The sequence below is a fragment of the Mustela erminea genome, chromosome 7 (assembly GCF_009829155.1).
Source record: "Mustela erminea isolate mMusErm1 chromosome 7, mMusErm1.Pri, whole genome shotgun sequence".
NCBI classification, from domain to species: domain Eukaryota; kingdom Metazoa; phylum Chordata; class Mammalia; order Carnivora; family Mustelidae; genus Mustela; species Mustela erminea.
Window position 1 is genome coordinate 135,818,453 of NC_045620.1, and position 140,886 is coordinate 135,959,338.

The 140,886-nt window shown below is 54.1% G+C and overlaps 3 long non-coding RNA genes and 2 pseudogenes across 5 annotated transcripts; 2 read left to right on the forward strand and 3 right to left on the reverse strand.

The window, feature by feature from the left end:
• Positions 1-4,031: 4,031 nt before the first annotated feature.
• Positions 4,032-81,321, forward strand: LOC116596233 (annotated as a pseudogene).
• Positions 42,029-45,927, reverse strand: LOC116596234. Its single transcript, XR_004288076.1, has 2 exons — positions 45,262-45,927; positions 42,029-45,052 (listed from the first exon to the last, which is right to left on the reverse strand). It is a non-coding gene; the product is annotated as an uncharacterized LOC116596234 (long non-coding RNA).
• On the reverse strand, positions 73,964-78,968 carry LOC116596232 (annotated as a pseudogene).
• A 3,121-nt stretch (positions 81,322-84,442) lies between the features above and the next one.
• Positions 84,443-95,422, forward strand: LOC116596236. Of its 3 annotated transcripts, none has more exons than XR_004288078.1 (4): positions 84,443-86,669; positions 92,043-92,142; positions 92,601-92,693; positions 92,776-93,002. It is a non-coding gene; the product is annotated as an uncharacterized LOC116596236 (long non-coding RNA). The 3 variants fall into 3 exon arrangements; XR_004288079.1 differs by lacking the exon at positions 84,443-86,669 and adding an exon at positions 94,974-95,422 and having other exon boundaries at positions 90,129-92,142; positions 92,776-92,919; XR_004288077.1 differs by lacking the exon at positions 84,443-86,669 and having other exon boundaries at positions 90,129-92,142.
• A 31,720-nt stretch (positions 95,423-127,142) lies between these two features.
• Positions 127,143-128,982, reverse strand: LOC116596587. The gene is made up of 3 exons (XR_004288201.1): positions 128,816-128,982; positions 128,462-128,611; positions 127,143-128,361 (listed from the first exon to the last, which is right to left on the reverse strand). It is a non-coding gene; the product is annotated as an uncharacterized LOC116596587 (long non-coding RNA).
• Between the last annotated feature and the right edge of the window lie 11,904 nt (positions 128,983-140,886).

Here is a 140,886-nt window from a genome sequence, read left to right on the forward strand (position 1 = left end):
CACTGATTAGACCAGTACGTGGTGCCCCCCAACCCAGGCCATGGGGAGGGGTGCCTCCTCAGCTGTGTGCCGATCTGGGGCTTGGGAATCCGGGGGTTCGCAGAACCCGGCGGTCCCAGCTGGGACAGCGCACGGACTTACAGGCAGTCACTCCGACGCTCTCGCCTCCTCTGCCGAGGAAGCTGGGGTAGCGCCGACCTAAGAAGCATCAGGTAAGGCCTGGGGCTTTGCAATGTCTGTGGTGGCAGGGGGATCGGTGTGGGGGTGGGGATGTAGGGGAGTGTGCGGTGGTGGGAGGGAGGAGCGGTGGGGAAACCCAGGGACAGCTGAGGAGAGCGTGTTATGGAGCGGCGGGCCTTGGGTATCTTCTTGGAAACTGTGCGATGTCATCGCACCCCTTACCCGACCCCATCAAGCCCCACATGACGTCATCATGCTCCCACGTGATGTCATCACGCCCCATGGCGCGGCCTGAAAGTCTATCAGGTAGGTATTCATTTGGGTTCTCAAGAATTTCTTTTAAAAAATGCACACACGTGCACAGGAGACCTTTCGAGCTGGCCTAGGGCCTCAGAGCTGCGTGTCACCGAGGAGGAAATGTCCGCGGAGGCAACGCTCCTAGTGCCTGCTGTCCCTCCGCCGCCTGGGGCAGGGCCATGCACCTGCTGCTCCTCTACTGCACTGAGCAAACCGGCCCCCGCGGCCAGGCTGCAGGGAGCGAGGAGAGAGCACCAGGGAGATCGGAGGGAGAGCGGAGGCGGGGCCGGGCGGGGAGGGCGGAGGCGAGCGGAGGGGGGGCCGGGCGGGGAGGGGTGAGCCTTAACTGGAAGCGGTCCGTCCTGCACGCCTTCCCATGTTCCCCGAGTCTAGAGGGGAGGGGGGGCCCTGTCTGGCCCCTCTCCCCCCTGGAGCCACACCACCCCCTTTCTGGGACTTGGCGGGCACGATGACTTCACGAGCGAGAGAGGCCAGCGAGCCCAAGGACACATCAAATTCTGTGGCTGAATGGGACCCCCAGGACATCTACGCCCGGCCTCTGAGGGACAAGGGTATTTTACCTGTGAGTCATGCAGCTTCCTGGTGATTTTTTGGAACACGGCCTGGCCTGTAGCTTGTAGGTTGGGGCCAGAGGGAGAAACGGTGCCGGTGGCCCCTTTCCTTTCAAAGTGCTCATGGGCCCTCCACCCAGCTCACCTGTCCCCTCCCAACGGCCAGAACCTGGTCCTGCTTGAAAGCGGCTTAACCTCGTCTCAGACATTGGTGTTTGGGAAGCAGAACATCATACTCGGCTGAGATTTCACCTATGGGGCTGCGTATGGGGCAGAAAAAAGGCTCCATTATAAACACCTTCAGAGGCGGCCACAAAGGAAATGCTGACTGGGCAGCAGGGCCCCAGGCCAGCTCCAGCGGGCAGGCAGGGCAGGGCGGGGAGGCCAGGGTTTTGTGTGGAGTTCAAAGCCCCAACTGAAAGCTAATGAGGACCATTGTATTTGGGCAAAGGACAGGGCAGGGGCTCTTATCAGAAAGGAGTGTTAGATTACCGGCCTCCAGTTTTTGGAGAGCTTTAAAAGCCAGGCTTTGGAGCCCCTGGAGGCTTCAGAGGGGTCTGTTTCCGGGGGACATTTTCTAGGGGACCCCTTCAGGGAGGCATGTCTGCACCCACAGAAGGGGAGTGCGCAGAGAGGGAGGGAAAGGGGGTGAGGGGTCAGGTTTTCCCATGATTGCTTGAGCCCTGGAAAGTCTTTACTGAGGAGGGGACTTCAAGGTCTTGGGGGGTGGGGCAGAGAAGCTGTAGCTTGTGGGGATACCGGAGCTGAGGATCCCTTTTCTGATAGACCCTGAGGATCTAGCCTGTCAGTTCTTTGATTCTGAAATCAGGAATACGGGACAAAAAAAATCAGCATCTCTGGTTTAACACTGGTCAGTGAGGAGCAGAAGGCAATCAGTTTCCAGAACCTGCCTGGGCCCCTAGAAGGTGCCTGTTACTGCTAGGAATCCGCGGCTGTGAGGGACACCACCCCACTAAGGGGGCACTTGGGCACTCAGAGGCAGAGGCCCTTCCTGTACCTTTGGGGGACTCCTGTGTCAGTTCCCTGGTCACTGACCGGGGCTCAGTAGGCCAGACACCTCCAGGGAGAAAGCAGCAGTGGCCATGTTCCCAGGTGCAAAAAGCCAGCCGAGCTGTTCCCCTCCTGAGAGGACAAGTTTCCTCTTGTGCCTCCCTGTGCGGGAGGATGGTGTGGGGGGTCACTGTATGGAAACCAACCTGAAACGGGCTCCCGCCCCTTCCGTGTTCAGAAACTTGCTTTTACTGTGTCTGTTCGCTTTCCCATCTACCGCGCGAGAAAAACTTTTCTTTCCATAAAAGGGAACAAAGTCCCTCACCAACAAAACAAGACCCAGCCCTGCCCGCATGGAGAGAGCAACACGCGGCTAATGAAGTGGACCGGACCACGCAGGAAAGATCGGGACCCGGAGACGCCGCATGAACGGCACCGAAGGAGGAGGTCGGCACCTGCGCAGCCGCGATTCCGGGTCACGCGCCCTGTGCTGCGGGACCATTTCCCACCGGCCACGCGTCAGCGTCCGACCAAGATGTTAGCTCCTCTCTCCTTCGTGCGTCTGTCTGTCTGTCTTATCAGTTTTCCCCAAAGCCTCCAGTTTCGTGCAGTGTCAACAGAAGCAATGCGGGTCACGGAGACGCAGAGAGCATTTTAGAAATGCGAGGGAGGGGAATGCAGCGAAGGAAGAAGTCGGCAGCTTTGTCTCTAACATGCTTTAAAAACAGGGAATACGGGCAGAGGAACCCTGGGGGCCGGGGGACCCTCGGAGGCCAACTGGGCACAGAGAGACCCTGGGGGGCGCAGAGGGCCCAACGCAGCTGGTCTGAATTCCCAACCACCCGGAGTCTTCGAATTCTCAAATCCTCCCGTGGCATTTTCAGAACAAATCAGTTTGAATTCACTGGAGTTAGAAACATGTTTGCAGTCATGGCCCGACTAGGAATCCCAGGACAGGGTTTCTACTGTAGAGCTCCCCGAAATCTCAGTACCCTCTGAGCAGCAGTGGGGGACGGAGGCATGTCTGGGAGATGAGGGGCCCTCAGGGAGCCATTTCCTCTGTTTAGCTGGGTGTCGGCTCTGACCCCAGCTCAGTCTTCCGAGATCCCAGTCCCTGATCTCCAGCTTCTGCAGAGACTTGACCCCAGGTGGCTTTTTGGAGTCCCCAAGGCCCGGCAAACACTCAGCCAATGGCCTCTTGTTGAGTTGAGCAAGACCTTCAAGTACTGAACAGAAGACCTCTGGCCTCGACCTCGGGTTCCATGTGGGGGTCTCCACCAGGCAGGGAAGGGACTGCCCAGCTCCAGCAGCAAACGGGTCGGCGCTCAGTGTCTGCAGGTGCGTCCTGTCTCCCAGGCAAACTCCACGCCACGACGCGGGTGCCCGTGTTTCATGGGCGAGAGACCGAGGCTCAGATGGCTGACGGGACCGGCCTGCAGCGGTGGGGCCGACTCACGGGGAGTTGGGATTCGGCCGGACCGTCCAACCCTAGACCTGAGTCCTCAAGGAACTGCTCTGCTGCCGTGGGCCCTGTGGAAGGTGGGGCGGCCGGACGCTTGTTAACATAACTCTGTGCTCTACCCCAACGGATGGTTCTGGATTGTTTCAGGACAATCCATGTTTCAAAGAAAATTGTTATTCCTTGCAAAGTGGCCAAGTTTGCCAATGATTCCTTAATTAAAAAAATGTATAAGTAAGCACCAATTCCAGGCTTTGTCTAGTGTGTACTCTCGCTCTGATACATTTTCAGGAGAGAGAAAGACGGAAGAAGGAGAAGCCGCTGGTGGACCCGCAGTTATTCCTGCCAGAAAGTCTTGTGGGTTTTGTGGGAAAAAGGTTGAGAAATCTGTGCCAGGAAGTATCTGGGCTCTACCTTCTTGCTTTCACCCTTCCCTCCTGGTGGGGGGCGGGGAGGGGATGTCGGGGGGGGGGGTGTTATCTTCAAGATAAGAAAACTAGGCTTAGGCAGATATGGGACTAGAAGAAACTGTGTCCCTCGAAAAGGTAAGTTCAGAACCTAACCCCTGGTACCTGTGAACGTGACTTGCCTTGGGCCTAGAGTTTTTGCAAATATAACCGAAGTAAGAGGAGGTCATGGTGGTGGTCCTAATCCAACCGCGGGTGTCTTTATGACAAGAGGGGACATCGGACACGTCCACAGGGAAGGTCAGGAGAGCCCCGTGATGAGGCGGAGGCTGGAGGGATTGGCCTTCAAGTCAAAGGTTCTGGGCAACCAGAGAAGCTAAGAAGCAAGGAGGGATCCTGCTCTAGATCCTTTGGAGAGAGCACAGCCCTGCTGACACCTTGATTTCGGGTTTCTAGCCACCAGAACTGTAGAGAAAGTAAATCTCTTGTTTTGGCCACCCCGTGTGTAGGAACTTGCCATGGGAGCCGTGGGAAATGGAATACACCAAGTTTTCACCTCGCTTCGGCTGTGTCCTTGAACAGTTCCATATTAGGTTCGCGGGGGAGGCTGAAGAGGTGAGGGCTGCTGTCCGCATCCCGCTGGACCCCGATGCTGCAAGATCTTGAGAACCCGAGGAGGGATTGAAGTTTGGGGCCACCCATAGGGGGAGCTTGCAAAGCCTAAGTGCAGGCAAAAGCACAGGAGCAAGAGGAGAGGGTCGAGAGTATTTGCGCTTCATCGAGGGATCCATGAGGGTGAGTGAGCGGCCTTTCCCTGTTACGCCAGTCAGGCGCCCCGGAGGAGGGAGAAAATGCAGAGTCCGTTTAGGACTCAGGGGTGTTAAGAGGGAGTCGGTGGGGGAAGGGAAGAACTGGGTTGGTGTCAAGGGCTGTGGCTGCGGGCTGCTGTCTGGGAGGGGGCTGCGGTGCCCAAGGAGAACCAGGGCATCTGGGTTAGAGGCAAGGATGGGAGAGGGGAGAAGCAGAGACAGCCCCGGGGCAGGAGGGGTGCACGGGAGGCCCTGGGAAGTCAAGCTGGCACAGGGGTTGTTGACACATACATCATCCGTGATTCCTGGTGAGAGATCGCCCTGCAAAGGCATGAAAGATCGTGTCCGTGAGTGACTCAGAAGCCAAGTATGTCGGTCCTCTTGTAATGTGAGCGGCCAGCTCTGCGGAGCGAGCCGGAGCCGTTAGCATCTCATGAATGTGTGTGGGAGGCTGACGGCGCTGGACGGGGGTTAATCATTACGCTGTTTGTGCCACTGCAATGGGCCGAGCCAGCCAGGGTCCTCGGGCTGACCCCACTCCTCACCCGCCCCCGCTGCCATGCGGCCCACACGGGAAGACCACAGGAAGCTCAGATCGCGGCCCCCGAAACAACAAGGCATTTTGCTTTGGAAACTGCCAGGACGGGAAATTAGTTGGGCTGATCAGGAAGATCAGTCTGGCGTGATCTGAACTTGGTGGTAAGGAGAAGGAGAAAGGTGAGGGGAAGGGAGGGCTCAGGGCCATCCTGCCGCCTCTGTGAGCTGGGAGTTGCCCGACCCGAGTCTCCGGGCGGGGGTGGGGGGAGCCACAGCTCAGGGAGGTTAACTGGCCGGCAGACGCTTTGCTGCTAGAAACAGTGGCTGAGCCAGGCATGGGGCTCCTGATGCCTCCCCCGGGGCCTCCTGAAGCTGCCGGAGAGGAGGCTTGCAGGCTCTGGCAGGAAACAGGGGGCCTAGATCCCGCCTCTGGGTCTGCCCCTCTCAGGCGGTCATCAGGGACAAAGCAGGAGCAGGGGAGCCAGCCCACACCACAGTGACCCGGCAGTGTGGCCTTGGACGGCCTCGTGGGCTCTGTGAACGAGAGGACGGTGCTTTCCTCTGGCCGGTGGGGCAGCCTGGTCGGTGTTGCAGGATGTCGGCCCATCCCAGCACTGCTGACTCTGGATTCCTGGAGTCTTGAAATGGTAAAGAATGTCTCTGTGTTCAGAGGGTCTGGACTCTGGGCCAGGAGCTGGTCCTGCGGAGGCCGAGCCTCAGGCGAGAGCCTCCCTTGCTTGCCACTATGGTGCGTCCAGCTCCGTTCTGTTCCCACGTCCCCTGCAGAGGGCGGCTCTGCTTCTCGCCCCACAGTGCCCCGCCCCCGCCCCCACCCTCCAGGGTGTGCGGCAAGAGTCTGTCCCACCATCAATCTGACAGAGGCCTGGCGTCTTGGAGGCCCCCAGGGCTCAGCACCCCACTCTGAGCCTCTCCTCCGTTTCTGAGACCCTCCTCTATGTCCAGGATGTCCTTGCTGCCCGAGGCTTCCCTCCACCAGAGCCGCGCAGGGCCTCCAGCCTCCTCTCCCTCATGGAGCCGTGGCCACTCCTCAGACCCACCCCTTCCAGCTCTTTCCCTCATGTGATTCACAGAGCAGCAGAAATGCTGCCTCCAGCAGACCGTCCCATCTTTCTGCTTGTGCCGCATGGGACCCCAGTTCCCGGGAAGGTCCTTAAGCCCACGGCTGCCAGGCGGTGCTGCTCAGTGATCACGAAGATGACACGGGGTGGGCCCAGAGGCCACCCCACTGGCCGGGAGCGGTGGGAGTCCCCTGACTCACGGCATGTCCCAGGGGAACACCTTCCTTGGACCGAGGTCGGCAGACACGAAGACACCCACACCCTAAGCTCCGTGAACTTAAGAGTCCACGGACATGGCCCCGATACAGTTGGGTCAGGGATACTGGGATGAGGAGATTGTCCTGGATTACCCAGATGGGCCTGGTGTAGTCACAAGGTTCCCTAAGCCTGTCACAGTCACTGCGGGAGCGAGCATGTGATTCCGATGGCCACTGCTGGCTTTGACGGTGGAAGGGGCCAGAGGCCAAGGAGCGTGGGCAGCCTCCAGAAACTGGGAAACACGAGGAAACAGATTGTGCCCTGGAAGTGCCCGAGAGAACGAGACTGTAAACATCTTGCTTTTAGCCCAGGGAGACCCTTTTGTTACTTCTGGCTCCAGAACTGTAAGGTGATAAATTTGTATTGTTTGACGCCGTCTGGTCTGTGATAATTTGTGAGAGCAGCAACTGAAAATGAATATACCGGGTGACATCTTTTCTTGTGACATGTCTCAGGGAATGGTTCTCCACATGCCTGTGTCCAGGAAGTGGAGAATCTGTAGCCTGGCAGGTCCTGGAACCTTCATGCCGGTGCGCCTGGTGGCAGGACTCCAGCAGCTCCACGTAGAGCCATGGCTTTCTTGCACCTGCCTGTCCAGTGAACGCGTGACCCTCCAGCTTAGGGACAATTCCTTCCAGACTCTCGGGAACAAGTGCAGCAGGTGCGTGTTTACGGGGCTCCGGAAGCTGGACAGATAGGCCTGCAGGCTCTGGGAGGAGTGCTTTGGGGCTGGAGGAGGCAGGAGGGAGGTCCGATGTCTGTCCTAAGCGTTTTTAGTCCAGCCAGGGACGGGGAGGTGCTGAGAGGATCCCACATCAGGGCGTGCTGGCGGCAGGGATGTGGGCTGTGGAGCCCAGCCTGTGGGCAGAGGGCATTTGGGATGAGGAGGAGCCCCACTGAGGCTGAGGGGCAAGCAGGAGCAGAAGGCAGGTCTGCACAGAGGCCACGACGGTGGACAGCCTGAGGGAAGGGCCTATTTAGAAGGGGAAGCTCAGAAGCTTTGGCTTCACAGGCAGGACCAGAGCGGCATGGGCCAGCTTCCCGGCTCTCTTCTCCCTGGGGACTCGGGAAGTCTTCTGTCCCAGGCGGGACATGGGGCAGTGGCAGCCAGCAAGCAGGCCGTGAGCAGCGCTGACATGTGGTCTCTGCTTTCTTCTCATCGTCCAGCAGAACTCCCTGGAAGCCACGTGTTGACAAGGCTGGGTTCCACACCTGGAACCTGTGTGGCCAGCCCCTCCCCCCGTGGACTCATGGTATAAGCGAGGTGTGGCCTCAGTTTGGGACGCCTTGAGATTCCTGGGTTCCCTTCTTATCTGGGCACGACCACCAGTGCTGTAGATCACCCGGGGTTTAGAAAGAGCCCCGTGGTCTTGAGAAGGTGCCTTGTGTGCGGCTGGAGACCACGAGTAGGACAGGTTAGTACTGCGGGAGGTGGAGGGAGCAGCTGCAGAGTTGGCGGGGTTGGAGATGGGGGCGCGGACCAGGGAGGTGGAGCAGCGGCCACGGTGCAGCAAGGCTTCCTTGGGAGAACACTTTTCACTCTTGGAAGCTTCTCCCAAGTGTCCCCTGATCCTGCTCTGGGTTTTTACCTGTTTTCTCGGGGGCCTCATTCCGTGCATCTCACAGTGGGTCCCTGGGCACCTGCAGCTTCTAGAACAACGAATACATCATTTTGGATGAAGCTGATCATTTTTTAGGTACAGCCAAAGATGAGGACTTCTAAAAGTAAATCGTTTTTGAAAATAAACTTTTGAGACTTTTTAGTGGAGAAATCAGTGAAACCCATCCCAGCGTCCCCGAGAGAGCACAGTCGTCTGCACTTACTCCATCACGACGAGTACAAGTCTTGCTCCCTGGATCCTTAAAGGGGAGTATAGCCCCCCGCCATAAGGCTATTAACACATGATAAGGACAGTCCAGCATCCTTTAACATGAATTCTAAATCGAAGTATGAAGTTCAGAGACACTAATTATACATGTTTTGCCTCCTGCCTTTGTATTCCCGTAAAACGACCATTAAGGTAAGAGAGATAAAATCAGCATTTTATGCTAGGTGTCTTTATTCTCACAGCAAGTGTGTGGTGGGCAGGAATCCAGGCCTGTGTCGTCCCTGTGCTGGGCTGTCCCCTTTCTGCAGGTGGCAGGGAGGCCAAGGACAGTGAAGGGCTTACCCTGGGCCAGAGCCGGCTTCCTATCAACATTTATCAAGCGGCTCCCCGCCGGGCATTGGCTGTGCCTGTGGCAAAATGTGGTCTGATGGGTGGGCTGTCCCAGCACCTGCCAGTGTGTGCCCGGAGAGAGCGGGACTCTGGATTCATGAAGACTACCAGTGGTTAGTGTAGGGAGGGAACGGCAGTTTGACTGTGACACATTTTTCATTTTAAAAATTTGCTGCCCTGACGTGTCAAGCAGAAATTAGAAGCACGCTGGTGTCTGGATGTTCTCACACTTTAAAAAATCTAGAGGTGATAGGCGACACTTCTCAACCTCTTGGGGTACGTGCTCATTAATTAGGCACAGAGAACATGACTGAATCACAGTGAAGGTGTTTGTCTTGTCTCTATTTCAGAAACACTTTGGGGAAAAGGTCTTTCTCTCAAATCAGATGCAAAGCATCAGCCCTAGGGCTTTTTCAAAAAGAGCTTGTCTCCCAAACGTCATTCCCTATGAGAGATAACGGTTTTGTGGAGGGTTTACTCATCGCCCTTGAATGGCCAGCTTGGCCACGGGACGAGTGCCCAGCCGCCCACCTCCGTGTCCCCTGTTCCTCTGATAAGCGCTCTGAGTCCCTCGTGAGGGGCTGATGTTGAGTCGGTCGTAGAGATTTTAGACTGGGTCTTGGTGCCTGTCCACTTCCTGGGCCCCAGGGGCCGATCGCTAGCTCCTGGGGCTCCAGTCTTGACTTCGCCCTGGCCAGCCGACTCTCTGGTCCCCTCGCTCTGCGGCTGACAGTGTCTGCACATTCTGTGTGACGTGGGTGAGGCCACGGGGCTGTGGAAGTTCAGCTTTCCGGGCGCGACTGGACGAGAGCTCAGTGAATTCATGATCACAAAACGAAAACAGGATAACTGTGGGCAGATGCAGTCCTTTGCTGGACAGAGCATGTTATCAGAGTGGAGGCCCACTGTGTCCTGGACACTGGGAACTTGGCCCCGTGACTCTTAGACCTTGGGTGCTGGCCCGCCGCATGATCTCGGGTGTCCTTTGAGGGAGCTCTGTGCTTTTCCATCCCACTCTGCCGGGGAAGCTCCCGCATGGGGAACAAGGTCCTCACATACTCAGTGGGACACCTGGGCCACAAAGGACAGGCCCTTGTGGCTCTCTGTGCCCGTCTTCTGTGCCCCCAACTGGTCCACTGATGGTCTGGATGGGTTCAGTCGCAGCGTTGGACGTATGAGCTGGGTAGCTGTAGGCAAGTGTCTTAACCTGTCTGGACCTGCGCTCCCTCATCTGTCCAACGGGTGCCAAGGGTCTCGCTCAGAAGACACTTAGGAAGGTGCTAGGCATCTGACCCGGGGCCTGGCGTCTGTCGGGGCTCGCGAGAAGGTCGCTTTGTCACTTCTCCACCCTCCTGCTATCTTTAAGGAAACTATTACTCCTCCTCCACCCGCTTTCCTGTCTGGGGCTGCTGTCCCGGGCTCGCTCCGGTGAGGCGCCCCCGGCCGCAGCCCCGAGGGAGCCCCACGCCCACCGCCCCTCGTGGGTCCCGGCCGCGGGACACAGCTGAGCCCCCCAGCTCCGGCTGCTCCGGGGAGAGCGGCTCGGCCCGGCGCCGGCCCCCGGGGGCTGCCTGCGCGGCCCGTCTCCCGCCCCGAGCCGTCGTGTTCACGGAGGGGTGGCGGCCGCCGCCCTTCGGCTCTCCTTCGGCGGCTCCGTCGGCGGAGGATCCCCGGGTCCAGGCCGGCGCCCGGGTTCCTCCACGCGGGGGCGGGGGCGCTGGCGCGGCCACGGCCGACCGCGTGCTTGAGGAGGTTTCTAGAAAGTTGCTCAGACTCTCGCGGCTCCGCGGAGTCCCGGCGGCTCTGAGGGCGGAGGAGACGCGGCCCGAGACGCGGCCCAGGCAGGCGCGGGCTCCCGGCCAGCGGCCCGCGGGGGCGAGCGGCCTCGGGGGTTCGGCTCCGCGGGGGAGGCTGCGCGGCCGCTGGCCTGACCCGAGCCCACGGATGCCCCTCCCCCCCCGGGGCGACCCCCCCCCCCCCCCGGGGCGACCTCCCCCCCCCGGGGCGCCCCCGGCGTCTCCCCGCCCTCCAGTCACCGAGACCCGGCCGTGACCCGCGCCGGCAGCCGGACGCTCGGCCTTGGAGAAGCTTTTATGGGGCCGCGGCGGGGACGACGAGCCCTTCCCGCGTGTGGCCGCTGCGCTGGGGTCGCCGCAGCTTTATGGCGCCGCGCCCAGCCCGGAAAGATCCTGCGACGGAGGATCGCCCGTTTACCTTCGGGTTTATGGCCGTTCGCGGAGACGGTCTCGCCCGCGCCCGCGGGCGCCGAGCCTGTGAAGGTCTACCCTGAAGGGTCAGCTCCCTCCTCCTCACGCACACCCACCTCTCACACGCCCACACACGCTCCCGTGCACACTCACACACGGTCTTACACACTCAGGCATGCCTTTCACACCCATAGACTCGCAACCTCTCTCTCACACACACACTTTCACACTCACACATTCTCTCAAGCGCATTGTCACACATAACCTGCACACTCACACGACCCCTTCACTCACATTTCCACATACCCTTTCACACTCACACACTTTACACTCCCACTCCCACATACATACACATCCTTTCAACTCACACACTAATATTCTCACACACCCTTTCACACTCACACTCTTTCATACACAGTCTAACACATACACACATGCTGTCTTTCACACACATATGTCTCACATACACACTCAAACTCTCTCTTACACACACCCTCTCTTCTCACACAAACATTCTGTCTCTCACACACAGGTCTCTCTCATACACACACAGTCTCCCTCACATACACGCACACATTCTCCCTCTCACAAGCATTCTTTCTCTCACACACGTTCTGTCTCTCATACACATACATCTCTCACATACACACTCACACAATCTCCCTCGCACACATTCTGTCTCACACACACATTCTGTCTCTCACACACACATTCCCCTTCTCTCTCTCTCGCTCACACACACACACACACACACACACACTCCGCGTAGACTCCACTCTCCACAGTCTCCAGCCATCTCCTGTAACTCTGCTCTAGCCATGAGCCACAGGCCACCAGGAGCTCTTGCTTCTCCTGGAGCCCCTGGGTCTCCTGACTGGCTTGTAAAGGCTGCTTTGTGGAGTCCAGGGCAGAGGGGTAGACTGGATGGTGTAAGGGCTGGTGCTCTAGCCGCGTTCCTTATTTACTCTTCCATTAGACCAGCTTCACATTTCTTTTTTGTCTCCTGGGGTTTTTCACGAACTTTCTTTGAAGAAATAATTCTAGTGCTAAAAAGGATCTGAAGATGACTGGCCGGCCTTAGTTGGGACCCAGATGCTAGAGGAGTATATATGAAGTGTCCCCAGCTCCACAACCAATGGCTTAGGGAGGTCGGTGAAGTTACTTTGGCTGTGAGTCTGGCATGGAGGGCTGGGAACTGAGGCGGCTGTATTTGTGGGGGTGGGGTTTCTGGAAAAAGTGCTTTGGGGATGAAAGAACATTCTTCTTCAGAATGCTTTTTGGGGAAGTATAGGGCCGTTTTTCTTTGCTGGAGTCAGCTCATCTGTGAGCCATCCATCTGTCCTTTATCTGTCCATGCACACCTCCACCCACCCAACCACTTCCATTCACTACCCATGAGCCCTCCCTTTCTAAGGCTACCTCCACTGCACCCAGCACTCCTGGTGGCTGTGAGCTGTGATGGGGGAGGGTTGGCTGCATGACCTCACTAACCACAGTATCTGAAGAGAGGTTGGTGCATGGACCCCTGCAGTAGGACCTTCTGCTGGACCTGAAGAGGCCATTGGGATGAAACCCCATTGGAGGCTGGAGGAGGAGGTCTAATACCGCAGGCTGATCAGGGTGTAAGCACGGGGCCGGCGATAGCAAAGAGGCATGTCCTGGAGTGCAGGTCCCTCTGAGGGATCTCCCCGCAGGAGTAGGTGATACAGAGACATCTGGGCAGGTCAGGGAGGCAAGGCCTCAGCGACGAGACATGGCCAGGCTTGGACTGTTGTGAACAGGGCTTAGCCCTATCATGGCTGCTGGAAGATGCCTAGAATGAGAACCAGGGGTCAAGGAGCAGACCAGATGTCTGTATTGAGGAGGCATCTGCAGACGTGCTGGGCATGCTCTCCTCTCCAAGCCTTGTTCCAGCAATTCCCTCCACCATCTGGAAAGGTCTTTGCACAGATTTCTCTCGGACTGACTCCAGGCTTTGCTCTAACTTCATCTCTCAGTGAGGTCCATGTTGACTGATCCATTTAATGTACAACCTGCCCCCACCACCCCCTCCTCCCATTCCCCTTCCCCGCTCCTTCCCCCCAGAATACACGGGACCTTTAACCTACTACATAACTTATTTATGTCTTGAGCTTATCGTTCATTATCTCCCTCTCCCTACTAGATTGCAGAACCTCAACCAGTATCTGTTCAGTGAATAGGAGGGACTCGCTGGGGCTAAGCTTGGCTGTGGCAGGTAGGGGCCCTCCTCTCCCCTTGGCCTCTCCCAGGGCAGGAGATAACATGCAACTGATGGAAATATACTGGGTCTGCCAAAAGGACACGAAACCAACCCATTCTGTTTGTTTGGGACAATAAAAATACGGCCAATATACCAAGAGAAGAGCAAAGTCACCCCTGCCATGCACAAGTGATGTGCCCCCCTTCTTATGCCTGTGAGGTTGGTTCCATCCTTATCCCCATTTTAAAGATGAGAACCTGATGATCTGAGAGGTTATGTAACTCAGCCGGGACTAGCAGCTTGTAAATCGAGGTCACTGGTCAGGCTCTGCCAACTCCAGAAGTCTGATTGCTACCTGGGCTCCACTGTCTCCAGTCCAGGGTCGCCCCCTCCAGAGCGTCAGGGGGCTGTGTGCTCCCAGGAGAGTGACATGGTGTTTCGCTGGGGTGCGTGTGACTCTCACCCCTATGCTTTAATGCTGCCTGTGAGGGGTGGTGACAGGGAGGGGAAGCAAGGACAGCAAGCAGCTCGGGCTGGGAGCCATCCACGGGCTGGCGGGTGGCAGCCCGCGCTCGGCCCCTCCAGCAGGTGCACACATTCGGGTTGAGCGGCTTGGATCACACCTTCGATTTTTAGGGTTTCTCTGTGTCCTGACTCTGCCAAAGGGGCTTGCTTGCTGTGTTCTCAGAGGCTAATTCAATTTCAGGGCAGCTAGTTGAAGGTGGGTCCCCACTGGGGCAGCCTTTTGTGGACGGGGACATGGTGGCAGAATTTGCCGGCAAAGCCCGGGGCCCGAAGGTCATCACCCGGCTCTTCACAGTTTGCGGCATCGCACATGTGGCTGGGGCTCGAGGCCAGGGTTCTGCCCCGGTGCCCGGGCTGGTGGCTGCTCTGAAGGTCAGCCAGGCAGGCAGTCGGGCCCCTGTTACTCTGGTCTCATGAAAGCATTGGGCATTCACCAGGGACCTGTTGCCGGCAGCACGGGAAGGTCTGATGACAGGAGGCCCCATTCCGGTAGATCCTCCCTGTGGCACTTTGTCCTGCAGCCAGGATGCTGCGTTTCTGCTGAAAATGGAGTTGACGTCATCAGTCTGAACTCATTTCTTTGAGGCTCAGGGACTCATGTGAAATTGGCCCAAATCACCATCACCCAGCCCCGCTGCTCGTCTTCCCCTGGCCACAGGTGGATCGTGGCGCCCTGGTTAGCCCAGCAGACCCCGGCTCCCTCCAGCCGTAGTGGCCCAGAAGCCGTGTTCACTAAAGCTTGCTGTGTTCTAGGCTCTGGGACACGGAGAGACACGAGTCTCTGTCCTCCAGGTGCTCCTGGCTTAGAGGCCAACCCAGTGAGGTGAACATCTGTTTTGCGCAACTAAGGGTTGAACCAACCGGAACATTTCTGAACCAGGTCTGTGTTTGTAGCTGAGAATGTCATGACAAGCAAGGGAGACACGGTCTCACATTCTCCTGCACTGAATAACCCACATGTCAGCTCCAGGGTGGGGGGCGTGGGGGGAGGTACGGACCGGGGGCAGGGGCTCCTGCTGCTCACCTGGGGGAGATGGGAGAGGTCCGTGGAAGACGTAGCATCTGAGCTGAGACCTGGGACTTAGGGCCTCATCATGTAACAGTTGGGGGAGGGGATGGCAAAGAAGGAACCGTGTTTCCAATAGAGGGAACAGCGTGTGTGAAGCCCCAAGTCCAGACGGTTCGGCACAAAGGGAGACTGGTGGGCAAGGGAGGGAGGGGTGAGCAACGCAGGGGAGGAAATTGAGGGACAGGTTGTAGGGCAGGGAGAAGTGGAGCCTGTGTGTGGAGGGTATGGCAAAGGTGAGTGTGAAGTTTCTGGGGGTGATCGTGTGGCGTCTGGGAGGTGTATTCAGGCTGGACGTTGGGGGCTGGGGTACGGGACAGTAACTGGGGCCGTGGAGGGGGCGCTCACCTCCAGGGAGAGAGTGAAACGAGAGAGGAGGGCCCGGACCCAGCTGCAGGGTTACCGCAGATGAAGCTGGGCGGGTGCGCTGAGGGAGGACGACCCAGGGGCAAGCAGACCCCGAGAGGGGCTCTTCCGGCGACGGTGGGGGGAGAGGGTTCCCTGGAAGAGGTGGTCCTGGTCCGCAGAGTGGGATTCATCTGACAGGTTAGGGGCAAAGAACTAGGGAGAGTCTTTTGGAGTTAAGGGGGTGGGGAGGGGCAGTGGGCAGAGGTGGGGTGGGAGGGAAGGCAGGGGAGAGGTCGGGGAGGGGCAGGCGGCTCTCACAGGAGGCCGACCGGGAAGGGCAGAGAGCCCTAGAGCACGTGTGTGCTGTTCTAGGATGAGAAGCCTGCGTGCTTGCCGGTGAGCTGCAAAAGGCTGGTGGAAGCCCAGGTGACTCATCCGTGGGGGCCATGAGGAGTGGGAAGGGGGGAGGTCAGGGCCGGAGGGCTCCGGGGATTGGCCGGGGGGAGGAGGACGGAGGTGGGCCCGTGTGGAGCAGGGCGGGGGCTTCTGTTTCCTCCGGAGGTGAAGCCGAATGCAGGTGGCAGAGGGAGGGGCAGCTCTGAACTTTGAGGAGGGGCGGAGGAGGTTTGCTGCAGCTCTCGGGGCTGGCAGTGGGGCTGGGCGAGTGCAGAGTCCCGGGTCATCACGTTGCTGCAAGGACACGGGCATCACGAGCCACTTGGTTTCCTCTCGTGGAGGTAATGTAGGCACAGGCAGGCTTGGGTTCTGGTCCCAGCTGCACCTCTGACCTTGGGTGACCTTGGGCAACTTGCTGTCTCCCTGGGCCTGGGTTTTCTTATCTGTGTAATGAGGTGGCCAGACTACAAAGGCAGGAAAGCCCCCTTGAGACCTGGGATTAAATTGAAGGTCACGGGTTTGAAGATTGTATTTATTTCACTCCTGATGAGCATAGGAGAGGAGGAAATGAGAAGTTAATATTGAGGCGGGCCTGAAATGTGAACCTAAGAAGTGGGAATTTTACTACTACTTGGGGATTTTGCACTGGGTTCTTTTCCACAGAATTTAGGTTTGTAGGTTAATTATAAAAATGTTTCCAGGAAAAGGAAAACTCTCCTGATTTTTCATGGTTGATTTCTGCAGTTGCTGAGTTCCCTCGCCTGTATCTCTCCCATCCTTCGGATGTAGGCGGCTACGGCTAGACGATTTCAGGGTTCTTCGCCATCAGCCGCTGACAGGGACAAAGGTGCAGCAAGCAGGTCAAGGCGTTCCGTTTTGTTAGGAGCTGGCAGCTCCGAGGAAAATCGTCTGTTTCTTCACTGGTTCGTTCTCACAGTCATCAACAAACCTTTAGCGAAAAGACGGATGAATGAGTACATGTGGACATGGAGAAAGAGGGTCGAGACCATTTAATAATTTCATTTCTCTCTGCTCTCTTGACTTCTGCCCATTATAAGGAAACGTTATAGAAATGGAAAATGAGCCATTTATAACATCACAGAGGTGGGGGGAATGCAAAGAGAAAGCGAGTGGGTTATGGGTGTGATTAGCTCTGTACTGAAACCGACTTTGGAATTAACTCCTGTCTTGAGGAACTGGAGAAATTTGAGTAGAGACATTGTTTTCTCTCCTGAAAGGAGCCCCACTCAGTCACACGGCGATCGGTAATACACCCTAATAAAAGGAAGCGTGTTAAAGAAAAAAAAAATTCTGTTCCTTTGATTCCATTCTACAGGTCGAGAGAACGCCAGGGAGCCTGGGAGTTCTTCCTGTGTCTGCCGCATCCCCTGAGTACTGGCCAGACTCATCAACCATCTCCCTAGCCCTGCTCTTTTCTCCTTGATGAGAGAAGAAAGTTCTTTGAGAGCATCTGCACTCTTTTGCGATCTGTGGAGACACGGCTCCATTTCCATCTCTTTGGGACACTTGTCCTCTCCTTCCGAGTCTAGATGTTTTTGAAGCAGGTCCATTTCATCCTCCTGGGGTAACTTATTCTGGAGTCTCCGAGCAGTGGGCTGGCTGCGCTCTGGGCATCTGCACTGTGTGTCCTCCAGACAACTCCATCGTCCCCAGGGAGTCCTCTGCTTCTCTTTGGAAAAATTGACGGCAGCATTATCTGCAAAGAAAAAAGCACACAGAGCGTAATACATACATATCTTGATGAATTATCACAAGGTGTACATGCAGTTGTCAAGAAATGGAACTTTCCTAGTATTCTAGAAGCATCCCTTATATCTCTCCTAATTACTGTCCCTCTCCTGCTCTCCAGAGGTGACCACTGTCCTGACTTCTAATAACTCAGATCAGTTTTGCTGTTTATCACCTTCCTAGAAACTGAATTATATTCTTGTGGAAGGAAATGTATTCTGCTCTTGTTGGATGGCGTCTTCTATAAATGTCAAGTAGTTCACACTCACCCTTTAGGTCATCTGTCCTCTTACTGATTTTCTGCTGTTGTATTTGTCATTTGCTGATTGAAAGTTGCGATCTCCAGCTGTGACCGTTGATGTATTTGCTTCTTGCATTTCCGTAGGTTTTTGTATTTTGATGCTCTGTTATTAGGGGTATACATGTTAGGGCCTTCTTTGTCTTCTTGGCAAATTGACCCCTTTATTATTATGTAAGGCCCTTCTTTATCCCTGATAATCTTCCCTATTTTGAAGTCTGCTGCTTTGTCAGAAATTAATAGAGCTGTTCCAGCTTTCTTTCGATTAGTGTCAGCACGCTATGTCTGTGTTCCCAATCTATTTCTGTGAAGCAAGGATCACTGTTACCAGTGTTCCCCCACCATTTCCCTGGCAGGCAGTAGGGAGAGACTAGAGGGGACGCGCCCCTCCCCCAGCTGGGAGAGCCCTGGCAGTCTTCTTCCTTGGAGAACTGGCATTTATCATGGAGAGTGCTTGGGGAGTATCACACTTGACCACCTTCCCTCCTCCTGCCAGAACCATGGCATGGATCTTCCTTAATTCTTCATTATGAGAACCTGGTGGGGATCCTGGAGATTAAGCCTCCCCCTCCCCCACAATGTGAAAGCCCACCAATCCTGTAGCCCCGGGGGTTTCCCTCTTTTAGGCTAGTCCACACTCAGCCTCTAGCAATTTGTCAAAATGACCACTTACGTGTTCCTACCAGTTTATGACTCCAGTTTGTGACTTTGGCTCTCTATGTAAGATCTTGGCTGTGATATACCTTGTCTCTCTCAATTCAGGGGTGGTGGTTTGTCCTGCGACACCAGCCTCTGAGGAGTCCCAGATAAGTCATGTTTTTCAGTTTTCCAGATTGTTCCTGTTGTAAGAATGGCGGGTGACAACTCCCAAGCTATTTACATGTTGGAGCTAAGCTTGGAAGTCCCAAGTTTACTCTTAGATTGTGTCTTGGGATGGGTTTCATGTCTGTTTTCATAGTTCTTTCTCTTCCTTTGGTGGAACAAATCTAATAGCTTCTTGAGGTGTGTGGGAGGTAAATACTTTGACACCTTGCATGACTGACACTATCTTCACTGTACCTCACGCTTAGTTGGTACTTTCTGGTTTTGAAGTAGTTTCCTCCCAGATTTTTGAAGACCATGTCGCATTGTCATCTAGCATTCAGGTTACTCTTGAGAATCAAAGTCATTTTTATTCCTGATCCTTTGTATGAGACCTATTTTTATCTCCCTGACAGCTTGTAGGATTTTCTTTTTGTCCTCAGTGTTCTTAAATGTCCTGCTACTGTCTTGGGGTGAGTCTGTTTTCATCTATCACGCCAGGCACTCAGTGGGTCCTAGGCTGGAAACTCATGTCTCTCGGGTCTCAGAATTGTTCTTAAATTATATCTTTTTAAAAAAATTTTTAGATTTATTTATTGATTTGACAGAAAGACACAACCAGAGAGGGAACATAAGCAGGGGGAGTGGGAGAGGGAGAAGCAGGCTTCCTGCAGGGAGCCCGATGCAGGGCTCGATCTCAGGGCCCTGGGCTCATGACCCGAACCAAAAACAGATGCTTAATGACTAAACAACCCAGGCTCCTCTTAAATTACATCTTGATGATTTTCTTTCTTCTGTTTCCCTTGATTTCTTTCTCTATCTCTGAAACTCTCTTTCCAAACATGGGACTTCTTGAACTAAGCCTTTGAGTTTTGCTCTATTTCCTCTCTTTTATCTCTGGTCTTTCTAATGAGAGGTGTCGGTGTGTGGGAGGTCCGGAGGGAACAATGACAAGGCCTCTCAACCATGGAAGAGTCGGGGGGGGGGGGTGGGAAGGAACCGAAGGGTCCGGAGCAGGGGCTCTTCTCGTGCTGTGGCGTTCTGATGCAGCACCCGGAGATGTCTGCAAACTCCAACTTCATTCTGGTTCTTAGGGCTTACCTTGTCCTCCAAGGAAGTTGTATTGAAGTCCTAATGCCCAGCATCTCAAATTGTGACCTTTAGAAATATGGTCCTTGTAGAATGCCATTAGTTAAGATAAAGTCATAGTGGAGTAGAGAGAGTCCCCAAGCCGATGCCACTGGTGTGTTCATAAGAGGGCCATGTAAAGGCAGAGATGCCAGGACAACGCCACATGGTGATGGGGACATCTATAAGCTATGGGATGCTAGGCTTGCTGGCTGTCACCAGAAGCTAGGAGAGAGGCATGGGGCTGTTTATCCCTCAAAGCCCTCAGACGGAACCAGCCTCATCCATACTTTGACTTCAGACTTCCAGCTTCCAGAACTGTGTTGTTTGCTGGTACCTTGCTAGGGCAGTCCCAGCAAGCTAATACACTGTCCTCTTATGTTATCAAGAAGGCATGTTTGTCAAGGTAAAGGAGACACGTAGTTTTTAGTCCTTTCAACAGAGTTTGTTACCTTGGTTTAGCCTTTTTTCCAGAGAGTTTGGGCAGGTGCCTTGCTTTGGAACGGCTGCCCAGACCCGACAGATGTCAAGGGTCAGTGGCCTCCATAGCGCCTCCCAATTCTGGTTTAGGATTCAGCTTTTTACTACTGGTCCACCCAGTTACCACCCACCCAACGCCTCCAGGTTCCAGCATTTTCCCGCTGTGCTTTCCCCAATGGCTTTTGCTCCTTGGGGGTCTCTACGAGCACTGTCCAGTAGAGTTTTCGGTGATGATGGAAATGTTCTTTATCTCCGCTCTTCAATATGAGAGCCACCAGTCATGTGCAACTACTGAGTACTTGTGATGTGGCTGGTGCAAAGGACAGACTAAATTTTTGAATTTGTTTAATAAAAATGCAGCGTAACTCATGTGATTTGGCTACCATATCGGATAACACAGATCTATACTGTAAAGCAACACAAAAAAGTTTTTGATTGTCAAGGTAATTAGGGATGTAATGGAAATAAAGGAATGTGGTATCTTTAACACATCTGCTCTCTTTGCCCTAATGTCTCTTGCAAGCCTTAAATTTTATTTCAAAGAGATCTTAGTGCTACACCAGCAATAGTGAATTAAAAAAAAGTTCTGGCCCTATGTCGCCGAGGAGCCCTGTGGTAGGGTTGTGTGTGCACGAGGCAGCTTTGGGGGGTCCTTCCCGTCACAGGTGAGAGCCTGGGCAGGTAGGAAGGGAGAGGCTGTCCGCGGACCCAGAGTGGACGTGGGGCCCCTGCTTCCAGGCCTGTGCTTCTCGTGGCAGCCCACCTTTCCTCCTGGCTCACGAGTTGTTGACCCGAGGGCCTCCTCTGTGGCGGTTCAGACTCCTGTCAGCTCAGGTGTGCTTGAAGCTTCTAGAGACTTCACCAGGCAACCCTCTGTGACTCCCAAATATTCACGTTGGTCTCCCAGACCCTGCGGCCACTGGGTTGCTGGAAAACAGATTGGGTTGGTAAAAATATGTACGTGTGTGTTCTCACAAAACCTGAGAAAATCACACCTCCACGTTGACAAAGAAATCTGTTTGTGCTGCTCCAATAATCACTTCCTAACTGGTGGGAAAGCAGGCCATATGTCTGCGAAGTGGCTAGTGGAGGGGAGGGTCTCCTTCCGCTGAGCCTTGCAAAATACCTTTTTCCAGCTGATCGGCTCCCAAATCAAAAGACACCAGGCCACATGCTTCTGCTTCCAGAGAGTAACCTCTGGGCAAATTGCTCTTGCGGATGGAAGGAATAGGGGCTGGAAGCAGCCCTCACAGGTTGTGATGTGTGTGTGCTTGGGGAGGAGGAGACCAACAGGAGTTCTAAGTTTAGAAGTTAGGTATTGGGCGAGGGGGGATGCCGACCCCCAGAGAGGGTAAAGCAGGAAGGTTGCATTGGCAGAAAGCGGGGTTTGATTTACTGGGGAGACCGGCAGCCTCTCCTGGGGACTGTGGCATCCAACTCTAGCAAGTTCCTTGTGCCGAGCTCAGCTCCCTCTGTGACACCCCGGTAGGCTCCCACAATGGCAGGTAGAGGACGAGCAATCCGCAAGGCTCCCTCCTCCCTCACTCCTGGCCCTCAGGCCTTGTTGAGGCTGTGGCTCAAGGATTCAACCCTGGACGTGGTCATTGTGTTGGGAGGCTAGTGCACACAGTAGCAAAGCAGTAACGCCTAGGAGTTGTCTCCTCTGAGCCCTTCCCCAAGAGTCAGCTAGAGCTATGATTCTCGAATGGTGGGCATCTTTCCCGCAGCGCTGTATCGGAAGCAAGCCTGTCCTTCCATAGTTGGCTTTGTGACCTCAGGTCGATCCTAAACCTTATGCTTCTATTTTCTCACCCGAGACCCCAAAAGGTAGTGTGAAGAAATCAAGCTAAGAGATGCAAAAATAATTAAAAAAAATATTTTATTTATTTATTTGGGAAAGAGAGGGAGAGTGAGAGAGAGCACGAGCAGTGGGTAGGGAGAGGGAGAAGCAGACTCCCCGCTGAGCAGGGAGCTGGATGTGGGACTCGATCCCAGGACCCTGGGATCATGACCTGAGCAGATGCATAATGGACTGAGGCACCCAGGCGTCCTGCAGAAATACCTTTAGAGATTGGGGTGCCTGTGAGGCTCAGTCCGTTGAGCGTCCAGCTCTTGATTTCGGCTCGGGTTGTGATCTCAGGCCCCGGAAGTCTGCTTGAGACTTTTTCCCCTCTGCCCCTCCCTGCCGCCGCTCACATGCTCTTTCGCTCTCTCCCAAAATAAATAAACCTTTAAGAAAGACTTTAAAAAAGATTGATTTTTGTGCCCATTTCCGTTTTATTTTAAAAAGTTTATATTTTTTCTAAATAAACAGCTATCCATTCATTATGTGAACTGTTTCTCTTTTTTAGAAAAAAATACGTCCTTCATGCTCTGAACTGATTGATTATTCAGAAGATCTGGGAAGTGACGCTTCTGTCTTGGAGTCCTCACTATCCAGCAGGGGGTTTATCAGGGAGTGCCAGGGACTGACGGCTTATGTCCCGCTCTTCCCCTCATTTCGTACCCTCGTGGAGTGGGATTGGGGTCTTTGGGAGCAGATTAGATTGTGAGGGTGGGGTCCCCGTGAATGGGGTTAGTACCTTTATAAAAAGAGACCCACTGAGGCGATCTCTGCCTGCACCCTGTGAGGACAGGGCAAGGAAGTGGCGTGTGTAAGCCGGGAAGGGGCCTTCACCGGCACCCGGCTGTGCGGGTGCCCGATCTCTTCCCGCCCTGGCCCAGCAGCAGACAGATGTTGGGTTAGGCCGTCTTGCTCGTGGTGTCCGGCTACAGCGGCCTGGGCTGAGGTGTTTGGGCACGGCCTGTAATCGCCAAAGCCGGTACCGTGGTCCTTGCCAGTCTGGCCCACTGCATGTGGCATAAATATTCACTTCGTCCTGGGGTCCTGCTTGGACCCCTTTTGCTCCCACCATCCCAGGAGTGCCCGTGGAGACCCCCCAGTCCGCTCTCCTGACCGCACTCCACGCGCGATGCTGTCGTTCACGCAAGGAGCACAGGGTGTTCAGCCACAGAACTCTCACTGTGGCGGTGGCAGCCGCTGAGCAGAGCGAGACCACGGAGAGACACCGTCATTCCAGAACCTGGAGGCGACGCTGGCCCCCAGCGATTAGGCCTGGACCCCACGGGCCCTGCCTCAAAGGGTTCTTTCCCGATCTCTTCCAGCTGGAGGTCATCTCCCTTTGGAAGCCCCTTGATGCATTCATTATCTGCCGGGCTCGGGGGCACTTGTTCCCGTCTGTCTGCCTCCAGTGAGTTATTTCTGAACCTGCCTTATCTCCCCGCACTAGCGCCTCAGGGGCGGGGCTGTCGGAAACACCTGCCGTCTCCCTGCACGAGCGTTATCCGCTGGTTGACTCCCGGCCCGCGTTCCCGCTCTGTTCCTGGATTTCCGGCACCTTCTGCGCCCTGGGGAGGAGGCAGTATCCGCATCGGGCCTCCACCTGGGGCACCGAGAGCCCCCTGGGGCCGTGCTCGGGGTCGGTTGGTTCCCTTCCCTGTTCCTGCCGTGCTCTGTCCTGCTTCGTGTTCAATGTCTTTCCATCAGGGACACCTCGCTGGGTCCCTCTTGTCCCTGCTGATGGCCTTTCTTCCAGCCTCTTCTTCCCTTTAGCTCTTAGCGCTCCCCGCCCACGGTCCGCCACACACACCCGGATGCTCTCTTTCCTTCCACGGACTTCAGCTGCCGCCTGGAGCCTGCGCCCGTCCAGCCCGCGGCTGTGGTTCCAGGCTTCTCCCCGACGGGTTTCACACACGCGCCGCGGTGGTCCTCCGCTTCCTGCTGGGAGCTCCCAGATGCTCGTGTCTGCGGTCCAAGCGGAGGCCTAATGTCCAGCATCTCCTGCCCGAGTCGGTGGCACCAGCTTCCCCCGGGGCCCACATGCTCCTCCTGGACTCGCCTCTGTCCTCGGCCCCGCAACCGCTGCTCTGATCCCCCTGCCGCGTGCTTGGGTGGGCTCTGCGGTGTGACAGATCCCCGGGTCTCAGGGGCTGCTACAGTAAACAGGGGTGTCTTGCCCATGGGCCGTCCGCCGCGGCTGGGCCTGAGGCCTGCAGCTGTCCTCCAGGGAGCCCCGGCCACGGCGGTGCTGCCCCGAGCCCACGCCTTCTCGGACTGACTGTAGCAGAAGGGCGAGAAGGGACCCGAGGATCCTGCAAGAAGCCTGGGAGAGGCTGACGTCCCCGCTGCCCCATCCCACTCACCGCCTGCTTTGTGTGCTCTGGGGGAGGAGATGAGCTGCTGCCCCCGGCCTCGCCTCTGCCGGGCCCCCGTTCTTCTGCCTCGGCCGCCACCCTCATGGCCACGGCCCTCACCTCACCCCCTGTCATTTCTACCTGGGCCTGTGGCCACTGCCCGGACGTCTGTCCCCACGGGCAGTCCCTTTCCTTCTGTGGGCCTCCTCAGAGCCATGGGAATGTCTCCCTCTTCTGTGGACCTCACCACGTCCTGCTTCAAACCCTGCTGAGGCCTGACTCCCGTGCCCCGGGCATTCTGTCTATTCTCTGGGCAACGACGGGGCGGGGGTGGGCTTTGGTGGCCGACCCGTCTCAGCCTCTCTGCTCTTGTCTCCCAGCGCCCTCCTCAGCTCTAGAGGCCACACACTCCTTGTGGTTCCCCAAAGGGCGTGATATTTTCTCGAGTCCCCCAACTTCGTCTTCTGGATGGTCTCTCTTCCAGAACACAGCCCCCGATTGGCCCGCCAGAGCCAGCTTGTAGTGGCCTAGACAGAGGCTCTCTTCTCCGGGCTTCCAGAGCCCTTCATCAGAACACGCACTGCGTTTCCCTGTAACTGCTTCTCCGAGAGACTGACCCGACCGCAACTGAAGGTGAGTGCGGCTTCCGTGTGCCGACCACGGCGCTAAGAAGAGCTTTACATGTTTTAACTCACTGGGTCTTCACAGCTGTCCTGTGAGACAAGCACTACTGTGAGTTCTCTTTACAAACATAATGGAAAAACCGAGGCACAGAGAGGTTAGGGGACTTGCCCAAACCCGCACAGCCTGCAAGTGTTGGAGGCAGGTTGACCTGTAGCCCATGTGTGTGGCCTCTGTCACCGACGGCATTCTTCTTCATGGCCGTCTTTGTCTGCAGAACACTGGTCATTAAAGTTCTGTCGGACACACATGTGGGGCAGTTTTCTGGTTTTTTCCAACCTTCTCCTTGCCTGCCTCCATATGTCTTTCCGAAATCTCCCCAGGCTTCACTTCTGGCTCTATTTCTGAACTTGAGAGGTAAGAAAACTCATGAAACTTTCACTATATTTTGTTCAAACAATTGAATGATCCTGTCCTAACAGTGAGCACTCTTGCCCTTAGACAGTCGCTCCAGGGCTGTCCTTGCCGCCTGGAACGTTCTGGATGACTTCTTTGGGAACCAATTGCATAGAGAGCTCACCAGTCACCTGGAAGAGCCATCTCCATGACTTTATCACCACCACCTGCCCCATACGAGCAACATCCCAGAGATTCTCCTGAACAACAGTTTCTAATGAAACCTGCTTCCCTCAACGTATCATTAATTTCAGTAAGTGTGCAAAGTGATGTACTTTCAAACTAGCACTCCCTAAATGGCTGCCTTGTCATGGGGAAGCAGAGAAGGGCACTGTAGCTGTGTCCTGGGGCTGCCCTAACAAAGACGAGCCAGAAGTCCAAGGTCGAGGTGTTGGCAGGGCTGGCTCTACTGAGGCTTCTCTCCTTGGCTTGTAGACGGCCATCTTCTCTCCATGTCTTTACTGGGTCTTCCCGCTCTGTGTCCTTATCTCCTTTTAAGGACGCTAGTCATACTGAATTAGGGCCCACCCACATGACCCCATTTTACCTTAATTGCCTCTTTGAGAGCCCTGTCTCCAAATACAGGCACAGTCAGAGGAACTGGGGCTTGGGACTCCACTTGTGAGCTCTGGGGTGACCCCACGGAGCCCACAACAGGCAATGACTGAAGGCCCAACCACTCTTGGCTCTGCGTCCAACACCTCCGTGACCTTGGTCCAGCCCCGGCTTCCCAGGTTTCAGTTTCGTTGTCACCAACATCGAGGGTCAGACCGGGTCACCCTGGGTCGTTAGAAGTTTAAGGTTCCATGAGAACCAGTAACAGAATCATGCTGGGAGAATACACTGCTTCTGGGCCGTGGGCAGCACCGGGCTCTGGCGATCAAACGCTGTCGTTTCTCAGTATTGGACAACAGACTTTATTATCTCCGGCAGCAAGCTGAGTGTTTCTCCTGGGATCTGAAAGAGCCACAAGAGCAACGTCTCAGCTGGAAACATCCTCAGTGAAACGTTGGTCTTTTCCTGTCTTCTGAGTCCTGAGGTGGGACCTCCTGGTCGTGCACTGGAGGAAAAAAGGAAGATGTCTGGGGCCTTCTCAGCAGAAAAAGGACACTTTCTCTTCAGAGTAACACTATAGACATGCTCTGTTAGAGATCAAAGCCAAAGCAAACCGACCGGTGAATGAAAAACAGCAGGACAGCCCAAGCCTTCTTGTGGGCCTGAGGCAGACCTACTCAGTCATGGCTGGCTTTGGCCAGCTTGGAGCTCGTCCCTAACTTCCCAGGTCCCTGGAGTTGGCTGGCATGGGCGGTGCTTCCAGAACAAGCCCGAAGCTTGCAGCCTACTCTTTACTGAGCGCCGATGTGGCAGAGTCCTATGGTGTGTGCCAGACCCGAGCCTACCTCCGCGGGTGGTGGCCGTGTGGGACCAGCTGGCCTCGTCTGCTGGGGCTGAAGGGAAGAAAAGCAGGAACTGGGGCTCTCTGAGCGGGACCTGCTTCTCCTACCTTGAATGGGACCTTCGTTCCTAGAAGTGGGTCTTCAAGCATAGCCTATTTATGCAAGTGACCCAACTTTCCAGATTCTGTTTCCTTCCCCATGACTTTGCAACCCAGAGACGCAGGAGAGTCATCGTGAGGGACACGCGAGAGCCTTGAACGAACACAGCCAGTGCCCGGGACGCGGGAGTAATCTGCTGATTGATTTTGTGCGCGCCTCTGTTGAGCTGGGGAGAGGTTGGGGGAGTCCAGAAATCAGGGTGCAGTTTCCGGTGGGAAATGCTGTGTGTAGCTACCCTCGAGCTCAGCACGGTCACCGTCACGGCGCACATGGGCACGGCACCTGGAGGGGACACACAGTCCATCAGGCATGTTCTCCCTCCTCTACGTTTACTTGCGGGATCCTGGACAGAGGTGAAGTCCAGCCCCATCCAAGGTCACGCAGGTGGCAAGAGGACACGGGAAGTGCCTGGCCTGCCCCCTTTGTGCAGCTCTGAGTGTCTGTAGCCCAGGGCCCAGGCTCCTTCCCCGCTCTTGGCACTCACGATGGTCTTGCAGAAACCCTACCTCCAGCCCTGCATCCGCTCCTCAGACATTGGAGCCCTGCCATGGCCAGAGCGGAAGCCCACAGGGCCTCAGTTTACCTGAGTGCGTCAGCATGTGGTCCTCACGGACCAGCTGCGTAGGGGTCTCAAGCTAGGACAAAAACGTGGCTTTATTAACCTTCTTCTTCACCACATGAGTGAGACCGTGTTTGCATCATCTGCCTGAAAGAAACTGGTTAAAATGGAAAAATGGAGCCTCATTGTTATTCAAGCAGGCCCGATTATCTGGCGTTCTGGCATATTTTCAAAATGTGGAAAGGTCCAGTATCCTTCTCCTACTGTAGTGATCCTGAGTGGAACATTCTGGTTTATGCGGAGTTGACCAAGGGACCGGGCCTGAGGGGTCTGCCGGTCTTTTGCGCAGGCAGCCGCAGACACGTGGTCTTAGGGCCTCCAACGGGCCCTCGTCGGGGAGGGCCGGTAGCTTCTTTCTCCGCAGACTTCTCTCTCTCTCTCTCTCTCTCTCTCTCTCTCGTGCGCACACCAAAGTTATCATATCAGTAGGGATTTCGTGCTCGGTTTTGTCCCAAGGAGAGGCCATCGAGGGATTTGTCCCTTGATCTTCCCTTCCCAGGACAAAGGGCCGGTAAACAGAAGCTCCAGCATGCGTGTCACCGTGCAGGGCCCAGTTTAGGGTTCTTGCTGGGGTGGTGGCACACGGTGGGGGGGGGGGGGCGTGGCAGAGTTAGCGGGTCGATGACATGAGCGAAGGGGGCGCACTCGGCTCCTGTAGTGTTGACTCAAAGAGCCAGTGGTACCCAGCGCAAGCCTGCAGGCCCAGAATGTTCCCTGAAACTGTTCGGGGGCCGGGGGTGGGGGGTCCTACAACTTACAGGGAGCAGGGAGAGAGACGGTGGCTAGAGGTGATCATGGTCGAGTGGGAGAACACTGGCTTCGGATTCAGACGTGACCTGAATGGATTCTTGCTTGAATCTACCTGGAGGAGTATAGACTAGTTATTCAGTCTCTCCAAGTTTCCCGAGGCTGAATGAGGAAGATAAACGCTGGCCTCAGAGGGAACGAGACGGGATTTGATGACACGGCATCCGTAAAGTGACCATTACATTTGCACCACTGCCACTCACTGGCTGGTGGCCTTGGGCAGGTTGGTGACCTCGGGCAGGCTGGTGGCCTCGGGCAAGCTGGTGGCCTCGGGCAAGCTGGTGGCCTTGGGCAGGCTGGTGACCTCGGGCAGGATGGTGGCCTCGGGCAGGTTGGTGACCTCGGGCAGGCTGGTGACCTCGGGGAGGCTGGTGGCCTCGGGCAGGCTGGTGGCCTTGGGCAGGCTGGTGACCTTGCTCAGCCTCAGCCTCTTCACTGGAAAGATGCAGAGAGCAAGGCCAGCCTCGCGGGGGTTTCCGAGGCTGACATGCAGTCGTGGATGTAGAAAAGAGATCGGCATAAAGGTTGAGGTGCGTCTGTGTCTGATGGCGATTTCCAGGAGCCTGAGGCTGGGAAGCAGAATGAGGCTTTGGGAAGCCCGCGGAGAGAAAGGGAGGGCCAGGGAGGACCTAAGAGGTGACTCTGGACACAAGTGACCTTTGGGGAAATGTGGTCCCGAGCCGGCTCTGGCCACTGCCCACCCTGGCACCCTCCTTCCTGCAAGTGTCCCTGCTGCCTTCTCCGTTCCAGCCCCTGCTCCGTGTCGGAGAGCCGGTGACTTTGTCCAGGCTGGTGCAGACAATTTAATCTGATCCCAGGGGTGGCAGGCCGGGCTCCCGGTTCCCGGCCACCTGTCCAGCTCTGCTTAGACGGCTTAGCCACTTCCTCCAGTGAGGACGCTCTGGCCCCTTCCTTGCCTGACCCCAGCACGCGTCCCGACCCATAGCCCTGCTACTCTGTAGCATTTCTGCTGTGTTCCAGACCCCATGGTGACTCCTCTTGGGTCCCTTCTTGCTTTGCCTTGGGTTCCAGGGTCCCTCTTGGCTGCCGAGGGCCAGGCCAGCTTGACTTTCTGCCGTAGGCCTTGTAACTCACACTCGGAGACTTTTCCTGCAAGTTCCCGTCCTAACAGCCTGTACCGATCACCTGCCCTGCTGTCCATCTTGGGGCTGTGCTGCTCGAAGTTGTTTTGGGAGAGTGTGATTACTCTCAGTCAATCACGACACTGGCTTCAGGTGTTTTTTGAAAAGGCCCCCAGGAGTGGCAGAAGTTCCTGGCTGGTGTCCTCGGGGCTCCTGGCAGCACCCCCACCCCACTTTGTGTGCCCGGCACTCAGAAGCACAGGGCTAACTGTTGGAGGACCAGGATGGGAGGTCTATCCTCCTGGCTTTGCTGTCCAGTTGCTCCTTCCTGGGCTGCCGGCCCCCCGAGCATCCCCGGCTGGAACTCTCCACCTGCTGCCCAGGCCTGAGCCCGTAGACCCACGAGGCATCTCCTGCGAGCACACTGAGGTGTAGTGGGGCCTGGTCCATGTCCCGCCAGACCTCAGTTTCCCTCCAGAGTTGTATGACGCTGTGGCAGGACCCGCGTGGAATGAACAATTCTTGACTGGCTGTCAGATGAGTTTAAGAAGGATGGTATTTTTTCTTCATAAGAGATAAAGGAAAAGACTGTCTTGCTAAATCAACAAAGACGCTTATATTGTTGTCCATTTGGCCAGGCAACTCCTCATTGACCTGTGGTGGGTTTGGCTCTGCTGAACCCGTCTGTCCCTGCCGTCGAGACTGGTCATCGTTGAAAGTGTTCGGCACATCCAAGGCCAGGCTGGGGACCTCACGTCAGCAGGCAGGGAGGGCGGAGGACATTAGGACAGCAGGGGCCTTGGGAGTCTCAGATCCCAGCCTTTTACAGGTGAGTGCGCCAGGCCTGGGCCCCGGGAGAAGAGCCTTGCCGGGGCCCCCATTGATGCTGTCCGGGGCACGACAGGAACTCCAGCCGGAGGACTTGGCCCACTGGTGGACACCTCACCGATGTCCTTCATGAATGACTCGTACTCAAGATGCGGTCGTCGGTGGCCCCTTCTCAGGAAACGTGGAAGGGCTCGCGGGAGAGGACCCCACCTTCGCATCTGCAGGGCCGGGGTAGGAACATGGGGAACCTCGGCCACAGGCAGCTTCGCTAACCTGGACGTCTGCAATGGGGTATTTCCCTCTCAAACAAACAAAACCAAGGAACACGGGCTTTGCACTTTACGGGGCTTCTTTAGGGCATTGTGCGGCCCAGCGTGGGCAGCGCGGAATCCCAGCATCTGGCTCCATGACGGGGATGCAGGCTGGAATCTGGCAACTCTCACTCCCTCCTCCCCGGTTTCATCCGCTCTCGGTGTCCCTGAACCCGTGGCTGGGCTGGTTGACGTGTTCGTATGGGAAGAACTTACACGGGAATGAGGGGAGACTCATTGTACCTGCTGCTTCAGAGCAGAGGCTCGCTCCTCTGTGGGCAGTCACAGCGTCACTTTCAGCCCAGCCCAAGAGTCCCATCCGTTGGTCTGTTAGCCCGGCCCCAGAGCGGGGAAGGCCACCTGCGCGGTGCTGGGTGGGCTCCTTCTACACTGGGTGTCGCCACAGGGGTGGCAGGATGATCTGTCGGGGCGGGGCGCGTCGGGGCCACAGCTGCTGTCGGGAGTGGCAGTCTGGACCCGATCGGTGACTGCTGCATCCCCTCTGTCTCAGATGCTGGCTGTCTCCGCCGTCCTCTCTGGGGTTGGGTTACCGAAGCTGACGTCACTCCTGGAGTCAGTTCTGGGTTAACCTGGGGAGAAGGTAAGGACCCTGCGCCTTGGGGGAAAGTCTGTCTTGTTCACGGTGAAGTCTGTCCCCGGTCTGTGGCAGCCTGCGTATACAGCACCGTCCCCTAAACGCCACACTAGGCCAGGACAGCTTTGAGTGGAGGCTTCAGAGCACGAACTGAGCCCAGAGCGAAGGTGGGGCTTCATGCGCTCCCAGCCCAGGTCAGCGGCTGAGGACAGCCCTCCTGCACCTTTTCTTGGGCCATAGGAAGTGATCTTCGGCTCCAAGTAGGAGACGGGGGACCATGTGCGTGCAGAGTCCCGGCTTGGGGGTCAGGACCTGCACTTGCAGCAGCTGTACTGTCCTCCCAAGAATCACTCCAGTCAAGAGTGTGGGTTTATGATGAAAAAAAAAAAAATCAGATTTGGAAATTCCCACTTGACTATCTCAGTCTTTAATTCGTTTAGAGCATTTAAACCTAGTGTTTGTCCCCATTCTCTCTACACCAATGGGATTCCCCCCGCCAGGTCAAGAGATCTGAAATCTCTGTGCGAACATTGCCTTGTGTTAACCCAAAGAGAGGGCATTCTGTTCACTCCCTGCTGAGGTCAGCTCCGGGCCTTCCTGTGGCTGTCAGTGAGAAACTCAAAAGTGTGAGGGTATGGGGTCTTTGCATCTGCTATGTGGGGTCAAAATGACCTGCAAGGAATGATTCATTCCGTTAGACTCATTCCCACCCCTCAGTTACCTGCCCGCCCATCATTGTGACTCTGATTTGCATTTCCCTGACGAATGTTAATGAGCACGTTTTCATGTGCTTAGCGACTATTTGTATGTCTTCTTTGGAGACATGTCTGCTCAGACCCTCTGCCCACTTTCGAGTTGTAAGAGTTCTTCCGTATAGTCTGGTACTCTCCCCTTGTCAGATGCACCATCTGCAAATATCCTCTCCCGTTCCGTGGGTTCTCTTTTCATTTTCTTGTTGGTGTCTTTTGTCACACACGTTTTTAATTTTGATGAAGTCCAATTTACCTTTTTTTTGGCTTGTTTATGCTCTTGCTGTCACATGTGAGACACCATTGCCCCATCCAAGGTCACGAAGATGTTTAGCTATGTTTTCTTCTAAGAGCTTTATAGTTCTAGCTCTTAACTCTTAGATATTTGTATGCTTAAATTATTAGGCTCACCTTCCATTTTCAAATACTTTTTGTTATATAAAAGAAAAAAATTAAGACATTAAAATTAAAGACAAAATATTTAATTTTACAAAACGGGAGTCAGACTAAGATCCATTTTGTAACCTGATTCAGTCATCTAATATATCTGAAATGTTTATCTTCATCACGGTTGTGATTAGAGGCACAATGTTCCATGGTTTGGGTACATACAGTTTTTTATTTGGAAAGAGCGCGAGAGAGTGAGCACATGCGTATGAGCAGGGGGAGGGGCAGAAGGAGAGGGAGAGAGAGAATCTGAAGCAGACTCCCTGCTGAGCACAGAACCCAGCACTAGGCTCGATCCCAGGACCCTGAGATCATGATCTGAGCCAAAGGCAGCGGCTTAACCACTGAGCCACCCTGGTGCCTCTATAGTGAACGGATTCGTGCGTATAGCATTTTGGTTCTTCCAAACTGTTTCCTTAGGGCGGGGTCCCAGCAGATTCATTTCTGGGTCAAACGGTTAGAACATTGTGTGGTATACACACGGGCCCGTTGCTTCTGGAAGAGTTTGTGACAATTGGTACTGCCTTCAGGAGTGTGTGGAGATCCAGTCACCAGGCAAGCACGCTTCCACTCCCACAGACGTTTTGAAATGTCTTAGCAAAGAGTCTAGGTAAATGGTTCCTGAGTCAGGGGAGGGTAAAGTTACCTTCTTTTATTGCTATGTTTGAGTTTTAGAATTAAACTGAAGAATGACCCCTTGTTCTCACCGCGGACTGCGTATTTCTCATCATCCCTTTCTTCTCAGAAAATGAAGTTTCAAAAATTATCTTTAATAAAACAATAACGAGGCATACTATATTGAAGGGACTGATGCTCGTGGTCTCTGAATTGTGAAATGTTTAAAGAGCACAGAGAGATATGACATAGTTTCCAAGTTCAAAAAAAAAAAACTCATTCAATTTTTTTTTTTCTCTGTGCAATGTTCTTCCAGACATGAAGATTCTACCCATTTTATGGTTCTGTAACCATAAACTTGCCACCAGCCCACACTCTCCCAAACCCGATGGCTGTTGATGGCGAACCACCACTGTGAACGTGGGTCTCTGGGGATTTCTGAGTGTGACGAATGTGTCAGTTTCTCCGTTATTGTGGTAAATTCCTTCAGCTACCTGGGTTCTCATCCCTGAGGAAAATGGATTTACCTAGTTCATGATGTGCCCACCTCAACCGTGGTGGGGGAACTCAACACCCAAGACCCTGATGAGAATCAAGTGCTGTCCTGAGAGCTCTGGGTGTCTAGAATGTTCTGTCAGTCATTTCCAATTAAGCTGGCCTTGGGGCAGGCTTGGCCCAGGAGGGTGCTTGTGCTCTGAACCTCAGAAGCAGGAAACCTGCTCTCCCGTGGTCACTGTGGGACCCTCCCGCCAAGTCAGGGTAGTTTGGCCATGAGGAGGTTGGGTGGGTTTGAAGGAGAATCCTGACCCTGGGGGAACTTTTCGAGAAAGGACTCAGTGCTTTTGGAAAGTTGGTAACAGTGAGGGGCAGCCTCTGGTCCGTGGAAGTCGGTGAGAATAACCAGTACGTGTTGGGTTCCTGATGTTGCCTCCTCTTGTTGAAATGGCCCTGATCCTCGGCCTCCATGGTCCCAGCCCCAGGAGCCTGGATTCTGATCAGGTCCTGCAGACCTGATTGAAGAAGAAAGTTTTTCATCCGGAAACACAGAAGCTGGCCTTGCCCCGTGATTGGGCCCCATGAGAATGGCATCTGTCTGGGAGACAGCAAGTTTCGGGGCTGAGGTGCTATGTGTGCTCCTCCTGTCTCTCATCCCGCCTTCCACCTGGGCACCTGTGTCTGTCTGAGCCCAGGCCCTCCCTGCCACCCCAGATGGCCTTGAACTCTGGCTTCCCCAACGTGGTCTGCCTTGGGGAGCCCTTGTGGCCCAGTGCTGGACTCTCTGAACCTGGCCCTCCCCCACTGAGGTGGCAGGGATTGGGGTCCTTTCCGGTTCTTCCTCTGGAGTGGAAAAGAGCAGGGTGTGTTTTCCTACCAACCGGCTCACCTGTGTGCAGGTGAGGCCTCCGTGGATTTTCCTTACTGGCAGTGGTGGGAGCAGTGGCCTGAAGACCGAGCTGGGCTCCTGGGAAGGCTGCGGGGAGGAGGCCGACTCAACATTGCCGGGAGAGTTGACTTGTTCCTAGAGTTACACCCTCGATTCTTGCAGATGGCACCGTGACCCTGGCTGCCTCTCAGATCTGAGACCGCTGAAGCCCCACGTCCTGTCGGTGGCCCTGTCCTGGCTGTGTCTCTCCGGACACCTCTGCCCACCCCTCGCATTTCTGCTCCTGCCCTCCAGGTGCAGACTTTCGTCGGAGACTGTGCAGAGGTTCCCTGCTTAATGAAGGAGGGACATTAGTACTTTTTCTCGTTAACTGAAAGAAATCAGAAGAGCAGGGCGAGGGGTCCAGCCGAGCACCTTCCCGGGGACCCACACTCCTCATCCCGGCATCCAGCCCCCCAGAGCTTTGAACTGTGTCTGTGAGCACCTGTGATTTATTTCATTTATTTTGTGCATCTGTTCGCAAGAGGTGTTCTAAAGTGTCAGAAAAGCCTAAGTAAGAGAGGTGATTTTGGGGGTCTGGGAATGCTCAGCCCTTTTCCCATAGAAATTAATGGTAATCTCTTCTTTGCTTTATGCTATTTTGGCTAACGAATGTTTTCATAGGAACGCTCTGTTTTTGGATGGCACGGCAAAGCGGTATCCCTGCCACGTTTTATGTATTGTGCGTTCGCCATACATGGTACAAGCGCCACGTGCTGCGGACTCATGGGTGTCGTATGTCCCGCGGTGCCGTTCGCTGCGCTGCCTCGCCTCTGGGTCTCTCCTCCAGATTCTTAGGCTTCTAAACAGGTTGGCTGTCTCGCTCTGTCAGGAGAAGCTGCAGGTCCTTTCTGGAAACAGGGAGTAGCGATTACCCAGCACGTGATGGTCAGAGCGCCTTGGTGGACCTGAGCGCTTCCCTTGAGCACGGTCTGAGGGAAGTCTGGTTAGTTTCCGAGGTGGCCCGGCTGCGTGGGCCGATTAGAACAGGTCCCATAGCTCCGGTGAGGCAGGCTGCGGTCTGATCCCTTCTTTCGATGCCAGAGCCAGGGGACTCTGCCCCCGGGAGTCACTGGTAGGTGCGTCCATGCCCCTGATTAAGGAATCTGATTTGTCCCTTTGCCCCTTAGTGATCTGCTAACTGTACTTGGTCTTCATGGGCCTGTGGTCGGCCGCTGGGGACTTTCTCTGCCCTTGCTTCTCCATGTGGTTTCTCTCGATGGATTTTAGCTTTAGCTCTGCTGTTCTCAGGCTGGGGGATCCCTCATGACCAGGCCTTGATGACCTGCCAACGTGCTAGGGCACAGGGCTCAAGAAGGGGAGGTTTCTCTAATCTCCTGTCCCGCTGTGTGGTGGTTCCCCGGCTTGCGGATGGACACCTGGACCCCTCCACCTGCGGCCTCCCCACAACGCATCGCACGCACACGGCTGCGGCCTCAGTCACCCTCAAGCGCACATCACACACTCTCCACGTGTGTGATTGCTCACGGTCTCCACACGTGTGCTCACACACTTGCCGCACACGTGCTCACCCGCGAGAGCCACTCACGGCAAACACGTGCACACGTGGCCACACACCAGGGGATGCCCCGGAGCTCCCGCACACACGGGCCACGCTGTCACACATATTCATTTACCCTTTGGTGACAAACTGGCCCCGGACACGAGGGGTCCCCCAGCCTGCCCCACGGACAGCCTCTGCCGCCCGGTCCAGGTCAGCCCTGCCGTCCTCTCCTCCGAGGCCCATGATCCCAAGTGCCAGCTGTGTCTCAAGCAGTCGGGTAGTTTTCCGAGGAGACGGATGGCCGCGTGCCCGAGACACCCTTGTCTTCCAGGTGAGGGAGAGAAGGAGAGAAGGACGGAGGAGAGCAGGGGACAGAAAGCAGGACGGCGGGCCGCCCGGGGCGATGCGGACGGCAGGGCCTGAGGTTCCCTTGAGCAAAATTAACACTTAGTCTCGTATTTGGGCGAATGCCCCCCACCCCTTCATGCCTCCTCCATTCAGTCAGAAGCATTTAATTTCTTATTCCTTAGGGAATATTGCAATTTCTAGACACATAACTGCATGGAATCCGACGAAAGTGTTAGTGTGTGTGTCTCTGTGTGTCTCTGAGTGTCTGCCCGTGTGCATGTGTCTTGTGTCAGCATTATTTGGGAGATTCTAGAGTGCCGGGAGCCTAATGAAAAGGTCCTTGTAGAGCACTCTGGGATATTTCTGGGTTCTGGAGCCGTGTGGAAAGTTTACCCCTTTCTTGAGGCTAATGCTTCACTGTTCTGACTTGGTCTGTGATGATCTGGAATCGGCCATGGGGCCTCGGAGATGGTTGAGGGCCACTGTTATACCGCTTCCCTGTTTTGCACCCCCCCCCTGCCTCTCGCCGCATCTCCGAGGAGTCTGGGGGCTCCCGTGGGAGCCCCTGTTGAGCGAGGGGGTGAGTCATGCTGAAGACTTGGCCTGGAGAGGAGACTAGGGCCAGTCCCCGGGGAGGAGGCCGGAGCAGGTCCGCGGGTGGGGCGTGGAGGCCGGAGCAGGTCGGCGAGTGGGGCGTAGAGCCAGGCATCGGGCCACCGCCCCCTGCATGGGGGACCGTTCACGGAGCCAGGCTGGACTCTGGGGTGAAGCGGGGAGGAGCGGTAAGTGGGTAAGTGGGTGTCGGGCAGCATCCGCACTGCCAGGCTGCTGTCTACACCACAGCACAGGGCCAGAGGGAGCCTCTCCCAGGGAAGCTCCAGCCCAGAAGCAGCGTAGGGAGAGGCTGCGGGATCAGCGGGGCCCCTCCATCCCGGGCTCTGAGCTGCTGCCGGCTACTGTGGGCTGGAGAAAAGGGGACTTGGAAACCGCTTTTCCTGGAAAGGATGAGAATTAGCCTCTAGTCCCCTCGAATGGCCTGCTGGCCGAATGACCGGTCCGGAGCGGATACGGGTGAGGAGAGAAGGAGTGCATGCAGGGGGACGTTTCAGATGTGGGCGGTGAACTTTTCTCAGATAGGACCACGCTTCACCCACCCAAGTCTGTAATCCAGCGGGAGCACGGAGGGCACGGTGTCCCAGACGGCGGGCTGCTGGCCCCATTGCAAGGGACTCTGGTGACCGGTCCTGGAGCTGCCGGTGGGGGTCCCTCAAGTGTGACCGGTGGGCAGAGCAGGGACCCTTTTGCAGTCCCGGCCGTCTGATGACAGCTGGCGACTCCTGACCCTCACCCTTCGTGCTTTCTGCTCGTTCTCACATCCGTCCCCGCACGCCCTTCCCAGGCAAACACATTTGTTACGAAGAGAAAAAAACAAACGACTTGTTATTTACTATTTAATGTTTTATCTTTTATATGCAAAAACTCAGGGTGCATATGGACATGAATCATTTGAATGAAGAGAAACATTAATTTTTATTAAGGTATGGGCCGCAGGGCAACGTTATTGGATTGGATTCTCGTTTTATTTTTTTATTGTGGTGTTGTTTTTATGATAAGATAACATCATGAAAAATAAAGATTTATGTTTACGGAGGGTTTTTTCAAGGGTCTTCCCTGGATGGAGAAACAGTCTTCATCAGGTACAGCTGTGCAGAGAGGAAGCAGCCCACGTTAGCGCTGGGACTAAATGACATCTTTTGAAACCTTAAAAAGGGAGAAAAGCCAGCATGAGAAGTCTCAATGTTTTTGGCGGGTAGACCCACTTTTACCTCATCTCGACCCTTGTTCGCGGGGCAGTGGCCTCTTTCTGTGAACTACCGCGGCGTCCCAGGCCTCATGACCCTTCTGAGCGCCTGGCTCGGCTGAGGTATTCTTCTGTGACGGAAAGGAAGCGAAGCGCGTTTCGGGAAGAAGCGCGGGCTCTCGGCCCTGCTGCAGAGGCGGTGCTGGCCCAGCTTGGCGCCCCACTCCGTCGGGCCTCGTCCAAGCTCCCTGTCAGGGCCCCAGCCCTCGTGGGGGCTGCCCAGTGAGCACAGCCTCCCAGACGCGTGTCCTCGGAGCTGACGGAAACAGAAGCGTGGACACATTCTGTGCATGGCAGGACCCTGCTCCTGAAGTCGTATCCACTTCGTTAGTTATTGAGAAGGAAACGGAAATTTGTTATCTCCTCCCAATGCGCAGCCACGGCCGTTTTTGGTCAAGTGTGCCATGACCTGGGGCCCAGCTTTCCCGGGGCTGGGGTGGCAGGGCGGGTGGAAGCGGGCACTGAGGAGGGAAGGAGGAAGGCACGGAGATTGCTCTCCCTTCTCAAGGTGGCGCCTCAGTCGGGATTCCCTGTGGGCTGGAACCGGCGCTTCAACGGGTGGGAGCGAACTTTACTGACGGATGGACGTGTGTGTGTGTTGGTGCTTGCACACGCGTGTGAGACACATAGCCTGTGGCTTCCTCCTCTAAGGACTTTTGATCTCCTCTTACAACGGGGACAGACACCGATGGCTCAATAAGGAGATTCAAAACACAGAGGTGATAAATGATGGTTTACTACTCTGCGAGCACTGCTGGAACTGAGTGCTACAGACGCCGGCCTTAAGCACAAAGGAGGACTGTCTCACCCTTCTGGAAGGCTGGAGTTCCACGATCAAGGTGTCACCAGGGCTGGTCTCTCCTGTGGCCTCTCTCCTTGTCGTGTGGACAGCCACCTTCTCTCTGTGTCCTCACGTGGCCTGTGCGAGTCTGCGTCCTGACCTCCTTACTGTAAGGACATCAGTCATATTGGACAAGGGTCTACTCTGATGACCTCATTTTACCTGAATTACCTCTTGAAAGCTTCCCTCTCCAAATATGGTCCCATTCCAAGGTGGTGGGGGTTAGGAATTTGACACAGTGCAGCCCAGAACTGTTATTTTCAACCTCTCCCTTAGAATCATGGGCCTAGAACGTCCAGCATGGTTCTGGTGCTGCTTCCATGGCTGTCCACTCTGGGCCTTCTCCTGACTCCTGGGATAAATTCTCAGTGTGGGGCGAGTCCTGACAGACTGCAGGCCCTGTAGTGGTTTGGGATTTCTCCCCTCTGACTTTCCAATGATTCCTATAGAATTATTGCTTTTTTTTTTCTCCTTCAGCAGGGCCTGGGTGATGAACCATCAGCCGAGGTTGGATTTTTACTGGGCCTTTAGAGCCCTGTGCCTATTTTGGACACCTGCACAAGGTGAAGAGGGACCAGGGGTCTTCTAACTGGCTATCTGTCTGCCGCAGGGCCTCCGTGTAGCTCCGTGTGGCTGGGAAATTTGCGCATCGCAACACCTGCCCAGCTGAGAGGACAACCCTGGACTCGGTAAGTATTACCTACCGGACTGTAACCCCCCGAATGTGGGAAAGGAGCTGGGATTCCGTTTTCCGTGCGTTGATTCCTAGCGTGTGGCTAGGCACAGAGGAAGCTTTCTATATGTTTGTTGAATACATGGATGAACAAATTTCAGCGTGAAATTGTGGACATGGAAGGTAAGCACGGACATCTCTACAATGTCCTTGACTGCATCTCTCTGAAGACTGTCAGAGATGAGGCTCCCACTCACCAAGGAAGAATTTCCCTACTGGGAAATACAGGCACTTAAACAAATTTTTTAAAAGACTTATTTACTCATTGAGAGAGAGAGAGAGAGAGAGAGAGACAGACAGACAAAGAGCAAGGGAGAGGGGCAGAGAGAGAAGAGAATCTTAAGCAGGCTCTGAGCTGAGCTGGAGCCGATGCGGGGCTCAATCCCATGACCCCAGACCATGACCCCAGCCGAAACAAAGAGTCGGATGCCCAACCAGCTGTGCCACCACCCAGGCATCCCTTAAAACAATGTTTTATAGCTGCTGGACTCTGGATCCTTCTCTTTTATCCCATGCTCATTGTTCTAGGCAGGACTTTGGTGGGGTGTCATCTAGGGTTTTCCAGAAGAAAGAAAGAAAGTGCCTTCCAGGTGGGGCAGTGGGGTGGAGCAGTCAAAATCATTTGAAAAACCCAATGCACCAGTATATATTTTGAAATTTGGAAAATGAGAGAAAACCCTCTTATATAATGACATAAGCTATGAACCATAAAGGGATGAGAAATTATGAGGGAAGGAATGAGGTGGCGGGGAGGAGGTGGTGATCAGGCATGAGGTGGAAACAGATTTCTCAAACTTTATAGCTTATGTTGTTCACGAGAACACGTGGTTTCAAACCACGTGAATGTGATCGTCTAGGTGGAGTGAAGACTAAATGTTAAAAGGAGAAGCAGGACAAACAAAACAAATCCTGTACTGTCAGGTTGAGAAGACACAAGGTTTCTAAAGGCCATCTCCCACCCAATTTCTTTTGCTTGTCAGAAGTGGATGCCTTTTGATGAAGATTCGCGGACACTTGGGTGACTGACCCCTTCTCTCTTTTGGGGAAGGACAGAAGCCCAGAAAGGTGGTGTTCAAAGCCCAGTTCTCAGGCAAGTCAACGCCGTTTCTTCTCCTTTCAGCTGTCCCACGTGCAGAGGGATTTAGTAGAAAGTGTTTCGTCACGAAGATGAAGTTGGGGATGTTTGTGAACCCCTCCATTCGAGTTCCATGAGTTATAACCTTGGACCTGACATCAGGTATAGGTGTCTGGTCCTCAGCTATGGAGAGAAACATTGGAAAATTGCACTTCTCAACTTCTCTGAATCTGTGTACTTTACAAAATGAAAAACCAGTAACTTGGGAACACGTGAAAAGATGCTCCTCTTCCCCGATTCATAAATGTCAATCAGATCGAGATGCCCTTTCTTTAGCAATTGTACCGGCCAGGGTGAGCCAGTTTGGCCAGCCGTCTGCAGGATTGACAAGGTCGTGGAGAAATAGGGTTCTCGAACAGTCATGGGGGGTGCCCGGACTTGTGTGAACTGGTCCAGATTTCATTTTATTTGAATAAATATCAACATCACAAGTGCATGTATTTTGAAGTTTCCCTTTCTAATTCTGGGGATTTCTCCTGCAGATAGACTCTGGCAATGTGAGCAAAGATGGGTGCGCAAGGTTGTTCACTTACAGCAAGATTCATTCCGTGATAAAGTAGAAGCTGGTTTAGGTAAATTATGATACATCCTATAACAGAATATTATACTGCCCTTGAAACGAGTAGGCACATTTTGTATGGAAAATGTGACTGTGGTATGTTATTTGATTTAAACAGAAAGGTAAAACATCATGATGATAATACACATCTATTTTTTGCAAAGAGGTATTAGTATGTGTTTTTTGTGTAGATGGAAAATTTCTGGCAGGATGTACACAAAACTGTAGACAGTGATTACATCCTGAGCGTGTGGGGCTCTGTGAAAGGTGGGGGGGATCCCCAGAGATTGGATAATCTTTCATAGAGACCAAATTTGTTCACTATGGGCACATGAGATTTTCCTTTGAAAAAGGGAGCCCCAGGAGCCTGGGTGACTCAGTCAGTTAAATGTCTGATTTCAGCTCAGGTCATGATCTCAGGGTCCTGGGATCGAGTCCCTGCTCTGTGGGGAGTCTGCTTCTCCCTCTCCCTCTGTCCCCCTGCTCTCTTTCTTTCATGCTCTCTCTCAGATAATAAATACTTTTTTAAAAAAAGGCAGCCCCTTCTGCCAACAAAAATCTACCCCCTCATAGGCCCTTGAGAAAATCAGATGGGATAACTCAATTCTCAATTCCATAAACTTTTATATGCACTGATAACATTCTAGCCGCTGGCTAATGTATGTAAAAATTACTTCACAAACTGTTAACCACCGTAAAAACTGAGAGCAAATGATTTATTTCAGATAGCATGGCTAATTAACCAAGTATTTATAAGAACCAGCTTCCATTTATAAGAAGGAACCTTCCAGAACATCAAGACTCTTTGCAAATAAGCAGTCATGGTTATTTTATTAAGTGCTAGACTTTAACAATACAGAATTGCAACGTTCAAAAGTACACACATAACAACCCCCTCGAAATCCTTCCAGAGCGCCAGAGAGCCGTGGCAGGAAACTTTAGATGCTGGGAGAGATGGTGCTTGTCACAGGCTTGTGGTGGGAGCAGGCGAGGGAGAGAGAAGGCTATGAGGCCACCATCTGAAGAGCACTTTCTCAGGGAGCCATCCTACCACTTTCAGTCTTTGACGCATCCTTACTGTGACCTCTTGGCGTGCAGATGTTTAAAGATGTTGTAAGTGTTCTGTTATCCCATTAGGTAACGTCTCTCTGGGCACTGGCCACCTCCAACCGCACTCCCAGGGCAGCGATGTCTTACATCTCCCCGAGCTCTCCCCGTGTACCGATGCTACTAGGCAAGTCTCCTTAGTTTGGATTTGTCTGCTCTGACAGCTTCATATAAGAGCTTCTTCTTGGGTTGTAGGAAACAGGCTGCAGCATGTGTCCAACGGACCCTATGAGGTTGTGACCCGCTTACTCCAGCCTCGTCTCCCAGAGCAGTGAGTCAACAGACCAAAGAGCCAGCTCGCCGGGGCTGTGCCGAGAAGGCAGGACAGGAGGAGACTTCTTAGCATCCCAAAGGCACTACACGGCCTTTCCGGATTTTGCATGACGGTCCTCCCCTTCCCTGTGAGAAGCAGTGTGTGCGGCCCGGATCTCTACTGTCACCAGCCAGTGCTCCCTGTGGGGAGACAGGCCTAGAGGTGCGTGGTCTGGGCTCAAGTCCCAGCCCTTGGGATTTGAGTTATTAGTGCTAATACCCTGGGTGGTCCATGGGGCCTCTCTGTGCCTTAGTTTTCCATCTGCGAAAGGGGAATAATCGCCCAGTGGCTAGGCAGACAGGGCTCACCCCTGCACCTGCACCCATGACGCGGTTGTTAGATGGGAGAGAGGGTAAAGGGAGCCTGGAGGTAGCGGGAGGCCTGCATGTCTTTCTGCCTCTCTCCTTCTAGAGTCCTGTTTCGGGTTGCAAGTTTGTTCTGGCTGAGCCGTTTTGGAGGGTTTTAACCTGAGGGCCTGTGGGACTTCGTGGAGGCTCTGGGAAAGCCAGTGGGGTCAGTGTGGACCCGAGCAGAGGACGGTGGGGTGGCTGGGTCAAGGCCAGAGACCCCGAGGGTAGAGGGCATAAGGCCGTGGGCAAGGGCACCTGGCTTCTGACAGGCTCTGCCGTTGACTAGCTGCCTTCTGGGCTCTGGTTTCTAAATCTGTAAAGTGCGGCTGCACTTACACCGAGTGGGCTCAAGGATCAGAGGGATTAGGCACTTAGTGCCCAGTGCCCAACTGGAATTTATCGGGGAGCTGCTGGTCGCACTACTGGAACTGGGAGAGAGGGCAGAGCTCAGGGCTAAAGCCTGGCTTGCGGGGGGAACCAGGGGCCAGAGGGCTTCCGCGACTGCACCAGGGCCCTGCAGCCCTCAGGCTTGCTGCAAAGCCCTCCCACAGTTCCGTGACCTCCTGAGTGGGGTCTGTGAGGGAGCGCCGGCCACTTTCCTGCCAGTGGTCACTGCAGCCCACTCGGAGGGAGAGAAGGAGCCTGGAGCCAAGGGACGTGCTGGCTGGGGGTACAGGTGGCTTGTGCCCTGGGGCTGCCACTGGTTACACCCCGCCTGGCATCCTTCTCAAGGGCAGAGGTTTTAGGGGAAAGCCAGGTTCCCCAGCCCCCACAAGGAGGAAGGCCCACCCCCCAGGAAGGCCCGTGGGGGAGGGGAAGCAGAAGTCAACAGCTCACTTCCTCCCCTGCCTGGTGCTCACTCAGCACGCCACACTCCTCTGGTCTTGCTTGGGGTCAGCCCAGAGGAAAGCCAACAGACCCAGAGGGTGAATGTGCCCTTCCAGCTGGGCTGGGCAGATGTCTGGGCTTGTCTGGGGTTCACACCTGGGCCCCCAGCCCTGGGAGGAGACAGTGCTTTGGGAGCCTTGGGGTGGCCAGGGAGAGGAGGGAACCTGGAACTCAAGTGCATCCCTCTTTAGAATCCCGCGATCCACACAGCAACATCCTAAGCCCACCATCTGCTCTCAAATGTCATTGTTCTCACTTTAAAGCAAATTGGGGTAAACTTGACAAGTGTTTTGATCTTTCAAGTTCCAGTCCTTGGGTTTAATTGCAAACCTATCCCAGATCTGGGGTGAGTCTAAGGTTTGTGGCCTGCTGGCTTGAGCTCTTCTATGCCCTGTCTGGGTTCGAAATGAGCTGTTCAGGCTCCAGAGAGGTGACCTGACCCAGGATCACCCTCGCTGACTTTGTGGGGTCCGGCCCCTGGCTGGCACCACCCAGTTCTGTCTGGAAGTGACTGACGGCTCCCCCTGCCCCCACCATGCCCAGGTCTATCTCTGCCCTCCGGCGCCCCCCCCCCCCACCCACCCCGTTGCGGCAAGCCCTTCTCTATCAGGGGGCAAATGTGAGTTCAACTTTAGGAAGAGGCAGGCAAAGCTGACTGAGCCTGACATCCATTTTCGAGATGAGCCATTTCTCCCAGCTTTGCCTCTGGTCACTGGCCTCTGAGAGCTGCCAGCCCTTTCCCTGGAGCCCAGCATCTCTCCTGCTCTGGCAGCAGTGGAAGGCTAGGCTCCTGTTGTGAGCCCAGAGCTGCGTGGAAGAAGGGGTGTGGGAACACCATATGATCTCACTCAGATGTGGAGTTTAAGAAGCAAAACAAACAAGCAAAGGGAAAAAGGGAGAGACACAAACCAAGGAACAGACTCTTAATTACAGAGAACAGTCTGACGGTTACCAGAGGGGAGGTGGGTGGAGGTTTGGGTCACTCAGGGGTTCGGAATGAAGGAGGGTGATGAGCTCTGGGTGACGCATGGAAGTGTCGAGTCACGACACTGTACACCTGAAACTAACAGAACACTGTCGAAAAATAAAGAAGTTATGCTTACAAGAAAATGAAATCTAGTTCCTCCCACAAAAAAGGAAAAAAAAAAAGAGAGGGAAAAACGAGAAGGGGCGGGGGGAGCAGCCGTCGTGAGGAGAAGCTTCTAGAAGTGTCCAGTGCTATCTCTGGGGGACCAAGTTCTACACTCAGTAGCCAGGAGTGTAACCACTTACCAGGCACCTTCAACACAGTGACCTTTCCTTCCGTTTCTGAGCAGGATGGCTTCTCAAGTGTCCGCGTCTTCCATTGTCACCTAGCACTGTGCCTGTCAGGTGACGTACAACCAGCTTAGAAGTGGAAATTTCAGACATTTCTGTGTGGTTTGTATAATACTAATAAAAAAGGATCCTAAAACAAAATACAAAAGGCCCCAGAAAACCCGAACTTTCACAGATCCCCAAACAGAGTTGTGCTTCTCCTTCCTCGGGAAAGTGCTGGAATTTCTAGTTCTTGCCACTGAGGTGTGGCCATGGCCGTCGGCACGTTTCAGGTACTCCGGCTGTGGCGGGAGCTCGTGGCCGCAGTGAGCGGGTCATTCTGGTTCTAAATGCACCTGGGAGTTTGCAGCTTGTATCGCTCAGGGTCCTCTAGAGAAACAGAACCAATAGCTGATAGGATGTGCATGCATGAATATACCATCAATTTTCTTACCCATCAAATGAGTAAAAATACCTTTTAATTTGTAGGGTGCTTGTAAAGATTAAATTAAATGATACGGATGGTGTATATTTAATATGCTAGCCAGCACCGGCTGACGGCTCCCCAGCAGCCCTGGACACTGTTCTCAGGACCCTATAGACTCACTTAATCCCCTCCAACAACCCTACCGGGCAGGTTAAACTATTATCCTCATTTATTTTTATTTTTTACTAGCACATTAGGGGCACCGCGAGCCCGCTGAGCCGTCAGCTGCAGTGGGGAGCGGAGCCTGGCGGTTTCCAGGGGGCACAGGCGAGTCCTGCAGATGGACAACTCGTGTCAGGGCAGAGGAAACTTCATCGTAAAGGCAGGGCCCTGGTTCCACTTCTGAGCCCGGACAGTGCACAGGCGCAGGCGTAGGGTGAAGCTGGGATTGCTCGCAGGGGAGCAGGGGGCCCTTTCTGCTTCTCTGCCCATAGAGAGAGGGAAGCAATCCTCTCTCGTCCCGTGCGCAGAGTCCTGAAGGACCTCCCGGTGCCGGGGCAAGGAGGCCCTACGGTACGATCAGCGGGGCTAGAGGTGTGCCCGCATTACGGAGGGTGGGGACGGGGTTTTGGGGGGTCCGGAGGTGGGGTGGTGAAAAGAAAGAAAGGTTGTATCTGGGCCCAGGAATAAGGAAAGGCTTCAACAAAAAAAAGTCTTGAGCAATGAAACGGACTTAAAAAGAGGTGATTTTGACAGTTCGCAGAGATGCCGGGAGGCAGGAGCGGGAAGCGGCACGGAGCGGAGCCGGGGACCGCGCGCTGGGGACTCCCGCACCCGGCTGGGAAGGTAACGGCGAGGAGGCCCCGGGCGGGGCTGCGCCGGGTGCGCGCGGTGGGCGGGGCCCCCAGGAGCTCCGCCCCGGGCCCGCCCCCGGGGCAGCCGCCTTAGCCCTGGAGCGGTGGTTTTCGGGGCCGCCACCGAAGCGGTCCCTGCGCCCCGCTGGAGTCGAGACGACCCGACGTTCTGACCCAGCGGGAAGTGCTGGCGCAGGTGGTCTCGAATGCGTGTTCCTCTTCGCCTCTGATGTCTGGGAGGGGAATTCAGCAGCCGGGACTCCCGTCTGGAGCTCTGACCCCAACTTCCTCCACCCAGGCGCTCGAGAGGCGCCCGCAGCCGAGTCTCGGGTCCCGGGGGCCGCGCACCCTCTCTCCCTTTCCCTCTCTGCGCCCCAGCCCGCGCTCTGTGCCCGCGCATGTCCCACTCCCGACCCGGGCTGGCCGTCTCCCTGCGCTGGGTCGGAGAATCACAAGCCTCCCTCCCCTCTGAGACCGCTTCTGTTTTAAGATTGCGCATCGCGAGGCGTCCAGTAAGTGTTACCGAACGAATGCGTGAGCCTGTGATGCCCCCGTGCCTCCCCGAGCCAGGCAGAGCGCCTCCTCCTCTCAACGCCCCCTCTCCCCATGACTAAGACCAGGTGGCCGCACCACCTCAGTCCCCCTGGGGGCCCTTTCTGCTTCTCTGCCCATAGACCCTGGGCTCAAGGTGGCCACCTCTCAGGTGTGCCTCAGGGATCCTCAGGCATTCCTGTCCCCATGCTGGGTGAGACCTGGGTGGAGGAAGAATCTGGAACACTGCTGAGGAGAGGCTCTTCCTACAGATCTGGGCGGGGCTGGGGGTGGGGTGGGGGAGTTGGGGGCTTGCTCTGAGCCCCCAGCTTCTCTGTGTTCCTGGCCTGGGCGACCGGCTTCCTGCCCTCTGGATGGGAGTAGGTAGGCACTGCTGGAAACTGTGACTGGGAAAGTGCCTTGTCTCTCAGGCTCTGGAAAGCAGCTTCTTTGACTTCTTCTTCTTTGACTTTCTTGGAAAATGGCCCCAATTTTCTGGAAGAGGGAAGGAGGATCTGGTTCTCCGAACATTCCCGCTTCTTCTTCTCGCAGGTGCTCCTCGCTCAGTTGCACACGAAGGCTGGAGCATCTGTGACCCACACTGGCCGAGGCCCGGGGTTGAGTGGTCCCCCGACAGGCATCCCAGCCCTGGCTCAGCTCCTGGCAGCGGTTCTGGGTGGCCCTGGCTACTCTCTCATGCCTGTCCTCTGCCTCCTTGACCCCTGCCCCCACTCACAGGCAGGTCAGGAAGGCCTGTGAGGCCCCCAGGCTCCCTGAGGAGCTCTCTGAGGCTGCAAATGGAATCCCACATCCCGGGGCTGCTCCGTCCCAGGACCCAGCTCCCTTTGCCACCTCTCTTTTTTCTCCCCTGTGCCTTTTCTCTGGGAGGCCTCTCTGGCCAAGCCCTGCTGAGCAGGGAAGGACCCATAGGTCAAGGGCAGGAGGAAGCTGGGGCCTTGCTACCTCTGGGCAGTGACTCTCCAGGCTCTGGGACCACGTGTGACTAAGGGGGATGAGTGCTAGTGGATTCATTCCCGCTCAGAGAATGCAGGCGCTCTGGTCCTTTTCTGGAGCTGGTGGGACCCTCTTTCCGTCTTTCCGTCCAGCAGTGCCCCTGGCCGTCGTGTTCTTCGGGCTTCTCACCAGGGTGTCCCCATACTAGAGGGCCGTCTAGGGGTCTCATGGAACCCCGGTTGGCAGGTGTCTCGGGGACTGTGGTACTCTTCATCTGAGCCCTTTGTGCAAACACTGCCCCTGGCAGGCCGTGCCCCCCGAGGAGCTGCCGCGGTACCCGGGCTCCGTCACGATTCCCCAGCAAGCCTCGGGCCCTCACTTCTGCATCCGGCTGCACTCAGGCTGAGCTGGCCTTGTCACACGGCTGCATGACCCTCCTGGGCTGCATTCACTTTTCTGACCTTGAATCTTGCACCGAGCGCCATGCCACACGCACAGGACACTCAGCATGGGTGTCCCCTCCTCCGGCTGCTGCTCGCCGGCCCTGTCACCAGCCTGGACTCTGGGCGATGACGGGGCTCCCGTTAGTCCGCCCGTCTGCTTTAAGGCATCCTCGGTCGGCCCAGCTTGCTGCCTCTGCTTGAGGAGCTGAGTCCCCGAGTGTCTCTCACACTCTCCTATCACCCCTCTCCTGCCCCCTCCTGCCTTTCCCATCACAAAGGGCCGCCCCAGTTCCTCACATGTACCCAGAATTGCTGCAGTTTCCAGAAGAATCTGGGGCTCAAGGAACCCACCCGGCAGGCAGTCTGCGTCCCCCCCCCCCCCCCCCCCCCCCCCCCCCCCCCCCCCCCCCCCCCCCCCCCCCCCCCCCCCCCCCCGGCCGCTGGCCACTTTCTAGCCTCCCTGGTCCCTTCTCTCCACATGCACCGCTCTCCGGAACCCCTGCTCTTCCCTATCCAAGGGGAAGGCCTCACTCACCCCCACCTCGGTGACCCCAGGACAGCTCTGTTCCCCCTGCCTCAGCAGCTCTCCCCACCTCCGGTAGGGTCAGCAGATTTTCTCCTTTGCCTTTTGGGTCCGGCTCCAGGCCACATGATCCCAAGCTCCGTCACAGCTCCCCAACTCTTGGTTCGCCTGCAACCTGTGACCTTGTTCTCTAAGGCCTTAAGGTTTTCTCATTTGCCCCAGAGTTACCTAAAGGGCTGAAGGGCAGTGGGCGGGCCTCCCACCCCCAAGGATCAGGGCACTATCTGGTCACCCAAGGTTCCTCAAGGGAGAGTCATGAAAAATTTCTGATTTTCGCATGGTCACAGAACAAAAGGAACCCCAATTGCCTCACACCGTAGCCCACTAATCTAGCGGATGATTATAATGTATCTTAGGAAAAATATTGGACCTCCAGGGGTGAAGTTTGAGCATGCATTGGCGGGGGGGGGCATGCCGGGGGCCTGCTGTCACGGGGTGTGCCAAATCCCGTGCCTGCCCTTTCCCCCACCCACCCCAGTTCCCTCAATGCTGAGACTCATTGAAAGTTGCAACTGGTTTTTCTCTTGGAGTCTGTGGAGAAGGGGCAGAGTTTTGCCTTCCGAGCACAGAGGTTTGAGCCAGAGTATTCGCCCTCATTAAATAAGTACAATTCATTGAGCACCTGCTCTGTGCTGTGCACCCTGCTAGGTAGGTCTGAGGGGACCCAAGTGAACGGGGCAGACACACAGACCGCCCTTACCCTCTTTGACGTCAGTTCAAATCCCAGTTCTTGCATTTACTGTGCAAGCTTGGGCAGATCATTGAATCTTTCTGAGCTTCCGTTCTGTTAGCCATCCAGGGAGGCTGGGCATTCCTGCCTCGCTGCTCTTGCCTGCAGTATAGTACATGCTCAATAAATGGCCGCTGTTCCTCTTCTGGGCTACGGGGTGTCCTCTTTCTTCTCACGTGGAAATTACCCAGGAAGCTCCTGAACTTTGGCTCTGGACTCAGCCGGCTGTCCTGAGTTTTTGAGTCATGAAGGATTCTGGGGGAATTGGCCAATGGGTTCCAGGTCTTTGCCAGGCTGTGCAGAGTGACCCAGGGCTGGAGCTGTCACTATGTCCTGTTCTAATTTCTGTTTCTCTGTGTGCTTTGTAATTGGGCCACTCTTTCAGTCAGCTAGAGTCGTTAATGACCTTGAGAAAGGATCCCAGCCCTGAATATAGAATGCTACTCTTTTGAAGTCACCCACTTTTCTTTGTGGGTCTCAACGTGTGTGTGTTTTCCCTCATGGGCATGCCTTCCCTTCCGCTTTGATGCCGCCTCTGTAACAACAGGGTTTGGAATTATTAATTCTCAGTGCGCAGTGAGGTACAGTTTTATTGCACAGAAAGGGGGAAAATATAATTGCTGTCTCGAGTAATCATTTTGGGAAGGCTGCGAGCATAACCTTTCATTAACATTTCATCGGCAGCCAAGGTGGGTAACTGCGGTAGGATAAAAATGCTGTTGTCCCCTGTGCATGGACAGATTTCGGACCAGTGTGTGCTTTACAGTTGTTTGCAATTATTTCTAAAATTAAAGATGTTTAACCCATTAGCCCATAAGAAAGTGGAGAGGCTTATGGAGACAAGCTTTTTACTGAGTGGCTTAAAGGTGCAAATCCCAGGCACCCACCTCAGCCTTTCCACTGGGGGAACCGCGTCACCCACCTCTGCAATGGATTTGGGCATGGGGTCTGGCTCCCTGGTCAAAGCCAAGCACCCGGGCCATGGGGACAGACATTCACAGCTCACTGGGTTGAAGGACACGGTGGGAAATGCTGTGGGCTTTGATGTTCTCTGGAGCGAAGGCACTTGCAGTGTTCAGAGTGTCTCTAGGGAGTGGGCCAAAGGCTGATTCCTGAGCTGGGAACCCGGACTGCTTTTGGGGCAGGAGGGCAGCCTCTGGGGAGGTGGGGGCCAGGATCTTTGGTGACTAACAGCAATCCTTCCCAGGCCTGGGGAGTCTGGCTAGTTGGGGACCCAGGGCTGGCTCCTGGGAGTAGGGGTGACTACAGTCCCACTTCACATGACCTCACATGATTTCACAGACATGAGCCCATCTGGCCACAAGAACAGCCCCCTGAGATCTGTGGGAAGGGGGTGACGTCAGCAGTTACCCCACTGGCCAGTTGACTTTTATCTCATGGGAGCCTCTGAAGCCGGGGCTTTCGGCTCAAGTTATTGATTCCCGAGGTCCCCTGGTCTTAGGTGAGCTGGCATTGGTCAGTGGCCTGGCCGGTTGGAGGCAACTGCATCCTGGCAGGGGTGTGGGCTGCTCAGCGTTGGGTGACCCGGCTCTTGCCCACCAGGCCTCCCTTCCTGTTTGTGTCTGCAGGGATCCCGACTCCTAACCCGGGGTGCGCCCACGGGAACGGGATGCTCGCCAAACTGTATAACCATCACTGGGAGTTTTAAGAATAGCCCTGCTCAACCCCGGAGTGGCTGTGTTTCTGATTCTTGGGCTTATTGTGTTTTCTGGGAAAAATAAATAAAAAACATTGGCTAGTAGATTTATTGCCATGTAGCATTAGTGACAAAGGGGGTTGGTTGTCTTAGTTATTAATCATCTGCAGATTTCTAGATGTGCTTCCATTTGTGTCCAACGGGTGCATTTTGGCAGAGGTTCTGTCTTCGGGAGAAAGGCCACAGGGTAGGTAAGCCTTGAGACTGGGCTGGGGGCCGTGGGAGAGGCTGGAGAGGCACAGGGACTTGAGGAGCAGCGGCGAGATGCGGTGTTTCTTCTTCTCACACGTGGAGCAGGGAGGAGGGAGACGCGGGACAGAGGCTGACGGTGGCCCCTCTGTGCCTGGTGCTCTCTGGTGGCCTCGTGGGACCGGCTGGCTGGGGGTCCCATTCGACACGTGGGGAAATGGAAGTCCTCAGAGACAAAAACAACACCCAGGGGCTGGGTGAGTGCACGGAGCAGAGTTTGAAGCCAGGTCCCGCCCTCGTCGGCACAGGGGAGAGCCGACCCAGTAGAACGAGGTGGCGGCTCCCGGCGGCTCCTTCTGCCCTCTTCCTCCGTTCGTGCTCTGCTTCTGTGGCTCTGCTCCTGCCGGATCCACGCCCACTAAGAAAACCACTTCTGAAGGGGCTTCAACATGGACTGCATTTCGTTTATTTTCCCCTTTACTGATGGCATTTCCAGAACAGTATAAAGTATTGCTTACACAAAGCTTGAGTTTTCTTCCCCGATCCCATGCCCCAGCAGTGACCACAGCTGATGACATGGTGTGCGGAGCACCAGACGTTGTTTCTAGGCGAGTAGGAACCTTTAAAGATACCGGTGGATAATATTCAAGATTTTCTATTAAGTCAGTGACTGTAAGGAGATCTATGGCATTAAAAGTGTTGTAGACAGTTACTCAGTGCAGCACGTAGCCTGAGTCCATCCATAATGGCTGGACCCAGTTATGACATCATGTTGTGGGTAAATGTGCACTAGAAAATAAACCAAAGAACCACAATATATCTTATACTTTTGTGAACTGTGTTTTGTGGATAACTTCAATTTTCCCAAAAGGCTGATATATTTCAATAATTGACTACATCAGGGTTAATTTTGGGTTGGCAGAGGTAGCCTAACCAACTACCATTATGTTTTGGTACTAAGGGATATACCTCTCAATAAAGTCATTGAAATGCAAAAAAAAAAAAAAAAAAAGATACCAGTGGATAGCGACATACAGAGAACTTTCTATTTCTACAGAACGAGTACGTATGAGCAGACTTCTTAGAGCAACGTTTATAAAAGCCAAAGCCTGGCTCTGAAGTCCCCGAGTAGGGCTCAGTCGGATCTATGATACAGCCTTCAGTAGCATTGTCGGGTGTTTGTTAGAAAAAGAGCCATCCACGTACAGCCATGACAGGTGCTTACATGACATTAAATAAAGAAAAGTGAAGGACACGTTGTGCACCATGTGGACACACTTGATTTCCGTGGCAGCTTCACACAGACGTACGCCGGACTCGCGCAGCCCCTGGAGGCGCAGCCCCGAATTCCCTGTGCAACTTCGACAACAGCGTTGGTGGCTGATGTCTCAGGCCTAAGCTCCCTGTGACCTTGGGATGCCTCCGGAGAGCCACGGCCGCCCCGGAGGAAGTTGCGTGCGGCCCTGTGCAGGGGGGGAGTCCTGTAGTAAGTGCTCCGGCACGGTGGGGGGAGGGGCTGCGGGCAGGGGAGACGGGGATGACCCCACATTTGAACTGAAGACTTCCTGGGGGGGCAGCACCTCAGAACTGTTCAAATAATTGCACCGAGTCCCTTCATTTCTACAAGGGGAGAAACCCAGGCCCAGAGAGGGAGAGGGATGTGTCCGAGGTCACACAGCAAGGTCACGGTGGGGCTCAGCAGGCTCCCCAGGACCCTCTGGGCGGGACTCCGGAGCCTGTGCTGGGTGGGAGTGGACCGGGGCTGCACCCTCCTTCCCGCGTGCCTGCTTCCTTCTCCTTAGGGTCGTCTCGACTGTCCTTTTCCTCTCTCTTCCTCCTCCTTCTGCCGGCAACCCCCTCAGTTTGGTCTACATACCCCCCATCAGAGCAGAGGAGCTTGGGGCAACTTGGTGAGCCCCCGGGTGAGGATCTGGTTTGGTGCGTTCCCCTTGGACCCCTTGGACGTCCCCGTGTGTGCTGTGTGCATGTGTGCGGTGATGGTGCGTGAGTGTGCACGTGTGTGTGAGCACACGCGCGCTGTGTGCTGGAGGAGACAAGGGTGACCCCCAGCCACAGGAGTGTTTGAACTGCCCCAGACGCAGGGACAGCCCTAGGCTGCCGTGTCCCCATTCTGCCGGCTGCCAGCGGGAGACGTGTGTCCCCAGAGCCCGTCCCTCCCCGCCGAGCCTGGGACTCCGGGTTAAGAGCGGCAAGCTCTCAGAAATAGTAAACCACCGTTTCTCGCCGGCTGTTCGCCCTTATTAATTCAGGTAGCAATTACCCATTCCGAATATTTGGCGACTAATTAGTTTTTCCTGTGGCGAAGGCAGAATGAGGAATGTTTCGCTCTGACCCGATCCACTTTCTCGGTTTCCCGAGGGAGGGGGCTCGGGGCACGGAAGCAGGGAAGAGGCAGAGGGGGAGAGAAACCTGCCTGCCGCCTGGGGTGCCCCTTTAGCTGTTAGATCTCTGCTGCGAGTCTGTACCATGATAAAAATAACGCACCCGATTCTGGTTTTGTTCTTGCTTTCATGTCGCCTGGCCTGTTTCCCCTGTGGGTGCTGCGCCTGGCATTTTGCCTGATGGTGTAGGGCTGGTGTCAGGGGGAAAGTTCCAGGCTGAGCCGGGGTCCCCCCCACCTTGGAAGCTGTGCCCTCCAAATGCACCAGGTGACCCTGGACCCTGGGTGCAGAGGCAGCGTGCTTGGTGATAGGACAGGCATAGGCTAGGGGGGTTGGGAGGCCAAGGGGTGCACAGTTCAGGGGGACAGGTTGGAAGAGACAGCCAGAGGTCCTCTCTGCCTGAGCTCAGCTGTGAGTTGACCTGGAGATGGTTCTTAGCCTTGAAGCTCCTTAGTCAACATCTGGCCTTAATTCACCTTTTTAAAAAAGCTCTCGAACCTTTTGTTCCTGGGGCACTAGCTGTCATGGCCGCTCCTGTTCAGAGAGGCACCTCTCAGAAAGGGTTCCAGGAGGCAGGACAAGGTTTGCAACTCAGGTCAGAGCTGCCTCCGGAATTGGAACGCCCGACGGGCACGAGTCTGTTCTGAGGAAGTGGTAAATAGGTAAGTTGAACAAATATTTCTCTACCTTTTCTGGGGCCTGGTGAGTGTGTGTACTGGGGGGACTCGGGCTGTGGGGAGCTGGACCCAGATCAGGGCCCGGCAGCCCAGCTTACCAGAATGGGGCAGTGGTGGGGGCTTCCTCGGAGCTCTGTGTGTGCCTGCTGCCCGCAGGGACACACAGGGCTCCATGAGATCCTGGCCGTCTATCCAGCACTGTCACGGTCTGTGTCCATGCAGGGCTTTCTCTGCCTGTCTCTGGTTTCAAATGAAAATTTCTGACCAGGGTTGGAAGGCCTCCGGGCCACCTTCTTCCTGTGTATGGGGGGAGGGGGCTGGTCTTGGCCTGGCCTGCCACCGGACTTCCTCGTCCTCTGTGGCCACCTGGGGCGGGCAGCAGCCCTTATAGACGGGTGCCCTCTGGCCGACCACATCCCCCAGCCACCCAGCTGCAGAGGCCTCCTTCAGCCTCGCCAGGCCCCTGACCGCTATGCACGTGCCTGTCTGTCTGTCTGTCCGACACAGCTGGGCCAGCCTTGCTGATGCAGGAATTTGTCTCTGGTCACTCGCGCAGTCCCATAACTTACTGTAGTTCAAGGCCACAGACCTTGTCTTCTGGTGTCTTCCGGGGTTTCCCCGGAGGGCCGCGGCTTGTGCTCTGTGCTAGAGGGTGGCCGCTGCCTGGGGACACATTCGGGCCAGTTTCTCAAGGTTCCTGTTCCCATCGGCCCAGGGAGGGTGCCAGGGCCTCGGAGTCGGGCCCAGCTCGGACTCCTGGTTCTTACAGTTAGGCGTGACCTGGGGCCCCTTCCGTCCTCTGTTTGAGCTCCGCTTCCCGCATGACGCCCGTCTTTGCTGTAGGCTGTGTGCGCAGTTGGCACCTGAAGGAGCCAGACCCTTGGGGTTCCCTGGGGGTGGCCTCCCCAGCACAGCTCACGTGCAGCCTAGACAAGTGGCCTTGAGGTCTCCCTTTAATGCTGTAGGAACCTGTGGGGGAACAGAGCATTGCTGCTTCCTCCCTGGAACCAAGAACACCCCCGTCCTCCCCAGCTGGAATTTGGGTCTGGTCCCCCCCCGCCGACCAAGACGGGTTCCCAGTGACCCGAGGGGCTGCGTATAAATCAGTTCCTGCTCTGAATGTCCAGGCTGGGGTGTGAGGTGGCATCGGGACCCAGTCCAGCCACCCCGATGGCTACACCCTGGTTTCCTCTGGGGTGCGAAGCTTCAGACACAATCCCTTCAGCTGTTTTGGGAAATGCAAAAACACCAGGTGCAGGCCTGTCGGTCGGAGTTTCCACTGACTTTACCTGGGGCTTTTCTGCCCAGCCTCCCCCCCCCCCGCCCCCTGCAGCCGAGACTTCACTGTTCCCAGGTCACAGACACCCGAGAACCGTGCCGGTCTGCGAGGCCGGGCGGCTCCCCATGGGTGGATGCTGCCGCTGCAGAGACTGTTCACCCCCAAACGCAGGGCCACACAGCAGTTTTGGAGGCAAGGGTCCTTGGGTCCTCGGTCTAGATCCCTCTCGCTACATCGGTGGCCTTGGGAAAGCCTCTGAGCATGGAGACCATCATGCTTCCTTGGAGGTGGGATGACGAGGCTCGCCGAGGTACACGACGCGTGGGACACAGGGCTTGAGAAGTGACAGCTGATAGTGAGAACACCAGCCCCGCATGGGTGGCTTCGTACATCCCAGCTCTGTGGGGTGCTTGCAAGTGTCACCCCTGTGGATGGCACAGCAGTCTTATAGCATAGAAAGTGTGATTCCCCATTTTCCTGATGGAGAAACTGAGGCAGGGAGGCGTGAAATAAGGTGCCCAAGGTCACCGAACTTGTAAGAGGCAGAAGGCCACATCTGTACCCAGGCAGCCGGACACTGGGGCCTGTGCTGTCCCCAGTCCTCGTCCCGTCCAGGATGTCCCAACCCTCGGAGGCTGCTGGCCAGCATCCCTCCCCAGGCTGTGCATGCCGTGGCCCAGGGCCCTCAACAGCTGTCTCTTGAGGTCCCCAGTGGGGTGTAGCCTGCTGGCATGACCGGCCCAGGCCCCCGTGCTGTGGTTGGCTAAAGCCCCTCTCTAGAGTTTTGCCTTTTCTAGAATGTCAGAGAGTTGGAATCATGTGGTATATGGTCATTCCAGATTGGATTAATTTACCTAGAAATACCCATGTAGGTTTCCTCCATGTCTTTTCCTGGCTTGTAGCTCGTTTCTTTTCAGCGCTGAGTAATATTCTGTTGTCTGGGTGTCTCGCCGTTTAGCCACTTGCCCACTGAAGGGCATGTTGGGAGCATCCGTCTTGGCAATTAGGAATAAAGCTGCCGTACACATCCGTGTACAGGTTTTCATGGGGAGGTAAGTTTTCAGCTCCTTGGGGGAAGCACCGAGGAGCACGACTGCTGGCTCGTATGGCAACAGTGCGTTTAGTTTTATACGAAATCACCAAACTGTCTTCCGAAGGGGCTGCCCCATTCTGCGTTGCCGCCAGTGACGTGGGACGTTCCTGCGGCTCCCCGTTCTCGCCAGCACTTGGTGTTGGCAGGGTTCCGCGTTTTGGCCATGCTGACTGGGGTGTCGTGGTATCTCCTTGTGGTTTTGGTGGGTGTTAGCTTTCCTTCTTAGCCTCACCCAGATGCCCCTGATGTTTCTTTCTATGCTTTGTTTATTCAACGAAAGTTTCTGGAGGAACTCGTCCTTGTAAGTGCGTGGGTTCACCACGTGCTCGTTGCCTGTTAGAAGCCGCGCTGTGCCTCATGCACACGTGTGCTCCGTGTGTGCTCCGTGTGTGCCATGTAATTCCGGGACGTGGGAGTGAAACGCTCTGAAGAAGGACTCTGGTGGAGCTACTGGGAAAGGCTGGGGACACTCATCACTGTGACATTTGGCTACTCCTTGAGGGTCTTGGCAGGGACCCCTCCTGCCTGTTCTTGGCTTGTTCTCAGCCTAGCAAATTGCCGAGCCAGGGTGGACCCGCAAGGTATGTTTGTGGAATGCATAAGAGGAAATCAAAGAAGGGTTCCTGAAGGAGGTGGCCGTCAAGCCGCAGGAGAGGAAGGGAAAGGCCGCACCAGGCTCGGGGACATGGAAATGCACGCAGCTTGCAAACTGGAATCAAGCAAGAGATCTGGTTGGGTTTTGTTTTGTCACAAGCTGTGTGTTTGGGGCAAGTGAGTTCCTGGAGGAAAGTAGTAAAGACCGATCTGTTTGTTCAATAAACATTTACTTGCCATCTCACCCTGTATGAGGTTCAGTGAAGGCTAACACAAGGCTGTGGGCAGTGCTGGTGGGCTGGTCGGGGAGCCGGCGGGGACCCCATGATGTCCTGGGCCCTGGGGGGTACTCAGGCAGGGAGGCAAGCGTTAGGAGGAGGGCATTGGGACAGGGTCAGACACAGGGCATCCTGGGACTGTGGCTTCACAGGGGAGCGGGCATCAGAGAGGGAAGGGCAGGCAGAGCAAGGAAGCTGTTCCCGCTCTCAGCTGGGGGTGCAGGAGCCTTGACGTGGCGCCTGGTCAGGCCGCGTGGAGACCGGAGGGTGTAGGACGTTTTTGGGGCAGCGGTGCCCGTGTCGCATGAACTAGGAGTCCCTGGTGGAAGTGCAGACCCTTGGCTTCATCCCTGGTGGAGAACACAGAGCTGCTGGCTCAGCGGGGCCCGGGACATGTTCATTCTGTGGCTGTGATTTTGTCACCCCAGGAAATCCCGCGGCGGCCGGCCCTCCCACATGGCAGACATGCCTCTCTCAGGGCCAGGAGCCTCGGAAGCCGGAAACCTCGCTCAAGTCCTTGCTGCTTCTGCGGGAGCCCAGGAGGCTCACGACCAACCGCCTGGTCTTGCGGGCCCTGGGGGGACATGCTCGGGGGGTACGTGGGCAGGGGCGTCCCATCGGGGCCGAGTTCCCTCCTTGGTCAGGTGACGATCCGATGGCTTGTCACTCATTTCATCTTTCCCACGTTGGTGTGTTCCTCCCTGTCCCAGGAGCAGTTCTGGACGGCTCTGCCGCTTTCAAACATGAGACTCTGGCTGACGTTGCAAGTGGGAGAAACAGAGGAAGACAAAGGAGGGAACGGGACGGAACGAAGGAGAGTGGTGCTCAGTTATCCGGACTGGCCTGTGCCTTCCACCTGTTCTGATGGCTACTCTGCGGGCTGTGGAAGGATTGGGGTTTAAGCTGCCGTGCTCCTTCCGCTGGGAAAAGCCTCCCATCTCTACAGATGCTGAAGGTACCAAATCCGCGCTTGATTTGCTCAAGGAAATGTCGTGCTTCTTAGCGGGCGCGGCGTTGCACGAGCATCCTCTGGGTGCCAGGCCCGCACGGCCAAGGGCTGCCAGTGACTTTTGGTGCCCATGAACGCGGGTCCCGGGGCTGCTGGATCACCAAGACCTGAACACGCAGCTGCTGGCTTTGGGGTCTGACCCCAGGGGGGGTCCAGGCCCCCAGGAAGCCAGACCTCAGGTCCCTGGAGGTGGCCACCGCGCCCCTGGAGGACTTCCAGGAGCCAAAGTGTCCGTGAGCCCCCATCTTTGGGGTGTTGGGCAGAAGGGGAAGCCACTGGAATTACATCTGCTTCCTGGTCCTTCAGGGAGAGGGAATCCCCTGGTGGAGGGTTCAAAGCCAGGGCCTGCCTCTGGCGTGGGGTCCGTGGTGTGGGTCTGTCCCCACAGTAGGAATCTGCTCGTGGGTGGGTGACCCTCCCGGCTGAGAGGAAAGCAAACTGAGTGAGGTCGACCCCAGCAGCAGACCCCCCTCCTCTCCAGGAGGGCGGGCCCACGCTGCCTTGCTGTCCACTGAAACAGGATTTCTGAGAGTTGGGGGCATTTTTGGGTTTTGGACTCAAGCCGTTGATTCTTCTCTCCAGTGATCTTCCTTTTCTCCCCGGCTTGAACTTCCCTAGGAACAGGAGTCAGATGTAGCGTCTGCTCTGTGTGTGTGTGTGTGTGTGTGTGTGTGTGTGTGTGTGTATGAGGGCACGACTTTCTTTAAATAGTAATTATTCAGTAAAACCAAAGAGAAGTCTTCTGTAAGGGTTTTTGCCACTTAAACGATCATGAATGAGGTTGTAAAGTGTTGTATTCCTAGGTTCTTACATCACTCCCTGCACGCCTGGCTAGAGAGCTGGGCCTGGTCACCTAGTTGACGCCATCTTGTCCCCACGGGTGGCTTCTCTCCCAGACATAGCCGTCAGCCCCTTCTCTCTACCCTCTCTCCCGGCGTGGCTTTCCCAGGCCTGTTCATGTTGGTTCTGCTGCAGGGTCCAGAGCCCCCTGGCCCGTGGCGGATCTGACCAGTGAGGTCCTCTGGTTGGAGGGAGGAGTGAGTGTTTGGAGGAATAGCCGAGGGCTCACCTTCTCGGTGGTGCGTGAGTGTGGGAGCTGTGAGGCTCCCGAAGGCCAGTGGGGAAGATGAGGCAGGGCTGGGGCTGGGGTGCGAGTGCCCACGGGAGAGCCCCGGGTCACTGCGTGTGGCCTCAGGAAGGGTGCAGGGGCCACGTGGCCGTGGTGTATCCTCTGGCCAGCCCAGGGCTTTGGACGAACCGAGGCTGCTGGAGAACAGGGTGCTCGGGGGGTGAGCACCGGAGCTGGTTTCCGGGCCGGGACTCTGCCCGCTGTGCCGGTGGGAGAGGTGGGGGCCGGGTTGGGCTCACGCGGGTGGCAGAAGCCATGGTCACGACTGAGTCGGCGGCAGCAGCAGGGAAGGGCGGTGTGGGCAGGCTTCCCCATGGGTCGGGGCTGGCCTCAGAGCCTCAGATGGAAGGTGGGGGGCAGATCCGTGGGTGACCGGGGGTGACCTGGGGGGAGGGGTCTAGGCCAGGCCGCAGCTCCCTCGCTTCCTTTCTTCACGACCTCATCACCTACTTCACTTGCGCCTCCTGTCGGGCCCCGGGGAGACCGTGAATGTGGTGTGGCCCTGCCCTCAGGATGGCTCTGGCCCCTGACTTCTTGGGGCAGGAGGGTCTGTAAATAAACACGGGGGCGGGCCAGGCCCCAGAGTTTCCAGAAGCCCGTGTGCCTCAGGAGACAGGGATTCAGGGTGTTTCTGTAGTACTTTCCAACAAAGAATGAGGCCTTGCAGTGGTAGAGGTGAAAATGAGAGGGGAAGGCATGGGTGCTTCCTGGCACCCCCTCATCTGGGTCCTGCCTTCGGCCCCAGGGAGGCGGCAGTTAGCACCAGCTCTGTGTGGCGCAGGACCCAGGCTTGGGAGAAGAAGGACTCGCTCCCCGCCCACCCAGTGCACTCCAGCCTCACCCAGCCCCAACCTGCTGCCAGTGCAGAAGGGATGGTGACACAGAGAACGTTCTAGAGACTCTGGAAGAGAGAGGGCTCGGGAATAGGGAGGACTAGGGGCATTAATGGGATTTCATTCAACGTGGTCTAAAGGACGAGGCTCAAGTAGATATATAGATCAACCACACAAAATTACCATTTCATAGGCCCAAGAGGACCACATAGGGTTTCGTGTGGTCTGACTAAGGTTTGGAGGACATATAAAGAGGACTCATTGTGTTTTAGAATATGGTGGTCACCTCATTCTGACCGAGGCTGTCCCTCTAAGGAAACCTGATCCTCAGTATTTCTCAAAGTGTAAACTGAGAGTTTAGTGGGGTGGGGGGCGGGCAGGGGTTTAATGGTCATGCTTTGAAGGCACGGTCCCATGTTCCCCTGGGTTTGGAGACGTCCTGTGACTTGTTCATTCATTGGCCGTGATTATATCCAGCCTCTGTTCCGTCTGTGTGTTATAGTTAAGTATCTTTTGGGATAAGCCATGTTTATCATCTGCTACAAAATCAGGTCCTTTTTCGTCCCTGTATTAGCCAGGGATTTTTGGAGAAACAGAACCAATAAGGGGTGTGCGTGTGTATAATGTACATTATATATGAAGGAGTGGGGAAGCAAGTGAGAGATTCTAAGGAATTGGCTCCCGTGATTAAGGAGACTTGCAAGGCCAATGTTGCATTTTGAGTCCAAAGGCCATCTTTGGCCAATGTCCCTCTTATTTGGGGGAAGTCAGTCCTCATTCTATTCAGCCCCTCAACTGATTGGAGGGGGCCCACCTACAATATGGAGGGCAATCTGCTCACTCAAAACCCAACAATTTAAATGTTAATTGCATCTATAGACGTCTTTGTAGGAACTTCCAGAATAACGTTTGACCAACAATCTGGACCCAGCCAAACTGAAGCACAAATAACGACTGCAGATCCTACAATACATCTTTCCAATATCCAGAAGTTTCTTTGGTCTTAGAAGGCTGATGTAGTTAATATATGCAAGAGAGGTTCCAGATCCCACGGAGTGACAGAAATGCATAAAATTTCATGAGCAAGGCTGAATTCTTTCTATCAATTAATTATTGGGCATGGAATAGCCATTACATGCCATCTTGGATAGTGCAAGCCTTACATAATTTATAAAACAGATCACACCTCGGAGTCTTCTTTGCTGCAAGTCAATTTTTTTTTAACCAAATCTTCCCTCCCTCTCTTCCTCCTCTTTCCTTCCTTCCGACCTCCCTTTCTCCGTCCTCCCATACTTATTGGGCATCCAGCATATTCCAGGTCCTAGGCCAGACAGTGGGGAATCAGGAACGAAGACATCCTACGGTCATAGTGCTTTGGAGCCTGAGAAGGGCCCCTGGTGTAGAGTCAGTCTCCTAAAGGTTAGAATTCAGCCTCAGAAGCTGGGTTCCCTTCCCGTTCTCTGAGGGTTCCTTAGCTGCATGGGGTCTTATATGCAGCCTGCAATAGTTCTGGGTTCTCCTGGGGGCAACAGCCCATCTTTTCACAGTGCATCTTTTCTTCCAAACAGAGGGGCCTTGTCCGCATTCCCTTAAGGTGGGATTCGGGACTGGCAGCTGGGAAGAAAGGCGACTGTCAGCCTACCCAGTGACACCTGCATTTTAACAGGATCTTCAGGAGACTTTGGTGTGTGAAAGCCTCCCAGGTGCTCCCCTTGTCCTTGTTTCTCTCAAAGACTCTAGAAAGTTCCATGTAAGGTCTGGAAGAATGGAGGGCCTAGCCAATGGACTAGCCTGCTTGGGCAGATTTTCAGCTGGTCTAAGAGGCTGGACTTTCTTTCAAAACCGGATGGAAGAGGGTCCTGGATGGCCTCTCCTTGGATCCAGAGAGGGGCAACCCGAGGCTCTCACCGAGGACGCAGGCCTGCATCTCTGCACCTGTACTGTCCTCTCGAGGGAGCTTGGGCCAGATCTTTGCTTCTCCAAGATGATTTTCTCTTCTATCAAATGGAGATGATAAAAAAAAAAAAATCCTCTTTTCTGAATTGTTGGGAGAATTCGCAGATCCGCGGGGTGTGGATGGTGTTTTGGGAGCCAGGTGTGGCTTGAGAAGCTCTGCAGGGTGGGGGAGGGGCGCCGAGCCCGGCTCCTTCGTAGCTGGGTGGGGGCGCCTGCTGCGTAGGCTGGCCCGAGGATTAAGAGACTCGGCGGCGTGTACAATGCCAAGGTGACAGCGGTTTTGTTCACGACTGGCTTGTGTTCCTGCCCTGCGTGCAAGGGCGGTACGCTCTGGCTTCAGGGTGGCACCGGCCCCTGGATCCTCCAAGGACGGGTGGGGTCAGGTCGAGGAAGAGGCCACTTGGGGCTGTGGCCGTGCCTTCTGGATTGTTCACAGAGGCAGGCCTCATCCCAGTGCACTCAGGCCTGGATTCCTGAGCGAATCCGTAAGAAGCATGCAAGTTAACATGACATGTTGCTAAGTAGATTTCTTTTAAAAGGTGTTCTCTCTCTGAGGTAATGACAGATGTGAGTGTTGCCATGGTGACAGGCCCTCTGTTTGGAAGCACACAGCACAATGGTTCAGGCGGCTCGCTGCCGATTTATGGTTGTGGGAGGTAAGCAAGGCCCCCTCCCTTGGGAAATGTTCGTGAGGGGTCTTCTCCTTCCGGGGGCTGGTTTCCAAAGCTGACTTCATTTTGTGCCTCAGAGGAACCGGTGAGATGGGGAAACCATGGTGTGTCTTTAGAGGGACAGTATCTATGCACAGCACACGGTTGGAAGTTCGAGAATTTTTCAAGAATTGAAGGTGATTAGGGAAAAAAAAACCCACAATGAGCAGAATCTGTAGTGGGCCTTGAGGTCATTTCAACATGACAAGGGCTCCCGGGTGGCCTGCTGTGCCCTGAGGGTCCCTTGATAGGGGAGGATGGGTGCAGAGATGTGAATGTGAGTGAGCCGGAGCCCAGGCCCTCACAGAGGGCTGGACGCGGGGCAGACTGGGCTCCAGGCTTCTAGCACCTTGGAGACAGCTGGAGTCGCAGGGCGAGGGGTTCGCCACGTCTCATTTGAATGTGTCTAGAGTCGTGGAACCTTGACTACCCCACGCTCTCCTACCCCATGTGGAAGCTTGACTACCCGACACTCTCCTAAGTCTAGAGCTTGTTGGGAGGTTCTAGAAGGGGAGCACAGGTACTCTTGTACCCTTGAACCCAGAAGGGTCCTCCTCTCTCGGGGAAGGTCATCCTCTCCCTCCAAGCAGCTTTGAGAGGGACACCTATGGAGTGGTAAGGGGAGGGGGAGACACCCACCTAGTCAGCCAGATCAGCCCGGTCAATGCTGGCGATCAGTGGGGTGACAGGTGTTGCCGTGGGAGCACCCTCATGTCCTGCTCTAGAGACGTGTATTCCCGGGTCTCCTGGTCCCCTTGGACCTGGCCTGCCAATGCGTCACCTTGAGCAGATGCAAATCCCCATCTTGGCATTTCATGGCTTCTGCATCTATTTTTTGATTTTTCTGTATTTTGTCTCTTTGAATGAGAAAAAAAAATGCCCCTGCTTATGAGAACAGGAGGAACCAAGTTTCAGGAAGTGGCGCTCATTACTTAATGGGGAATGGCATCTCACTGTTGTCCCGAGAGCTGTCCGTCCGTCGTGGTTTTTAACCAGGGCCCAGCCGTGAGCGGTCACTGACACTGCCTCTCGAACTTTCTTCTCAGGCGCCAGCTCGGCGCCCCTCCTCTGCAGTCATTCTCCAGAGGGTTCTCTTCTCCTTACTCAGCACAGCCCTGAAGGCAGCCACTCCCTCCAGAATCCAGAGCAGGTCCCCTTCTCTTTCTTGTTGTCCCCGACCACAGATGCAGAGATCATGGGTGGAGGACGGAGACCCTCTTGGAAGCCAGCCCTGCTCCAGGGATGTGATTTCCTGCCCAGTACTGAGGACTCCTTTCTTGGGAGTCAAGAAACACATGACACTGGCCTGGGGCTGTCTCGTGCCTTTTCTGAGACCGTTTCTAGTAGGGATGGGGAGGGAAAGAAGATTGCCATCTGGGGGTACCTATCCAGACACGGACCCTAGCCTCATAGCCACACACCACAAACAGGCTTTGGGAGGCTGTGACCTCAGATCTGGGCTGCCTCGTCACACTGTGTTGCGGACTTGCCAGCTGGCTTAGGTGATGGCCAGTCAACTGCACAGAATTCCACCGACATGGACCCAGTGGCACCCCCCTCATCCCCGCAGCTACAGCGTGTCACCGAGCACCCAGCTCAGCTTGGACAGAGTTAATTTGGATGACAGCTGTGTGGAAGGTCACCCAGCAGTCCGTGTGTAGGCGGTGGGCAAACTCTCACAGTCCCCCATGAGGGGAGTGCTGGACTGGCTGTGCACCAAATTCCAAATCCCTCTCTCTGGGGCAGACTCACATTAGCCACGCTCCCAGCACCGATGTCTACGCTGGATGTCGGCTTCTTAGTTTGCAGTGAGAACCTCATCTGTCCAAGGGTCCAGAGAGCTGCATCTTCTGCTTCCCCGGTCTGTGTGGGGAAATCTACCTGGCCAACTCCTTAATCCGATGGTTGCCTGGTGACTGTGGGATCAGAGCCCCGGAGCAGGGGAGCAGATTTGAATGCTTAGTGACATTAGGCTTCTGTACATTTTTCTCCCCGATCTTTGTTGGGGGTGGGGTGGGGGGTGGTGCCGGCCATGGGGACCAGAGAGTTAAAACCCATTCCTGAGACAGAACTACTTTTCTTCTGGCCCCCTGTTTTTCTGGGTTTCTGTGGCTAAAAGATTCTCTACTCTAAAGCACAGTCTCCTTTAGTTATGGGACTCACTTCAGAGACTGTCTGGACTTTCTCCCTATTTTGTTTGTGTTCGTGGCTGCTCTGATCTCCAGGCTAATGGCGTCTGGTTTAAAACTTCCCAAGCCTCTCAGCACATGGTGGAAAAGGGCATCGGCCGGATGCTCCCCCTGCTTGCACCTCTCTCTCTCTCTCGGTCAAATAAATAAATAAAATCTTAAAAAAGAAAAAAAAGCATATATCGATAATACACATATCATGCATGGATTTACTCTGTAAGGGAAGGAACAATGAGGTATGACCTGGGACAAAAAGGACATAATTCTCCTCTAATTCTAGTTGCTCAAGCCGCCTTCTCCTGGAGGTAATTCCTACCGAGCACTCAGGGTGCCTCCCAGGCCTTTCTCTTACCAGACGTAGGTGCGCATCTCCCTCAGGATTTCAAAGCGCGTGTCGTAGCCCGCCGTGTGTCTGCCCACAGCCGACTTGGCCGATCTCTTACCGATAAGCACGTGGGTTAATTTCAGTTGGTCGCTCTTGTAGACACTGTGGTCGCGAATGTCCTTTTGTGAACATTTTCTGGCCCGTTTGGGCATCTGCGGATGTTTCTGTGCGGCCGGCGAGAGGAAATGGCGCTCCGGGTGAGAGAGCGAACCATCTAACCTGTTGACAGACTCCGTAAGTCCTTCTTCAGGAAGAAGACCCCAATTTCCACTCTGGTGATGGCATAATGGCACTTCTTTCTCTATGTGCTCCTCCGTGTCTATTTTTGTCAACGTGATGGGTGAAAAATAACATCATTATTGGGTTTTTTTTTGGGATACTGTTTTAATATGAGTATATGTGATTGTTAATGACTTTTTTTTTTTTTTTGACTTGGACTAACCCCGAAGTGAATGCATTCTCCCCAAATGGAAAGAGCCAGAAAATCCCACCGATCCCATGTTCAAACCATGTATAGGTTCTAGTCCCTTCCCACCACCTATCCTGTTGCCACCTGGCCGGTGCCGCCATGTTCCGTGGTCTTGGTGACTGAAGCTGCGTCCTCATAGTTCTTCCTGCCCCTGGCTGTGGCTATTTCAGTGATGGCCTCCAGACCCTCTTCTTACAACTCCGGCATTTGAGACTCTCCAGCGCCCCTGCCCTCCCATCTCACTCATCTGTGAGTGGAGGTGAAGCCCTGACAATGTCCTGTGAGGCCCCACACGGCCTGGGCGCCGTGTCACTCCCCCCCCCCCCCATTCTCTCCCCATTGCTAATTCAGTCCAGGTCCACTACCTCTCTGCTCTCCCTCTGGTCAGATAAACGTCCCCCACGGGCTTTGGCACAGGCCGTCCCTCCCTCTGGAAGGTTCTTCCCCCGATACTCACACAGACAACTTCCTCACCTCCTACACATCTTTGTTTAAATGTCCTTTTCTCAGTAAAGCCTTCCCACATTTAAAACTGCAAACTCTTAATCTTTGTGGCTGTGTTTATAGATTTTTATGGCACTTTCAAACATATCATTTAATTACTTACTATTCTGTTTATTGTTCGTTATCTGTCTCTCCCAACTATAGTGTCAGATTCTTGAGGCAAAGGCTCTGTTTTTTCCTCTTCTCAATTTATTTAAACAAGCAAATGAAATACCAAAACCAGGTCACCCAATTCTCTTACTCCCTACCCCCCACCTCTAGCAACTGCTCATTTGTTCTCTATGAGCTTGGTTATCTATACGTGCAGGTTTTTTTACCTTAATTTTTTCCCAAGATTCCACCTGTAAGAGAGATCATTTCTCTTTCTCTGTCTGACTTGTTTCACTTAGCATAATGCCCTTGAGGTCCATTCATGGGGCAGATGGCAAGATTTCATTCTTCTTCATGACTGGATAACATCCCACTACGTAGGTAGACAACATTTCCTTTCTCATTCATCCATTGGTGGACACCGGCTGGTTTCCGTGTCTTAGCAATTGTAAATAAATGTTGCAGAGTATGGGGGTACAACTTTTGAAGCTGGTGATTTCATTTCCTTTGGATGAATTTTCAGAAAGGGGAATTGCTAGATCATAGGGGAGCTTGAATTTTAATTATTTGAGGGAACCCCATATTGTTCTCTGCAGCGGCCACACCTACTTATAATCCCACCCGCAGGGCTCAAGGTGCTCTTTTCACCATCCTCTTGCCAACACTTGTTATTTCTAGTCTTTTTGATAATAGCCACTCAGACAGATGTGAGGTGATGCCTTACCGTGGCTTTGATTTGCATTTCCATTATGATGAGTGATGTTGAGCATCTCTCTGGTCCCTGCTGGCCATCTGTAGGTTTTCTTTGGAAAAATGTCTATGCAGATCTTCTGCCCATTTTTAACCGGATTTTTTCTTTTTTCTTTTCCTTTTGTTTTGTTTTTCTGTTTTTTTGTTATGGGGTTACCTGAGCTCTTTATATATTTCAGATATCAGCCCCTTGTCAGATATATGACTTGTAGTATTTTCTCCCATTCAGTAGGAAAATAGCCTTAGGCGATGTTGACAAAGATCTCTGCGAAAGAAATTCAGACGGGGTCTAAAGTCGCTGCAAGTTGAGGGTCAGCTAAGTTCTTCACGAGTGAAGCCTCGGGTAGGACAGGACTTTCTTGGGTCAGAGCACAGCTGAAGGGTCTCCTGGACAGGGAGTGAGGGGCTGTGTGGCTGCCCAGATCCCACGTTCACGTGTGTGCTTGTGCTTTAGTTCTAGGCATTATGCCCTGTTTCTCAGGTGCTTCCTACTTGAGTCACCTGGGCTGACTCCACTCCTCGCTGAGCGACTGAGGTGAAGATGGCCAGCAGCCTGTCCTCTACCCTCGGCCAAACACTGTACCTCGGGGGAGGAGATCTGCCCCTGCTCTGCTCTGGGTCCCCACCTGGCGGAGAGCCCCTTACCGCTCCTACGTGAAGAGGCCCTCCCTGGGTTGGGTGGGTTGGGGCGCCGCCTTCTGGGCATGAAGCCTGCCTCCTGTGGTGGGAGCTTTCTCTCAGTTCCCCCCAGGTCACTCCTGCGTCACCCCCTCTGCTGGACCAGAGCTGTCCTGTGGACAGTCCCCAGGCCGCCTGTTCTGTGACATGTGCCACGTTGGAGGGGGTGATGGCAGATAACCTGGATCACAGGGTCCTGGGCACCCTTGTGCCGCCATCTTCTCCTGGCCCTGTCAGGCTTCCAGACTGAAGGGCTCGGGGACTGGGGCCTGTGGCTGGGCCTTTCTCTCCTCACTCTTGTCACCCCTCATGGACGGGGAGAGGAGAGACACAGGAGGGCTGTCTGTTGTTGAACTCTTCTGGATTCCTGGACATGCTGTCACCTGAGGCGGGCCATGCTGCCTTGGGGTGGGTGGGGAAGCCAGCCAGGGGTGGCGGCTTTCCCACCAAGTGTGGGGCCTTGGGCTGCAGCTGACGTGCCTCCCGTGACCGTGTCATCGTCAAGAGCCTGCTTGGTCCTCACAGTCATTACCCAGCAGGGGTTTTATTATTTCTCCATTACACAGATGAGGAGACTGAGGCATAGAACCACTGGAAATTGTCCTACCCACATGGCTAAGCAGCGACAGAGCGAGGATTCCAATGCCGAGAGCCTGGCACCAGGGTCCATGGCCACACGTACCTCCCTTGCCATTCTCCCACACTTCAGACAGGAAAAAAACCAAGAGTGTAGGAAACATTATATTGACTTCTAAAAATATCACTAAATGAAGGAGAATGAAATGATCAAAATGGTTTCGATTCCATGAAAAACTGTAACATTTCTTTTAAGATCACCATTGATCCATTGGCTATATTAACAGAAATGTTTGCGAACGTTGTAAAAAACCTTTTTTTTCCCACTAAGTACAATTGCCTCCAAGGTACAAATCAAGTTCCGCTCACATGGCCAGATGTCACCGGTCATTGGCAAGGGGCTGGGTTTCTCGTCCAGGCTTTCCGCGCGGCGTGTTGCTTCTGGAAGGATGACTGACTGACATGCTCGGTGATCCGCATCACAATCGGATTTTCAAGACGTTTTCTTGAAAATAAATGAAGCGAGACTGTTTCTTCAAGAAAAATAACTGACACTATTTGTTGCCAGTTGTAAAATTGAAAATTTCAAGCGAAAATTAGAATTTTAGAAAACTGGTATCCACTCCTGTGAGCTTGATGGTTTCCTGAGTGAGGTCAGCGGTTATGTTAATGCTACGATTTCTGGAGGTTGTATCATGAAATGTGTCAACGTATCATTAGATCGGCACAGCCCAGTGAATCAATATTTTCCAAATGACCCATGTGTGTTGTTGCACTCATGAAGAGGTAAAAATATTCAAAGTGCATGATAGTGGGTTTCAATGCAACAGTGTTTGCAGAATTAATTGATATGGTTTCAGGTTCTATGTCGCAGCCAACCTTTAAGAGAGAAAAATTTGTTGAGTTTTGGTGTAGTATAAAAGAGAACAGCCCCAGTGATCGGAAGAGCCTGTTACAAAGCCGTTCTCTCGTTTCCAACTACATATTTGAGGCTGAATTTTCTTCACATACCGCAACTAAAACAGTAAGACGCACAGATTGAAAGCAGAAGCAGGACGGGGGGATCCAGCAGTCTCCCCTAATTCAGACCTTTAGGGAGCCTCGGAAAATACAAAGGGTTGCCGTTCTGCCCACTGATATTTTTGCTTTGAAAAAATAGTTATTTCTCTTAAAATGTGAAATTTACACCAATCTGTAATGAATCTGTATTGTGGTTTTTGATACAAATTGAAAAGTGTTCAAAAAATTGTCTCAGTTTAAATTTCTAGTATAGCAAATATCTTCGCAAATACAGCTCATGCGAACGCCAGCTCCTTAGGGATGCTCAGTAAGTTTTAAGAGTATGAAGTGGTCCTGAGACCAAAAAGTCTGACATAAGGCGCTTTTTGGAAAAGCCAGCCTTAGTTGAGAACAGTTAAGAGGCTCCTTTCAAGGCCCCCGGTTGACGAAGGCTGTGCTGGGAGCCGGGGTGGACTTCCACGCGCCTTACCCGTGAACTCGCAGCAGCTGGAGCTTCTGCCTTCCATGCAAAGGGCCCGGACTCCGTCCGGCGTGGCTCGGAGAGCCCTGGGCAAGTCCCCTCTGCGGCAGGCTATTTCAAACAAAATGTAATGCGGGCACCAGCGTTTATTTCTGAACAACGTGCAAAAAGAGAACAGCAGAATGTGAAGTTCAAGAGAGAATGTGCAGTGAGCAACGTAGGTGTTGCGTGCCGCGGCCGGGCAGTGGGAGGCATTCCCGGGAGGACTCGGGGGCCACGCCGACTCGGGCCAGTTTCACGTTGGCCTGTTCTGTCTGCACCTGCCTGTGTCACCCCAGACTGTTGGGAAACGGGGCCTCAGGCACCTAGCTTCCGTGGCTCAGCAGCTGCGCCGTGTCAAGTGGTGGTCCGCTGGGGACCTCTGGCTCCCGGTGCTTTCCTCCCTATCAGGATAGGGCGGAGTTGATGTTGTGAGATCTGTAACTGGAAAGGGGACTTTGTATTTCAGAGCACGAAGGATATAAAGAGAGTAAAGCGTCTTTGGTGGGGGTTTTACAGGGAGTCCAATCAATGGAGGGTTTCACCTTCCTCCTTGTTCCTGACAATATTTACCGTGTCTCCGCCCTGCTCTGCATTCAGGGATGAAGGAGACGCGGCTCCACAAGGAAGCGTTCCGTGTAACTGGGAATGTTCGGGCAGCGGGAAGTGTGCGGGGCCAGGAGAAAGCCATTTCCTATGACATGGGGGTGGGGAGTAGCCAGTGTTCGTGCAGAAGGATTCTGGGTTCAGGTGAGCCTGAAGGCTGAGTCCAGGCTGACCCAGAGGTAGGGATTCTGAGGACAGGCCTGTAGGTTTAGGGAGGAAAACTCAGACAACTTTCTTGGAGTAGTTTGCTTACTTTGACAAGTACTTTTATTTAGCTGATCCCGCTGAACACATGTGGCTGCCTCCTGCCAAGTCCACCTTCGGACGGCTGGAATGGTCTTGGAGAGGTTCGTTGAGAAGATGGGGCATGAACTTGACCTTGAAGGATGGCCAGGATGTGAGTGGGTGAGGAGGAGCAGGAAAAACATGCAAGGATTAGGAGGTGAGGTGAGTGGAGACATGCAAGCAGGACGATTCAAGGCACGTGCACCCGCGTAACCCAAGCAAAGGAGTTGTGTGGGGAGCAGGTTGGGGCTGCAGAATTCGAGGTCTGGAACTCCAGACCCGAGTTTGGAGCCACAGAGGGTCTTCGAGTGGGGACGGGGACTGTATGTGTCGGGGCTCTAAGAAGGTGATGCTGATGGTGATGCTTGAAAGTGATTGAAGGAGAAACCCTAGCTCTGGAGCCACTGGGGTGTCTCTTCATTAGGAGATGAAGGAAGAAGCTCTAGGGGGACCAGTGGAAGTCATAGGGCGAGGGGGGCAGGAGCCCAAGCTGCCGCCCAGCACCGCGGAATACACTTGTGTTTCCTCACATAGCCAAGAGCGCCACTGATCTTTAAGAAGTGCTCATCTTCTTTGGCACTTAGTTTCTGGGAGGAACAGGAGGAAGAATTCCCTCAGGCTGGGAATCAAGCTCACTTCGAGGCTCTTAGTCTTAGGAACACACAGGGGTTCTGGGGCGAGGAACCAAAGGACAGATAATGAGCTTATGCCCCACTTGTTCAAGGGTGCCCGTCTCCTCTATTAGTCGGACACGGTGGGCAGCCCGGGAGGAGGCCCGCAGCCCCCCCTTCCGGGGTCCATGTCCTCATGCCACATGCTTCCCTGGGGTGTGGCCTGGACCCTGACGACTTGCCTCTCATGCACAGATAGCAGACATCAGCGGAAGTGATGGGACGTCACTTCTGTAACTGGACTACAAGTCAACTGACCTCAGTCCTGCTGTCCCTCTCTTCTGTTCCCTTCCTCTGAGAGGAGTGGCTTTTGCGGAATGAGCCACCTGTGGGGACGTCCACGAGGCAAGGAAGTGAGGTCTCCAGCAACAGCTGGCTGAGACCTGAGGCCTGCCAGCAGCCACGAGAGAGATCTGGGAGCTCCGTCTTCCCCCGGTGTCTCCCTGAGCTGTCGCGGGCTCCCATCATTTTTATTTCTTTTAAGATTTATTTGTTTATTTGAGAGAGAGAGAGAGAGAGAGGCACAGAGGGAGAGAGAGAATCTGAAGCAGACTCGCTGTTCAGCGGGGAGCCCCACGGGGAGGGCTTGATCTCATGATCCCAAGATTGCGACCTGAGACAAAACCAAGAGTAAGACACTTAGCGCACTGAGTCACTCCAGCGTCCACCATGGGCTGTCATCTTGATTGCAGCTCCAGAGAGGCTGGCGGCCCAGGGACCCAGCTGTGCCACCCCCAGATTCCTGACCTGCAGGAGTGGCAAGGCAACAAACTGATCTGTCAGGCTGCTGAGTGTGGGGACGCTTGTTACACAGCCGTGGATAGCTCGTACACCCGAAACCTCTCGGTGGTGTCGAAGAGCGCCGTGGGAGGAGGCCAGGCTGTGTGGCTTCACGTCTGGGCTCAGCTGTTTACAAGCTGCCCAACCTTAAGCCAATGACTTCTGTGTGTCTCAGTTTCATCGTCTCCACGATGCGAGCGAATGAACAGCTGCTGTGGGGCGACCGTGAGGGTTAGGAAACGGTCCCGATACGGTGATCAGAACGCTGTTAGGACTGAGTCAGTATCAGCTACTGCTGGGCTACTGTCCACCCTTTAAGGATGGACCCAAGGCTAATCGCTCCTGTGACCCCAGGGTGCTGCTCTACCCACGCTAGCCTCTCCCGCTCCCAGTGTCTGTGGCATCCTTGTTTTCCATTTGAAACCCTGTGACTTGTCTCAGCTATAGAAACTCTTCCCAACTCACAGGTGTCTCCAGGACTCCACAGAGTGCGTGGACAAGAGGGGGATGAGGGATTAAAAAGAGCAGGCAGAGGAGGAAGGAAAAGGCTCAGAGATGACCTCCTTGTGGCCAGGGACATGTGGAATTAATAGTTACTGTGTGATCAGGGCCAAGCGTTGTCCTAGCACAGAACAGGTGTGAAGCCATCCTTTTTAAAAGATTTTATTTATTTGTTTTAGAGAGAGAGAGAGAGAGGGTGTGTGCACACAAGTATGGGCAGGGGAGGGCAGATAAAGAGGGACAAGCCGACTCTGCGCTGGGCACAGAGCCTGACTCAGGACTTGATCCAATGACCCTGAGCTGAAGTCAAAAGTCGTGCTTCCCGGACTGCACCACCCAGGTACCCCGAAGCAATCCTGTTATACTGACCGAGTGAACGAGCACAGATGAGGTCCGAGCTGGGCCATACACACATGGGCGGTGGGAGACATCGGCCAGGGGGGCCGTGGATGTCCTTGCTGGGGTGGTCGCGATGACACAGAGGGGGTGCCTGGCAGACGTCTGTTGCATGCACGGAGCACGAAGCCCAAGGTGAGTTCCGCCCGCTCAGTGGAAGTTCACCAGATCTGGTTGAAGTGAGTGGGATTTGGATGGTGGGCAAAGAGGCTCATCCCACCAGAGGAAGCGCACAGCCGAGAGCCGGGGAAGGGCCGGGCAGCGGGAGTCCGGCACAGCGCCTGGACCTCAGGCGGTCCCCACGCCCCGCTGTGCCCGCTCTTCCTGGCGTGTGCACAGGAGCTCGGTTCTTCCGGGCAGTCCGCTGGCTGGGCAGGCCTGCGTGGACGTTCAGCAGCAGGGAGGGAGAAGGCAGAGACGGTGACGAACAGAGGAACGGTACCAGCAGCTTCTCCCAGCACGTGGTGAAGTGAGGTTGGACCGTGTCCTCCTGTGGCTCGAGCGCCACGGACGGTGAGACAACAAGCGGGGCTGACGGTGGGCCTGCGCCCGAGCTCTGGGCAGGCCACGCACGAGGCGACCGTCTCCAGGCTCACTGTCGAGTCCCGCCAGAGGAGGCCGGGGGTCCGGCGCCCGCGCTGTGTGGAGGGGCCTTTCCTGCTGCCACAAGGGCTGGGAGTGCCACAGGCATGTGGTAGGTGGGACAGGCCCTCCCACGGCTCACAGACAGGGCCCCGGGGGACAGCGTTACCCTGATCCACCGCTGGGCCAAATGCTGGGCCCCTGGGCTTCGGGACGACCAGCCCAGTGGAGAGAGAAATGTTAACCACAGAAATAAGAGAGTAATCCCAAACTTATTAACAGCTGTGAAGACACTGGTGCAGGGAGGTGGGGGGGGGGTAATAGGGGGGATAATAGGAGACGCGGCCCGTGGGCGCGTGGGAGGGGCAGAGGCAGGCACGGGGAGGAAGGAAGGTCTTCCTGAGACAGCGGTGATTAGGAGGAAATCGGAAGCGTGAGTGGGGCATTGGGTGGACATCGCGGAGGGCTGGGGCAGGTCAGAGGAAGAGGGCTCTGGAAGGGAGGGCCCGGGCAGGGGAGCAGATGGGGAGGGAGGGGGGGAATGAGAGGGAGTGAGAGGAGAGAGGGACGGGTCGGGGCGCGAGAGACGAGGGCTGAGGCTGTCATGCCTGCAGGCCCTAGGAGGCCACGTTGGGGTGTTGGGGCTCTGCTGTGCACCCGAGGGTGTTCTGTGGGAGTGAGGGTGACCTGGCCGCATCTGAGATGTGGACGGCTCTGCAGCCCTGGAGGCTGCTGGGTGGAGGCGGAGGGACCCCTCGGTGGCCGTGGCCCTGCTCCGTCCCAGAGATGGGGCTGGCTCCGCGGGGGCGGGGGTGAAGAGGGAAGACAGTGCAGGTGGCTTTGCCAGCCCCCGGGAGGGAAGCCCCTTCGGGCAGGTCCGTCTGGGGCAGGAGGGAGGGCGGTGACCGAGCCGCCGGCCGTGGGCATTCGGGAAGTTGCAGACTCGGGAGCAGAGCTGGTCTGGGAGGGCTCAGGAGCTCCGTTTGGGACGAGTTGAACCTGAGGCCCGTCTGCGACAGTGAGGGGGGACTTGCCGCTGTGGGTGCAGGGGAAGCCCCGCCCGGGTGTCTGGGAGAGGTGGGTGGACCCAGGGCGGCCAAGGCAGTGGGAGTGGGTGAGCTTGCCTAGAGAGAGGGTGAAGGGGAGACGTGGCCCCATCGAGGCCGGCAGTGCCCCGATGTTGCGAGAGAGAGACGATCTGGGCCGAGAGGCGGAGGAAAGCATCGGGAGGGGGGAGGGGCAGCTGGAGCTGGAGCTGTCCCAGGAGCCAAGGGACACGCACGTCCTTGAAGCTGAGGGGTCAGGCCAGCAGGTCCTCGTGGTGCTGGAAAGTTGAGTAAGAGGATGATTGAGAAATGTGTCTTGGACTCGGAAAGCGGGGCCACTGGTGACGTTGGCAGGAGCTGACGCGGTGGCTTGAGGGGGCAGCGGTGGCCACGTGGGCCGAAGGACAGGAAGCGGCGGCGGCCCAACGGCCCTTTGATGAAGCGCTGGAGGGAAGAGAGACAGCGGCGTCGGGGGGATGTGGGGTTCAGGGCGGTGCGTGCGGATTCGACTTGGGGCACGGGGTTCCGGCAGGCCCCTTCCAGCCCCGAGCCGGCCAGGAGAGCCAGGGGCTTGACCTCAGTCCCGCGACCTCTGGTACCAGCTCGCTGCGCCGAGAGCATCACCACAGAACGACGGCCCTTCTGATGAGGCTGCTACCGCAGCCGCCCTCGCGCCACGCGTAAGGCCCGGCTGCTTGTGTGAGTGGCCTGCGGCCACGCGGCCGGGAACCAGGGGGGCTCTCGCCGGACAGTTAACCACAGAGGCCCCTGACGCGCCGGCGCGTCTTCACCGTCACCTGCGGGCCGCGGGCGTCTCGCGGGGGCGCCGCTCTGGTCCTCGCCGGGTGCGCTGGACGGAGCAGCTCCCTGGCTCCAGGGCAGGGACCGCACGGGCCATGGGGGGAGCGTGGATGTCACCAGAGTTGGCACCAATCAGAGCTACTTTTCAGTCTCCGGCAGAGCTCCCCGTTCACTCCCGAGGGACCCCGAGGCGAGCTCTGCAGAAACCCTCCATCTCAGGCGAGACTCCCAGGTCGGACGAGCAACCCGAGGGCCTCCCGGCTCCCTTGGAGGGTCCCCACCTGCTCTGCCCGTGGAAGGTCTTCCTCCCTCGGAGCCACCTGGGCGCTCTAGGGGGATGGCAGGAGCGGGTCCCAAGGCCGCCTTCCCCGCGTGGCACACAGCCTGGGGCCCTTTTCCTGTGGTTCCCTGTCCCCTCCACTCCGAGAGCTCATGGCGCCAGCCCACAGGGTGGGATGTTAGACCCAGACGTTCAGAGCTGCCACTTCGACTCGCCAGAATGCAGCATGGTTTAAATAAGGACACAAAGGAGTTTTCGAAAAAGGGGAGAAAGGCCACAGGCTCCCTCAGGTCTCAGGGAGCCGCTGGCTGCGAGCTTCTCTGGAGACGGCGGCCCTGGGCACAGAGACCCTCCGCTGCCCCGCGGCGTGCTGCTCTGTTCGCACCGTTGTGGGGAGAAGTAAGCCGAGGGGAAGAAAGGGGCGGCCCCGGGCCCACGGAGAGTGAGTGGCAGGTCTGAGATTTACTCCAGGGCCGGCCCGGGAGGCCCCCGGCTCACTTCTGCCTTCTGCTCGCATCCTGCCAGCTGCGTGGGTCTCAGGCTCAAGGTCCTCTCTGTGGCCCTGGGTCACATGGGCTCAGGACGGTCACGGGGCTCGAGGGGGGCTGCATTCACCACCTGCCTAACACGAGGCCAGGCAGACGGCGGGTGCCGAGGCTTCCCTTTTCTGCCCTCCCGGCTGGAGGAACCGGAGCCTGTGTCCCAACCTGCAGCGGCCGCGCCCACCCCCACGTGACGGACTGGCCCGTACATTTCCCCATTCAGCTGATGGTGAGCGCTGGGCTATTTTAAGCCCACATGGAAGTATTTTTTTTTTTTTTTTTTTGTAAGGACCATCTGCTACCGGCCCCAGCCCAGATGATACAGTTAGAACCTACCCACAGCATCCTCTCCCGCCTTCAGACGGTTCCAGGAACAAGGGTGAGTCAGTCGCCCAGCTGAACTCCTGTCTTGCTACCCTGAGAGGTGGCCCCCGGTGCCAGCAGAGGGGGCCGCTCCTGCCAGAGGGGCCGGTGCGCCTAGCTGCTCCTCAGAGACTGGAAGTGAGCCCCCCTTTCCTGCCGCAGCAGCGGTGCTGCCTGCAGGGGGAGAGTCTGAGGAAGGCCTCAGGAGGGCTCAAGGCAGCTCTTCTCCGCTGAGCCGCTCCTCCTGAGGCTGCTTCTCAGGAAGCCCCGCACAGAGAAGCAAGGGGCTAGTGGGTCACCACCCTGAACTGGAGGTCCTGGGAAGAACCCCTGGGTCTGTTTTGGAGTGCCAAGGGGTTGGGCCCTGTCTCACCAGGCTGCTTGGGCCAGTGTCCTGCCTGGGCCCTGGAGGGGTGTTCCCAAGGCTGACCGCAGGCGCTCAGCTCGAAGCTCCGCTCCCCTGCCATCTTTGCCTCGCTTCCACACCTCGGGGCTCCCTGTGGATACAGGATATCGAGCCTGGTGTGGGTTGCAGACGCTGCATCAGGTTGTGAGTCTGGGCGCTGCCCCCTACAGACATCTCGGCGCAGGGCCCAGTGTACTTAACTCCTGGAGCCTCAGTTTGCTCATCTGTAAAGTGGGGGACAGTCCGACCTACTTCCTAGGAGGTCTGTGCACATTAAATGGGGTCATGCATGGAAGGAGCTGACGGTGCCTGGCGAGGATGTTCTGTCGCTATGAACGTCACAGGCTCTGTCCTTTAAGTTGCCTAAAAAGCTGGGGGCGTAACTGAAAACCGCAGGTCCGTAGCCTGGACAGGCAGTGACTCCCGCCGCGTATTCTCCATGGGGCCTGGGCCTCTCCTCCTGGTATCTGGCTGTTGGGGCTGCAGGGACCCTGTTCCGGAGGGCGTGGGGGCAGCAGCTGACTTGATCCCTGGTGCACAGCCCAGGCCTGACGATCAGAAACCACCCCCGCCCTTGCTGATGACAGAAGCCTCTGGAACTCCCGAGCCTGGGGCTTTCTTGGTGTCTTTCTTCCTCTGACCACTGCTTCCCCCCCACAGGGTGGGGTGCTGGGGGCCCATGCCCGGCTGGCGGGCCATGTTCTGCACTTGCTGACCCCCCATCCAGCTGCAGCCGAAGCATCATCGGGGTGCACAGCCCCCAGTGGCCCCGGGAGTGCCCCGCCAGCGGGTGTGGGGCTGCGGCCTGACAGCGCCGCTTCCTGTCCCAGAGTCTAGCTGCCGCTGCTCTGTGCAGTCCTACGGTTTATCTGTGGTCAGTGCTCTTACCCATTTCCTGCAGCTGCTAACTGGTTTTTCAGTCAGTGCCGAGAGCTACAGTCACTGGGAAAGGACGCGGGCTTTGTGATTCACCCGCCGGGCCAGCGGGGTGCTGGTCTGATGTGCAGGGGAACTTGTCCCTCTTGCGCGTGGGGACGGCCCCACCCCTGTCCCCCGGGGCCTTCCCCTGGCCCCAGCAACAGAGACACAGAAAAGACCCACGCATTCATTGTGAACCGAAAGCTGGTTTGTGTGTGTGTGCGTGCGTACACGCGCGTGTGTGGTAGGAGGAAATTTTTTTTTTTTTGTATGTACCAAAGCCAAAATAAATGGTCTTGTGTTTTAGTTAAGAGCGTTACCCTAGGCTGAGCGTCGCCCCTTTCCCGGGGAGCCCCAGGTCCTCCCGGAGCTCTGACTGTGGTGAGCTTGCTGTGCCCCACATGCGGCTGTGGTAGTCACACTGAAAACTATATTTCCTGGCATTTCTAAAAATGCAGAGGAAAACCCCCCACTATAACGAATGACTCCTTCAGATAGAAAACTTCGAATGGGTCCTTTCATTGTTTTTGTGCTGTGGGCCAGGGCTTTGAAGAGGCCCCAAATGTTCACTAGCGTTTAGTTAAGTGTCCTGATTGTCTGGAAGGCTTCTGCTCGGGGGTGGGCTCAGGAGCAGGGAGTGGGCATTGATGGGTGGCAGGGTGAGGCCAGGACCAGCAGCAGGGACACCTGGGAGCTTGGGTGAAATGCAAAACCTCCAACCCCACCCCGGGCAGTCTGGGCTTCCACCTGGCTCCGCAGGTGGTCCTGTCTCGCATTCAAGCACGGCATTATCAGTAAATTTTACTAATTTCTTCATTGATGTGGGTTGCAAAGAAGGAAAACTGTACCAGCGCCACCCCGCCCCCGCCAGTGCAGAATGAAGTTGCTTCTCCCATGCACATTTGCCGCGCCTCTCATGGGTACCAGACTCTGAGCGGGACACAGCAAGGGGACACCAGGTGCCCAGAGCCCAAACCCGTGCTCCACAGCAAGGAGGCCGCCTCCTCTGGAGAAGCTCCCTGACCTGACATGGGCTGGCAGGCTGCGGGAGGCCGGGGGAGGCCGGGGGAGGCCGGGGAGGAGTGGGGAGTGGCTCAGTGGAGTAGTGAGTGAGGTGGGGACTATTTCATCCAGGATGGGAATTGGATGAAGGGGAGGGAGAAAGATGAGAGGTTACACTGGTGGTGGGGGAGGCTGGGCATGGCCTTGCGGGACCTGGGGCTCATCCCGGTTCTAACAACATACAGGGTGATAAGCTCAGACACGTCTGTGTGCTAAGCCTCTGTTCTCTCATCTGTATCATGGGTTGAATGATATTTTCTTTCACAACTTTTTTTTAAAAAGATTTTTATTTATATGTCTGTCAGAGAAAGAGAGAGAGCACACACAAACAGGCAGAGGCAGCGAGAGAAGCAGGCTGCCTGCTGAGCAAAGAGCCCGATGCAGGACTCGATCCCAGAACCCTGGAATCATGACCTGAGCTGAAGGCAGTGGCTTAACCAACTGAGCCACCCAAGTGCCCCTTTCCAACTGTTTTGAGACCGAAGTGAGGTAATGCGTGCCGAGCGCTGAGCGTGGTCCTCTCTGAACACTATGCAGACAGCGATAATTTTTGCATCTGAGGGCAGTGGGGGCACTTCGGAGGGTTTTCAGCTGGTGAGTGATGGGAGCAGAAAGTTGTAGCTGCCCAGAAATGTCTGGTACATGCAGGCCCAGCCGTAGAAGCTCTTTGTTGAACAGAAGATCCACAAGCCACTAATATTTCGGGCTATAATCATGTTTAAAAGGTGTCTGAGAAAATATCTTAAATCCTAAAATGCATCCCTCCCTTTTCTCCATGGCCATATTTTTGGACTCTAACATCAGCAAATGCAGAATCTGACCACTTTCCAAAGCAACGTGCCTTTGGACTGAGAACAGAATTGCCAAGCAATGCTTTAGCTTTTCCCTTCCAAAGAGTCACAGGGCCCAGAAAACAAGAAAACCCTGGCTTTCGAAACCTCTGCTTCTTGGGGTAGCTGACCAGCCCCACTGTGCACGGGCAGGGGCCAGCTCTGGGAGTCCCCGCTCTGGTGGCCTGCCCTCCATAATTGCTGGCTGGAGCAGCTCTGGACCTTGCTGAGGGATGGCAATGAGCTGACCAGGATTTGTTCTTCCACAGATCTGTGAGCCACAGAGAGGTGAGCCCTCGGGAAGCACCACCGACCTCGGAATGATCTGGTCAAAGCCGCATCTCCATCCCCTTTCCATTTCAAGCAGCCTCGGTCCAGACGGCCTTTGTCTATCCCGCAAAAGAAAGCCGTTCACCTTCCGTGTGCCCATCCTCGTGCGCTTTGTGTGCTGGGGGAGATGCTGTTCATTCTACAGATCATGGCACAAAGGTGTGGAAGAGGATAGACTCGGAATGAACTCGAAGAGTAAGGGCCTTGGTGTCCCAGCAGCACAGAGCCAGCTTCCGCTCTCGTCGGATAGGTCTCCTTTCTGGCTCTAGGTTTTGCACAACTGTCTGCCAGCTTCTGAAGGTGGGGAGGCGGGGGGCGGCTTTTCAGGTGCAGCACCTCGCAGCACCTAGGTGCCCACATTTGGAGGTGACACGGGCGACCCAGGTGCATTTGCTGGAAAATGCATGCTGCTGCTGTACCCACATCAAAAGCGTGTGGTCCGAGTGTGGGAGTCCAGGGCGATGGGAGCGCTATTCCTGGCACAGGCACAGACTGCCTGACTCGCAGCCTCCCCTTATCTCGGTTTCCCTGTCTCTCAAGCAGGGCAAGAGCTAACTTTCCTGGTTCCACAAAACCTTGGGGACAAACCACTTCGCTGGTAGGACCCAGGGTGCCAGGAACCAGCCCTTCCAGCGTGCTCCCCGAGATTTTCTGAGAATTCCCCGGACAAAGTCTCTACTGTGTTTCTTAGAGGAAGCGAGGTCATTGGAAGACGTGGTCCGGGGTTTCCAGGTTAAGCTTCACCTCCCAAGGGCTCTTCCCAACCCACAGTCAGATTCTGCCTCTCTCCTGCTTCACTCCCACTAAGCGCTTACGGGGAAAGACACTCAGGGCGGGCCCACCGTCCTCCACCTTCTGAAGGGAACCTGTTCACAGCCCAGAGCTGTTTCCAGTTTCCCAGCAAGATAGGCCCCTTTTCATGTCCCAGGGCCTCTGCGAATGCTGTTCTCTCTCCGCACATTCTTTCCTTCTGATCAGGTCAACAAACTCCTCTTCATCCTTCAGAACCCAGCTCCTTTCAGCCCCTCTGGGAAGTCTTCCCTGGGTGCCTGCATTCCCTCCATCCTCAGGCTCAGCATCAGGGAGCCTGAGAGGCCCTGAGGCCTGCTCCCTGCCCCTATGCCCAGGCCAGGCTGCCTGGGGTGCTTATGGGAAGCAGGAGCCAACCTGTCTCCTCCCATTTCTCCTCCAGACTCCTCCCCCTACAGGAGGTCTGGAATTCCCATTCCAGGAGCACCCCGCCCCCCCCCAGGGCCAGGCAGGCCAGAGGCAGGGCTGGATGGCTGGAGACAGGTGGAGGGAGAGGGTAGTCTGCGGAAAGCCGGTGGGAGCTGGGTGAGGAGGACAGCCGGGACTGTGCCTGGGGCTCCCGGTTGTATGCGGTCACGTCCCACTGGTGTGTGGGTGGCCCGGGGACCATGCTCAGGAGGGACCCGTCTGTCATTTTAGCACACACCCCCACGGGTGCTTCGGTTCAGGGCAAGCCTGGGGAAGGGCCAAGGGCGCTGAGTGCCAAGGATCCTTCTGCCTGAGCTGAGCGGCCGCCCTCGGGAGGAAGAGCTGGCCGTGAGCAGGGCAGGCGCAAGTGCACAGGAGATAAAGCCTGGGAGCGGCGCATTGTCTTCCTGCCCAGGCCGACAGCCTACGACTCAGAGAGCTCCCTAGGTCTGGTTTTTCCTGTTCCTGGAATTGCTGTGCATGGTAATTTCTCTGGGCTAGGTCAGAAGTGGCTGTTGGGGAGCGTCCTGTGCGTGTGTGTGCATGTGCACGTGTGTGTGTGTGTGTGTGTGTGTGTGTGTATGTGTGTGTGATATCTCAGTTTATAGAAACAGGAAATTTGGGATTCGTATCGGCACCATGTCCATGCCATCTTATTTCCTAGAAAGGATGGGCTGAGAGCTGGGGCTGGACTCCTACAGGAAGGGGCTTCTGGGTCTGACCCGGCTTTGACCAGTCTTTTCTTCTCTGCTGGACGGAGGCCCAAAGCACTTGGCCGCCAGCCTGGGAGGAGCTGGGATGGGTGGCCGGCTCATCTCATTCTTGCTGGGTCTCTAAGTTCTGGTGGCCTCTGTCCTGGGCCCCAAGTGACTCTGGAAGGTGGAGGGGGGGCGGTCCAGGGCGTGAGGGGGGTCTGGGACGGCTATGGAGTCTGGTGACTGGGAGGCTCTTGGGATCTCTGAAAATGAAGCCTCAGGTCCCAGAGGGCTAGTGGGGCAGCTAGTATCCTTCACAGTTGAGGAAACGGAGACCACAGACTTTGAGTGACTGGCCCTGGTTTCACGACTCTCTGCTGCTTGACACCACTGGCCCCCACTTGGCGGTCTGGGATGTCGGATTCTAAATTCCAAGACGGGGCATGTGAATGATCCTTGACCCTCCCCCCTGGCCCAGGGGGCCTCCCCTTCATGCAGGCGCCCCCAGCCACTCCACCAGGGCACCTGGGCCGGAAGCCATGGTCACAAGCACATGGAGGGCCTGGCTTCTCCAGTCCCAAGGTGGGAGCCAAGCCCTGGGACCTCAGAGTCGCTTGGTCTGGCATTCGGAGCTCAGCCCCACAGGTGGTGGAGCACGGACTCTTCTGGTGGGTTTCTGTCTCTACCTACTGGTCTTACTCAGCTCGAGAGAGCTATTATTTGGGGGTCCAAATAGGAGGCACCCTCGTGGGGAGGGAAAGGGGGGGCCTGGAACAGCCAGGGCGGCTCCTGGACGCAAACCACTGCCTGGACTTGGCTTCGCCCTGGAACACAGACCTCAGGTGTTCCCACAGTCCTTGCCTCGGGAGGCACACCTGTCTGAGCCCTGACCTCAGGGCCTCCTGCTCCCGGGGTTGAGGGAGCGCCCCTGGGAGGGGAACCTGGGGCAGAGCCCATGGCAGCCTGGAGGCCAGAACAGCTCGCAAGGCAGTCTCCCTGCACCAATTTCCCCCTTAGCTTGTTCCACTTTTAAAAATAGCTAATGAGGAAATTAATTTTGTCACCCAGATGTATTCAGTAAAAACATGTCAGGGAGAGACAATTAACCTCTGCACTGATGAATCCTCCCCAAATTAATGAGGCTAATATTTGTAGATGTTGAGACATTCTTTTGGGGAGAGGGTCCGTGAAAGTAGGGCTCCCCCAGGCACGGAAGGAGAAACGGAGAAAAGAGGGGGAGGTGGGGGAGAGGGGGAGGGAGGGGCGGGAGATGGGGGCGCAAAGAAGGAGAAGGATGCGGGGGGTGAGGAGACCGAGAAGGAGAAGGAGCCGCAGAGCAAGGAAGGGAGAAGGAAGGGGGCCCGAGTGATTCCAGAGGTTGGCACTCCTGCCAACTTCCACGGCGAGCTCTCTCCGCCTCCCACCTGCCTCCCGCCCCCAGACCACTGCCCCCAGAGGTTAGTGAAGACTGGAAACTCTCCGGAGAATGTTAACCTTCCCAGGCATTCCCCTGATGCAGTTTGTGGGCAGGAGGAGACTTGACACAGTGAGGCACAGAATGAGGGGCTGGGAGCTGCCGAAGATGAGGCCTGTCCCAGCCCACGCTGACGAGGTCTGCTCCCTGCTTAAGGACTCTGGGTTCTTCTCACCCAAGGCTGTGGGGAGCCCAGGCCCTGGGGAGGGGCTCACCTGCAGGAGGGGCCAGGCCTGCTGGCTGATGGTTCTGGGACGTGTTCCATCCTGCGTCTCCCCGGACAGTCCCGGAATCCCACCCGGTGTGGACACCTCCCCCGCCCACCCCCCCCACATCCGGCCCAGGACTCGGGCACCAGCGGACAACCCCTCAGACAGGCCAGTCTCTGCCCAAGTAAGAGATCTTTGCGCCCCAGGCTGGCACTGGGGAGGAAGGACAGGTGAGCTCAGGCCGCGGGGAGGTGCAGGCAGGGGTGTGGGCTGCGGGGCACCACGTGGGTAGCATGGGCATGAGAAGAATGGGCCGCACCTCCCTACCTGCGTGCCCTGTCATCCGGGGTCTCACCATGGAACATGGCGCTCCTGGACTTTGAGACTGAAACGGAAACTCCTCGGGGGACTTTGGACTTTGGAGACGTCAGCTGGGGTGGCCGAGGGGCCGTGTGAGCTCTCGGGGTTCGGCCCCCCGACACTGGAGTCAGGACTGCTACTGGGGTGCCGACAGGAGGGAGGCACCCGGGGAGCCCGGCTGGCGTGTTTCCCCCCGGGGTGAGAGCGGACTGCCGGACCCAAGCCGTAGAGGCTGCTCTCTTCCATCAGTGAAAAGACCGTTTCTTTCTTCATTTCTCTGACTGTGTGAAATGCAAACAGAACATAGCATTCCCCGGTCAAACCCTGTTGAATGACCAGTTCTGGGAAGAGGAGGTCCGGACCGGGTGAAGGGTGGGGGCCTGTATTGCTGTCGAGGCAAAGACCTGCGAGAGACCCATGGGGCTGTGAGCCTTTCCAGAACACCCAGAGGCAGCGGCAAGGACCAGCCCATGGGAGGGCCCCGAGGGCTTGGGCCGCCATGCTGGAAGACTGGAAGGCCCTCGGGCAGGAGCTAATGGTGTAGAGGCTGAGTGGGGAGACCTGGCAAAGCAGGGACCTGCCTGCCTTGTTTCTACACTTGAAAAACTGCCCATGACCCTGGCCTCACAGGCACTGTGGTCATAGACAAAGGAGAACCCGTTATTAGGTATCTTGAGTTGGATTTTCTGAGGACCGGGGTTCTCCCTAATCTAATCTTCGCAGGCCTCGTGACAAGCTTGTCGATTGCAGGGACGTGATAGATGTCGCCTATCTTGAGTTCAGTTAAGCCGTTGCTCTGCTACAACCAACCAGCCAGCGAGCCGGAGGGATGTTGGTCCTGATCTCTAGGTCCCATGCTGGGTAGACCAGACTCCTCAAGGGCCCACCCGCCACAGACAGGGTCTCAGAGTGACTTCCTGGGGCCCAGGCCTGCTGGATGGGGGGCGTGATCCTGGGACGGAGAGCTGGAGACCTGCCAGGTTTAGCAGAGCACCAGCCGTCGGCTGGGCAGGGAGGTTCTGGTTGCAGATGGACAATGGGGAACTGTGACATGGAGGGAAATTGAGCAGAGGGAGTGGGGCCCAAGGCAGAACAGGGCTGGGCAGCGCTGAGCCCTGGCCCGTGCCCAGCGTGCTGTGCCCAGCGTGCCATGCCCAGCACCGAGCAGGGCTCTGCACCGTCTCATCGCATCACAACGGGGAGCGCGGGAGCCCGAGGACGCCTGCCAACTTCTACAGCGAGCTCTCTCTGCCTCCCACCTGCCTCCCACCCCCAGACCACTGCCCCCAGAGATTAGTAAAGACTGGAAAATTAGAAGCAGGAGGGAAGTTTGGGGGAAGCTGAGCCTGCAGGATGACTGTGACGTGTGCAGGAACACGAGGGTTTTTACAGAAGGGGTGTTGAGTGGGTGGTTCTCTCTCTTCTGCTCTGGACAGAACACAGGAAGCGGCTCGGGCTGCAGCTGAAGGGCTGGGTTAGAGGTAAGGAGGGGCGTTTGCCAGTGCGGGTGAGCCCCGGGAGCCCCGCCGTGGGAGGCCCCCGCGGAGGCGGTTGGTGCTGCCTTGCGGAGGTGACCCGTCCCGAGCCTGATTTCCGGGACGGGAACAGGGCATCTCCGGGGAACCCCCTGCTCTGAATTCCAGCCCAGTGACCATGAGCCAGCCCCAACCTCAGTTTCCCCATCTGTGTGTTAGCACAACGGTTTCGACCTCGTGAGACCCCCGTGAGGATCGGCGGGGATAACGTATGTAAAAAAGTTGTATTTTTGGTTCGGAAATACTACATGAACGCCAGCACACCAACGAGTGCTCTGGGTTGGGACCAATCGCTGCATATTTTGGGGAGCGCTCTGCTCTTCCGTGCTCACCCACGTCCCCCTGCACCTTCCCAAGGCACCACACACGCCACCCCCCGGTCACTAAGCAGTTTGCCAGAGTCCAGGCCCTAGGTGAGGGCCAGCCGGGAGCCCCTCGGTTATCCTGCCCTTGCCCCCCGTCTCTGTCAGGGAGTCGCTGGGAGGTCCGGGAACGAGAGCAGCCGACAGCACGACATCGCAGTCTGAGGTTACTCCTGCCTGGATCCCGGTGGCACACCCGGGCCCCACGGTGGGGGGACAGGTCATTTATCCCTGGTGGCTCCAGGCCTGGGTGGCCCCTCGTTACCCCAGATCCCTCAGCGGGGCGCGCCTCCCTCGGGGCCGGCCTGGCCTTCGGAGGGCAGAGCCCTCTTCCAGCTCCGGCCTCTGCAGATCCCCGAGGCCAAGGCGGCCTCTGCTGCGGTCAGGGGTTGATCAGCGGGCGGAGCGGGAGGGCGGGCACAGGAGGGGAAAGAGTGGGGAAGTGCAGAAGCTGAAGAAATCTCACAGGGCTCTGTAGTGGGGGAACTAGTTCCTGATTGCCCTTGGCCTCGGCTTCCCTTCCACCCTGCGGAGAGCAGGGTGCCCCTGACTCAGCTCCTTCTTCAGGGGGTGACCGTGGCCAGGGGTCAAGTGCATTTCCAAGCTGCTCTGGCCTGAGGCGGCCTAGAGAAAGGAGCACAAGAGAAAAATGACACCCTGAGGTTCACAGGGTCGGTGGTGCAGGGACAACCCGCCGCGGCCTACAGGCTGGTGCCCCGCCGGGCTCTCCTCAGGGGCCTCCCCGGCCGTGGAACCTCGGCAGAGTTCTTCATGCTCCTCCCATTTCCTCAGCTGTGACACAGGTGTCATCACAGCTCCTCGCTCCGGCTGCCGTGACACGGCGTCACAACCAAACGGCTCGGCGGCCAGCAGGGATCTGCGCGTTCCTGCTCCTGGAGGCTGAACGTCCGCTGTCAAGGGGTCTGCAGGGCCCGTTTCTCCCGAGGCAGCCAGAGAGATGCTCTCCCCTCGCTTCTGGGGGTTGGCTGAGCTCCTGTGTGCCAGGCTCTGTTCCAAGGGCTTTCCACGTCATCCCCGCAGCCCCTGGCCACCCTGTGCCTGCCTCCCTGGGTTGGCTGGTGGCCCTTTCCTGCCCTTCCCTGCCAGAGGCCGACTCTCAGCCCCCGGATGGGGCCCTGCGGCTCCTTGTGTCCCCTCCCCGTTCGCCTCCATCTGGACCAGGATTCCAAATGGAAAGCCTTCCTCTGGCTGAGTCTAACAGGCCTGGCAGCCTTAGGAACCAGACAGGGACTGACCTGGACTTGTTCTTATCCTGTCTCGTTTGAATTTTAAAAACCACACGTGAGGGCCCAGTCCTGGAGCCTCTTGGGACTTGTCCCTCTGCCCCCAGCTGCTCATCTTCCTGCTGTCCTGAGTTGTAATTAGGGCCCTGGAAGGACGGGGGTGGATGGCCAGGGCGGGGGTGTCTCCAGTGGGGGATTCGGCCTCCGAGACATCCCGCGGACTTCCCAGGAGACGGTGGCTTTCGGGGAAGGGGCATTACAGAGCGAGTCAAGCAGCCAGTTCCCCGAGGAGCTGGTCTGAGCCTTGGCCGCGCTGATCCTCTTCCCCACACGGCTGCTGCCCTGCCCTGCCGGTTCCCGGGCCGGGGGCTTCAGCGCGCTTTTGTCTTTTTGTTGTCTTGGTGAGAAGTAGAGCGCTTTTCTCTTAGCTGTGAGGCTCGACCTGCCGACCTCTCCCCTGGCAAAGGGGAAGGCAGTTTTCCTTGGAGAAAAAGGTGGGCACCGGCAGGACGCCCCTCCCTGGCTTCTCCCACCCCCCGCTTCTCTTCTCTCTGACCCTCCGTCCCGCTTTCCTCTCTGTACTGTCCGTCTGTGCCTTTTTTATGCTTAGCTCGTTCTCCCAACCTCTGGGTCTGTGTTTCCCGGTGTCCCTCAGGCTCTCTCACCGTGTCTTTCTGTCTGTCCGTGGGTCTTCTGTGCTCCTGAGCCACACCCCTGGCATGCTCCCTGCCAGGTGCGGGGGTCTGTGCGGACCTCGGTGGGTGCCGCCCACCACGAGGGAGGGCACCCCGCTGAGACAGAGCTCTCCTTCCCCCGACGGAGGACAGCAGGAACCCTGAGGAGACCTCTTCCCCTTACGGGCCCTCCGCCAGGACTCGGCCCCGCACATGAGAGTGGCCAGCAGCCCGGAGCACTGGACTCTGGCCCTCTGCTCCCCGGGCCTCGCTCTTCTGCCTAGAAGCCTTTGGCAGGTGGAAGGGAAATATCCTCCTTCCTTTTCATTTGGAGGCGACTTGGATTTTGTTCTTGTGTTGAGCAAATTAGTCTGAAAAATTATTACGGTTTCTGTTTCAGCTCTGCTTGCCGTGTAAATATTTTAATCCAATATTGGAAGAAGAATCCCATGTGTGTCAGCGGGGCTCTGGAGGGACAGCTCCCTTCCGTCCCCGGCGGCGGCGGGCGCCTGCGTCTTCCAGGCCGCCGTCCAAAGCTGCACTTCCCTCCCTCTGCCTCTGCCTTTCTTTCCCTTCCCCCACTTCACCTGCCCCGATCTAGGGCTCTGTAAGACATAGCCCTGACTCTTTTTGGACCAAAGGCAGCCGACATTCATCAAGATCTTAACACATGTCAGACTCTGTACCAGGAATTCCTTCCCATCCTTCATGGAGTGCTCCTCATTCCCCAGGGAGATAGGTAAGGTTTGATTGTTCCCATTGCACAGATGGGCAAACAGAGCCTTGAGGAGTGTACAGTGACTTGTTGTGGGCCACGCAGTCAGGACTGCCGGGGCCCTCGCACAATTGTTGGAGGTCAGAGCAAGCAGCAGCAGGCAGAACGGCTGAAGGGGATGTACGCATGTGCACGCATGTGTGAATGTGTGTGCGTACACGCGTGTGCATGTGCGTGTGCACATGCATGTGTGCATGTGTGAATGTGTGCATGCACGCGTGTGCGTATGTGTATGTGTGCATGTGCATATGTGTGCACGTGTGTGTATGCATGTGTATGCATGCGTGTATATGTGCGCGCGTCTGTGCACATGTGTGTACGTGTGTGCATGTGCACACACATGCATGGGAGTGCGCGTGCACCTCCGTCTAGCGTGTGTGTGCATGCGTGCTCGTGCATGTGGTGGGTGGGCTGGGGGAGAGGAAGTTACACTGTGGTTGGAGATTTTGCAGGAACAAGCACTGGGCCCAAGGATGGGGCACCGAGGACACAGCGCAGAGTCTGCGCATCATCCTGCAGGGCCTGTGGAGACACAGGGACAATTTAAGCAGGGAAGTGTGTGGTCAGGAGCGTGTTTTGGGAAGCTCACCCGGAGAGCACTGTGGAGGGTGGGTGTGGGAGTGGCAGTGAGAGGGGAAGTTAGGAGCCATCGCAAAATGCCAGGAGGAAGCCAGTGACGGTTAGTGGGGGCAAGCGGCCATAGGGGAGGACACGGGTGCCCCAGATGAAGGAGGCAGAATCTCCAGGACCAGGGAACAGGCTAGATGTGAGCACTGAAAGCAAGGGGGCGTGCACATGGGGCTCAGGTTCCAGCTAGCATGCCTGTGTGGGCACTGAGTCCCTTCCCCTGGATAGACGGGACAGTACAGAGGAACAAGAGCTGGGCTTGGGGCCAAGGGGCTTTGAGTGGAAGACTTTGAGAACCAAAGTCCTTAATTCTCTCCATTCTATTGTCCCAAAGCTAAAGAAGTGGGAATGAGTACCCCATCCCTGGCAGTATTCAAGCCTAATCAGATGACCTCTTAGCAGGGATTGTTTCGAGGGTTTTTCTGTCCTGGGAGGGCAGGTGGAGGGTGTCTTCGTCAGCCTGGGCCGTCCTCCAGAGCACAAATTGCTGAAGATTTGCTGTGATTTGAGAATTGCCGAGATTCTCACAGTCCTAGTGGCCAGAGGTCCAGATTGAGGTCTGGCAGGGTCAGGTTCCAGTGAGAAGGTGACCTAGAGAGAGTGCTGGTCTCTTCTTGTAAGGCCACAATCCAACTGCTTCCTAGGAAAGAGCCAGCAAGGGGAGGCAGGGCCTGACCTTGGTCATGGACCTCCTGGCCGAGGGAGTGCGTGGGGAACGGAAGACACACCTGTGCATGGGCTGGTCCCGTCTCTGCTGCTCGGCATCTCGTCACCCCGCGGAAGTCACCTTGGTGCCAGCAAGAGGCTCCGGGCGCCCCGCGGCTGCTGCCGGTGCATCTAATTAGTCCTGCCCTCCAGCTGACAGCTCTCACCCTCTGACTAAATGGCAGTTTCCCCCCAAGTGCTTCCCTCTGGCAAAGCTAAATATTAATTATCTCCCTTTATTTCATGATTATTCACGGGCGCCCGTGTCACCCCATCCCAGAGACGTTGGCGCCGGGAGATGTGAAGAGTGGTTCATTGTAGGAGCTGCCTAGCCATCCTGGAGCCCATCAGACTGTCCTTGCCTGAGGAGCCCGGTCTGTCTGTCCCCGGGTTACCGCGGAGCTGTGCCTGATGCCTGGGTCGACGTCCCAGGGGGAGTTTCAGGGTCCAAGGGAAGAGATGCAGTTTGCCCTGCCAGAAGCGTGGGGGAAAGGCTCTCCCCCAGAACAGCCGGAGACTGTTCTCACCTGGACGACTCCTGCACTGTTCCCCTGCTGCCAGGTGAACAGAAACCCCTAGGGCACCCAGGGCGCTGCGGGCGACGTGCAGGCATTGGGGACGGAGGCAGAGCCAGAAGATACGGCCTGCTGTGTGTGCGGGGGTAGGTCTAAACCCAGACACGTGGCAGGAGCCGACTCTGGACCTCTGGGGGTTAGGTGGGGTAGGTTGTGAGTCTTTGTGCCCTGGCGTGTCTATGGGAGGGGGCATTTTGCACATGGGGGTGTCAGTAAGGGGAACGAAAGGGCCTTTCTCCGCCTGATGCACCCTCTTGGCATATGGGGTTCACCTGATACCCGCTCATCGTTCATTGATTGAGACACAGCCGAGGGGGTGCTGCTTGTCCCTTAACTCTGGGCTGCTGTCCCTCCCAGGGCTGCCGGCGCCGAGGATGCCAGCAGATGGCCCGAGTTCCCAGCGTGGCCAGTGGACAATGCAACCAAGCATTCCCATCACTTCCAAGTAACAGAGCAGGTCTGTCACTAGAATATGACGTTACCTTGATTAGAATGACATCAAATAATGGCTAGTTATGCACTGTCCCTTTTTTTATTTTATTTATTTATTGTCACTGTCCCATCTTTTAGAGACTCATTATCAGTTCAGATGGAAAACCTTTCAGATTCTCCTTGGGGAACTTTGAAATTCTCAATGAGGGTGCGGGGGTACCTGGGTGGCTCAGTCAGTTGACTCTTGCTTTCAGCTCGGGTCACAATCTTGGGGTCCTGAGATCGAGTCCCCTGTTGGACTCCATGCTTAGCCAGGAGTCTGCTGGAGATTCTTTCCCTCTCTCTCTGACCCCCCAAACATTCTCTCAAATAAATAAGTCTAAAATAAAATAAAATAAAATAAAATAAAATAAAATAAAATAAAATAAAATAAAAATTCTCAATTGGTGCTCTTCCCTTTCTCTATGCCCCTCGTCCTGGCAGGTGACAGGGCTGACCGGCCACGGGCCTCTGGTGGGTGCTCGGGCCCATGTGCCCACCCGCCTTGACTCATCTGCCACACAGAGGGAGAGGCAGGTAAAGGGGCCCCAGGGGGAGACAGGAGGGATTTGGAGTGGGCCACCCCCGCCCGTTTGCTCATGGGGGTCCGCTTCTTCAGGAGGCAGTGTCACAGAGGACGGAAGACCACAGGAGGGTCCAGGGCACCTGGCGGTCTACCCCGGCCAGCCTTCCTCACCAGGCCCACCTGTGAACGCCCCTTGTCTCTCGGACCCTTGGCTTCTTCATCTGTGAAATGGAGCCGGTTTGTGAACGGAGGTCAAAGAGGGAGAGGGGATAGAACAATAGTTCTTAAGCAAAGTTTCTAGAAATCTCTTCGTTTTTCAAGACGGATGGGTAGAGTTTTGCTGCTAAAACCCGATAATAATGTTTGCCCCAGGTTGTAGATGTAGTGAGACCGTGCCCTGCGCCATCGCCCGAGCCATCGCCCGAGCCCCGTCTGTGTGCTGGGGGTGGGGGACGCAGCTCCTCCCAGGCGTCGCTGGGAGCCCTGGGGACTGAGCAACTTCCCACCCCGCTCTCTCACCCCTGCTCACCTCTGGCCAGGTGGCCGCGAGGGGCCTCCCAGCAGGTCACAGTGTCTGTCGGTCTGCCCTGCTCCAACAGTGACACAGTCCCCTCAGAGTCCCCCAGAGCCGCCATGTTCAGCCGGCTTCACCCACCCCCGGGCTGCTCTCACCCTCCTCCAAACCAGCTGTCTTCTCCCCTCCCCTCCCTCCTGCCCCTGCTGCGGAGCCGGGCAAACCGAGCCTCCACATGTCACTCTGAAGAATCTGCTTTTGGGGGTATTTCACGGCTAGGGCCCCCCCAAACAGCGGGGGACACGCGCCTCCCACCTGCGGGAGTGAGCGGCCCGTCGGAGGGCGGGTCTCTGCGGAGGCCGGAGTTCTTTCCGAATGTCCAGGTGCTGCAGCGACCGAAACGGACAGACGGAAAACCAGGGTCCCCTGCTTTGTGTCCACACAGGACAGGACCTCCCGTGGTAGGCTTCTCTTCCAGAAATGTTTTAAATTATGGCAAAATAACCAAAACATCAAAATTTGCCATCTTAACCATTTTTTAAAAGACTTTATTTATTTATTTGAGAGAGAGATGGAGTGAGAGAGAATATAAGAGGGGAGAAGGTCAGAGAGAGAATCAGACTCTCCGCAGGGACTGGGAGCCCAAGGCCAGACTCCATCCCGGGACCCTGGGATCATGACCTGAGCCAAAGGCAGCTGCCTAACCAACTGAGTCACCCAGGTGCCCTGGCATCTTAGCCATTTTTAAGCATGCAGATCAGTGGGACAGAGTTTCACTTCTACGATTTCTGTTCCCACCTGGCAGTGCTACCTCCTTCCACGAGGCCAAACAAAATCACATTCGCAGTCGAATGTCCCTGTGCTTCCACAGATGCACCCTTGTCCTCGGGTGGTGTCATCTCGGGGACACGGCTACAGCCCTCTCCAGCTGAAGCTCTGGATTCTATGGGCCCCAGAATCCTGCTCCTGGAGATCCGTGACTTTGGACAAGTGTCTTTGGCTTTCTTGTCCATGAACTCTAAATAGCGAGGCTTCCCCTGGGGAGAGAGGATAGAGTAGGATAATGATGCCCAGACAGCAGCCGTCTCCCCCTGCCCCCAGGAAAGGCCCATGCCCCCGAGGCCACCCACAAGGGGGTCACGGACTGCTCCTCGCCAAGCAGGAAGCGCCGAACAGGCCGGATCCTGTTAGAGCAGGTCAAAAAAAAAAAAAAAAAAAAAGACAAAGTACCTCCAGCAGGAAGAGACCGGGTGAGAACTAGCCCGACCCGAAGCCGATCACTGACCTCCTGCTTCGTGAAGTCGATACGGACTCTCTGTTTCCTCTTTGTGCCTTCACCTAATAGGAAAGTCCCTGCAGGTGTGAGCTGGGACTTACAAAGGAGGTCGGGAGATAGCAACCCTGGAAAAATAATTCCACCTATAAACACCTGTGTTAACAAGTGCTGTATTTGTACAGCTATTTTCTTTTTCAAATACTGTTTACACACACCTATTCTCTTACCCCGCTCAGGTGTGGGTTGCATGGCATCTGGGGACCCGCTGGCTGGGGGCCAGCCTGCCCGGCAATGCGCAGCTCGGAGGCCGGGCCTTCCTGGGGCCTGTTTGGCAGCGGTGCTCCCCGGGGCGACTGCCTGGAGCCCAGCCAAGTCCTGATGAGCCTGAGGACCGAGACCTGCATGGGGCAGGAGGGACCTCCGGGGGTGGGAGAGGGGCTCTTAGGGGACGGTGACCCCAGCTGGCTGAAAGAGGACACCTGCTCTGTTCCTCCCGGCCAGGTCGCTTTGCATTTTCACACCGAAAGGAAATTTGAACCCGCAACCACCTGACCACAGCTCCCAGGACGCAGGCGTGGGAGATGCCAAAGGCCAGCGATGAACAGAGGGCAGGAGAGGACACGCGCTCCCCGTAGCTCTGGTCTAGAAGAAAGAGCTCTAGAACTTGGTTAGAATCCCAGCAAACTCCAGGGAAGCCCTGGGGTGTCACCCCTGTGAGAGGCCTCTGCTGCCTTGCAGGGGACACTGACTGTCCTTGGATCCCTGATTCGCAGGCGCTGGCGAGGCCCCGGAAACTCTCCAAATAGGTGTCACGTGTGGGCAGTTAAGAAGAACGGCCCTGGTTGGGGAACCAAACATCTCTGCACATAAACCTTTGATGGAGAAGAGCTGTGAGTGTTTGCAGAATACCTCCTCTCCTCCCTGCCCTGCTGGCCACTGGCCAAGCTACCGTGCGTTTTCTCATCCGGGCACCAGCATCCGCCCATCACCGTGAGCGGAACCCCACAGGTTCTCAGGATTCCACTAATGGTTCCTGGGTCCTTCTCCCGCCCCAGGATCTTCCCCAGGATCCCTCATCCCATTTGGTTTCCGGGGGCCTCCCCAGGTCTGGGACAGTTTCTCAGACCCTCCTTGTTCTGGGTGACCTTCAGGATTTTGAGGTCAGGTGTTTTGCCGAGTACCCCCCTCACGTTGAGCCTGTCTGGTGTTTTTCTCACGGCTGGGCTGGGGTTACCGGTTTGGAGGGGAGACGACAGAGGTGAAGTGTCCTTTCCGTACTCCGTGTGATGGGAACGTCCCATCGGATGCTTGATACCGTTGCTGTGGCCTTGAGCAGCGGCAGGCTGGGCTGGAGCCCTCCAGCATGGTCGCCCCACGCCCTTCCATACCGTCCTCTCGGGGGGCGCGTCCAGGCAGCCTGTAGCCCGCTGGGCGGCTGCTCCCTCCACCTCTTGGAGGGGCAGTGCTGACATACACGGTGTAGCGTTTGCCTGCAAGGGCGTCCCCCCCCAGGGGTTATTTGCGCCATCCTTTATTGGCGTGGGTGTGGTGGATATTTGTTTTCAGCTCTGGGCCGCGTCCTTCTCTTGCCTCTCACCGCCATCCGGCTGTGTCCACCGCCCCAGCCTCGGCCCCCAGCCCTTCAGGTTGGCTCCTGGGTCCGGGATGTGCTCCCATCCATTTGGTTTTTGGGCACTTCCTTACTTAAGAAGAAAAGTACTGCTTCACTTGACCCCCGCTGGCTTCTGTTTTAGTCGCTTTATTTGCATTTTCACTGTTTAGTAATAGCCCACTCATTTCGTTCCCTAACACACTCTCTCTTCCTGTCCGACTGACTGTTTCGCTCCTGTCCTAAGCGTGGCGTCACGGGGTAGTGAAAGGAGCCGGGCAGGGAGGCAGGTGGCCGAGCGCGTCTCCAAGTTCCGCTCCTCTCCAGCTGCGTGACTCGAGTACCAGCCTCCAGCCTCCGGTCTGTGAGCTCAAGGCCTCGAGCGCACACAGGAACCTGGCACCCAGGAGGGACGCAGAGATGGCAGCTTTGCTATTTCTGTCCCTGGCCCTGAACCTAAGTGACTACGCGATATTTTTGATTCTTTGAAACTCAGTTTCCTGGTCCATAAGATCAAGACTGGGCCAGATGGCCTCAAAGATTCCCTTCCTGACGTTGTACGTGGGCTCAGGTACAGCTGGGCGTCGGGGATGCATGGTCGGGGGGGACGGGGCAGGAGAGGGGCCCACAGCTGTGCCACCCGGAGCTCCACGGCCTGGCCCAGCCCCAGAACAGAGTGAGTTTTGCAGTCTGCCAAGCAGAGAAAATGGTTTTTTGCGCTAAATGTGATACTGAAAATGTAATGGGTGCGTCGGGGCTGAGCCCCCATGTGACTCAGCACAGAGCCCACCTCGGCCACCTGGGTCCCCGCTGGAGATCAGAAGCCGGTCCTCTCTGACAGAACGCGCGTGTGTCTGCTCTCCCTGGGGAGCACGAATGGTTCATGTGCTCTTAGCTGATGGTGTCTCGGCTTGGGGTGTCCTTCTTTACCCACAGTGCTATTTGTCAGGTCCCGTCTAAGGGTGGGATTTGGGTTGGGGTATGAGGTTGGGTTTCTGGTGTGACTTTCCGAGGTTACAGGTGCTGAAACCAGGACCAGGCCTGGCCGTAGGTGGGGTGCGGCTGCTCACTGAGCTTCCTGTGGGAGCCGGGCCCCGTCAGTGATGTGGGCCAGTTCACCAGAGCAGAAAGGGGGCAGGTTGGGAGGGCGGGCTTTGGAAATGGTGCTGGGGCATGGCTGGGGGAGCAGACCAGGTGCCCACAGCTTGTCTGGGTTAGCGCCGGGAGAGTGGCTGGTGGCGGTGGGGCGGGGCGGGGGGCACTGCAGGGAGGGCTGCTCAGAGCAAGCCTGGGTTTCAGTCCCAGAGGAAGAAGGCTAAAGGCACTCACCTTCACTGGGTCACAGGTTGGCAGGAGTGCAGGTCTTTGGGCAAGGAGGTGGATGTTCCAGGGGTCAGGGCTGTCGGGGTGGGAGTGAAGGAGAAGGGGAGTCTGAGTGCGAGCCTCGGTGATGATGGGCCCAGCACAGCAAGGGACGGCTCCGAATAGCCAGTCAAGGCAGCAGGTGGCCGCAAGGATGGGGTCCACGGGGACAAGCCGGCAGGCCTCCCTTTTGTACAAATGGCTGCAGGAATCCCTGTATAGATGGCTTCTCACGTGCGTATAAGGATGTTGGAGGAGGCAGTGTTTGCAGTGGAATCAAATTGAGACAATGAAGACATCCGTTAGCAGGGGATCGGGCTTGTCTGGGTCTATACGATGGGGTACTCCGGGCATACTGAAAAGGATAAAATAGGTCTGTAGGAATTGGTACGGAAAACACCGCAAGCACACATTGCAGAGTAAGAAAAACCAAGTGCAGAGCACTGAGTAATTAGGTATCATTTGAATAAAAGTGAGCCTACAAACGGGGCTGGGATATTGTGTCATTTAGGACAGGTTTTCCTGCAAGGAACAGGAAACCCAACTAATACTGGTTAAAAAAAAAAAAAACAAGGGTTTATTTTTTTCACATAACTGCATACTTGGAGGGAAGCAGTTGCTTCTTACCAAGATTTTCAGGAATCTGGGTTTTTTCCTGTGCCAACTCCATGGAACATGTTGGCTTTTAGGCCCCTACCCTTGCTTCCTCTTGGTCCCAAAGTGGCTGCTATAGTTGGAAACATCATATCCAAGAACAAGGAATGAGGAAGGAGAATGGCCTATGCCAGACGCAACTGTCTTTTTTATACTATTATTATTATTATTTAGAAATCGAGAGCTTTTCAGAGGCCACCTGGCCCCTACTTCTCCTGCCAAGGGCCAGTTCACCCCCATATCTTGTTGCCCAGGACAGGGCCGTTGGCCATCGACAGGGCTCCTGCGGCTGAGCCCTGGGTGAACAGGATGCTGATGCTGAGAGCTGAGAGGCAGAACCCCGTGGGGGGCACCTGTGGGGGCAGAGGACAAAGGCTGTTCCCAGCCAGGTCAGCAGCAGCACCAGGGAGAGAAGGGAGGCAGAGGCGGGGAGGGAGGGGCCGGGAGAGCCAGCTCCCTCAGCTTCTGAGCATGGACTTGGTGGGGACTCATGACTTTCTTGCTGCCTCCTCTTCCAGCAGGCAGCATCTGAAACTAACTTTTTTTTTTTTTTAAGATTTATTCATTTATTAGAGCGAGCATGTGCGTATGAGTGGGGGAAGAGACAGAGGCAGAGGGAGAGAGAGAGAGGCTAACTCCCTGTTGAACATAGACACCCCTACCCCCAGTGTGGGGCTCGATCTCATGACCCCAGTATCATGACCTCAGCTGAAAACAAGTCACACGCTTACCCAGCTGAGCCACCCCGGCGCTCCTCGACACTAACTACTGAGGAAAATCCGTCCCTGCCCTGCCATAGGGACTGACGTGTGTTTCTAATTCTGCTCACCAGCTGGACACATGTCACTGATGACACACCATGAAGCAGAAATGGGAAGATGAGCCGAATCAGTCCTCGAACCAGATGACTGGGATGGCCCTGGAAGAGAGCACAGGACCATGCGGTTTTGCTTTTCCTGTGGGCGATCTCACTTCCGGCGGGCAGGGGGCACTTGTGCTGTGGCACACGTGGGTGAGATCCCGACAGAAGTGGAGGCCAATGGCCCCGGTTAGTGCTAACTGCGTCTTCTCCTGCCCGAGAGTGATCTGTGATGGCCCTGCGAGAGACGTGTCCTGGAGACTCAGGACAGGACCTCTCTGTGTGGACCAGGGAATGGAAAATGCTGACCTTGACCTGGTTTTAAAATCGAGGACCCAGCTGTCCCTCATTTGTCTAGCAGAGGTTTTCCCCATCGAAGTCTAAGTTGGGATATACTAAATGTGAGCCCTTAGAATTTCCTTTTAGCAAAGGATCAATCAATGCATGCGTGTGAGTTGCATGCGTGTACAAGAAAAGTTCAGCATTGTGTGAATCTGGAGACTCATGAGGAGAAGGGTGCCCTGGTGCCCACCCCCACTCAGCGATATATCGGGATTGACAGTAGAGTCCAGGAAGGATTACATAGAGAGTCAAAGATTTTTCTGGTAGCCGTTCCTTAAACTACAAAGTCTACCTACTGCCCAGATCTGAGAACCTGAGGACAAGCGTATCAGTCAGAGCTCACTGCAGGACACAGGAGCCCCTCCAGATCTGTTACATGGGAAAGGGCCTTCATTTAGGGGTTTGGTCTGTAGAAAGGGCTGGAAGAGCAGGTTCCAGACTGCACTACTGGAATGACCCCTGGAAGGATACAGAACTGGCCATCAGGAGAGCAGCTGCAGGAGGCCTAAGAACCGCCTTCTAAGTCTTGCCTGGGACAGAAGGAAAGGTCCAGAGTCCAGTTCACAGGGCAATGCCAACAGGTGATGGACTGGGCAATACTGATTCTTTGGGAAAGTCTGACTCAGAAACATCTGTGCTTTGGGTGACTAAATGATGAAAAGCAACATTTTCTCCCAGGTTCCCACATGTGATTCTAGATGCTTCCGCTCTCAGCTCTACCATATTTCCTATGTGGCCTCAAACAAACCTCAGCCGCCCCAGTAGTCGAATGAAGGTGTGTGACCAACTCGCAGGTGGCTGTGGGCTTCGGCGCGATTCCTCACGGTGTCTCTTTGCTTATGCTTTGGGTGTGGAGCAGAGCTAGTCTTCTAAACACTTCTGTGGAGAGCAACTCTGTGGTCCTGGGTTTTCCAGACTTTAAGGCACTTCACTGGGTGGGTGGTGGAGAATGCTTTCTGAGAGCTCATGGAGATCAAAGCAAATTAGGAGGAAGAGAACTTGTGGAAAGCTGTAAAGCCCGAGCAGAAGGGGACTGTTGCCCGAGCAACCGCGTCTGCTGTGAGATGCTAGGCTTCCTCGCCTCCCAGGCTCTGTCTCTGTCTGCTCCTTCCAGGGGTGACCTCCTTTTGCAGATGAGGACCAGTGGCTTGGCCAGCTCTGGGATGTAGGGGTGAAGCTACCGAGACCACATGATGGTGGAGAGAACAGTCCTGTGAGAGGGACCCTCTCCCAGCCAGAGGGAGGGGCCTGTCTCCTGGGACGTTCCTCCCCGAGCTGGGCTCCTCCACATCCAAAAGAGGAAGGGGAGGGAATCAAAGGTTTAGGACGGGGTCCCTCCTGTCTGCCAGCTCCAGTGGCGTGCTGGCCAATGAAACATTCACCGTGTTAAACAACTGATCACCATTTTGGGGGCGCGAATCCCCTCACCAAGCTGCAAGTGAGACGTCACCACACGCTTATCTGGGAAGCAGTGGCCACACTTGACGGAGCCACCCGGGGAGGGCTGGCTTTAGCAAGCCACCGATATAAGTGGTCCCCTCACGCGTATTGGCGAAAGCCCCCATTATGCTTGGAGGAGTTAGGAGGGACCAGCCTAAGGATGGTGGAGACGCACCTAAGGGGTCTTGTCCTGAGGGGGCACTGATGTCACCCTGAGGTGGAAGATGGTCTAAAGTCACGTGTGGAGACTGTTCTCCAGAGGAACAGAGGAATGGTTTCAGCCATTCCCCCCTAACGCCTTCCCATCCAGTGCCCATGACCTCAAGGACTGCTCCAAGTTCACAGAGTAACTTACTGCCCAGGCACAACTCTTGCCTCAGCTCTGTAAGCTCCTTTATTGGGCACCTGAGAGGGACTGAGGCTCTTTCCCCTGGTAGGCCAGAGGGGGAAGACGGGGTGCTGACCTGAGGCCCGGAGAGGACCTCCGGGCTCTCGGCCGACATGGAGTCATTGCCCCACGCCTCCAGCCCTCCCGGGGCCCTTACCGGAAGCTCACGCTCCCTCACGTGGGGCTTGCTCCTCCTCCCTTCCCTTCTTCCAGACCTAGGAAGGGGCTGGTATCCTGGGACTTGCAGGGGACATTCAAGGGTTGTTCCTAGGTTGTTGGAGAAGCTCCACTGAGTCCTTCCAGCAGTGTGGCTGAGCCAGGCCAGCACGGCGACACAGGGGTGAGCCGGGAGGAAGAGGGCAGATGACCCTGGCCTGGTGCCTCCATGGCTCACTCAGAAGGACTCCAACAGGAAGTTAGAGCCTTGGGTACCATCACGTCCTTGAGAATGTTGCCTCTAGGAGCACCCCTGGCCCCCCCCACCCCCCCACTGCAGGTGCATCCCGGGGGAAGATGCCGACGATACAAGAACTCAGATGGGCCCCCGCTCAGCTGGACTTGGAATTCCCTTCTGGCACTTCTGAGCCCTGTGACATCAGGCCCATTACGTAACCTCTCTGAGCCTTGGTCTCCTATCCGTTGCTGTGAAGCAAACTCCTGCCATTTTTACTGAAATTGTGAGAAGGAAGAAGGCCCATGTGTAAACATTAAGTGAAAACACAGAAACGTAGCAGGTCCGGGGTGGGCACGTGGTTTCTCGAAACCTAGTGCTTTAGGGCACTGTCATTCCAGCCTCGTAGAACCCTGTGGGGAGTCACAGCTCTTAGTAACCCATCCTCCAGATGGTCTGACTGGGGCTGGGGGCCACAGAGCCAGGCCGGAGCTGAGGGGGTATTCCCGTGGCTCTCAGCTCCGAGGCCACCCAGGAGGCCCTGCCATCTTTATCTTGGCTTCCCTCTCTTTTTGCCATGTTTGAGGAACTTGGCTCAAGAACCGGCAGCCCCTGTCCTGAATGGGGCCTTGCTTCCAGGAGGACAGCTGGATGATAGCAGGTATACAATAATTTCTGTTTGCTTTCTGAGTTTTTCCTCTGATAGCATTCAGTGAGAACTGTGCTGCTGGGTGTTTACTGCCCACCCTGAGGACTGGCAGTGCCTTGGCTAGAGAGGAGGAGGATGGCCAGGTGGAGGTGGGGGAGGAGGGGCGCGAGGAGGAGGAGCCAGGAGCCTGAGCACACTGTTCCTGAAGGTGTTTAGACAGTGGCGCTTTTCCCCACAGAGCTTCCTTTGGGCTGAGGAGTTCCTGAGACATTTTCAGTGTAAAGGGCGGCCATCCTCCATGACGCAGGGGACCAGATACCATCGGAACAAGAGTATATTTAGAAGACAGGAAATAAGCCCTCCGGCCTGCCCTTGACTTTACCGCAGGCGTTTTCGCCTTGTGAGCGCCCCGGAGTTGACAGAGAGGTTGCAGGGCTTGGTGAGAGGAAACGGCTTCGGGCCTTCGGGCGAATCATCCTTTCTTCCCTTTTTCGTCTCCTTCTCTCTCTGTTTCTGTGCTCGCATGCTCTGCTGGGGTCGTCCCAGTGTGACGGGGAGAAATTGTTAGGAACTGAGTCACGTTGCTGGATTTTTTCAGCTGGGTCCCTGATTAGTAAACCTGGGTCAAGAAGGGAAAATGCACGGCCCTATTCTTAAATGCGGTCAGCCCCAATGTTCCTAATTCCTAGAACAGACACCAATTGCTTCTCTCCCCTCGAGTGTAGACAAACACTTGGCAGCTGCATGACCTTCGGCAAATTAAACTCACAGAGGACTGGTGTGGTCATCTGTAAAGTGTGGCTAATGTCACCTCGCTCAGAGGACGTGATGACCCTGTGCCTGTCTTTCCTGCTCTCTCCCCCACCCCCGCTCCCAGGGCAGGGCCTCTGGTCACCACAGGGGTCAGACTGACTGTTCCAGGACCCGTGTGGGGCCCGGCCGAGCTCCCCAGGGGTCAGTCTACCACTCCCTGCGACCCAGAGTGAAACTCAGGCGTCACCAGCCAGGGGAAACTTGGCAACTTCATTCAGTAAATAAGCATTTGACGCCCCTGGGGAGGCCGCTGGAGAGAAGCACCATGGCCGTGGCCAGGGACTCTGTCTGGGGCAGAGGCGGACACAGGACTGTAGCAAAGATGAATGGGAGGCACGTGGGGTGGGGAGGGGCGCCGGACTCAGCCTGGGGACTTTGGCACGGCTCCTTCACAGACCTTGCTGTCCCTTCGTGAGAGTCCGAGGATATACCCGGGATACAGTGGCGTGAGAAAGGGTGGGGACAGCGGGTCAGGGAGTGTCTATAGGGCTGCTCGGGGGAGACACCGTCTCTCAGAATAAGCTGTGTGAGATACGCAATGTTTCTAGAGAAGCACAGGCACGTGTCTGGTGTAAGTAGCACCTGTCATCAGGTTTGGGGGCGCGGAGTGCCAGACACCGTGCCCGGAGCTCATCGTGGCAGCTCGGAGGGGTCCAGCCTTCGTGGTCCCCAGTTTGCAGACGGGCTCAGATGCATGCTCCGGTGCTTACAGTGGGGAGAGGGCAGCACCGGGGTGTGACCAGAGGTGGCATCAGCCTCTGTGTGACCGGCCCGTGGGAGGCTCACCTGCGCAGCGTGCTGGGAGACAGTGGGCTTAGCTCCGCACGCTTCAGAAAAATCTCCGTTAAAGAACTTCAGCCGATCGATCCCCCACGATCTAACTCAATGGGTCACGCGACGCCAATTTATACCATGTGTGAAACAGAACACACAATTAGCTGTTTTATATATTGCATAATGGCTGTCTTAGCTAATTCCCAGCCCGACGGCTTTCTTGCCAGAGGGTGGGAGCTGGACTCAGACTTGTCAGTGTAGCTACGGGTTAACACTTTCCCAAAGTTCAGAGAGTGGGGAATGAGGCGGTGACGGCTGGAAGGATTGTAGCCGGGTCCTGGCCCTGGGGAACTGGCGTTTGGATCATTCTCGAATGACCTGGGAAGTCCAGGTGTGATAGTCTGAATGCGACAGAAGTACAGCATCCCGGGCTTGGGAAGCTGCAGTGCCGGCAAGGACGCCCCCCAACCAGGGGTGGTGGCTGTCAGCCAGGAGCGAGCCATCTTGCACGCGCAGGATGCGGGGACCGCCCGCAGCAGCGGGGCTGAGGAATCGGGAGGGTTCATGGAAGTTCTCATGTGTGCAGAGGCCCAGTGGCTTTACTTCCCCTGAGGGTCCTCTGTGCCCCCGATGCCCCCCGGCCTCTGCCCAGCCTCTGTCTTCTCAGGGGGCCCCTTGCTGGCTCTGGCCTTGCGTTCAGCTTCCTACCGTGCTCTCTGGCCTAGTGTGGATCCTGGAACACGTGTGCTCAGAGGCCCTCGGGGACCAGTCAGGAACCTGAAGCCTGTCCTTATGTTTTGCTGTTTGTCTGGAATCCACTGGGTATCCCACATTTGGTGGTGGGTGATGCAGAGGCAGTGAAACGTGGAGCGCGTCCCCCAAGCTCTAGCTGTGTGGGTCCGGACAAGCCATTTTCCCTCTTTGAGCCTCCGTCCAGGGGGTCTAACACGATTAATGCCTCTCAGTGCAGGGAGAGGGGATCTGTGTGAGATATTTACGGAATGTGCCCAGCACAGTGCCTGGCATACGGAAAGTATTTGATAAACAGGAACTATTATTAATAAACACAGCAGTTTGGGATAGTGAATTTGGTTTCCTTAAGAGAGCTGTCTTGGAGAGATTTTTCCATCCTACTGTACTGCTAAGGAGACAACTAAATTCCTGTTTACATACAAACCTAAACCCTCTTATTCTAACCATGCCATCACCTTAAAAGACATATTTATGCTTTCAGTTTTAACTGTTCATACGTTTAAAAGCAGCGTGCACTTCCAGAGTGATTATGCGGATGCACATACGGAGTCTAACAATGGCACTGGCTGCACTAACCATCTATTTGGACTACATTGTGCAAATAAGATGTTATCTTAAATAAAGCTCCTAATATAACTCAGTAATCACTATAATGCTTTTTGGTGAAATTGTGGTGTTATTACTGAATTTAGCCATGAGTCTCAAATACCGAACCTTGGAGCAAACACCGGCAGTGCCCAGTTGCTGCATTCCTGTCCCCCCCACTCTCATCCCCCCGAGGAGCTGGATGTGACTGCCCTCGTGGGCTGGGGAGGGCAGGGCCGGGCTGGTGTCGTGCGTGGTCCTGGGACCCAACACCTACAGCCGTAGGTAAGCCAGTGTGATGGGTCGCACCTGCTAGAAGCGGAGCCACCTTTCTCAGAAGCCTCATCAAAGAGAGGGAAAGGAACTGTAAATACAGCCCAGTGTGCCCATTCCTGTGACAGTAGGGATGGCAGTGGGAGCTCGGCCGGGCTCACCGAGCAGAATACAGACCAGGAGGGACTGTAGCCAGCTTCAAGCCCCCTCTGCCAGGCAGGCTGCACCTGCATTGCCTCCTAATGCTCGTGAGGAGGGCGAGGTGAGGCCATGGGAACTCTGGGGGCAGGTGGATTTCGTTCACCAGCTCCAGACTGAAAGCAGTCAAGTCTTGAAGGTGAAACTATCCGTTTATCCTCACATCTCATTAAAGCAACAGGGAAATAGAGCCCCGAGGTAAAAATGGAGGGTTTAAAAATATAATGACCTTCCTACCTTTTTAAAATGTTAATAGTTGGAAGCATTTGGCTTAAAAGAAGGAAATGAGAGGCATGCCGGGAAAATGCAAGGAATCACATCAAACTTCCAGGAGAACTTGGGAAGCCTTGGTTAGCTAAGGAGTCTGAAGGCCAACATGGTCTCCATGTTCGATGCCTTGCCGGGACCTTCGGTGACACTCGTGTGCAGCAGCGCAGGTCCCTGGACTTCCCGCGGGGCGGAGGACAAGGTCTGTTTGTTTGCTGCGGAAGGAATGCTGATCTGGGGTGAGCAGACCTAGGTGCGGGCCTGCTACGGAAGGTCACTTCCCCTCTCCGGGTCTGCGTGTTCAGCGAAGCGACGTGCTATCCAAGGGAGTTCACTCCCTGTTAAATGAGGGGCACCACGAAGCACTTTCTAAACGGCAACGTGTTTTGCACATTTCAGGGGCTATTAGAATATCTGCGGAGGCCAGAGCCGGGAGGACCTTGGTCACCGGCTCTCCAGGGAGGATAGGAGGAAGCTTACGTAGGGTTCAGAGCCGCACCCCGTTCTGCATAGCGTTCATTTGCAAAAGGACCTGTTACAAACAGTTGCACAGTCGTGTGCCTGATGACCTTCACGGACACGTGGAGAGAGTCACACTTACGGAGCACCTGCCCCTGGCCCCCAGCTAAGGTGCCGAGGGCTTGTATGTTGGGTCTCTCTGTCTATATTTTCTTTCACGAACTCATAGAAATTCTAAGAGGCTGGTGGGTTTGGTCTGGAGGTGGTCTTAGGCAGAGGACTTGAATATTTCAGTGTCTTAGAATCATCTGTGATTTAACTTACAGGATTGCTGTAAAATGAAAACTCCAAGGCATGTGTAATGTGTGTCCTCAGGTGCTTCCGTGTTGTGGGAGCCCCTTTATGTTTTCCCTAGTTTGGGCCCCGCCACCCCTCTTTTTCCTCGCCCCGACGTGCTCACCGATGCTGACGTCTTGCCTTGGGGATTTAGTATGAACTTTCCCATTTACAGATGAGGCTACCGAGGCTTAGAGAGCTTTAAATGACTTTCCACAGACTGGAGCTGGTCCCTGACCTATGAGTCTTTTGTCTTCCAATCTGATGTTCTTCCACGAACGAGTGAGTGGGAACTTTATTTGGGCTGGAATTCAATTACAGGGCTCTGGAGAGCAGAGAGCATGTCTTAAAAGGTGGTGGGAGGGACAGAGGCTGAAGGCTCAGGGCGCGCACTGGACTCTGGCCTAAAATAACAGTTTAGATGATACTACGGTCTGATTTGTGTACCCCAAATTCATGCACTGAAGTCCTAACTTCCGCTAACTCGGAATAGGACTGTATTTGGAGAGTGAATTTTAAAAGAGGTGATTGAGGTAACATGAGGTCATACAAACGGGCCCTAACCCAGCAGGACCGGTGACCCCACAAGAAGGGGAGATCGGGACACAGACATGCACAGACGGCTGGCCATGCGAGGACCCAGGGAGCAAACGGCCATCCAGAAGCCAAGGAGAGAGGCCTTGGGAGAACCAAACCTGCTGACCCCTCAATCTTGGACCCCCAGCCTCCAGAACTGTGTGAGAATGGATTTCTGTTGTTGAAATGACCCTGTCTGTGGTGCGAAGCTGGGGCCCTCTGGCCAGCCCGCACAGACCAGCCGACTCTGTACATACAGACGCGAACAGCAGCGCCGAGAGCCGTTCCTTGCAGCTGGCTGCTGGGGACCCTGCAACGGTCCGTGCTTGTGCCCAGCGGGGTGGTGAACTAATGAGATTGGGTCCCCAGGCGTTCCTGGAGCCTGAGGTCTTGGAGTTGGCCATTGTGGGTTCAGGAGGTCCTGTCGGTGGGGCTGGAGCCCAAGCAGGCCGCATCCATCCAGGCCGAGCATCTCACAGGTGGGACACTCGGGCCTGGGGCGGAGTGTGGTCTGCCCAAGGTGGGGCTGGCGCCGGACACCCACTCCTTACAGACCACTCGTGCACACAGACTGCACTCATGTGGGAGACAGAAAAGGAAAGAAAAAGAATTCTCTTCAGACTCAGAAGCGCCTAACACAGAGAAAACAATGCACTTAAACCCCCCAAGTCTTCTCTGGATGTAATCACTCGTTTGCCAGGTTCATTCTTGGCTGTCTGTGGGTGTTATTAGAAACAGTTAAACCTTATCATCCGCCCATTGTGTGAGAAGGACAGCAAAGGTTGGAGAAAAACACGCTTCTCTTGCCTCATCTGAAAATTACCCTCATCACCGGCATTGTTTGTGGACCAGATGAGCCAGGGCCAAGCTCACAGGGCTTTTGTCAGGTGCACGGGACTGAGGCCAGGCTGGATGCACTCTGCTGCCTTCCATGGAAGGTGCTGGATGGTTCTGTGGCTGCAGAACCACTCCGAGGCCAGGACGTCTCTGCCTGGCCTTTCTGTAAAATGGGCTTAGTGACTTGAGTCGGGTGGAAACGAGACCTGCCGACCGTGTACCTGGGGGGCGACTGTGCGTGTTTACCTGTGCGGTCTACCCAGCTCTGCAGGGCTGCTCATCTCTTAGAGAGGAAACGGAGGGGCACAGGGGCTCGGGGACCCACGTGGCTGAGGGAGGCGCTGAGCTGTGATTCACCTGTTGCAAAGTTGGGCCTCTTCGTTCAACCACCTTGTCCCCACTGGGGTATTTGCCAAGTGCCGCTGACCTGGGGGGCCTGGTCCCTGACCTGGGGCGCTCACAGTGGGGCACCGGGGTGCTTCCCCAGAGCCACGGGTGTGGGGCTGGTGGGCTGGTGGGAGGTAGAACAGGGAGGGCAGGGCTTCAAACAATGAGGTATGTGTCTAACTAAAGAAGTAATACTCATTGCTACAAATTGAAATTACGTGTATTTCTACGATCAGAAATTCGCTACTGTTACCCTTTGGTACATTCTGTTCTGGTCTGAATTCTCCTACACATGAATTTTCTTACCTGGTCGCAATTGTCCCTTGGTTACAGGCCTCCGTAGGTAGGATCAAAATTTTTCTCATCTTCCGTTTTATTCCTCTGAAGGGACAGTACTGAACGAGTGGTTTTAAGTAAAGTTGTAGAACAAAAATACATATCCAGTCGTATAGCCTCTTGTTCTCATTTAAAATTAAATGTGTTTTCTTACATTGTTACCTTCTTTTTCTAACTAGTGTCTCTAAAATAAATGCATATAAAAGCATAATTTAATGTACCGCTCCATTTCCATACCCTTAGACATTTAGGTGTTTTCCAGTTTTTCAGAACACAGTGTATTCTTAATAAATAATGACGCAATGAACATCTTTGTACATAAAGCTTTATTTCCATATTCTGGGATATCTCATTTGGATGGATTCCTGGAAGGTCCTTAATGGGTCAAAGCATATGAAGGTATTCACTTCAAATCCTTCGGTGCAGATGGCTACAAACAATTTTTCCAAACACTGTGTCGGCGTGTACTCCCACCGCTGGGGCAAGGGGCTCAGGCAGACAGAGTGGGAGGTCTGGGGTCTATGCAGCTCAGCTCACCCCGTAGGAAAGGAGATGGAGGGACCCAGGAGCACGAGTCTGGCTCTGTTCCTTGCAGGGGACTGTGGTAGATTGATTAAGCTCTCTGGGCCTCCGTTTCCTCATTTGTAACACAGACATGATAGTGCTAGCTCAAGGGATTGTGGTGAGGACCAAGGGAGCAAAGTTTGTGACTGTGCTCAAGGGTCCATGAGACTCCGAAACGAGAGTAGCCTGGCAGAGGGCCCTGCGGTCAGTAGGCACCAAGCTTGCAGCACCACAGGACTGATTGCAGCACCTCAGGACTGAAGGATCTAGCATCTGGGACTCAAAACACAGCACCCTGGGTTCAGACGTGCAGTACCTGGGGCTCAGGTGTGCAGTACCCAGGACCAGGTGTGCAGGACTCAGGGCTCAGGTGTATAGTACCTGGGGCTCAAGTGTATAGTATCCGGGGTTCAGGCATGCAGCCATGAGGGCTCAGGTGTGCAGTAACCAGAGCTAGGTGTGCAGTGCCCAGGGCTCGGGAGTTAGTCCTAAGAATGCTAAGTTGTGTGCTCCTGTCCACCTCCTCAGTGCGGTTGAAATCTGAGCTCCAGCTTCCATGTGTCCCAGTCCTCTGACTCAGTTTGTGGTTTGCTCCCTGGCCCGAGTACACAGCCTCCCTGTTCTGTTACTCGTGGCTTCCAGGGTACTGTTTGCTAAAGGATCATGTCAAGAAGCAGCTGGAAGTGAGCAGTAACTTCTTTTTCTGGTTGGATATAGCAACATCAAAACTATCCTAAAAAATCTATTCCCAAAACTGTAGAGGCCAAGGAAGAAAGAGAGAAGACACATGCTGAATTGCAGCCCATGGTTGCGGGGGGATCGGTCACAGGGAGGGGCGAAGTCAACAGAGGGTCCCGGCACAAAGGGAATCTACACCTAGGGAACGAGTTCAGTTCCCCACCCTCCCTCCCTCCTTATCGTCCCTTCTGTTCTGTGTGCTCCTGTATGCAACGTGCGCTTCTGACGGGAGCACGGGGAGCTCGGAGACGCCGGGCTCTTAGGGCCTCTGGGTCTAGAGGACATGCCTGCGAGGGAAGGTGTGATGGGAATGCAATTGGGCGTGGGCTTTGACGGCATGCGGGGGGTGCTCACGGATGGCCCCAAGTCCTCCCAGAGGCACGTGTGGTCATGTCAGGTCTGCATTTAAGGGACATGCTGTGTGAAGGACACCAGCATGGGGGACCATCTGTGGAGAGAGGACTAGTCCCGGAGGGAGGAGAGGCCTGGCACCCGAGGCTACCACTTGGCAGGCAGGTGGACTCTCAGGGGTCAGGGTGGGGAGCTCGGTGGAGGAAGACACTGCTGGTCCAAGGGCAAGTGCCACTGCACCAGGTTCTACTCTTATAGGAGTCCCTGGGCTCCAGAAAACCTCTCTCCCAGCTCCAAAGGGGATTGCAGAAATTCTTCTGCGGCTGTGCTGAGAAGGTGAGGCACTTCCAATACCCAGAAGGAAGCGGTTTGTTTGCTGCTTGAATATAGCCTCTTCCCACGTCATCAGACTCAGATCTCAGGGCAGAGCTTTCCCAATTCTGCATGCTCTGACTGTGGACCCCTCCATCGGGAAACCAGAGCTTCCCCGTGGGGGTCTGTGCTATCATGCATGGGGAACCAACTGACATTTCTTTCTCCTGGGCTTTTGGAACCACGCTTGGCATTCTGTAAAAACGTGCCGGTACTGTAGATTGCTCCAGTGTTAAAGAAGAAGATCCATAACTCCAGGGATGGAGTCCTTACCATGTGTCAGGCGCCAGCGTGCACGCCGAAATTTAGCTTTCTGGAGAAGCCTGTGAGTTAGGGATGCTATCTCACCATTTCATAGATGAGGATCTGAAACTCGAAAATGTTAAGTGACTTGCTTCAGATGACACAGCTCGTAAAAGGCAGAACAGGAATCTGCTTCCCGCCTGAGGTGCTGGGACACACCCCCCCCCCCAGGCCTCCATGCACCTGCTGGGGGAAGGACAGGCATGACAGCGAGTATGGGACACGTGGCTTTCGGGAAGTTCTACTTTCAGGAGCTGGAGGTGTCAGGCCCACGTTTGCAAGTCCCCCACGATTCATCAAAGCTCCTGTGGAAATGACTTCATCGGGGCCAGGCCCTGGAAAGAGGTTGGGATCAGAGGCAAAGGCTGACTACTTCTGAACATCCGAAGGAAGATCAATACAAAACAAAACAAAACAAAAAAGGATTAAAACTGTTATAGGTGGACTAAGATGTGGAATAGGTCCGAGGGTGGAAAATAGACCACAGAGAAATTTGGCTTAATCCAATGAAGGGGCCCTATTAATAATGAGATAAAAAATGCATGTAGAGTAAAGCAAAGAGAAACATGCTCGGGGCTTCTCGAATTCTGGCTGCACCGCATATCAGGGTGAGCCCGGGCTTGCCCTAATTCTCCAGAGCCTCCCTTTCTCTTCAGTGGAGATGGCAACGTACGGATAATTCACAAGGTGCTTGTCTAGATTAAAGAGAAAATATACTTGGAGGCACCTGGACTCACTGGTGTATGCTAGGAGCTCAGCAAATACTATTTCCTCCCCAAGACTGAGAACTAAGAATGGAATAACCTGGGGGGGGGGAATGTGGGAGATCACAAAGGAATAGAAGGACGACTTAGATAGCCTCGTGGTGGGATAACGTGTGAGAAGGACCCTGTGACGCGGGGCCTCCCCAGTGCGATGTGGCTGAGGCCAGCGCACGGGAGCATCTTTGCCCGAGTTCTTCTGGACTGCCCGGCCTGACTTGGGCAGCAGCGGGACTTCTACACTGAGAAGCAGCAGCTCTCTTGCTCGTGGGCCTCCTGCCTGATGAGCATATTTGCTGTGTCGAGGACGAGGCACAAGGAACAGAGAGATGGTGGCGCAGCGGCTGGAAGGGGGGATGGTTGCTGTGGTTAGGATCTCGGTCAGAGGAGGGGTGGTCATGGGGAGTCCTGGACCTGACCTCCCATCACTGCTGGTAGCAAAGTAGGAGAACCGGGTCCTGCCCTGAGGCCACACCCCTGCCCTGGAGCTGGAGGGGAAGATCTACTTACATCCAGAAGTCAGTGACAACAGGGGACTATTTATGATGGGGACGGGAAGTGAGAAGTCCGAAATGGGCAGGATTGCTTTGCGTTAGGGTATTTGGGAAACAGATGGGCTCAGGGGCCTGGAATTGCTGGTGGGATCTGGAACCTAGAAAGCCGTGGGACCAGAGGTCCTTGCAGAGCGGCTGGTGGGTGGAGGGAAGACAAGCAGAGACCTGGAGACAATACAGACATTTTGGGGCTGGGGCTGGGGGGCTCTTGGAGGGAGCAGACAGGAATGGGGCTGGCGACATCTGTGGTTGGCATACAGGAGCCCAAGACGGCCCGCTGACAGGTTGGGAATGCCGGAGCCTTGGACTGATCATGACCACTGGAAGGGTCAACCCTCCAGCTGATGGTGGCTTCCTGAGCACCAGCCGTGTGGCAAGTGCTGTGCTCGGGGCTTGGCCTGCGTGCTCTGTTTGCCAATCAGCTTCTTGGGGAGGCAGGTCAGTCCCCACCACTCCAAGGAAGTGGACACAAAATGATGATTTTGTGTGCCGGGGGCCAGCGAGGAGCTCTGGGCTAGAACCTGAACCACCCTGTTCTCCAGCCCACCCCTAGCTGGTGTGTGATGGACCCTTCCTCATGTCTGTGGGGAATGGGGAGCGATTTCCCCGTGTGTGCCGGCCGTTCCCTCTGTGGCTCAGCATCTGCCCTTCCCCCGGGGGGTGCCATTGGCCAGAGCCACTCCCTGAAGAGGGGACACCTGGGGGCTGCTTCTGTGCCCAGTGGGTTCCTTGTAGAAAGCTGGGCAGTGGGTGCGGAGGGAGGGACTTCTCCGGCAATCCTTCAGGCCATTTGGGAATCTCAGAGGATTCACAGGGCCCGGGGCCGGCCATCTGCTTGTAGGGTCCTCGCTCCTAGATTCGGTTAAGACAGCCCGTTGCTGTCCAGCCGAAGGTTCTAATTCGTAAGCACAGACGTTGGCCAAGTGAGACTCTTCCCGATTCTTGAGGTCTTCCCACCTCGAGAACATCCTCTCTCCGTCTTCGTTGGTCTAGGGGTCAAGGAAGCGTTCATGTCAGCTGATGTATTAGGTTACGTATGTGGGAGGTCCCTCAACTTTATTAAACATTTATGCAGCTACTAGGCAGGGGCCATGGGGGAAAGTAAAAACTTGAAAGAGCCTGCAGGAAACTCAGAGAAATAAAATGATGTATTATTGTGACACAAGGTAGAAAGCAGTAAAGGTCTTTAAGAGGAATAAAGCTTGGGGACGTGGACTGTGGTTTCTTCGTGATCGAGGCCATATGAGGAAGCTGTTGGGATGCTGTGAGAGGGCAGCTTTTGAAAGTGCTGTGAGAATGGGGAAGGGCTCCCCCGGAGGAAGGAACAGCATGAGCAGAGTGCAGAGGGTTTGGGATTTGGGAGGGTGTTGGGGGGCCTTGGACTGGTTCTCAGGACAGTGTCAGGACCTCAGTCCACAGAGGTGCCCACTCATGGGAGTTTCGGAAGCAAGAATGGGTTGTGGACTTCATTGTCTGAGCAAGGAACAGCCCCTGGAAGGTTTTGGTGACTGTGAAGTGTGACACTGTGTGTCCCAAAAGATATGCTGAGGTTCTAACTCCCAGCACCTCGGAAAGTGACCCATATTTGGAAATACGGTCTTTGTAGGTGTAACTAGTTGTAGATGTAACTCACTGAGCAGGGTAGACCCCTGACCCCCTATGACTGGTGTCCTTGGAAGAAGAGAAGCGACACAGACACGAGGGGAGCTCACCCGCGACCCTGGAGAAGAGGACTCAAGCGTTACAGCCTCTGGCCAAGGACGGCCGAGTGAGTGCCTTGCCACACTTGGGCTGCTCTAACGAATGCCGTCAGCTGGGTGGCTTATCCACCACAGAAGTTGGTTTCTTCCAGTTCTGGAGCTGGAAGTCCAAGATCAGGGTGCCAGCAGGGTCTGGGGCCCCAACTCCACATCTCATCACAATGGGATCGAGGTTTCAATGTATGGATTTTAAAGGGTCATAAACGTTCAGGCCACAGCACTGCGGATTGCGGGCAAACCACCAGAAAGCAGGAAGAGGCAAGGAAGTCTTCTCTCCTGCAGGTTCCAGAGGGATCATGGCCCCACAGACACTTTTATTTTGGACTCCTTCCCTTCAGAACTGTGGAAAAGTAAGTTTGTGTGGTTTTAAGCCACCAGGGGGAGAGAGCTGACATGGTGGCCCTAGTAAATGGATACCGTGGGGTCCATCGGTGGCACTGAAGATGCGCTCTGGTCTTGCTGTCTTCGCTTTGGGCTCCGTGGCATGGGGTGCTTCTCAGCTCACTGCCTACCTCCAGAGTGCGGGGGGTGGGTGCTGCCCACTGTTCCCGTCTACCCCTGGATGGGCCACCCGGTTCTGATAGCATCACGGGTTGGGTTATCCAAAGCTTGACTATTTTTGCTGTTGTTTCCAGGAAAAGATCCAGGTGTCGGGAAGAAATGCTATTACACGAAGAAGGAGATCTTTTAGGTAGAGAGTGCTAAAGTCCCCGTGGGGGGACAGGTGCCGGGGCTGGAGGGGAGGGGGCGGCGGCGATTCGGCTGGCTGCCGTGTCCCTTGAGGGTCAGGGATGAAAGATGCTAGGGCTGGTGTGGGTCCGGCTGAGGAGAAACACCATGTGCTTTTGGCCTTATGTGGTTAAACTAAGGTCTGTGTCACCGTTTCTACACATTAGGAAAAGCAAACAGGGCTGTGGGGGTGGTTTCAGCGGATGGCTGCAACCTGTTTGAACCTGTCTTGGCCAGCTCTGCGTGAGGCCAAGGTAGAAGCTGTGTCTATTGAAAGGGAGCTGTGACCGGCTTCCGCGTCCCGCACTGTATCCCACAAGCTCATCTCACCGCCAGCCCCCGTCCCCCAACCCTGCCCAGCTCCTTCATCAGCCTGTTTTTCCAGAAAAGGCGAAAGAAACATTCGCCCTGGCTAGATACGGATCGACGGGCCGCCTGTGTCCTGCACACTGAGGACATTGTTCAAGACAGTGCCACCTCTATGAAAATATTGGTTCTGTAGCATTGCCAAGATTTCTGAGTTAGCTATCAACCAGCTCTCCTTGTGAAAGCTCAATCTGCCTTCTGACAGGTTTAATCGGCGTGCAATCCTTTCCAGGAAAAGTTCATGGTATTTGTGTACATGTCCCCCCTGTACCCTGCTTGTCCCCAGTGGCCACTGGGCACTGGGGTGGGGGCAGTGTGAGACTGTTGTCTCCAGGGCAGAATTCAGCAATTGTAACACAGAAAAGGGCAAGAGAATTCTTGCTCGAACAGGCTGGGAGAGATGGCATCTCTGTGTCATACTGATGTGTCTTTAGGGAACACCTTTAGCCAAAGATTAAAAGGAGAAGTGTCCCGTCCGGAGGGAGAGCCATTGTTTGAGCTCGAACCTTCGGTGTTTAGATTCTGAGACTCTCATTAATGAGGATTTTGAACCATAGTTATCTACTGGCTTGGAAAAGAAAACAGTGGTATTTCCTTTGATGTAATCACCTTGGAAAACAGAGTGTTGCAATTCGAGGCTCTAAGCGAACTCGGCAATCTGTTTTTTTATAAAATCATCTTATCCGGATATGTAAATTGACAGGTAAAATTTCCCTGAGAAGGTGGTTATTTTAGCCATTACTCCACTTGGGCTTAGAAAACATTATTTTCAAGTTCCAGAAATAAATAAGGAGCGCCAGACTTATGCAAACATTAGGTTAATATTAAAAAAAATTAAGCATAGCCCCAAATTCGTAATAAAACATGCTGGACCTTTGAAGTAACTGATTTAATGATGTAGAGTGTATGAAGGGCAATACTTTGATGGAATCATCAGATGAGTTTCCTTCCGCCATTCTTGAGCCTGTCCACGTTTTGTAAAAATGGCTGTTTTGTATGGCAGACTTAAGAGTAGCGAGGACATTAATAGAGAAAATTAAATAATACCCGGGGCCAGTGGGCTGGGAAGTCAGTCTGGGGGCCTGCGGCCTCTTCTCGGCTCCTGACTTCCTGAGAGGCCGTGGCTGAAGTGATTAACCTCTCTGGGCCTCAGCTTCTCCATCTGTGAAAAGGGAATCCTGTGCATCAGCTGCCTTACAAGGCGGTAAGATGAGTGAGCCAGCTCTTGGGAAGAGAAGTAAGGAGAAGGCTTGGAGACTTCGGAATGAAAAGCAGCGAGGAGAATAAACCACACCCCTCCCCCACCCCCACGCCTCTGATTTTGGCCCCTTTGGTGTTTGTTATCCTGTGCTGCCGTGTTGATTTGGCCCTGTTACTCAAAAATATTCAAAGCAAATATTAACTCAAGATAACGCAACATGAGCAGCACGAAAGCCAATTAACCTGGAGAAAGAAAATATCGCCGTATTTTAAAGCTGTGGCTCCGCGATGCTTCCAGGATGGCTCATAAATTCCTGGTTGGTGGCAGCAAGAACATGTTTGAGAAATTAATGCCGGGGTATCTCAAGGCAGCTTAATAATCATGTCAGATCTGCACACTGTCCCCATTGCTGAGACTCTTCGTGGCTGATAAGGTGCTTGTTAGAGAAATGGGAACTAAATTTATAGTCGGCTTCTGCGGAGCCAATTTACATGTTGTACTGTTGGAGCTGAGAGCTGAAGAGAATGTGCTTGAAGCCAAAATTGGCTTTGTGGCTCTGGTTTCCTCCGCTCAGCACCACCTGCCTCCAATCAAACTGTCCAATTACAGGAAACAATTGTTTTCTTGCTTTCTGGGAAGTGAAGAAATTCATCCAGTAAAGGTCTGATTTCTAAATGCTTCTCCCCCTTCCCCACCAACCCCCACTCCCCGAAAAGAAAAAAAAAAACGAGTAGGAAAACCCCAAATCCGAAACATCAACACAGCTTTGGGGGAGTCAGTGGGTCTCGAGCAAACTACTTTCCAAGTTCAAAAATCAGAAGCATGCGGTTGGTGCCTTTTGGTGTTATTGAACACAGACACCTGATCTGTAATTACATCCCATAATAATGTTATTAGTCCATTCAGAAGAAAGACTCTCCCTTTTAAGATGTGAGGTGGTAATTAAAGGCTGTGAATTTCACAGGTGAAATCTTGCAGAAAGTGAGATTTTAAAGGCAAAGATTTTCGTGATTTAACTCTGGCTGATTAAACTTTCTTCTCAAAATAAAATCTTGTATTTGAAACAATGAAATTGATGGCAATGATACTGTTTATCTCTTGGCCCAGTCTCATTTCTTTAAACTCTGATTTGACTTGCTGAAGCTTACTTCTCAGAAACGGTTGAAGGAGGGGCAGAGAGGCTAAAAGGACAATGGACCGTCGGCCGCATGTAGGTGGAATTTTGCACATGCAGGGTGCGGACGCTGAATCCAAGATCCCCTCCCCTTAAAACAGATAATGTTTTAAGGGAACTAACAAACAAAACTCACTTGCTGTGTTTCTGTGTCACTGCCTGAGTTTTGCTTTTTTAGGAAATAAAAACAGAACTGCTCAATATTTCATGATTCAGTTAAAAAATGACCTCATGAAAACCCCTTTTAGGTACGTTTTCATATTGTTCCACTAAGGCCTTTACCTGCCTGAGACAACCTCCAAAAACTTACTCACACGACTTTGAATTTTTGCTACATCTGGAATCCACTTACGTTATTGCAAGGGAAGAATCCCACCCCACTCCATGAGGTCTCCCGTGCTTCGGATGTTGGCTCCAGAGTGGTGCTGTTTTCCTCCTCCAGGAAGCCCCCCTTGATCTGAGCAGCTCTCACTTTTGTGCCTCTTCAGCCCTGCTTCAGCCTCCGTCCCAGGTGGTGGTTTCACTTCTGCCCTGCAGAGCAGCCCTCTGGGAATATGAACTCATTGAGGACCAGGCTACTTCTTCTCCAGTTGGTAAATGAACAGGTGGATAATTTCCTCCCATTTCTCCGATGTCCCTAAGAGACTTTCTTCTCCACTAGAAGTCCAACCTCAGCACCTTTTCCTCCCTGGGTGACCTCATGTACTCTCATGAGGTCGCCTGTAACCTGTGGCCTACAAAGGCCCAGAAGGAGGTCTTAGTTGGGCCTGAAGCATATGCACAGGGTCTAGAGTCTGAGTGGGTATAATCACTTGTGTCTTAATTTTCTTACCAATGGGGGTGAAATATACCAGCAAGGTCAAGTCACTCTTCAAACCTCAGCTGTGCCCAGGTGTCAAGTCTCCGAGGCCCTCCCCACCTGCACACCCTGTCTCCGCCCCCCCAGCCTCACATGGCTCTGGGGCCCCCCCTGATTTGGTGCCTATCAGAGCCTCTGGAAAGGGAATTTCTCCGGTGCAAGGGCTGAGTGTTACCAAGCTCTGTTTCCCTAGTGTCAAGAAGGCTCTTTCGGGAAATCTTTACTGAACGAATGGATCTGGTTTTAATGACAGAGTCTGTGCTCCTTCCTCCATGATGCTCTGTGTTCCCAAGAATGAGTTTCGGGTACTGAGAATGTACCAGTTCACGGTGATCTGGTGACTCAGGGGATAACTGTGGGCATGGGGGGCTTTCCAGCAACCAAGTTAGATGAAACCACATAACAACCTTCCCACCCCACGGGGTGACCTGTTTCTCAATCCTGTTGTCCCCACGTCCGTGGCTGCTGGAATCCGATGAGGCAGGGCCCTCTCTCTGCTAGTGTTTGATGAGAAAAGGGAATTGAAATGTGGGTGACTGATTTGGACCTTGAGAAGCAGATAGCATGTCATCCTCTTCTCTCCCACAGAGTGGGAACCGCTCTGTGAGAAGGGGGCTTCCTGTGAGCCCTCCTAGGCCTCCCAGAAGTTCTGCCCTGTCCCACGGAGCAGGAGGGGACTGTGCAGACACCGATGATCTGGGCTCTCACAGCCGCTCTGGGTGACTTTCCCCATTAGGATGAAAGATCTCTAATAATTCCATTCCCACCCAGATCCTCATTTTGTTTTTCTAGAGGCGAAGTGAGAGTGGAACTCAGTCCCTGATTGGGTTCATCTGTGAGGCATTTGGGCTGGTGCCTGGAGCCCCTCTGGGCTGATGGGCAGATGCTCCTTCCTCCCCAGAGCCGGTGGGACCCGGTGGGTGGGCAGAGACGGGCTGTGTTCTCCTTGCCCCCTTAGCAGTCAACAGAGGTGGAGATATGTTTCTTTTCTGCCTTGTTCTCTCAGCTCTTACCCATCTTCAAGTCCCTCCTCCACGTATCTTTTCCTGACAATGTCCCCTCCTCCCCAGACGACGTCAGCCCTGATCTCGCCCCTGAGACCCCTCTGGCCCCCCAGATCTGCTCATCGGTAACTCCACACATTGGATGTGGGTCGCTGCTCAGGGCTCAGCCTGCCAATGGCCTGGCAGCCGTCAGGACACACTGGCAGGAAGTGTGTCACCGATCGCTGTAAACGCAGGGCACAGTGCGGGTGACGGCTCAGTATGGATTTGTAAGGAATGAGAGAAGCATGTGGTGGCAATTAGCCCTCTGCCCAGTGGCCTTTGAAAAAATAATGCAGAGGCCCAGGCCCCACCCGGGACCAGTGGAATCAGAATCTCTGGGGCTCGGGCCTGGCCATCAGCATTTACAAAGTCCCTAAGACGGTTTCACCATGAGGATAATTGGGAGGGGCAGAAGCCAGGCTTTGGGGTCTGACTACCTCGTCTGGGATCTGGGCTTCCCTCCTGACTGTGGTCTCTTCATTTTCTAAAGGGGAGGCCGGTGGGGTGAGTGGGCGATGTTCTGGGTATGCATTAAAAAGTACCTAGAAGAGGGACGCCTGGGTGGCTCAGTGGGTTAAAGCCTCTGCCTTCGGCTCAGGTCATGATCTCAGGGTCTTGGGATCAAGCCCCGCATCGGGCTTTCTGCTCAGTGGGGAGCCTGCTTCCCCCTTTCTCTCTGCTTGCCTCTCTGCCTACTTGAGATCTATGTCTGCCAAACAAATAAATAAAATCTTAAAAAAGAAAAAGTACCTAGAAGAGAATGCACACCCAGTGAACTTTAACCTTGCAGGTGGAAATGCTCGGTGCACTTGGGCTTGAGCTGGAAGCCCTGGAGTTAGGCAAGGCCTGGTTCGAGCAAGTTACCACATCTTTGAATCTGGGTGGGCTACGTGACTGCTACGTGGGCTGTTGCCTCCCCTGGGAAATGGGAATAATCATGTTACCCACATCACAGAGGTGTAGGGATTAAATGGGCTAAGACGTTCAGGTAATAATATTTGATGATCAGTAGCTATTTATTATAGCTATTATTAGGTCACTGGATACTCACAGGACGAACACAGGGTGAGAGCTGGCCGAGTTTACAGAAGGAAAAGTAGGCACATACTGCCACGTAAACTTGTTACTTGGACCTCCCTTCTAAACCTCTCTCTTTAAGCCTTGAACTTTAAGGAAAAGCTGTTTGCTTTGATTTCTGACCTTCATAGATCAAAATATCGACTAGACTTTGTCTCCATTATATTATGCTAAGCTTGTGAACTTCCAATACATTTCTGGAGTGGAAATACACTTTCATCTGCTAATTTCTGTTAACAAGGCAACAAGCATTCTTAAATAAACAATCATATTTTTAGAGAAGTGTAAATTAAAGCACTATTCTTAATTTTGCTAAACTTGTCCTCCCTCTGACTGTAATTTACTCTGACGATCGCAGTGTTCTTGTAACTGCTGACTTGGGCCGTGCTTAGCCAGCCCCGGGTTGTGGCTGTTAGAGCACGGTGAGAGAGATTCTGTTCGGGACCAAGGCCTGGGAACCGGGAGTTGGAGTTTACAAACTGGTATCTGAGGCCCTGGCAGCCCCCTGCCCTTCCTTCCCTGCTGAGGTTAATGGGGGAAAGGGAACCACGATCTGAAGGGGGGTGCCATTCAGCCTTCTAGTATGTGGATGAATGGGCGAATGCATTCCGGCCTTGAAAGACCAATCAAATTCTTGAAAAGGATAGAGAAAAATTATGAATATCTAATTCAGAAAAATGATAAACCTCTAATCGGCTCAAAAGCTGCTACCTGAGTGATAATAGGAGCCTCCTCCCAGAGCACACTCAAGTACGCCTGGCATTTCTGCAAAGCCCCCCACAAACCAGGTCACTTGGGGTCACCTGCTTCTGCCATCCAGGGCTGCTGTCTGGGGCACGAATGAGCTAGCTTCATACAGCTGTCATTGTCTGCTTTGAGAAGGCCACTGTCCATGGCTGAGTGCTGCCTCCAGGGGGATGACTCCCCAAGTCTCCAACCCTCAGGGGGACAGTGGGAGCGAGGTTTCCTTGCAGAGACGGTTGAATACAGCAGGCCTGCTGTCCAGCATCTCGCACATACCCAGGGATCAGCTCTGAGGCTCCCTTCCCCTGGGGCAACCCCTGGGCAGGTTGGAGAATGTAGCATGTGGATTTCCCTGACACCGGACCCCACTTATAGAGCACAATCCCTGTTGCGTGCATGGGTGCAAAAGAGTGCAGACATGTGAGTTCAGAGGAGGGAGAACCAGCCTAGGTCCTTGCTTCGGCCGCTGAGAATTCCCAGGTGGGAATGTAAAATCCAAACCAACCTCGTTAAGCAACCAAAAAAGATAGCATGACTTGGGAATGCCTTCCTAGAGGGCAATTTGGCAATATTGATCAAGAGTCTTAGATATGTTCCCTGTCTTCTACTCAGCGCTGTAACTCCTAGGAATCTCTTCTCGGGAACTAGCTGATGTGTTCTTAAAGACCTGTGTTCGAGGATTTCACTTTAAAATTTGTCTCACTGATATAGGTGTAAAATTGGAAACTAACAATCTTAATGTCAGAAATAGATTCTGGTATTTACGTACATCTTTTAAAATACTTTAGAAGCCTTAAATCATTCTGAAGAGTAGTTAAGGATACAGGAAGATGTCTATGCCGGAACGTTAGGTTTCAGTATAGTGTGAGCCTTATCATGTAAAAACATGTCTGTAGAACATATATCTATATGTGTGTGTATCCTGAAAAGACTAGAAAGAATGCACCAGGATATGGAGAGTGGTTGTCCCTGGGAAATGAGACAATCATGGAATTTTTTGTCTGTTTTCCCCTAATTCTCTCTACTGAGCATGTGTGACCCCCATCTCAGATGCTGCACACTTTTTCCAGGGCCAAAGTGGTGGAGGTGGACCTGTGTGAGTCTGAGGCCTGAGCCCGGGAGAACCATGGTCCCTGTGGGGTCCTGCAGTGGCAGGCAGGCAGTTGTAGGGAAAGTCACAGGCTCCAGGTTCAGTCAAGTCTGCATTGGCTTCCCAGCTCTGCTACTGAAATGCCATTGACCTTGGACGGGTCTCCTTACTTCTAAAAGACTTAAGTTTCCTCACCTGTAAAATGGAGATCACTATAGCACCTGTGGGATTGTAAGTGAAATGATATATAGAAGGAGTTAGGGCTGTCCCCGCCAGGTAGTAGATGCTCTGTAATCAGGGTGTGTGTGTGTGTGTGTTGTGGATGTGTGTGTGGATGGGGGTGTCTTTTCACCTGATAAATGGATCCAAGGTCATTTTTACCTCTCCCTTCTTAAAACTTGGATCCACCCTTAGCACCCTCTGAGTCCACTCTCTTCACAGCCATGTGCCTAGACCATGACTTCCCTGGGCCAGGCACACTTTGCGAGGTGGAAAAGTCAAGAACTTTGCAAATATCATCATAGTCCTGTCAACAAGGAAGTGATATGCTTGAAAGGAAGCTTTCATCACCATCACCACCATCATCACCATCATCATCATCATCATCATCACCATCACCATCATCATCATCATCACCATCGCCATCATCATCATCATCATCACCATCATCATCACCATCACCATCACCATCACCACCATCACCATCATCATCATCATCACCATCACCATCATCAACACCATCACCACCATCACCACCATCATCATCACCATCATCACCATCATCACCAGCATCACCATCATCACCATCATCATCACCATCATCACCATCACCATCAGCATCATCATCACCATCATCACAGTCATCATCATCACCATCACCATCATCATCACCATCATCGCCATCATCATCATCATCATCACCATCATCACCATCATCCCAGTGTAAGGAATGGATGAGGTTCTCTGAGCCTGGCTTGGCCCCTACCCCTCTTTGCTGCTGGTTCCCTCCTGTGGACTCGCAATGCTCAGGAACAGCTGTCAGTGTACCTGACCATGCCCCTTTCTGGAAAGCACTGCTGTGGCCGTGAGGTGAGCTGGCTGGAAGGGAGGGGATAATGGGCACAGTGGCAATGCCAGCGACTGAGGCCATCCTGGCAGCGGGTGTGTGTGCCATCGCTGAGCCATGCCCCACGTTCACCATGGGGGTGATGCCGGCGAGTACAACAGAGCACAGGGCCAAATGCAAATTGTTTTAAAACACACAAATGAACTTGGTTCAGGTGGTGCCAGAGAATTCTCGATTTCAGCAGAGAGTTATTCTGTGTACTTTTACTGCGATCATCCAATAAAAAGGCAACTGTTCATAGAGACATTAGGTTGTCGATTTAGGAGATGCTGTCAAGGAAAGCAGGCCACAAATTTTGCCCAATTTGCTAAACTGATTTTAGCTGCCTTTTTTTTGTATCCCCCAGAGCACATCAGATCTTCAAATCTGTGTGGTTTCTCTTTGTGAAATTGTTACTCTGAACATTTAGATTCAATTTGATGGAGTGACACTCCCCTCGAAACATGCAAGGGGCTGTGGTGCCTCAGGAAGGGGCTCCCAGGTGTGTGGTGGGACTCCCAACCCCGCAGAGTTTCAGAAAGAGAGAGCATCGCGTAGTAGGATGCTGATGGGAAAACGTGGCATGGGCCGTAGGTCCTGTCAGAGAGCGGGGGTCAGGGAACAAGGAGATGATGTCACCTGCCATGGAAGGGACACCTCCATTGCCCAGCATTGAATTAAGGGGTGGTGACATGGGCTGTTGCCCAGAGCCCTGTGCTTCGGGTCCTGCATGTGATTTAGGGCTCTGGGTCCCTGCTCTGAAATTCTTCCTCATTATGAGCTTGCAGTGCTTTATTTCCACTTTGTAGCAAAGCTGTTTCTTTTTCTTTCTGGACACAGAGCTAGGCTCCATCTCTCACCCTCTCTTGCCATCAGGTTGGCCATGTGGCTAAGTCTGCCCAAAGGAACGTGTGTACCAGTTGCATGCTTGCCCCTTCCGGCCCCCCACGAGCTTGGGTCAGGTGGGACTGAGAGGTCTGGGACACACCGAGAGGGCCCTGTGTGCGCTGACTGCTCGGGGGCCGTGGAGGTGTCCTTCTGGGAGATGCTGTCAAGGAACGCAGACCAGGCGTCCCCGCTCAGGCTCCCCAGGCTGTGCCCCACCCAGGTGGCTTTGGAAGCCGGTCTCAGGGTGGCATTGCTGCTGCTGGCCAGGGTCTGGGTGTCTGGATAACTGCGTGGAGCCGAAGGCCCTGCCACCCACCTCCCTGTCCTGGCCACTCAGAGCTGCCCGGCGCTCTCACAGGAGCAGAAACTAGATGTCTCTGGCATCAAGAGACTCCAGACCCGGCTCTGTGGTTTCTTTTTTTTTTTTTTTTTTTTTTTAAAGATTTTATTTATTTATTTGACAGAGAGAAATCACAAGTAGATGGAGAGGCAGGCAGAGAGAGAGAGAGGGAAGCAGGCTCCCTGCTGAGCAGAGAGCCCGATGTGGGACTCGATCCCAGGACCCCGAGATCATGACCTGAGCCGAAGGCAGCGGCTTAACCCACTGAGCCACCCAGGCGTCCCTGTGGTTTCTGCAGCAACTCCTGGTGCAATGGGCTTTGCAGAGGAAGGAAGACTGTCTCAGATGCCTCCCAGCTGACTCCCTCCCTCCGATCGTTGGTCAGAATTAAGCTCGTGTCCGTCCCTACACCGACCCTGGCCAGGGCACTGCCGCCAATGGCTTGGATAACCGGGACCTGCTCCTGGAGGCTCAGGGCTCCCCACATGTCCACGCGCTGGGCTTCGAACAGAGGGTGGTGAGAAGGACTTGTGGCAGGTAGGCGGAGGACAGGGTTTGCCACAGGGTGCGGGACAAGGAGGGCCGTGGGTTTTCCTTTTCCCAGCTTTATTGACATCAAATTGACTATATCACATAATATAAGCTTAAGGCATACAAGTGACGATTTGATCCACATATACGTCAGGAAACAATCACCACAAGAAGGTAAACACCTCCATCGCCTCACATAATCACATTTTTTTTTTTTTTTTTTTTTGTGGTGAGAACATCAAAGCTTTTTACTCTCTTAGCAACTTTCAAGTCTGTCTTTTTTTTTTTTTTTTAAACAAACAACAAATATTTGGTCTTGAGCTTCTGAGGGGAGAGAGTGACCCTGTCTTTTATTTGTTCATTTTTTTGAGCAATAAATGATCCTGTGTCAGTTCTCATGTCGTGGGGGTAGGGCATGAAAAAAAGGTGCGCGAGACCCTGGGGAAGAGGAACCTGCCCCATGACCGTGAGGTTTATCTGAAGATAGGAGCGACCCGTGTGGATCTTCAACGATAACCATCAGCTTGAACCCTCCAGTGTTCCACCTTGAACGGCTGCCACGACACATGGTGGGAAGGGGCACACAGAGCTCCCTGGGAATGGCCACTGAAACTGGCCACTGAAATGGACCACGGGGCAGAGAGTGGTGTAGCGGTGATTGGGCTGCTGTGCAGTTGCCTACGCATTCGGATAAATGACTCTGTCCTTTCAGGTTTGGTTTCTGTCCGTCCGGAATGTCAGCAACTACAAGTCCCAGCACACCTGAGTGTCTGCCTGCAGCGGTTTAAATAGCAAGGATTTGGTTTTTCCTCAGAGAACATGAAGACCAAGATGAGTGGCTGCCAGCCCTGGTTTAGAAGCTCAGAGTATTAGTGCCAAACTTTTTGCAAATTTCATGGAGTTCCGCTCACTGTGGCAATATGGCTGGTAGGACCCCAGGTGTCACGTCGGGAGCAGGAGGAAAGCGGTGGGGCACGGAGGGACATTGGGCCGGGACTGGGTGGTGCCCACCTTGCTGCCAGGGGTCCTGGGGAGTGAGGAGCAGAATGGTTAACACCGGCTTAGAGCAATCACGGCTGTCACCTCGGCCTGTCCTACGGCTGCTCTGAACCAAAGTGGGATTCTTCGAGCAAGAAACAAGGGAGGCCTGGGTACCAAACAGGTAGCAAGGAGTGTATGTCACAGTCTGCAAAGACATTTGGGGTATGGGGAAGGGTCCATAAAAACAAGGCAAGTCAGATTTGAACACCTGCTGGCCATGAGGAGAGAGGTTCTGCGTCTGGGATCGTTTGTGACGGAATAAAGCCCAGATCAAGATGAAAACCAGAGCGGAACCCGGATCAGAGCTGAGGCTGATGTCTGGAGATGAATCTAGCATTCTTGCCCGAGTTCATCCTACATTTAATCCGGCCGCTGTAAGTGTATCGGGGTGTTGAGTGTTTCTATGACAGGCCCTGAGTGTGCCAGGTTATCTGCCCAGACCACTGATGAGAAGGGCTTGACCTTCATATTTGAGCTCTTCTGGCCTGAGTGTAGCAATTCATGTGCGTTCCCATAGGCCTTCGCCATGGGCTTCCTTCACGGTCTTTGCTGACCTGTGTCATGGGGGCAGCGCCGGCCTCTGGTCATCCTCACCAGGCATGTGCCTTGAGAGCAGTGATGCCCAGTAGATGTGTCACATGAGCCACATTTGTAACCTGAAACTGTCTGGAAGCTGCTCTTTAAAAAAATAAAAAGAGACGCATGAAAATAAATGAACAACTATTTTTTAGTTACTCCAGTATACAGAAGTATTATTTCAACACCTAATAGAAAAATCATTAGTGGCACAGTTTTCACTCTTTTTCATTCCAAGTCTTCGAAATCTGGTTTGCATTTTACACTTGACACGTCTCAATTCAGACTAGTGAAGTGTCAAGCGATCAGGAGGCACACGTGGCTAGTAGCTACCATACTGGAGAACGCAGTTCTAGACGACACACCACACACACTTTCCCTTCATCTCAAGAGCCTGCAGAGGAGAAGAGCCTCAGTAAATACTGAAAGAACACGTGTGGCCACTCTGTTGGGACTGGGTCTTTCTCAGACATGGCTATTTGAGAGGTAGACCAGGAAGCCCTGGAAGGGTGTGGAGGGCAGTCAAGAGCCTGGACTTGGGTGCACACCACGTGATGTGACATTGTCATCAGTTGGCCCAGATCAAACCACGTAGCTTCCTTATGCCTCCCTTTGTTTGTCACCTGTAAAGAGAGACAACAACATCTATCTCGCAAGATGTCAAGAAGTTTAAATGGGAGGATGGACACAAAATGTGGGGCACCCGGTGCACAGGGGAGACAGGAGAGGCAGCAGCTCTAACTATTTTAAACTAGATATTCTATAAGTCACAAGGAGAACTTGGGTTTTAGTAGCAACAGTGCGGTGTGGCCACAGCAGTGCTGATGTAAGGTATGGGTTCTCCCCGCTTTGGGAATTCTCCTGGGGAAATCTTAAAGCAATTCACAGTGTTTCTTGTTCTGGCTGTGGCTGGGAAAAGTCACATGCCAACCACGGGGCTTGGTAAGCATGGGCAAATGCCAAAGGAGGGTGGCCCTTGCTCTGAGAGCTGTTTACTGTTCATTGTCCCTCCAAAGCCTGAGGGTTCGGCTTTCCCTGGGAACCTGATGGCAGCCAGTCCCTTTCAGAACAGGGTGATGACTTGTGTCCCTTGCCTGCTGTCTTCTGCTCCCACCGGGTCATCCTCACATGCCTGATCCCTCTTCCCTGTCCTCCTCCAGGGGGACCACGGGTGTGTTTTGTCAAAATTAATTGTCTTGAAAGGCGGTTGTTTCGGGCGATGGGAACAAGGGTTCCGTGATCATATCCAGTTTTGAAAACAAAAAATGGGCAAAACAAGCCAGACGCACAGTGACATTAAGGAGAGGCAAGGCTAACTTTATTAAAAAGCTTCTTTGTGGTATCAGGCAGGAAGTGAAATGGCTTTAAATGGCACACATTTCTCAATCATTTAATGCACCAGTAATCTTGGCATTCTCTCTTCTCTGTCCCCTGGAAGGAAAAAAAACAGTGCCCAGATACAACTCAGACAAAAGAGGGGGAAGGCACTGAGTCAGTGCCTCGTCACAGAACCGCAGGGAAGACTGGTTACCCTTGCTGGGAAGCGTCTCAGCAGGGCCGGCGAGGTGCACCTGTGCAGGGGAAGGTGCGGGTTCTGTTGGCATGGGTGAACCTGGGCTGCCCGAGGAATTGCTGGGGTTTTGTTCATTCTTCTGACCAGCTGCTCCTCTCAGATCTGTTGCTGTTGGAAATACCATAGACGTCAAACGTTGGATTTTATCTTGTAAGCCCGTTTTCAGAGGGTGGTAAAACCCCAACATTTACTCCTCCTGCCAAATGCCATTGCCCTCATTTCTGCTGCACGTTGGTCTCTTTCCCCAGGACATGAACACCCAGAGAAGCACAATTGGTAAAGCTTTTCTTGAAGAAAAAAAATGGCACTTACTTAGCGAGGACCAATGAGTAGAAATGAAAGGGGAAACCAAAGATTGATGCCACTGATAGACTCTTGCTTAGTTGTACTTTTTATGACTTATTTATAGATGTCAAACAGGATATGGCACTGGGGAGGTGTTCAGTAAATACTCCCCAATTGATTAAAACCCTGAGATATATTTGAACATCTTTAAGGAAATAGGTATACTTTAAAAAAAATGGCAGTTAATTTTTAATTGGTAACAAAAATGGTACCAGATGGAAACTTGTTGATTTGGACCCAGAGTCTGGCTGTTGGAAAATAGCTCTCCACTGGGTGTGGTGCGTAAACAATGAATCTTGGAACACTGAAAAAATACAATAAAATAAAAAAATAGCTCTCAAGTGTCATGATTTTACGATGTCTTCTAAAAATTCTCAGGATGGTTTCTCACATCCTCTCCTGAGTCTTTGCACTGTTCTGTGGTGTTGGGGGCAGGCGCCGGATAAGGCACTAAGGAAGTAAAAGGTGTGTCTCAAGAGGTAGTTGGAACTCAACATTTCTGAGCTTCCAACACCATTCTTTCTTATTATCTCTCTACCCGTGTCCATCCAGCACAAACCCCCTCTGTCCTCAGACCTCAGAGTAGAGGGCTTGGTTGCCATATTACCAGGTCCTACCCCCGCTAGTTCTGGGTGATATAGTTGTCTGCTTAGTCTGTGTGTCCTGTGGGGGCTCCCCAAGGGCACAGACCCAGAGTTTTTCCCTTTGACGTCCCAGTGACTCCCAAGGTATCCGGGAGGCAATGGCTCACAAACCCTGGTGCAGTGAATGAAAAGCCAGTGGTGTTCAAGTTATTAACTCGCTTTGCTGGTAGTGTTCTTCCTGCCATATTTCTCGTCTTGCTTCCTGTACTTCCCCTTTCTCCGAAGATAAATAATGAAGCCAGACTGCTCACCTTGCAAAAGGTTAATCCTATTTCTAAAGCTGTTTTGGGGTTCTTTTGAGAGGCTTAAAATGTCTCCTGGATCCCTGGGGAGCATCCTAGGTGAGGGGCTGGCAAATGTTGCCGCACACCAAAAGAACTTGCCCTTGAAGTTAAATGAAAAGGTCAATGGTGTCCCTTCCCTTTTAATTCCAGTCCCCGTCATTGTCATTTGTCTGGCAGGGAACTCTGCAGCTCGGGGAAGCTTGATTTCTCCCCCTCCCTGAACTCCTTGTAGCCCCACAGTGTTTGTGATTTTCTGTCCTTGTTTTTTGCTGCTTCAGTGTACTTGAAACAACCTTTCTGAGGCTGGAAAGGGGGGCAGCACAGTCCCAGCAGCAAGCCGGAGACTGCCCTTATGCGGGCTGTGCTGTGCTGATTTCAGCAAAGTATTTTTTTCAAACCCCGCCAACAAGTGGGCTTTCCCAGGTGGTGCTGTTGTATAAATGGTTTAAACAATGGCTACTTGTGGAGCCTCGGATCACCCGTTTGGCTCACATTTCTCCAAAAGTGCTCACAGGCTGACGGCCTGGTTACGGTTCTTCCTCGTTTCAATCTGTCTGATTCTTCTAATGCTCACCAGCCCCATGATTCCCTGTTTGATAATGCTCCAACGGTTAAAGGGAAGTCCTTGTCATCTCGGCACCTGGTTTCAGGAACAAAGTGCTCACCTCCTGGGCCGAGTAAGCCATTTCAAAATAACCTTTGTTCGGGGATCTGAAAGAGCCCAGGAACTCAGCAGTCTGGGCCGTCCTACTAGCTGGGCTGGGGAGGGTGGGGGCAGGGATTTCAGGGGACCCAGGCTTTGGCAGTTGCCATGGAGACTATCAATCATTTGATGAAACCAGCTGGGAGGGGAGGGGGGTGACAAATTATGAGACAAACACCTTCCAAGGCAGCTCTCAGTGTAGGCTTTCCAGGTTGATTATTAGGGCACCTGATTGTGGAAATTCAGGGACGCTAAGAAACTTAAGGAAATGGTTCTTAACTTCCCTTAAGAAATGCATCTGATTTGTGCATCAGGAGTCTCGAGATCCTGTATGGGGACCTCAGACCCTGACGCTAATCTTGTGTGTATGCATGTCAAGGTGGGGATGTGCCCTTTAGCACCTGGCCCCCATTGGGCTCAGATGCACAGCTTGGTGGCTGGAGTTCCCTGACTACAAAAGGAAATCCTGTTCTTGGGTTTTCTGTTTGGAAGCCTAGTAACTGGTTACTCTAGGGCCGAGTGCTCAACAGCATGGTCATAAGGTCAGCTGTCCTGTACTGAGGACTTCCTGGGTGCCGAGGCATTACCCACAGCATCTCGTTAGTTCTTATGAAAGCAAGGTGGGTGCTGTTAACTCTACAATGAGGAAGCAAAGGTCCAAAGAATTGAAATAACCTCTTTGAGGTCACAGTGTTCCTAACTGCTAGAGTAGAGACTTCACAAGACCTCACAAGAGCTGGTGGTGACCCTCTCAGACTTTGGTGAAGGGATGCTCTGCCTTCTGTGGCGTTGCTAATAAGCAGCCACTTGGGGGACGGCTTCCTTGGCAAATCCAATGGCCCCCAGGGATGCTCTTGCTTCAGTTCTCTGCAACTTTCATCAATTTGATGCACCCCCTTCCTTGAAAGGATCCAGCCAGGACTGTCACCTGCTAACACCTGCGAGGGGTCTGAGGGAGACTGTGGGCTTCTGCCACCCTGGGCCCTGCCAAGAGCCAAACCCATCAGTCTAATCAACTGAACATAGAACTCCAACTTCACAAAATGTCTTTCAACAGAACCACCATGAAAAAGTGGTTTTTCTGGACGCTCAACAGATTTTTAAGTCTAGAGACTCAGGCACTGCTCTCTGACTGAGTTTGAGAGTTCTGTGATGACTTGGGGTATGGCCAGCTCCCCTGGGGTAGTCCCCAAGACTATCATGATGCTCTCCCCATTCCTCATTAGGCTTGGATTCCTTGACATGGGTTTCTTTTCTCACAGGGAAGAGTCCAGCCTCCACGGAGAGTCTGGAGCCAGCTGGGGTCTGGGTAACATTCTCCCGGCTACATGTCTCTTTATACCACTTCCTGAGATTTAGATCTGGTTGTGTCCCTAAAGAAGGGCTGTCTTATAAGAAAGAGAAAGGAAAAGCCAGAGGCTTCCTGGTTCATCATCTTATTACAGTACCTAAAAATACCCATGGCTTTATGAAGACTCTTCTAGGCCCATAAGCCACGACACTGGGCAAGGGGGTATGGCAGCAGCGATGACCCCAGACAGACCTGGACCTAACAGGACCATGTTGGGGAGTCATTGACCTCTCGCCCTCTTCCTCCACACCAGCAACATGACAATAAGAAGAATGTCCCTATTGCAAGGATAAGAAATAATGCAGGTTTAGGACCTGACGGCAAGTTGTTATTCCGTAAAAGGTGGCTGCTGTTGTTAGTATTATGTAACGATCTTATCATTATAAACCCATCCCGATTCTGTGAGGCCTTTCTAAGCTCATAGGAGTGAAAAGGGTTCAGCTCCATTGTCCCCAGAAAAGGTCCCATCTTCATCTCCCTCCTGCAGCTCTCGGTTGCTCTGGCCACAGAACTTACAGAAAGACCGCCTTGTCGTCGTATCTGAATCAAGACTGTGTCTTAATTTGATCCCTAGATTCCTCGAACCTCACAGAGGTTTGGTGAGTTGGTGGTGGGGTTGAGTGTGAACACAGACCCCTAGTCCTTGTCCCGGGGAAATAGGAGGTGTTAGGCAGCTAGCTCTAGGAACTCGGTTTCTCTGATTTTGCTTAGAGGTGGGAACTAGCAGGTCTCCCCTGCCCCTAACTGTTGACCTCCAGCGTATTTGATAGGAGACTACTGACTTTCTGGCTCTCACTTGAGGCCGAGCGGGCGGTTTAGAAGCTCCCCTGGAGATCTGGGCCAGGGAGGAAGTGCTCAGAGAGTGCTGGGCTAGCAGGAAGTGGGAGCTGTTTCTAGCACAGGCTAGAGGTATGAGAAATGAAAGTCAAGGAGGAAGTAGAGTGGAATCCGTAGGTGCCTCGAGGACAAGGAAGTGGCTTTGTTGGCAAAGGTGGAAGGAGAAAACAGTATCAAGGTTAAATGTTGGGGTGGGTGTGGATGCCGTTTCTCCTCTTGTAATGTCTGCAGGAGGGGTATTGTTGGAACTCTGAGAGTAGACATGAGAAATTCTCAGTCAGTCCTCACAGAAGCCACTCGAGGAGGAGAAATTAAACTTCTTGAGGCCATGACACACTGAATTCAAAGAGGTATGGTTGACCGACTGGTGTTGGTATTTCAGTTCTGAGGCAATGTGAGGCTCTCTGGGTGTGTTGCCTCCCCGGGAGCTATCCTAGGGAGGAGGGTCTGATGTTGCTTGATACCAAGGCTTAATAAAGTCTGTCATCCACTGAGCACCAGCCATGCACTGGGGTTTACAGATAGGAAATAATTTCACCCTCCCGGTAACACCACCGGGTGGGCAAAGGGTATGAACCACATTCTACAGAGATGAGGCAGCTGGGAGTCACAGTACTGAGGTAACTTGTCCAAAAGTAGAGTTCAGTTGGCAAGGTGATTTCCACCAGGTCCCTCTGACACCAGAATCAGGATTCTTTCTGCCAAGCTTCTTATTCACATACAGGTCTTGCCTGAAAAATGTTCTCCCCTGCGTAAGAGCAGGGAGCGTCATCAGAGGCCACAGACTGGGTCAAGGGCCCCTTTGAAAATCAGATGAAAGCGAATATGTAAGAGTATACATAGTCTACAGCTTGAGGGACTTAAGGACTCCCTGAAGTGATCTGTAAGCCTCTTAACGTCCATGGGCCCAGCTCAGGAACTCTTGAGGTAAGAAGGTAGTCTGGAGAAGTCAGAAGAGAAGGAAACTTCAACAGAGACAGATTTAAAGTTGAATTGTCACAGCGTGCCTGGGTGGCACAGTTGGCCCCAACTCTTGGTTTTGGCTCAGTCATAATCCAGGGGTCGTGAGATGGAGCGCCATGTCCGGCTCCATGCTCAACAGGAAGTCTGCTTGAGATTCTCTCTCCCTCTACCCCTCCCCTGCTCTCTCTCTCTCTCTCCCTTGCCCTCTGCCCCTCCCCCCTCAAGTGTGCACAGTCTCTCTAAATAAATAAAATCTTAAAGAAAAAAATGTCAGTACAACGTATACATTCTGAATTTGTTGCCGCAAACATACAATCTTCAAGAAACATGGTTGTATTACCCCATATGATACCTGTTCTTCCTGTCCATAGTGTTCATGTGAAAATGCACAACTCATTTGAACATTGTATAGGTAGATATTATTTCCTACCACGGAGTCAAAATGTAAGGTAACTTAAAACAATGATGAGGAAGCCTAAACTGTAGTGTCCCTTCTTCCTTTTCTGTTCCTGCTCAGAGAGTTTCTGCTCAGGACGATCATCTGTTCCTGTAAGTCATTATAGGGTGACGTCCATGAAACTATTCAGAATCACTTTGCTCTATTGTTGGAGTAATCTTAAGAGGTCTTGCATCTCATTGGAATATAGCTCTTTGTATATGTTCTATTAAATTTATTATTTATTTTATGCCATTTTTGAACAATGCTTTAAAAACGCTCATGCAGAGAATCACGAGCTACCAAAGCTGGAAGGGAACTCAGAGACCGTCCAGCTCAACCCCTCCTCCTTTGAAGATGGGGAAACTGAGGCAAAGAGAGATGAAATGGACAGTCTCCAGGCCACTGGTTGAGTTGGTACCAGAGGGACTAGAGCCATATTATCTTGAATTCTTTCAGAGCTCATTTTAAAAAAAGATTTATTTGTTTGTTTGACAGACAGAGATCACAAGTAGGCAGAGAGGCAGGCAGAGAGAGGGAGGGGGAAAGCAGGCTCCCCGCTGAGCAGAGAGCCCAATGTGGGGCTCTATCCCAGGACCCTGGGATCATGACCTGAGCTGGAGGCAGAGGCTTAACCCACTGAGCCACCTAGGCAGAAATGAGCCCTCAGGGCTCATTTCTTTGTAATATGTATGTCTTCCAGGCACTCAGTACCTACCTGTTCAATGTGTGGCTAGGTTGAATTTTCTTCTGGCCTTACTTCCTCTTTCCTTCTGCTCCAAAGTCCTGGCAGAGAGGGCAGCTTTCGTCATGTGGAGGCGGAAGGCACAGACGCTTTGCTAGCAAAGAGACCCCATACTTCTGATGAGGGCCATGGTCATGGTCAGAGGAATGTGTGCTGGTCCAGGATGCATTGGTAGGACCTACCTCTGCCCTGGGGATGAGGCCAGAAATAATGGTCATCACTGTCCCCAGGACAGCAGCAGCTCCATGGAGGGTTGGTGTTCCAAGGGGTAGGGAAGGTCCAGCATGTGGGGCAGGAAGAGGAGTTCCATGGACCGTAGAGGAAAGGACCCCCCGTGCTCCCTGGAGTAGACCCTGTGTGGGTTGAAAGGTAACTTGATGGGAAAAGGCCAACAATGTGGCTTGGTGTCTTATGTTTCTTATGTTTGGGACCATATGGGGCGAGGGGAGAGCCTGGTTGTCAGCAAGTGTGAGGCACCGGCACGAGCAAAGTTTGGGGCAGGCGCCATGGGAAGCCATGCTGGGTGGGAGTAGGCGTCTCCACTTCCAAGTTTCCTAACCTCGAGGTTTGGTGCCAGCTGTAGCCGCTTAACCTTCGGGTATTTTGAGACATTTCCCCCTTTCTGTTGGATGAAAACCTGGCTTGAAATGCAAGGCAGCCTGGAGTTAGTGAATACCTTACCTTCTTTGATCCTTGGTTTCCTGGAAGGCCAAGTGGAGCTTCTTCCAGGCAAGTAATTGGAAACAACTCACTTTCAGATTTAAACTATAATTCAAATGAGAAGAGCAAAAGAACCTGGCTTCTGGTCGCTGTACGAGCTTGTCGGAGGAAGGGGTGTGCATTTGTGAAGGAGAACATGCTGGACGAGAAGGGACTCAGGGGCAGACACTGATGTCCAGCCCCCACAGGGAGAGCAACCTCCCCCCGCCCCGCCCGCCCCAGTCTATCTACCTCCGGTGCTGACAGCACCCTGCTCTGAAAAGAGCACACCTAACATCAGGACACATTCAGATCATAGACCATCCTCCATACTCTCGCTCTGACGTCATGGAACAAACTTCTGTTTATAATTTGGCTTGCACAGCCTTTGCCTGCCCAGATCAACTGTTTGGCCATAGGAAGTAAGTGCAGCGTCCTCAGTGGTCGTATTTTGTTTGAACAGTAAGTTAGTACATTGGTACTCCGGTTTCTGTACTTTGGTTTCCTGTGGGTTGGTGAGTCTGCGTCAGTCTGGCCCCAGTGTGCAGCCTCTGACCCTGATGGCTTTCGCGACCCTGGACCACTCATTTTCCTCCCATGGCCATGGCCTCTCTTCTTCTTCACTGACCTATAAGGGCTCAGAGCCTGTTTTAATTCCAATGGATGGCTCTGGACTGCTGCTCATTCCCCGTAACGATGTTCTACTGCAAGGTTGGGAGGAAGATCTGTGCCTACAACCTGAGCCAAAAGGCCTGGGGGTGTTCAGAAAATGCTACTGAAAGAGTGAAATGTCTGGACTTCCGCAGAAAGGTGATAGAAGGCAAAACCCTGTTGTTTGGAAGGCATCCCTATTTGAAGTTAGTGGAAGGAGCAGTGGGCATGGGGACTTTATGTTCTATACTGGTTCTTCCTCTCTTTCCCTGTACAGTTGTGGGAACGCTGATGGGGTCCTTATTGGTAAAACAAAGCCATTGGAGTCGGGGCCTCAGTGTCATGGATGGGAAGGGGCACTATCACAAAAGTTTCAGTGCAAACTTAATATTAACCATACATTCCATGCAATTCATGAAACTTGACTAGAGAATTCTGAAGTTCATGTGTAAGAATAAAGACCCCAAATAGGCTAATTTTAATGGAAAAGGATATGATGTGTGGCTTGCTTTCTACATAGTAAAATTTATTAAGAAGCGGTTGTAATTAAGACAGGGTACTAAGGCTAGAATAGAAAGCAGATCACATGAGCAGACCAAAAACCCCGGAAATTGACCCAGATGAGAAGTTGACCTAGGATGGAGGTAGATTTCCAAATTAGTTGGGAATGTCTGGTTGGGACATTTGGCCATCCAAATGGGAAAAAAGTTACATTAGAACTTTATCTCACAACATACAAAGAGGTCATTTCCAGTAGGTTGAAGAATTACATGGAAAATGTGGAAATAGAGGGAAATATCCTCTAACACTGGGGTGGGAAAGCATTTTAAACAAGATACAGGAAGCAAAAGCTATTAAGGAAAGACTCATAAATTGGATATTAAAATTAAAATCCTGTGCAAGAATAAAGAAAACCATGTGTTGGGGGAAGAGATTTGCAACAAATATAACCTGTAAAAGGTTAAGTGTTAAGAACATATGAATAAGAAAACAGTATGACAGGGCGCCTGGGTGGCTCAGTGGGTTAGGCCGCTGCCTTCGGCTCCGGTCATGATCTCAGGGTTCTGGGATTGAGTCCCACATCGGGCTCTCTGCTTGGTGGGGAGCCTGCTTCCCCATCTCTCTCTCTGCCTGCCTCTCTGCCTACTTGTGATCTCTCTCTGTCAAATAAATAAATAAAATCTTTAAAAAAAAAAAAAAGAAAGAAAACAGTATGACAGCTTCTTAAAAAATTAAACATCGATTTATCATATGACCCAGTGACTCTGTGGCTGGGTAAATATCCAGAATAATTGAAAGCAAGGACTCAAATACACATTTGTACACCGGTGTTCATAGCAGCATAATATCCAGAAGGTGGAAAGAACCCAAGTGTCGATCAACGAAGGAAAGGATCAACGAAATGTGGTCTAGACACACAATGGAATATTATTTAGACTTAAAAAGGAAGTTCTGAGCCATGCTACAACGTGGATGGACCTTGAAGACATCGTGGTAAGTGAAGTAAGCCAGTCGTGTGTGGAAAAACAGTCGAACTGCACTTAAAGGAAGTATTTGGAGTGAGTCAAATTCATAGTGACAGAAAGCAGGAGGGGGGTTGCCAGGGGCTGGGGAAGAGGGATGATGGGCAGGTTTTGTTTGATGGCTATAAAATTTTAGTGTGGGTAGATGAAAACTTTCTGGAGTTGGATGTTGGTGATGGTGGCATCACTGTGTCTGTAGTGGCACCAAATTGTACACTTAAAATGGTTACAGTGGGGAATTTTATGTTATGTATACTTTACTGCATTAGGAAATAAGTGAAGCATGGTTACCTGTCACAACACGGACAAACCTTGAAAATACGCGAAGTGAAAGAAGCCAATTACGAAAGACCATATGTTGTATGATTCCATTTATGTGCAATGTCCAGAATAGGCAAATCCAGAGGGAGAGGAAGAAGATTCGTGGTTGCCTGGGGCTGGGGGAAATGAGGAGAGTGGGATGATGGCTGAAGTGTGCAGAGTCTTTTTGGGAGATAATGAAAAATTTCTGGAATTCTAGAAATTGTTTGTGGGATTGATTATAGTGATGGACACATGACTCTGTGAGGGTACTACAAAGCCACTAAACTGTGCACCTCAAATGAGTGAGTTGTATGGGGTGTGAATTATCTTGTAATTAAGATGTTACCAAAAATAAAAAAAAAAAGGCAAAAAAGAATATACAATAACTCCTCTAAAGTAAGGAAAGGCACAAACAAAGAGGAAAGTGAGCAACAAAAGTGATGAGATGCTTCTCAGAAGACTCGAAAGGACAGCAAATATACGAGGCCAAGTTCAACCCCAGGGACACAGACACGGGAGAGCAGTGACACGATTGTCTCACACCCTCTGATGGGCAGGGATTCAAGTTCTTCAATGCTGGGTATCGGGGAAGACGCGCAGCAGTGAGGATGGTCATGCGCCACTGCGTGGAAAGGCAGATGGGTGTCCCGAGAACAATCTGGCAATATCTGGCAGAGGCACCGAGCTGCACGCTTGGACTCAGCAATTCTACTTTGAGGGATATGCCCTAGGGAGTTTCTTACGCCTGTGCCTGAGGAGCTCTGTGCAAAAACATCAATGCAGCATTGTTTGCAAAAGTGAGAACTTGGAGACATCCTGAATTTCTATCCCAAGCTAAGAGATACACCAGCGGTCATCGAGTCAAACAGTAGAATACTATACAGCAGTGAAAAGGGACTGTATGTGGGCTGTATGAATGTCGATGAGGTTTTCAAACAGAACATTAAAAATTAGTTACTGAAAGAAAGGTAACACATGTCTTTTGTATAATCCTTATGAGCAGGAAAAACAATATTCATGCTATTTATAGAGGGCTTCAATATCTGTATTGTTTTTTCTCTTTTATTTTTTTAACTTTTAATTACAATTTTTAAAAATTCCAGTAGAATGAAGGTACAGTGTTATATTCGCTTCAGGTGTACAATACAGTGATTAAACAATTCTGTACGTGACTCAGTGCTCTTCGAGACAAGCGTGCTCTCAGTCCCCTTTCTCGGTTTCCCCCATCCTCTCATCTGCCTCCCCTCTGGTAACCAAGTTTGTTCTCTATAGTCAAGTCTGGTTTTTTGTTTTTCTCTCTTTTTCTTTGCTTCATTTCTTAAATTCCACATAGGAGTGAGATCATATGGTATTTGTCTCTCTCTGACTGACTTACTTCACTTAGCATTTTACCCTCTAGATCAAGCCATGCTGCTGCAAAGGTCAAGATTTCATTTTTTATTGCTGAGTAATATTCCATTGTGTACTAGATCTATCTATCATCTATCTATCTATCTATCTATCTATCTATCTATCTATCTATCTATCTCACTTCTTTATCCATCCATCTGTAGATGGACATTTGGGTTGCTTCCATATTTTTATTGTTTATAATTTTAACTTTTTAATTTTTATTGTTATTATTTTTGAAGATTTTATTTATTTGAGAGAGAGAGCATAAGCCAGAAGGATCATAGAGGCAGAAGGGGACCCTGAGATCGTGACTCAGGCCAAAGGCAGACACTTAACCGACTGAGCCCCCCAGGTACTCCTCTGTATTGTTTTTTTAAGAATATCTTTTCCCCTTTTAAAATGAAAGTCCTGATGAAAATTTGTTAAAAATGTTAGGAATTATTAAATTTAAATGTATTCCTATGGGTGCTTCCTATATTATTTGTATAATTTTCTGTGTGTTTCAAATATTTCATAATCCAAAAAATATTTTGAAGATACACAAACTGCTATATAATTGAAATCACATGCGTTACTTTGGAAAGTGTATGCCTTCCCACATTTCATCAATGGTAACTTAACCAGCAAGTCTGTGAGGCCAGAGAGTAAGTAAGCCATTTTGAGGATCTAGACTCAGTCTATATAGTGAGTCAAACAGCAAACGCTTCTCAGTCATCTCCAATGTGAGCAGCACAAGGGCATGTCCCAAGTCCTACTCAGCTTTCTTCTAGGTCTGCTATAGTACACAACAGAGATGACTTCTAAGTGGCCAAACTGCCACCATAACTCACTCAGATAGGAAATGCTGACTCTACCTAAAGAGTTGATTGGGGTTTTATAGAGATGAAGGTGTCAAAACCTCAGTGAGTTCTGCCGGCTCGGTCACAAAGTTGTCTCTAAGACACTCAGCTTCTGCCTATTGTTCTAGATCAAAATGCAAACCTACCTGCCACTGGGCCATCTTAGTAGGCCCATTCAGGATTGTGGAAGACACTTCTATTTTTAATTTTTTTAAAAATAAAAATTATTTATATCTAAGGTGTACAACCTGATGACTCGATGCCTAGCAAACGATTACTGTAGTCGGGCCAATTAACGTCGTGTCCCATGGTTGTTGTTGTCCTCCTGTGATGAAAGCACCTGAAATCTACACTCTCAGCAAATTTCCAGTATTCAGTACAGTACCATTAACTCTAGTCATCAGACGGGACATTAGGTTTCTAGATGTTCCCTTCTTACAGCACTGCAACTTTGTTGACCAACATCTTCTTTGACCAACATCTTCTCTTTCTGCCACCTCCCCACCCCTGGTAACCACGGCCCTACTCTCAGCTTCTCTATAATGGTTTTCTCCTTGGATTCCACATGTAAGTAAGATCATGCAGTTTTTCTTTCTGTGTTTGGCTTATTTCATCTAGTGTATAATGTCCTCCACGTTCTTCCACGTTTTTGTAAAGGGCAGGATCTC